General features: G+C 33.6%; 1 protein-coding gene across 2 annotated transcripts; it reads left to right on the top strand.

The window, feature by feature from the left end:
• Positions 1-5,460: 5,460 nt before the first annotated feature.
• HGF (hepatocyte growth factor) lies at positions 5,461-62,918 on the top strand (the record flags this gene model as incomplete). 2 transcript variants are annotated; one of them, XM_084230941.1, is made up of 18 exons in its annotated part: positions 5,461-5,548; positions 12,265-12,430; positions 15,504-15,616; positions 17,061-17,175; positions 21,544-21,686; positions 27,594-27,714; positions 29,156-29,274; positions 38,332-38,506; positions 41,280-41,407; positions 44,605-44,707; positions 48,022-48,155; positions 52,255-52,293; positions 53,449-53,545; positions 56,267-56,341; positions 57,590-57,736; positions 58,143-58,249; positions 58,358-58,503; positions 62,742-62,918. In XM_084230941.1, 18 exons carry the CDS (start codon positions 5,461-5,463, stop codon positions 62,916-62,918), a joined length of 2,193 nt encoding a protein of 730 aa, XP_084087067.1. The 2 variants fall into 2 exon arrangements, with proteins under 2 accessions (XP_084087067.1, XP_084087068.1); XM_084230942.1 differs by having other exon boundaries at positions 21,559-21,686.
• Between the last annotated feature and the right edge of the window lie 62,678 nt (positions 62,919-125,596).

Raw genomic sequence — 125,596 nt, forward strand, 5'->3', positions numbered from 1 at the left:
TTCTTTTATTATGCACCATGCTATTTATTGCTTTATATATATTAGTGAATTGCATGAAGAAAAATGTTTCCTACTTAAGTATATATGACATATTTCCAGAGAAAATCTGAACTTGCACCCTTGACAATTCTGACCCTATATGGTGGACTTTTAGCAGTTACTGTCATTTACCTGGATGTTGCCTTGTGGTCTCACCACAGATTCTGCAATAGACTTCCTGGGTGTATGACAAAAGCAATGGGTGAATGATGGAGGCTATGATTTGATTGAGAAACCATCAGATATTTTAGTGGTTAATCAGTGTTGAATAAATCATACAAAACTACTACATGTATATAACTCGTCCTAAAGTCCAGTCACTTGTTTTCAATTAGATCATTTTTTAACATGTAATAAACAAAGATTTGCCACAATCCTAGAGACTCTATATTTGAAAGTATGGGTTATATACCACATTCCTCAGTAGACAGGTGTTTTGTTAAAAATTGCTATTTGGAAACCTTTTCTCAAGACTAATTTTTCTGGGCTTGTATCTATAGTGGTGCCTGATATGTGCTCCAAGCAATAAACTGCTTTCTGTCAGTTACTTATGTTCAAATGACAAAGTAACTGAAGTTCTGTATCCTTGATCAAATTATGAAAAATACTAACAGAATGGGGGATTTCAAACTAAGTGTTACCAACATACACATTTTTTGGTTTCTTCTTTTTATTGCATCTTTCACAATAATTGTCTTGCTCTACCCCTTGTGTTGAACCCATAATCACATTTAGATAACATATATACCAATCATCTTAGACTAGATCTAGATCAATATTATCTAATAGAACTTTCAGTGATGATTATTCTACAGCTGCATTGTCCATCATAGAAGGCACCAGACACACATATTTGGCTATTGAGTACTTGAAACATGGCTAGCACAACTTTAAACATGTAGTTTTAATTTTATTTAATTTTAATTTTAATTAATTTTGATTTACATAGCCATGCGTGGCTTGTGGTTATCATACTGGACAGCATAGGTCTAGGTTTCCGTGTGGTCATTGCCTCACAAAAAATTAAACAAATTTTCAAATAAATATGCATCTTGCCTGTTTGTATCATATTATTTTCTCATTCTGCTTCATACATTTAAAAATGTTATCTATTTGATCCAAAGTTTTATCAGTGGTTCAGATTTTTTTCTGAAAAGCAGTTCAGTTATTTTCTGAAAAGCAATTACCCAATAGCTCTATCCCATCCCTAGAATATATGTTCCTTCAATATTACAAGTTTCTGTTAAAGACACATATGCCTTAGCTCATTTAAATGGCTGTAACAACAAAATACTACAGACTGAGCCCAGGGTGCCAGCTGGTCAAGTGTTTAGTCAGGGCCCGTTTTCTGCTTCAGAGACAGCTTCTTGCCATGTCTTTGCATGCTGTAAAGGGCATGGAACCTTCCAGAGGCTCTTTTATAATAGCACTAATCCCACAACTCTGCTCCCAGGACGAAGCACTAACCCCTATTTAAACTCCTTGCCTTCCTATCTTATCATCTTTTGGCATTAGATTTCTAACACTGGAATTTGGGGGAAAACAGACATTCAGACAATAGCATCTTGGATACTAGGGATACTAGTTAAGGCAGACCAGTTTGTTTACTGATATTTTGTTCATATGACCAGAAATGAGCTGTATTATCTGAGGAAATTAATATAAATTGCAATTAATTTTGTAATATTTTCTACATTCATAACAGCACAAATTACTTAGTGATGAGGCCTATAGATAAAAAATTACCCTTTATAAAGTATAACCAACAAAGAGAAAAGGAATGAGTACTGGTTGCATGAAAAATATAAGCTATATCAAAGATTATACGGAGTACAAAGATTTCTTAGAAGTGCAAAGTAAGAATTGTATAAAACTATAGTGACTACTGCAAAATTCATAAAGTAGAATAATCAAATTTCACAGCTGAATGAATATTGGAAATCTTTCAATCTGGATCTCTGTCAATGTATAGTAGTATTTGATGGTAGTGACTTGAAACATGGACAGTTGTGTTTTAGAATCAAACTTTATTGACAAATTAATCAAAAGGGAGTTATTTATCTCTAAATCTCTATTTTTTTAATCTATGAATCAGCAGCAGTAATTATACATACCTACCTCTATTTTTTTTTTTTTTTGTGGGGGGTACTGAGATAATACTTTTGAAATGTTTAGCACAGTACCTGGTAAATAGTGTCTCATTTTTGTGGTAGGGAAACCGAGGCACAGAGAATTAGTTAAATTTCTCAATTAGTAACACATTTAGTACATGTCACAGCTGGGATCCAGGTGTATGACTAAACCGCGAGTTTGCAGAAGTAGCAAGAGATAGAATGGCATCACTGTATGTCTGGCACTCAATGAATGACATTATTAGTCCAAGAACACAGAACTTGTTAGTGACCTGTAGACCACTAAGTCACATTAGTTTCTTCCCAGTATATGAATATGCAAACATCACTTGTTTTTGAGAAATATGGAACTTTTGAAGACAAAAAAATTTCTTTGAGAGCAAGTGCAGTGTCTTCAAAAGTACAATAATATACATTTTTCTATTTAATCCATCTACTTTACATGGGATACTAGAGACATCAATTTTAAAATAGATTTAAAATGATATTATATAGGCAATGAGCATCACCCCATATTGAAGTATGTACACAAACTGTAGTATTAAACATATTCTATTTACAAGATTTTGTTGGTTTAATAAAAAAATAGGCCCATTTTTTTTAGTAGGGGGGAAGTCTATACAGTTTAACAAACACCGAAGTTATATGTAGATATTTAGCAGAGGCTGGAGAAAACATCTTTACCATGACTGAGAAAGAACAGTGATACTATGAGAAAACATGTTATCAAGATAATTTCAAATAATAGCACATTTAATAATTTATTTCATCTATGCCTTTCATTATAGTTTAGGGAGACTTTGTGACATCTTGGTTTATTTTGTAAATTATCATTGAGCATATCCTATGTTTAATCTTAGGCAAATTTTGGTGTTTATAATCTTGGATAAATGACAGATGGTCTTCTCATGGGGCTGATAGCAATTTACTACATGCTGGGGGTGTGACCAACTATGCTGGAATCTCACACCTGGGCCTTTATTCCTTTGAGATGTTACTTAAGAATAGAAATAATTTACTTGCTTCCTCAATTACTAAATGGGAATTATAATAAGTATTCTCAATACATTTATCTTTAGGATTAAATAAGACTATTTTTGAAGAGTGGCATGATTTTTATTGTACACTGAAAACAGTGCATATTAGCTATCATTTTAATGCAAACCAAATAACTTGTCACAAGAGAAATATAAATATATAATCCTAAATGTTCATTTATTGTATTTAATGTCAGAGCAAAAATGTGCGACCTATTCAGTTTATTCATTTTCCTTATGGTGTCCTAATACCTTATCCAGGATAGATTTTTTACCCTAAATCCTTAATAATAATAATAATTGTGATTGCGTTTACAACCCTATTCTACATTGAGAGAGAACAAAGAGAAGACTGATAGCTGTTATTGTTTACCTACAATAATTTACTTAAAGAGAATCTAGCTTCTTTAGATGGAATCTGAATCCCTAATAAAGCACAAAAGATGCTGGAGAGCAAGTCAGGATCATAGTCAGGAATAGGCTGAAATTGAGATTTTTCAAAAAGTAGCATGGGAAGTAAAACAGGCACTTGGGACGCTAGGGAGATGCTGATTATAAGCAATGTTGGCTTTGTTTTTAAAAGGAGGAAATGATCAAAAAAAAAAAAGGATTAACAATAGTAACGATAATATAGATTCCTGCAAAGTAGCTACTCCCTTATTTCTCTAGCTATCCCATAATCTTAAGGACCTATCAGAATTGTTTTTATTTTTCTGGAATTTGGGTGGGTGGAGCAGGAGGAAGAGGAGGAATGAGAACCTTACTTGGAGGGTGGGCTGTTGTGGGAAGGCTTGAATTTTGCACACACCACTTCTGTGCAGGTGGTCATGCTCCATGGCATTCCCACAGTCTGCCCACTCTCTTTTCCTCTGTGGGCTAAGATGCTGATTCCTACTTGTCTCCATTTCGAAAACATGCAGGGCAACTGTCTTCCAAAGTTCATTATAAATATAGCAAGCTCTTGCCTAAAGAAATCAGAGTATCACTTAGAGGAGCAAAGACAAATTATCTGAATTAAATGAGAGGTCTGGGCTATGATCTCATAAAGATTTAATAGACATGAATCTCCCCAGTCCTCAAGCAAGCTTTTCATCTCTCCATTTAGATTTGGGAGGCTGGTGAATGAGGGATTGAAGTTGGAGAAGAGAGACACGTTCATTATTCATAAATTAAAGCAGTTTGAGAGAGATTTCCAGTGACGGTTAGTCTTAGAAAGTACACACATTATACAAGGGGGGAGAGGGGATGAGAATCTATTTCATGTTACATTTGTTTCCAGAGAGAGAGTCAGTGGATAATCTCAATCTCCTAGACATTTTAAGAAAGATCAAGACCATTTTTTATCAAAGGATCCAAATCAGACAGCTTCTTTTATGCAAGGATCCAAACCAGACAGTTTATTTTATGCATTTGGGTTACATTTGTGATGGCCGGGGAGTTTAGCACAGCTTCTGAAAAGAGCTGCCTGTTCTGAGCCCTCGGCGCAGGGGCACTTTTCCCACCTGACATGTGGGTACTTTTGTTTTGCAGGATCATTTATTTTTACCCCACAACACTTCACACTTTTCTTACCTAACCTGAGCCAGACCTGCCCACGCCCCACCCCCTCACCTGCCTCCCTCCTCTGGGTCCTGTAACAGCTTAGGGAACCTGTGACTGAGTTTGTAATCCCAGGTTGCTCTAGCAGTGACATTCTGCAGATTAGTTGCTAAGGCACATTTGACTGAAAGACAGCTCTTGGCTTTCTCTTATGCTGCTTCCCCTTCCTCTTTTCCTAAATAGATATGTAAACACATGTATTTTCTTGTTTGAATTTAGCGAATTGGTCCTCTGCCTGTGCCTTGATTTAGCTATTGGACTAAGCCTTGCTCCTCCCTTCCCTACTCAGATAGGAGCCACAGGGATCTGGAGCTCCAGCTTCCAAATTGACGCTGGCCTCAGGCCAGGTGACCTTTTTCTTTGTAAGTTTCTTTCCTAAAGGGGGGGGAGGGGAGCTGGGATCTGTTTGGTGTTGTGGGGAGGGTGGATAGTGAGGAAAGGAGGGGGTGGATGAGAGAGTGGAGGGCTGTTAAACAGTTTCTTACCGTAAGAGGGAGTTCAGACCTAGATCTTTCCAGTTAATCACACAACAAACTTAGCTCATTGCAATAAAAAGCAGCTCAGAGACGGCTGGCTCTTTAGGCTCTGAGTCGAAACAGGATTCTTTCACCCAGGCATCTGCAGTGGGATCCGCCAGCACATCCAGCAGCACCATGTGGGTGACCAAACTTCTGCCAGTCCTGCTGCTGCAGCATGTCCTCCTACATCTCCTCCTGCTCCCCATCGCCATTCCCTATGCAGGTTAGTTTTTTTCTTCATTATGATTGTTATTTTAACTTTTTCTTGCTAACCTCTCCCTTTTCTAATACTTTTCCTTTGCCCTATTCTCAGCATCCTTTCTTAAATCAGTGTATGGTATGGGTTGTTTAAATCTCTCAATGTGTTTTCTTTCGACATACTTTTCCTATTTGGAAAACATTTTAAAAGATAATAAACATCCTCTGAGTTTGTCTGTGCCGCCCTGCCTCACCCCCCCAGCCACAGTCTCCCTTAGCTTAATAGTTGTAGACTACGGGAGAGGATTGAAGTGTGAAACACTGCCTGGAACTTTGCTGGTTTGGACAAGTTTAGAGCTGAACAGAGGGGATGGTCTGAAGAGGGAAGAATGATGGTCAGTATTGCAGGGACTCATTTTTTTCTAGAGGACAATTTTCCATGACAATCTACTACCCCACATCAGTCAGTTAACATTCAGGGTCAAGTTATGATGTTATACAGGTTTTCATTTGGAGAAGGCAGATTAAACTGTGCATATGCATGTTATAAAAATGAAGGAGAAAGTCTTTCTTCAAAAGACTCATGCTGCCTGGGTATGCACGCCTGCCCTTGTGAAACTGCAGTGCTAGGGAGGCAAAAAGTGGGTGACTTTATTAAAGCTGCAGAACTGCTCTTCTCAGGCTCCAAATTTCCTCCCTGCATTTATGGATTAGGAAGGAGTTACTTGGGTATTCATATTGCTTGGAAGTTTAGAGATTTTATTTGCTGCTTTGAGAAGTTTTCTATTATTATCAGGACAAGAGGAAACATCTGTATTTGGCTGTATTATCATTGTAGTGGCTGGGATGCCAATGGGAGAAGAGAGTGAGCATCATGTGCGGGCACAGGGGTTGAAAGAATGGAACAGATGCCCAGATGGTGGTCATGACCTTTTTGCAATATAAACTGAGAACTGGTTAGATATTTTGAGAGATGAAATTCATCAGCCCTCTGATCTAGTTTCTGATGGAATACAAGAGCTGAAAATCCTCAACATTTTACTAACTGACAAGAAAAATCATAGAATCTACCTTGCAGTCTTCTGTTTTGTAAACTTGCCCTTCTGGAAAACAACACTGTATGAGAAGAGTCAATTTGAAAATATTTAGTAAAGATATCTGAAGAGATAACAAAAGGAGTTAATTCAAATCAAGCAGGCTATTGTGCTTGAGAGGTACATGTTAAAATGGATTTTTAGAAGACATTGCTGGTACAGGGAATTTTCAGCATAAACTGAAATCATGGCTAGTATTTTGAGGACTTTCATTTTTAAATATTAAAATGTTGATAGTCTAAAGTAGAATATGGTTACCTGAAATCATCTGTGCTAATGCAAGGGGAACACAGTGTGGAAAACCCAAACAGTAGATCAACTATAGACAATGTCTATTTGTTTTTGGCATGCATTGCGAAGTTTTGGCAGGAGATATACATTTGTAATTATATTTCACTTTGGCTAATGTTGAAATGACTGCTTTTCCTGAGTATAGGGAGAATGCAGCCCAAGAGTGTGCTGGCAGGCAATGAGAGGTCAATTGGGAATTATGGATATGTTGTGGATAATTCCTGAAGTGGATAATGCTAAAATTATCATCAAAAAGGGGTCTGTCTTTTTTTGGGTGACAAGTTTATGTGGATAGTTTTTTTTTTTTAATAACATACTTCAAAATGGAAAACATGGATAGATAACTCTCTTAGGACATCCAAAGAAAGTTTGTTCTTTTTTTTTTATATTATGTAACATGAATATTTAGTTTTTTGCTGTTACTTGCTTTGATTATACTTTTTGATATGTATAGTGAGTCTATATTTGTATATGCTGTAAAATAACAAAATACTAGAAAAAAGGTAGATACTATAATAAGGTGATAACCAGTTATGAGTAGAATTTATTATGGAGATACTCTATGGAAAACTTTCTTAAAGAATAATCAATATAGAGAACCCAAGACATCCCTATAGGACTTGGTCTACATGAAATTATCCTGTATCCATTCCCACCTACACTGAAAACAAACATCGAAATACCTCTGAGCAATGAACAATTAAATGAACAACTAACATCCTGAAGCCTGTGGGAGATGTAAACATAAATGAATGAGAAAGAAATCTATTTATTGAGCAACTATTATAGATCTAATTCTAAAAATAAAGCCTCTTTCATTCTAATAAAATTGGCATTATTGGATTTACCTTGCATGAGAACACTGGTGTTAAAGACCTTAATTATCTTACTATTTTATTTAAGAAATAGAGCTTAGATTCCCACTGAAAGCTATGTGAATTAAATATGCAGTGATTTTTTTTTCCTTTTAGTTAAACTGAAGCAGCAGTTGTGAAATAAACTGAAACTTTCCTTAAAAAATCCATTGCCAAGTAACATAAAACAACAACAACAACACAACACCTGAATTAAAAATACTCTTACACTATGGTTGAGAGTTCATTTCTAGTTTAAAGAGCAAACCAGATTTAGGGAGTACCTGGTACTCAAGTTGAGGATGAAAAGATGGGTAGGAGAAAGGTGAGTACTAAGTCAGGGGAACACAAAGCCTCCAAAGGTATAGAGGTGAGAAAGTATCAGAAAGGTCAGGTTACCTGTGGGGCTGGGGTACTGAGTTTTTGTAGGCCAGGAGTTTGGTCTGTGCTACAAAAAGTAAGATAAGGTAACACACATGAGCTTGAATGTCATGCTAAACCCTGTGCTCTCTCTTTGAATGTTATGGGCAGCTGCTGAAAACTTTTGAGCTGACAAAATACATGAATGATTTTGGACTGTAGTGTGGCTGTGTTGATTGCTGTGTGGAGGGAGAGTTCTAGGCAGAAACAGGCAGTGAAGAATCATACCAGGTGGAGCCTTCTATAGCAATGAAATTTTGACAAGGAAGTGGGAAGCAGAGGAGGGCGATATCTGGGGAGGCCCCTTATCTCACACTGAATATCACTTCATTTTGTAAATCTCTTTGGATATTTGAGATGCTACTTCTTAAATACCAACGTTTGATTTAAATCTGACTGGTTCCCTTTCTTCTTGACATCTTTATTTGTGGTATTGCTGCCTTCTTTAAAGAAGAGGAGAGGATTGTCCATTTGTAGAATTCAAGTCCCAGATAATAGCAATAAAGATCTGGGGCTGTATTTATAATTCTTGTCGTTGGGAGGTTTAAAAATCTCCAGTCACAACCATCCCTTTCCATTAATTATTTGTATACTTTCATCTTAACATCTTGTCACTTCAAGCTGTTAATCACTAATCATGTGGGTAGGTTTCTCAGAGTATGTGGAGCCAGATTCCTGCTTCTTTCCACACCCTGCAAATCCTTCCCTTGCATGATTTTTTTCCTTTGAAGTCAATGGTTAGTCCATACAGAGAAGAAAATATATGAGGTACTGAGAGAAATGAGTGTGAGGCCAGGAGACTAGAGGGAGAAATGTGTCTTTCTTCAAGCACCTTGATACATTTGACCCTACTTTCTGTTGGTAGGTTTTCACTAAAATCCAAATGATTTTCTTTCTCAAATAGGGACTTAAGATTCTTCAGGAATTATACAGCATATATAGCTTCCAGAATGTTTTCCCAAACTGGAAGAAGGGGAAAAAGAGTTTTAATTTAAAGTACAGGAAAGCATGACAAAGTTGCAGTGATCTCTCACCCTTTGACTTCATTTCAATATTGTGTTTATAAACTTCAACTAACAGTCACGCACAAAAAATAGTAGACAAAAATCTGATCCAAAGATATTTTTGAGTTTTTTCCCAAATTAAGCTTCTCTTTTTACTGTTTTCAGTAAAACAAACATCAGTTGTTAATACATATGGAAGAGAAAGTTGTAGCTATTTTCAGCAAAAGAATTTTATTTTCAGATGCTGTTTTGAATGACTTCTGTTTTGAATTTTTCTTCTACTGAAGATGGAAGTAATTTGCAATTAATTTGATAAATGTGTGGATTATATTATATACAACTAGCTTGAACATTTTGAGTAGTTATTGAGCTAGTAGAAATGACTGAATATAAGGCAAAGCTTCCAAGTCATGAGAAATAGTGAAAAGGGAATCCTATCTCTGGTTCCCTTTGCTTATGATTATCTTTGTAGCCCCAGACAAGCTTTTTACTCCTATTTATTATCTAGTAAGAAATCATACATTTATTTGCTTTCCAGTATGCTTTTTGCTTTTTATATGAAATATAACGATGGAAAAATTTAACAGCAAAGAGTGCACTGTTTTTATGAGGTACAATAACACATTAACACATCTCAATAGAACAACCGAAGATCTGTAGAACTATACAAGAACAACAATCCCATAAAGACCTCTTTCCTCTACAATATTCTCCAATGCTTGTGTTTAGATCATAGCAGTTTGAGAAAAGAAACCAGAGCATTGTCCAGGGGTTTTACTTTATCTGATAATTAGTAAAACGCATATTGGAATTTAATGCTTGTGATTTATCATTAAAATTTGGTTTGATGATCTTCTCTCACACTTAGTCATTTATAATACATATCAGGTCATTTTTAATTCTATATTTTTAATTAATAAAATTTATTTGAGAAATACACCCACCTGCATGCACACACAATCACACACACATAATTCTACTTTGGCAGGTAGTTGTTTTGTAATAGATTTTCTGCATCAATGAACTCCTATTTGTTCCTAAGAAATATTCCAACCTATAATGCTGGATAATTATAGCATCTTACATTCCCTTAGAAAGAGTGCACTAAAGTCAGAAGAAGGATAAACTTTTAATGGAGAATCTCATCTTCATTAACATGGGTCTATGGCAGAAATCAAAGCTTGAAAAGAATTATACCTCTTCTTTGATTGGGAGAGTGATAGCTTCTTCTCTTAAGCTAGAAATTAAATGATAAAATCTCAGAAACAAAATTTTGCATATTCATAACATTTTTATCCAAATTGATCTACAAATATTTGTGATTTTAGTTTTAAAAACTTTTTAGTTCACATATAAGGTAACTTTCATTCTGTAAATTGAGTAATTGGAATACTATCATTTCAGGTAAACAAAGTCATTTGGCAAGTCAGTAAGAATGCCAGAATTACCATCTGTTTGCCAATATTATGTAAGGCATTTGGTTCACACTCAATAAATAACATGCTGATAAATTATTTGGTTGATTTAATAACTATAATAAAGTGTCATTTAAAGTATATCTGTTGTACTGCATCCATTCCATCTTCTGGGACAAAATAAGTAAATAAAAAATGAAAGCATTACTATATGAATTAGTACCAGGGTTTTTTTTTTTTTTTTTTTTTTTTTTTTTGAGATTGTGTTCTGGAGTTGTACAGAGGACCAGAAATTTAGAGGACTTTATATTTTCTCTTATTTATTGTGGAGTGCAAGCTAAGGTCAACATTAATGAGTAGCATCTGCATGTTTAATAAACCAACTGGAGCCAGTTTGTTGCTAGTAGCTTAGTGTATGATGCCATTCTTGGTAATTGGTCTTGGTAGACAAACTCTGGTGGTCACATTTCTAAATGTTTTGCACAAAAATTTCACCATCTTTTCTGACAATCTCACCAGGAATTCATTTCCTATTCTACCATCAGTTATTACTGATAACTTTAAAACAATTTTGGGGAAAATATTTATAAACTATATATCCACATCCTTTCTTGGGAATTCTTAGAAAAAGATGGCACCACAAGTATTTAAGCATAGGAATTCTGAAGCTGTCTTGGTTTCTTAATCTTAAAAATGAATATGTTATTACTGCTTTTGTTATAAGGATGTTCAAAAGAATTGCCAGGCACAGTGAGGGTACAATTTTGGCCATCCTTATTATACAATAGCTGAAATCTCTTAGACATTTTGATCCTCATTGTTAAGCTGGTGATCATCTTTATAAACTGGGTAACTTTTGGAAAGATTGAGAATAAAATAGGAAATTCTTGATACTTTAAAGTTATCCAGATCAAACCTTTGAATGTTTTAGTTCAGCTTTTCAATTTTTGAATAAGACACTTCATGCTATCTAGGAGCTTTGTAGAATACTTTCCTGAAGAAAAATGATATTGTTACATTAAAGGAAGATGCTTTACATACATTTGATTTACAGCATTTGGCTTGGCTTCAAGACAAATAGTTCACGATATTAAGAAATAGTGCCCCAAAGCACAGAAAACATTTATATAGGAAATGAGAAAGGCTAAAATATGAATAGTTTGAAATACTTTAAAGAGTAAATCAGAATTTATCCATTGCTTAATTTTTAGTGAAAAGTTTCTTACCTGTCATTGACTTGGCTTATCTAATTAATTTAATAAATTACAGGAAGACCAATTTTAGAAAGAAACGAACAATTTAATTATAAATGATGATATGATATGCTCTGATACTTGCTTCCTCACTGTTTGGAGGATTATCATGTTATTTATTGCTTTAGTGTGAACTTTCTCCTATTTTTTAAAAGCATCCTTCATTTGAAATAATGTACATGAGTGATTATGCTCACTTACTGAGAAGTTATTTATTCTTACCTGATTTCCTCTCTTGTTCTTAACTGTTTAAGAGTATCATTCCCTACTTCACTGTGTCCTCAACTCCTAGAGGTCTAGTGTCTTTTCAGATACTGAATCTTTTGTAGATGATCCTTAAGGACATTGTATATTAGCCTCAAAAGTGTTCTGCCATGTTTTAGTATCATGAATATTATTATTATTATTAGAAGGACAAAAGAAAAGAAGAAACACACTTCATGAATTCAAAAAGTCAGCAAAGACTACTCTAATTAAAGAAGATCCATCACTGAAGATAAAAACAAAAAAAATGAATACTGCAGACCTGTGTGCCAATAGATGTATTAGGAATAAAGGACTTCCATTTACCTGCAAGTAAGTTGCTTCATTTTGTTCTTAGAAACATTTTCCTATACAGCATGTGTACTTATTATCATCATTTTTTTATTTTTTATTCAATGTAACTTTCTCTTAAAATAATAAGCTTGATTTTAGTTAATTACAACAAAGGAATTAGATCTCAGCTGATGGAAATATGAGTAAGAGAAAATTCAAAAACTGACTTTTTTTAGAATTAACAGTGACTTTGGTCATAGAATTTATGTTTTCTCATCTTCTGAAAAATTGAACTTCAGGAACTAAAGTTCCATTAGGTTGGCTTTTATCTCTAATATTTAAAAATATTCCATTCAAACATTTTCCTTTTTTGCAAGAGGAGTAGAGGGATTTTCAGAATATAAGTTGGGCAACAGTCAAAGTTCACTGCAAAACTTACATCTTTGTCTTCAGGGATTGAAATAATAAGGTGTTGAGAGAATTAGATAAAAAACTAGAGGGATTTGTGTCAGCAGCAGAAACTATTTAAAAGAAGTTAGGAGTTAGTGATGATGAAGTTTTAGGTGAAAAACTATGGAGTTATTCAAGATGCATGGAGGGAATCAAATAGAGAGTTTTCTTTTCTTTGAAATTACCTATACCCTCACAGAGAAAAATCCCTTGCTACTTTGTCAATGATCCTAGAGGTTAAAACTTGGAGTTTTGGGCCATGAAGGTGACAATTTTCTAAGCTGTCAGGAGAATGTGCTTTTTCTCTTTCATAAACATGTTTATATACTTTTTCCTCCCTCACTTTCTACTGTTATGTTCCCATTTCATCACATTTTGTATAGGATTGTATATGACATTCTATAAATTTTGAATTCTACCCTATTACATATGAGTAGTGACATATGATGTGAACACAGATTTTATTAATACAGTAACAAGAGATCCCAATTTCACCCTGCCTTCTCAGAGAAATTAATGCTATGGGCCTGAAGAGAAAGAACATGTCAGAGACCTTCAACAGATTTAAAGGGAGGAGGGACCATCTCCTTTCTATTAAGTTACAGCTCTTTTGGAAGTATTTTTATAGCCAAACTGCAACTTTCAGAGGGATGTTTCCTGGCAAAGGAGATGGGGAATTGACTTTGCATGTACAGTCCTATGATAACTCTGTTTCATTCCCTAACTTTCCTATAAACGTCTTGAGATTGTTAAAAATAAATTAGAGAAAACTATTCTCAATCCACATTTCAACTATGTAGAATTTTGGAGATGTTCTTTGGCAACTGAAGACTTGGATTTGCTGAATTTTCCCCTGAGGGTTGAAAGAACAGGGCAAAGGGACTGGGAGAACCATGTCTCATTCTTGATTTCTGAACATTGAATCTGAAAATATAACCCTCCAGGATACATTAATGAGGAAAATATTGCTAACTCTCAATTTTGACATTCATTAGCTTATAATTGGTGTGGGGAAGGAGAACTCTCTTTTTTTTTTTCTTTTGGAGACACTAGAATGACTTGCTGTGTCAGAGAATAGATTTGATTAATAAATCTTCACATACACTATATGAATGAGGTTTCTTACTTTTCTACATATTCTGATTGTTAATTTTGATCTCCAAATATATGAAAACATATGCAGAAAAGCATATGTGATAATACTCTGTATACAGCCAACCTTCTTCTGCCCAGAAATGGTATCACCATCTTTATTCATCTTCCACATATATAAATACACAAACATGTTTGGAATCACTGAATACATTAGTTATTCATAATTGAATGGACATACTATTATACTCTGAAATGAAATAAAGGATCTTTTTAGAAACTTATATGATTTTTGGAACCATTGGGAAAAAAATGCAAATATGTGAAAGCTCTTGGAAAACACGAACAAAACTTTAGGAAAGCATCTGTGATTCAGTGAGCATGGGGAGAAATGTTTCTTTCTCAGAAGATATACTGTTGGCATTTGGTAAAACATAGAACTATATAGGATTATGCTCACTGAAATAAGTCAGAAGGAGAAAGAAAAATATCAAATGATTTCATTCATGTGGAATACAGAGAAACAAAACAAAGGAACTGACAAAAGGAAACCAAAACAAACCCAAGAAATATGATTACAGAATTGAGGCTTCTAGAAGAGAGGAAGGAAAGGGGTGTGAAAAAGGGATCAGGGGATCCATATGGTAAAGGACTAAGGGTGCCCTAATGGTGGGCATGATGTATGAATCTAAATTCCAAATCATATAACTATTTATGTATGTAATTTTACATGTTACCTCATTAAAAAAATTAACTAAAAAACATTTAATGTTGAGAATTTCGCCAAGTATTTTACTATTCCCAGTTAATGGATTTTTATATTTATCATTCTGTTTTAGAAAGATTTTTTGAGTAAACAACGAAAGTCAATATAATACTTAACTATAGGAATGGTAATTGTAGAAGTAACCCATTTTAGTACTTTTCTTCAGGATGACATACCAAAAGCATATTTCTATGATATTGGTAGTCTTTTTAATTTTAAAATGCTTATGAAAACAAACTATTTTGAAAACATTGGCTTAAGTAAACAGTTACCTTATAGCAGATTTTTGTAGCTTTCGATAAACTTCAAAGTTTTACAAGTCACCAAGAAAGGCTATTATGTACAAAATTTTCCAAGCATTTGCTTTTAGATTCCTATTTCTTAGGTGATCTCCTGGGCTGATGATTTGTCTTTGTGATTATCATTCTAGAATGTACTTTGGAAATTAACCGTGATATTTCAAATATATTGAGTTCTATATAGTTATCTTTCTGTGTGATTACAAAAAAAGGTTGTGTTACATACTGATTTTCTTTTTGAAGTCCTCAATTTTCTAGAAGTCATTGAGCATAACATGTAAACATTTCAAGTATTTGATCTGACGTTTAAATTTATAGCTATAATACCTTAATTTTATTCTTTCTCATTTGGACATCAAAATGATAGGTGCAAATATCACTCATGTTATATATATGCAATAATGTACTGTTTTTATATCATCCTCCTTGGTTAAACCATGTGCCCATTTTTTAAGAACTGTATAAATAGTAGTATTCCTTCTTTTCATTCAGACATTTTTTTCAGGGCCTTTGTTTTTGATAAAACAAGAAAACGATGCCTCTGGTTCCCTTTCAATAGCATGTCAAGTGGAGTAAAAAAAGAGTTTGGCCATGAATTTGACCTATATGAAAATAAAGGTAACTGATTTCTTCCTCAGTATTTCATAATTTGTAAAGTATAGAATATATGTAATTTGCTGCTAAAGTGCTCATGATTTTTCTATTTTATACTGGCTCTATTTTGCAGGCAATCCATCCATTATAATAGATGACACTAGTACACTTGGCTATTTTTACTATTATAATTTAGAATAAAGATAGCATTTCCCAAATATACCATAATTAGATGACTTTCTCCCTTTTAGTTTTTTTTCTAAGACTGTCTCCTACAACTGGTATTCTCCATGTTACTTTTAGAAAGCGCCACCTTACATTATTAGTTTAAGACATCTTACATTACAGCATATTTGGAACCTACTATAGGATTTTAAATTTTAACAACTTTGAGAACTAGTTATAGTGGTGTCTGTTGATGAAAACAAAATGTGGAGATTTTGAAAAATTAGTTGATTAGTTTAATGCATTTCTAATCATATACTTTCAGAAAATCTTTAAAAATAAAATTGATTTGTTTGATTTAGAAGTCTGACATTGTATTTACTTTGTCCATGGAAAAGTTATATCAATGAAATAATTTAAGAATAAATATGAATTTTACATATTAAATCTTTCGCACAAAATAATAATTATGTATTATACTTACAATAATAATGTTTCGGTTGTAATATTTTCTTGAATGTATCTGACTGGATTTGGTATTGGGTAATGTACACAGAGGTTTCCTTGTTAAGAGAGTAGGTATTTAATTAAAATTAATTAATGGTAGAAAATAAGATAATCTCTATACATTCTAATAATTCCACATGTTCTAAAACACAATTCACAATCTATGATAAGATCATTTTTATTATCATTGATAACAGCTGCATGTACTATTATTTATAGGAATGCACAATGTTTTGCAATTTGGTTGCCCTATAATTTAGCTGATGGAATATTAGTAAGAATATTGGAATCATTAATTACCTTAATGTGATTATCACATATATATATACACACACAAAATCCACACAATTTTCTTGAGATAAGGACAAATTAGTTAACCTTATCATCTCAATAAACTCTCTGAAATCATTATAGGTTTTACAAATCACTTTTCAATATTTTCTTAAAATGGTCTGTATAATGGAGTTAATCATTTCCGCCAAATTAAATTTGCTTGACTAGCTGACTATACAGACTAATCTATGTTAAGAACATAGACTAATCTCTGCATTTATGTAGTTATTTGCTCACAAAATTAAAGTCTTTCAATAGTTTTTTTCTGATTACTCTGAAATGTATTGTATTGAAAATATCAGCAAAAGCTTTAGGCTTCTACTAGGCAAGGAAAGAAATTTGAAATTATTAGTTGAGAGAGTTTACAAGTATCAACTACATAAAGATTTGAGTGTAACTTTATTTTAATTTTCCCTTTATTTAGTACACAGTTAAAAATCTTTTCTCTGTTTTCTTCCAATAGACTACATTAGAAACTGCATCATTGGTAAAGGAGGCAGCTACAAGGGAACAGTATCTATCACTAAGAGTGGCATCAAATGCCAACCTTGGAGTTCCATGATACCACATGAACACAGGTAAGGACAGCATGAAAAAAAGAGGATAGTGCATCTCTTTTTGTATACATGTTAGCCATTTCGCTTTAGTCCTTCAGGCTAATCCTACAGTTCTATGACCCAGTTAACTTTGATGAATTCATATGAATTCACAATTGATGTAGCCAAAGATTAATAAATTTATCATTCACATGTAGTCTACTAACATTGTTTTACTTCAAATCCTCAATGTATAGATATTGATGTTTGTGAACAATAATGGAAATGTAATTAAAAAAAAAAAACAAACAATTTTCCCCTCTCTGCATTCGAGAAGGTATAGCACTACACAGTCAGAATGGAGAGGTTGACTAAGTCAGAAATGTTCTTTAACTGTGGTGGTTTTCAACCTTGGCTGCACAATAAAATCAGCCCCTATGAGTTTTTAACACATTCCAAAAATCAGGTATCATTACAGGTCAATTAAATTTCTTGACTGGGAAACCCAGGCATTGGTATTTTTTAAGCTCCCCAAAGTACAGCAAAAACTTAGAACCATTGCTAAAAATTCATCCCTCAGATTGACCATCTTTCCCATTTCACCTATTGCCTAATGACTGAAGAAAACTTCTTACTTCTTGGAAATTAAATATCTACCCTTAAGAGAAGATGCATGCTCATTATAACAGATGAATTCTATTTAAAGACAAGTAAACATAATATCCATCAGCTCATTAGTCTGAGTTTTAATCATTGTGGAGGACAAACATAGATATCTAATACCCACTAAAGAGCTAAATATAGCCATAGTTTTTCAAGACTTATTTCACAAATAAGTGTAAAGAGGAGCTAAAATAGTTTTGAAAACCTCCCTGAGGTTATTAAATGAATTAGAAGATTTAGTTTACCATATACCAAGTGCCTTTTTGAGTAGTTTACCAGTACCACACATTTAATCCTCCCAAGAATCACATAGTGGGTAGATTTTTAGTTCAATTTTATATGTGGTAAAACTGGGGCACAATGAGCCTTAGTAACTTTCCAAGGTCATGCACAACTCTAAACTGGAAAATGTTACGGCCAAAATCCAAGTCTAGCTAGAGGCACTCTATAACCATGCTTTTAAAAACCCAAGGGCATGAAACACTTGGCCAATCAGTAGAGCACATGCTGTGACTTGTTTTTGCAATAGTGGTGATTACTTTGCCTTGTTGAATCCACTTTTTTTCCCCACATTTAATTAATTTTGTAAAGCAAAATTGCACAAGGTGATTTTACTTCAGTAAACAGAAGCTAGTTAATTGGACAACATATACAGAAAAATAATTAGTCGCTCCACATTGGGATCAAACCTGTTATTTAGTCGCTCTAGTCCTAACTAATTCCAGCTAGGTAGTATTCAGGCTGATGATCAGCTTTACAGTATTTCCAAAAGAGAAAACTACTGCTTTTTTCAAAAGCAGATATTTACAGTTATACATGAATACTTCTGAAACATAGTATTATCCTTATGATACAACAACCAAACAATATGTGTTTTTTTTTCCTCTCAAAGATTTGTATGGGGTCATTCCTTGCATAGTGAAGAAAACACTTTATTTAAATAGGCCTAAGTTTTTCATGAACAAAGGAATAGCTTTTGAATTCAATTCTACCCTAGTTAAAGAGAGTGCACTATATTCACCCAGTAGAGGTTTTATTTCAGCCCAAATTCTTTATGATTGTGATTCTCTGCTAGAGGAGTAATATGAAACAGATCTCCCTGGGAACTGGCTTCTTGGTCCAATCAGCTATTTTACAAAAAAACATTTTCATGTGACATAGAGGTTAAGGGCTGAAAGGATTTTGTATATTAATCGAATCATTTTTTTTTGTTTTCTTTTATATTCAAGGGGAACAAAACTTAATTTCTATCAAATACCATCTCATTGGAATATCTGCATGATATTTTCACACTTTTAAATTGTTGACTAAAGATTAACTTTATGGAAGATGGAAAAAGAAATATGTTTTTGTCTAGAGGAGTGGTTTATTGTTGACTCCCTAAATTGAAATATTTTACAAGTGACTTAATGGGAAGATGATGATAGATGATGAAATTAGTATAGAGGCTTAACCAGAAAATCAGGTGACCTGATATCTACATCTATATCCTTCACTGGCCACCCAGCATTCATTAATGAAGCAGATGATGGAACAGATCAAGTTTCCTATGAACACAGTTTATATTAAAAGAAAAGAAAAGGAGACTAGAAGCAAGAAAATCAAATTTATATTTTGAAGTATATTTGGGTATTACTCAATTGTAACTATTATTTCATTTATCTCTCTTAAAGCTTTGCTAACAACAAAGAACTAAACCTAGCATGAATGTGAATAAAATTTATTACAGAGCCTATTGACAACATAGGGTTTACATATAATAGGTTTTAATAAACATTTATTAAATGAAATGTAAGTGAAAAGAGTAAGGTTAAGCTTCATCTTTTGGTCAAGAATGAGAAAATAAAGAATAGCAGGCAGAACACCTCAGAACCCAGAAGAAAACTAGTTAGTTTGGTTAAAAAGTTGTATGTACCAAGGAATAAGGAAAAGATATTATGAGGACTGCTCTTTATGCTGCATGACCTAAAGAGGAAGTTCATGTAAATTGACACAAAATTGTGGAAAGCAGTACATCCTTTCTCTTCATTTTTCATTTTATTAATTCCAGTGGGAAAAACTTTATTCATCTTTTAGCCATATCTAGTTTTGATTTATATTTTTTTCCATTCCTTTCGAATTGCATTTTCCCTACTAAATTATTGACTGATTCAGTCACTGCTTCCTCACACTTCTTTCTGGCCTTACACATCTTCTGGAAAAGGGCGTGTGTGTGTGAGTGTGTGTGTGTGTGTGTGCGCGCACACACAGAGCTGAAAGCTTTTCTACAACTAGATATACTTAATGTATGTGTGTTTAAGATGTATATTTATTTTGTGTTACAACATGAAGAGAAAAATACAATTTTTTAAAATATAAGTTTCAGTGGGTAAGGTAAACATTTGAATGAGAATATATACTGAGACTAAAATCCCTGGACTTTAAGTTACTATTTAGAACTCAGAGAACAGTAAAATTAGAAATAAAACTTTATAAAAATTATTGAACTGAATATTGAGAAACACAACTGGATTTTCCAAAAAGCATTTGCTAGTAATACCTAAAAGTATATATTTCTTACTTATTATGATTTTTTGTGATAAATATAGCTGTATCAGTGTATTATCATTAAGGCCAATGCCACAAGCAGTACAAAAGAGTAAAAAGGTTTTGGACTTTTCTGAAATTGTTTTGAAATACTTTATGCTACAAACAAAACTATAAGTAGAGCATTAGAAATTTGACGTGTTCTTTGAGCAGCTATATAGGAGTGGAATTACTGGCTTTGGTGGTGGGAAATTGATGGTGCCCATATCTGTGGGGGGAAATCCTATATTGTGAAAAAACAAACAAGATTGTAAAATAATAATATAATATGTCATTAATAAAAAAGCAAATAAGTAAAAAATTAAAAAAATGAAATTTAATGTGAACGTACTATATTGCTGTCTCTGCAACCAGTGGCCTACTATTATTAACTAAACCTGGAGTACCACGTCATGGGCATAGTAAAAATCATTTGAATTTTTGAAAAAAACAAGCAATTCTGTTTTATGACAAAATTAAGACTACCAAGTGGAGTGTGTCTGATGATAGATCACATTAACTTAGTGTCAATTATTCTGTCATCTCTGAAATCAAAACAACCATAGAAGGTTTAAGTTGCCATAAATTATGGTTATATTCAATAAACAGGTAAGCTAACAGGCTTAGAAAGATGAAATGTCCTGCTACAGTCTCTAGTGAGTAAGAGAAAGTTGAAATTTGAGTCCATGCTTAATTAAATTTTAGATTCTTTGTTCTTGTTACTTCAGTCTGTTTCTCAATTGTGCAGAAAAAATGGGGACTATTCTTCATAAGAAAAGCAATAAACAAGTAATTATCTTGGATAAGCAGTGTAATAGTGAGATTTCAAGGTTGACTGCATATTTCTTCAGTTCTCTTACAAGGGGCATTGCTCAATCACTTGCTAGAATTGGAGCTTTGAAATTGTGATTCAAACAATGTCATTTAAGTTAGGGAAAATTGATTCTTAGCAAACCCAGAGACAGAGCACTCTTAATGATGCTGAATATTACCATATTCAATTAGGTGAAAGTTAATAAAATTAAAGTATTTTAAGAATGAATGGAAATGAGGGAATTCAAGCTAAAAATATTTGGATGTCTGAGATAGAATATTTTGGAAAAACATAACTAATTAGAAAATTAATTGGTCAAAAATAAGTTGCATGCTCTTATACTGTAATGATTATCATTTTAAAACTAGCTTTTTGCCTTCGAGCTATCGGGGTAAAGACCTACAGGAAAACTACTGTCGCAATCCTCGAGGGGAAGAAGGGGGACCCTGGTGTTTCACAAGCAATCCAGAGGTACGCTACGAAGTCTGTGACATTCCTCAGTGTTCAGAAGGTAAATGAACCTGAATGCCGTGTGGGGGTACTCTGATCCCCCTTTTGTCTAGAACTGCAACTCACATTAAAGGTTAACAGAAACTAATCAAGTCCCAATAAATATATTGTTCATTCAAATGCAACCATAGACTTATTTTGAACACTTTACAGGATGTTTTAAAAACTGATTATTCTCAGATTAATGCACAATAATGGAGCCAGTTGTCAGTTTGAATTTCAACAGAGCCTGAGGCATCCCTCAGAGGAAGTGAAAGTTTAGACTTCCTCATATTGTCTTGAGCTCATATACCTCAAACTCTACTCTCACATGTCATCTGCAAGTGACTGAAAAAAAGTTAGCCCTTTATGAGTAATGCTAATTGTATTAATTCAGCACCTATTTCAGCAGAAATGTTGTCAAAGCTACTCTGAAGTGGTGTGGCAAGGGTATATTGACTGAGAAGAAAATACAGGAGGGCATCACTGGAAGCTCCCCCAGTGTGTGTTTTGGTGAAAATGTGACTAGAACGAAACTTGATACCTAGACTGGAACTGAATACCATTCAGATTAGTATCTGAAGAGATTTAAGTGGTTCCCAAGCTGCCTTGAAGGCAGGCATCCTAAATCCATGTCTATGTTCTACCTCCTCTCAGTCTTTACTCATGCAGTGGAAAACTAAATGACTGGCAAGAAGGAAGAGTAACCATTTCAGCACTGTATGCGGTTTCATTTTTCTTAGTTATCTGGCTGTTAAACTAGTTCTGTCTGAAACTAAAATTCTAAACAGCCAATGCAAACACGGATAAAATTCTGATAGAAATTTATTAGGATTTTGAAGTACTTGGGGTGGGACGGGCTGCTGGAATGCTGTCCAATTTTTATAGTAAGATATCTTACCTGTTTGTTACTCATGAAATTTCTTTTGGAAATATTTCTTCTATAAATATTCATTTACTAGTAGGTTGATATTTATCACATAAAAAGGCCATTGTTAGCTAATTGTCACAGAGAAGGTGAATTTGTTTTCTGTTGTTAGTTAATTTAAAATTCATGACTTCATGTGCTAGAGCCAGTTCCATCTCTGTTTGTAAATTCTTACTTTCCATTCTATATCATATCCTGTTTACTATAAATTCTTCATTGTTTTCTTTTCTTTTAAAAATAATAAACGGATCTGTGATAACGTTATGAACAAGTCTGTTTTGTATGAATAAGTCTGTAATTAATATTTGTCTTAAATTCACACATGGAAGAAAAAACCCTATTTTAAAGGAACTCTCCATTCTCACAGTTTCTGAGGTTGAAAGTCATTGGCAAAAAGTTTTGTTTATTGGTTTTATTTGACCTGGGAAAGTGTTTTCAAGGGGAGGTGACCTGAAACAGCTTAGCATTTATGTTATCTCCTAGTCCATATGGGAATTTTATTTTCAATTGCTGGTTTATAAAAACTTTCATCAAAAAAAAAAAGAAAGAAAAAAACAACACTGGCACAGATCTGAACTGATAGCCAATGTTGAAAAAACATGCTGGAAAAGAAGTAATGAGAAAAATACAATTTCCAGTTATCCATATCTCATTAGAATGCACATCTTTAATATCCTTTAATAATTTGAGGTCACTGTGCCTCCCTTAGAAAAGGGCATTGCTCATTAATGATGCAATTGGTCACCATGGCATTAGAGGTTGCAGATGTGCTCTTTCTGGAAACAATTAGAGGTCTGACAATAGTAGAATAACCCTCCTGAGAGAGAAATGAACCAACACCTGCCCTCTAGGGTAAACATATTGCAGGAAGTGTGAATTGAGCTGTGATATTTAAATTCACACTAACATGAACTATGCTTTTGCAGGATTTTAATGAAGAGGATTTTAAAAAAAGTATTGTCAATACATTAACACAGAAAAGGAGTTATTTATAAAATGGACAATACAAGATATACAAAGTAGTGTAGATATGATATAAATTTCTATTCAGATGCATATATGAGGGAAACCCTCTAAATTGAGAATACTTAAGTAATATGATGGGTGAGCCATTTTTATATGTGAATATTAATTTGTTAAATGGCCAAGTCTAAAGATTATAATGTTATGAATAAAGTAGTATGGATAAAATAATCAAATCATCTTACGTATTTAAAATTATACAGGAACAGTACCTATGATTAAACTTTGGACTATTCTTTTGAAAAAACAAGACGTGTAAATCAATTCATGCTTTTTGAAATTTTTGTAACTGTAATGAACTACTGGTTAAATAATCACATATAATTTTGGTTCTTCAAAGAAATAAATCTGGTATTCAATGATTATTTTAATAATTTAAACCTTCAAAATGTATTAAGCATTCCAAAAGAAAATGAAAAACCTTTTATAAAATTTAGAACCTGACATAATTCTGTAAAGAAAACATTACCATTAATGTAAGATTAATCATTATGGAAAATTGAGATATGTAAAATTCAATTTCTTGCTCTAACTTTTGCTTGGGATTTAAAATAAAGCAAGCATTGGCATTTTTTTAAATGATTATCAAATATTCAAGCAAATGGATATTATTCAGTCATAATCCTTATTTTTTTTTTGGTACTTAAAATACCTAATAATACTGCCATAACTTTGTGTTTAATGCCATGCTCTTATGGAGAAATACTTTTTTAAAAAAGGTTTAATAAAACCACATAAATGTGGATTTGTGAGACTGTTCAAGATTTAGTTTTGCTGAAGTGATGATTAGCATGGATATGTCTACAAGATACTTTAAAAACAGTTCGTTTAGTCTGTAAACACAGATCACTTGTGGTTTTAGGATGGAGATAATTGAAACACAGTGATTTTTTCAGTTTAGTTTGTATGACAAGAAAGATGCTAAATTAATCCTACTTATATATACAAATCATGTGCAGTTTTTGTTGTTTTTTACTATCATTTAGAATAGAACCATATTTAAAAGAACTCTTCTACTTATGAGTAGAAACATTTATTTTGTTTGCATTTATGTAATCTGGGATAGCATTTTCCTTTTTTTTTTCTTTTTAAAGGGAAAAAACTTGCTGACATGTTTAAATAATACATTGGCCACAGTAGAGAGACCCCAAAGAAGAAGGGACAGGAGGGACATGCCCACTCTCTTGCACTGTCATATAGATCGTGCTTTCACTGATTCCTTGAGCAGGTGGACTTGGTTTCCACCCTTACTGTTTGAACTTGAGCTGGGAAAACTCGGAACATTCTTCGAATTATGAAAATTTGAAAACTAACTCTAAGTTTAAATTTGTTTTTTTTTTTTTTGAGATGTTGTATATGACGAACATGATGGTTTGATGTAGTGATAAAACAAACTTTTCAGCCTTGGGTAAGTGACCATCTAGTTGCTTCCCCTTGGCCTCCTTCTCCTCATGCTCCAGTGAGGGAGAATCTGACAGGAGGACAACCTACTGTTGTAAACAAGAGGACAGAGGATTGTTGGAACAATGTTGAAGAAGGAGGGAGGGTTGACTTCCTAAGATTGTTCTGTGAGTCTGTCTTAAAGTATGACCAGTTAGAATGGATAGGAAACAGATTAAAAGTATGTAGGACAAAAAGACAATTAGGAAGAATGGAAAGAACACTGGACTGTGGGTCAGAAAACTTGTGTTCCAGGCACAGGTTTGATATTTTCTGTTTTAGGTAAGTTCCTTAAAATTTTTGTGAGCCTTATTTTCTTTACTGCAAGGATCAAATGATATCTTATATGTTAAAGGTACTGAATACTCAAAGAATATATAACTCTACTTATCATTTCGGTCCTATCACAGGGTATGTTTAATATCTACCTCAACAACTTTCATTGCCTTCCAAAATATAGCCTCATTCGTGATATCTTTTTTATTTAAAAATTTCATTAGTTTTTCAACTGCACCCTTAACTTTCTTTTCATATAAACATAACATTAATTCATGTGTCTTATATGTCATCTTACGTATTTTGCCATTTTATCGCTGTTCAACACATCCATCCTTCCAGGTCCAAATAAAATCCATTCTCTCCTATAAAAGCTATTATTGTTCAACACTTGGAAGTTTTAGAATAAAACAAACAAAATAAAATAAAACCTCCTACTCAAGTAGGTCCAGGAGCCAGTAGAATCAGCATCCTCTAAAAGCTTGGTATTAATGTTCTAGCCCTAATCCGCTAACTCAGAACTTCCTTTAATCATGTTTTAAAGTAACTTTTATGTACATTAAAGTTTGGATAAGCTTTTGATTCTACCACACTCATTCTGGAAAGTAGTCATCTTACATAATTAGCTGTTTCATTTATATAACTATTTTTTCCTAATAAAATTAAAAATCCTAAAGTCAAGAGAAGCTTTTCTATAACAATCCCTATAGTACAGCTTCCCAGAAAAAATAATTATTCATGCTCATTAAAAAGGGTTATAGTCTTATAAACTGCATTTTCTAAAGGATACATAGGAAGTATATTCTGATTGCTGGGTATTATACAAATTTACAAGTTGTACATGCAGATGCTTAACTCTTAAGTTATGGGCATATGAAGGAGCAAACTACAATTAGAAATACTACATCATTTTCTGTGACTATATCAAAGCTTGCATTTTATTAACAAAAGGGAACTCTATAGACCTGAACCCCTTTCAAATGGAAAGCTGAAATATAATATATAAACTATATTAACATTTCAACATGGAAATGACCTTGGCCAAACAGTGCACCTTTATCTATGTGCTCTTAGATCCCTTTCATTTATAGTTAGGTCTCTACTGACTGTAGACTGGGGAATCTCAATATCAAATGAATAGAAACTGAACTGGCCCTTTGTCTTAGTTCACAGATTAACCTATATGAAAGAAGTAGATGGATCAAGCCATATAGTTTCATGTATCAGAAAGTTAATAGTTAATGTCCTATTAGATGATAAAAATCAACATTTCAAAAGAGATATTTCTTATATCCCAAATTATTACAAATATTCATTAAACTAGACCCTGGTAGACAAAACTAAACATTGATATCTTTCCTTCCCTTCAGATGAAGTTATATGATCAGTAATCACAATACAAATGATGTGTTTGGGGAAGTTTGCCGGATTCTTAGCAAAGCCAAGCAATGATTTATTCTACAGGATGCCTGCTGTGCTACAAATCAACCTGTCCATTTGAGAAGTCTCATTTTCAGCAAGTTGATATGATTCAGAGTTTTCAGTGTGACATAAAAGGCCAGTTAGAACTATTAATTAACCTCACAGAATCATCAGTAAGATCCTGCATAATTAGATCAGCTTATACATTTTCAAAACAGTGAGTACAAGGAGTTCAATAGCAGGTCACCTATGCTAACTTAGGGAAGAATGTAAACTTGCCCATTCAATATGGGTATTCACTGAGAGATAAGAGTCATGATTTCTTCTTTTAAAATATTGGTGTGCTTTTCATAGTACCAGATTTCTGACCAAAGCTAGTTTCTCCAATCTGTCTGGTCTTGATATTTGCATTAACCGTAGGAATATGACATGTACTCATGTTAAATTGCGTATTTTCTGTGTATATATTTAGATGTGTAAGCTGAGACAGAAGCACTATTTTGCTAACAGTATAGATCCTGAGATTCTATTTATTTTAGACTAATAAAGGCAGAGTCTCCAAGGGCATATCTTATATTTCCAGATTTTAGTATCTTTGGGACACTGTTGATAAATTTGCAAGGCAACATTCTGGCCCTACACTAAATCTGTATGACGCTAATTTCAAAAATCCCATTTAAACTATATGTAGAGTTCTGTAGGGAGCATTTTATGCCACTATTTAAGTTTCTCTAAAAATCTCTTTACTAAACAGATGATTTACTGTTCTTTAAATGGAATAGCAGTACTCTCGGTTTTGCTGTCAGAAGCAATTAACATGCCATACTTTAATTTTATTAGTTGAATGCATGACCTGCAATGGAGAAAGTTATCGAGGTCCTATGGATCATACAGAATCGGGCAAGATTTGTCAGCGCTGGGATCATCAGACACCACACCGACACAAATTCTTGCCAGAAAGGTAAAAGATCACCATGTCATGTTTCCAATGATTCTTTACTATACAGTCTGGTTTGGCTCCATGATAAGCTGCTATGAAAATTCTCCTTATTTAGTATAATGTTTTCTGGAAAATGGATGAACATAAAATTTAGAATTTCTCTGAATATTCAGGATCCTTCTGACAGAGTTACTGGAACCATTATATTTGAAAGAGGTAGTCTTGGGCAAAGGCATTTATGGTGATATAGATGAGGACAGTGGCTATGCATTCTACTCAATGGCTGACTAGATAGAGTCCAGGAAATCGGGATGGTCCTAAACCAAGGGAAGAACTAACAAAAGTTCTTACAGAACTAACAACATACACACCTCTTTCATTTCCATAGTAGAAAGAAGTCCATTCACTCATGACCACTTTGACAGACCCAAGGTTGGGGGTGGGTGGACATGATCATTAAATGCAAACCCAAGTGCTTTTAGAGCCACATAATCAGTGAATTAGGTAAAATGGAGCACTTTGTGTGACACCATGACACATGTCATAGCCATAGAAAAGGAATGGAAGGTGGAGTAGTTCTTTGGCTGCTTATCTGCATATAGTTTGAAAATGCAAATTTAGAGAAATCAGGAAACCAAATCCATTTTTCTCACCAGAAGTGGGTTTTGAGTCTAAATGGTTAAATTATACATCTGCTCTGACCCATTCATTTGATTTAATTGATGAAAGAAAAGAAACTCCCTTAGTTTATTCTATAAAGAATACAAACACAAATAATTATAGAGGAAATGCCACCCCTACTTTTCTTTGGAAATTGCTGAGAGGTGTCTTTTCTTTCTTCTTCTTTCTTTGTTGTTTTTATAAATGAAATTAAAACTCTGCTTTATTTTTAAGTGAATATCTTATCTTTTAAGTAGGAACAGAAAGGATATGTTAGCAATTAAAATCAGGTCACTGATTCAAGACTCTGTTCATTTAAAGGGAGGAGGATATAGAGAAAGTGGTGTGTTGGAGTTTGTCTCTTTCTCTGGTAGGTGTAGGGCATGACCTAGAAAAGCTCTGTTTCCAAAATTGAGCTATCATTAGTAACAGAGCTACTGAAACCTGACTTTCAGTTTGAACTTTAAGCCTGCCCTTGAAGAGGGCCTGCTTTTTTAATGAACATTCTACATGAGGTCATATATATGTAATCTGTCCTTAATTGTTCCCAATGAGAAGGGGAATCTATTGGGGAAATCAGTTGGTGGATAGGTACTGACTGGATCTAACTTACTAGTAAAGGGACTTAGTAGGATATGTAAGCTAATAGTCAATGATTAGCTGTCTATTCAAGGCAAAACATGGAAAACCTCTTTCCTTCCAGCTTGTAGCTTCCAGTAAAGTTGAAAGTTATTTTGAAGTCTAGGGCTGGGTGGCGTTTCAAGGCAGATTTACGTGACACTTTTCTTGGTGTGGTTTGCAGATATCCCGACAAAGGCTTTGATGATAATTATTGCCGCAATCCTGATGGCAAGCCGAGGCCATGGTGCTATACTCTTGACCCTGACACCCCCTGGGAGTACTGTGCAATTAAAATGTGCGGTAAGTTGGTCAAATTTATTGCTTCCTTTTCCTCTTGCAGACTGGATCTAAGCAGACAATTATTAGTAAGACAGATTAACAACTATTTTACTAGATGCTTACTAGATGTCTTAATGTGTGTAGGTTTTAATATTTTAAGAATGTGATATGTAATCCTACCTGATCTTTGGAATTTTCAGTGAGTCACTATTATGAAAGAAATAAATAAGTGGGCACATACACACAAAATATCCATACTATGGTATAGGCCAAACATGTTATGGAGAAAAAGAGAAAAATCCACAGAGGGAGAAAAGATCAGGGAACATGCACAGTATCATAACATCATCAAGGAGGCACCAGTTAGGACCTTACATTCTTACCTATCGAACAGGTATCCTTTCTCTACCTGTTGTCCTCAGACATAAAAGAGCTGTCAACTGACTGAATCTTTTCTGGTTAATGACAGAGGCTACAGGGAAGAATAGTAAGTCTGATAGAAGTTTCTCACAGACGTCTTTATTTTCTAGTAGCTGATGCCCACTTCTCAGGCTGCCCTTGTAGCAGCCTGTGTTCTTTGCCAACCTTTTAGCAGAACTACCCTCCTTTCTATGGACTCACTTTAACCCTTCCCTCTTGGATGGAGGATAAAAAGCTTCTTTTTTCACTTGCTTGTTGTATCCATTTAAATCTGTATACTTGGTTCTCTCCTCATAGTTAACTCACACATTTTTTATTCTTTGAATAATGCTGGATAGTTTAAATTAACTCTAGACTTTTTTATTGCTATGAGTAGGAGTTTTATTTTTTCAACTAGGTTTTGAAATGCTTTAAGACCAGAAGAATTGGGCCTCCCCTGGTGGCGCAGCGGTTGAGCGCTGGGTTGCGAGGCTGCCCGCAGCCATTTGATCCCCAGCCACAGGCGAGGGTCCCACAAAAAAAAAAAAACTCAATGATAAGACCAGAAGAATTGCATAAATTTGGTAAGGTAATAATATTATTAATTGGATTTATAATATAAAGATATATATTTATAATATATAAATATATATAAGATATATAGTTATAATATAAAGATATATATACACAAATATATATATTTGTATGCATGTGTGTATATGTATATATAAAACATATATAATATATAATATATAATACTTTGTGGGTATATGTATATATCTCTTTATATTATAAATATTTATATATATTTTATATATTATATATAGTGCCACTATACATATATATACATAGTGACAATGAATCTAAACTGGATTGTGTACCAGCACCCAGAATGATAAATATACAATTATGAGGCTATGGATATGTATTGTTCATTTTCCTAGAACATCATCTTGGGGATATTCCTCTGAAAAGACCTAATTTAGTCCCCCTACACACATTACATTACCTCTACATTCACCTTTCAAATGCAGCCACTGAAAAATTCAAATGTCACATTCCTTTACTGTTTCCAACCAATATTTGGCTATTTTAAAAGGATACTGGAAGGGAAAGAAATTGAGTGACTATGATACTTCCTAACTTTCAGATAATTTTTATTTTCAGATAAATAGGGAGACCATTAGCATTGCTTAGATTTTTCACAAATTTGGGCTTTTTAGCAAATCTCTTTGATGTCACATTAATTAGAGGAATATATCTAAATATCTTGTATTTCCTTCTGCATTCATTCTTTTGAATACATGAAATAGTGTCTAGAAATCTCATTACATAAAGGACAGAGGGCATCTCAGCATTGTTATAAAAATAGTTTTGATCTTCTGGACTCCCTAAAAATCTCAGGAACCCCAGGTGTTCCTAAGCCCTTTAAAAACAGCACTTTTCCTATATGTTAAAATGTGCAAGGCTGACATGTTTTTAGTAGAGTACACAGACCACCGGATACCTGAGGGCTTCTCACCCTTGTTCCTCACTTCTCACCACCAGCAACTCACCTGATTGGAGCTTTCTCACACTTAATTAGATCTAATAGTCATCTAATATCTTTTTCTTTTTTTTAATATAAAGATGTATTTCATAAAGTCATTTAACAGTCAAAGAAAAGCACCACATTTCCTAAACCACAAACATTCTCCACCCTCTACTGTATAGAGAAAATTGTGGCAATAAAAATGTAATAATGGGCCTCCCTGGTGGCGCAGGGGGTTGAGACACAACCTATGAAGCTGTTCGCAGCCACTACGGCACGAGTTCGATCCCCAGCCGGGGAGATACCCACATGGCACAGAAGACCTCTCCTGACTTGCCCACTGTTCCCCTCAGCAGTGTATTTCAGTCAATCTGCCTGTTCTGTTCCCCATTCTGTCTCTGGTGAATCCTCTCAACTCCCACACCTCTGGCCTGTATCCCAGTTCTTGTATGCATAAATAAATAAATCTTTAAAAAAATGTAATAACATCATGAACAAACACCTACCAGTGTACACCACACCAGAAGGTATACTTTGGCAACTAAGCAAAGATAACATTCAATTCTTGAACAAAAACAATAGATAAACTGGATCAGAGAAAGTTTGAAAGTAGCTCAGCCAAAGATGGAAATCCCTTGCCCCCCAGAGGTTTATTTTTCAGTACGTAAGACACAGATTTCATTTCTAAAAGAAAAACCCAGTAGAGTCCTACAGAAAGGTGGACACAGTGGCCACCAATATACTATTTGGGGTTGGGGGGATTGGGCGGGGGAAGGAGACAGTATGGACTCACCATGAAATTTAACAAGATATCCTGAGCCTTTATACAATTGCAGCATTGAGTCTGCAGTAAGCCCCAAGGATCTGGCTGCAGAACTTCTCTCGCCAGGACAGGCAAATGCCAGCCCAGTCATTGACCCTTGCAAGTGACTTGTGAGGAGACCTGGCCAAAGGCTTCATGCTGGCCTTCTCTGGTTCCTTGCCCTTGTGGTGTGTGTGCAGGTGGGAGGGCTCAGGACTTAAGCTCTTGGAAACAGTTTCCATAGTACCAAGACCAGAAGACAGTGAGTTCCAGCTGGGGAGAGGAGTGGGAAAATGTGCATTACATGTGCACAGACCAATTGGGCAGTATGTGTGTGCCTGGGAGAGGGATGTGAAGGAGAAACTAATGGGACTGGTTCTTAAGACACTCTGTTTATACTTATCTAATCAGCTTTTGAGGTTCTCTTTTGCATGTTTGGTACCAATAATTACACACCTTAAAATTAAAACAGTTAGAAAAATCCTAGACATGACGGTTCCTTTTTTCAAGATGGAATCATCAAGACCTGTCAATTTATCTCCTGTGTACCTCTTAAAATGAGTCATTTTTATCCCATAACTATCTCTTTTATCCAAGAGGCTATTTTTTTTTAATCTTGAACACTTTTTTTTAATGTAGTTGTACCTAAATTCAATAGTTTTCCCCTTCAATTCCTTGTCCATACCACAAAGAGAATGATATTTTAAAAGTCTGAGTATATCCTTCCCCTTTCCTACTACATATACCACATACATAAACATCAGATAAAGACACATGATTTCCTTTGACCATAAGACAAAGAGAAAAAAAATATTTTTCTTCCCCCTTCATATGTCTCTAACATCATATATTACCACATTTTCCTCCCTGCTCTCTGATCCAGCCCAAAATGGTTCCACGCTTCTTGATGTTCATATGAAAACCTGGCTTTTATGTCAGAAACTGCCAACTAGGAAGATTTGCTTCATACTCATCACCTCAACTCACCCCCAGAATTCATATTCCTGTACATTAGGTTTGTTCATTTATTGCTAGTTGTCTTAACGTCTGCACCTTTAAAAAAAAGAATAGATGTCTTATCATGGTTTACCTAATTTTAATCCACATCTTTCTTCCCCCTTGTTATTGTTTAAACTTCTAGATATATATATGTGTCCAGAGAGACATTTTATTTATTTTTAACAGCTTTATTGAGGTATAGTTGATGTGCAAAACCCCTAAAGATATCTAATGTATATAATTTGATAGTTTGCACAAAATCATACACTGTGAAAGCATCTACTCCATGTCTATCACCTCAAAAATTGTGCTCCTGCCCACACCTTTGTGAGGGTGGAGGTGGGGTGGTGGAAGAACTCTCAACTTGATATCTAAACTCCTAACAATTTCTTAGTAAACAATATTTTATTGTTAGCTATAGGCTTTAATTGTACAAAAAAGCTCTAGTACTTATTCACCCAACATAACTGAGGCTTTCTAACTGTTGAATAATAGCTCACCATTTTAGAAGTGATAGCTAAAACCTCTGTCTACTTAAATTCAGACAATGATGCCTTAACTCCAAATGTGACTGTGTTTGGAGATAGGGCCTTTGGAGTTCAAATGAGATTGTAAAGGTAGGGCTCTAATGCAATCAGATTAGTGATCTTGTAAGTAAAGGGTGAGATTTTCTCTCTCTCCCTCTCCCCCCCCCTTCCTCTTTCTTCTCCTACATCTGCCTCTTCCCTCCTCCATGTGAGGACATGGAAAGAAAATGGTCGACTGTATTTCAGAGAGCTCTCAGCAAGAACCAAACTGGCCAGCATCTTGATCTTGACCTTCCCAGCCTATAGAATTGTGAGAAAATAAATTTCTGTTGGTTAAGCCACTAAGTCTGTTGTATTTTTTTTTTATGGCATTCCAAGCAGACTAACCCATGTTGCCATGGGTTGTAAATAAAAAGAACCCTTCCTACTAGTAGCCAATTATACATTGGCATCATTTTAAGAGACTATCTAAACTTTTAATATTCAGTGTGTTTGCATGTAAGAAAGGTAATTTTATCTGCATCTCCTTAATTCATCCAAGGCTAAAATAGAGATTCATAGAAATAAAATCTTATTTTCTGATTGTGGAAAAATCAAAGCTATCCACACCCTTTCTCAAGGGAAAGGTCTTGTATTTACAGGTTTTTTCCAACGTTATCTTCTAAGGAATAAGGGTATAGAATTAAAAATCTTTCAAAAAATCTTCTCTCCTGAGCATTTAATACTACAAAGGGCTTGGATAAAATCCAGGGAAAAGTTTCAGATAGGAATACTAGGTTCACATGGAAAGCAAACGTGCAAGCAATTTGAGGTTTGTGCTTTGGAGGTCTTTGTGTTACTTTCCCATGTCAATTTTAAGACAGGCAACACTTTAAATCTACATTGAGACAGATGCTGCCCTTTGTGGTCCAAAGAGAATAAGTCTGGTGATGAGAGAATAGCTTTACATACTGTTCTCAATCTCTTTTCACTATAATAAAGCAGATCCTAGGTTTCATTGCTCATCAGTAGCTAGAAATAAGAAGTGGGTTGGAATAATCAGGTATTTGTCAATGGCCTATGATACAATGTATTCTTAGCTGTAGGAAACACAGCACTAATAGTTTATCACCACTAAGAAATATAGATTATTTTTTCAGAGAGAGGACTGAAAATGGTAGCATTTATATATCATTCATAGAGAGCTTACAGAGCCCTGACTAGGGCTCTGTATTATGCCTGTGGACTCATGTTCTCCAATTGCCATTCACAGATCTCCATCAAACGTTGGGGTCACTGTAAGGATTTGACTAGTGTTTCACAGAGAAAATTGTTCAAATGTGTTAATTGTGACCTTGTTACACTGACCCCAATTCGGGGCATGATGCCTTCCCAAGAATACACAGCAGCTGATACTCTTTTTCTCAAAAAAAAATCTGTTCAAACCTTAAAATTCCTTACCAAATACTATAGCAATCAGATCACAGCACATGTACACCAGCCAAGTGAGATTAATGTTCCAAGTGGCACCCATTGTATTTGATCATATTCTGAGGACAGTGAAAAATTTTAATAGCAACTGTGATTTTCCTTAAAACATATCCAAACAGAAAACTCTGTCAATCATCAAAGAAAAACATTCCTTCCCTCATAGGGCACTGAGTGTCATATAAATATCTTTGCATCAGCTTCCAAAGGGTAGCCACTACTGACACCTCCGGCAAAATGTTTTATTTGTAAGGAACTCTCAGAAGAGTTCCTGGTATTTTTAGTGTGATTTGGTAAACACACTTGCAAAAATATTTGTATATGTGGGGGTGATGTATTTTAAAAACATGTTGATCAGCTTCAGCTGATATTTAGGGATGTTTCTAAGCTTCTTTAACACTTTGCTTGGTTACTGAAACTTCAAGAAAACTCTACCTTATTCAATTTCCATGTTAAAGAGTTACGTCAAAAGGAGTAGCTTTCCCAACATTTACTAGTCCTTTCCTAATCAACTGGTATGAAATTTTTGTTTTTTTTTGTGTCATTTTGATGTGTATACATTATTGCAACAGAAGGAATCTATTTTATTACAGTTCAAAAATAACTAATTTTGTTTGAATACTAAGTAAACGTGGGCAGCAAAGAGCAAACATTTATAACCCAGTTAAATGTTCTATGGGCAAATCATTCATCATTCATGGTCTTATCAGATAATATTTATTAAACAGCCACATGATGTCTCATAATAACCCTTATTTTTTATGAAAACTAACATATCTTTATTTGATATTACTATTTATTCTATAAAGTCACATTAGGATTATGTTGTTTTTGTTTATGGGACCTAGCAACTCCATGTAAATTGGATAAATAGATGCACTAACTTCTGAGGTCCCCTTTTGGTTAAAGAAAATTACTAACTGAACACTATAACAATATTATCTGTAAGTTTGTAGTTGAAGTAATAAGGCATATTTTCACTGAATTAAAATGGAAGAATAAATAAAATGGTCAAGTTGTTATAGTTTATATATTCTAATGTTGTAGGTGCTTATTAAAACAAAGGATAGAAAGTTTTATTATTATTCATATTCTTTGCATTTTGTGTGGCCTGTCTTAGCCTGTTTAGGTTGCTATAATACAGATTAGATGACATATAAACAAGGCATTTGTTTCTCACAGTTATGGAGATTGGAAGTCCATTGTCAATGCTCTGACAGTTTTGGTGTGTTCAGAGGATCTGATCCCTGGTTCATAGATGACTGTTTCTGGCAGTTCTTATGTGGCAGTGGTTGAATGGACCAGGGAGCTTGCAGGTGTCTCTCTTACAAAAACACTAATCCTATTGATGAGGGCGTGGCCCTTCTAACCTAACCATTTAGGTTTTCAGTATATGAATTTGGGGCAGACAAAAACCTTCAGCCTACACCTATGTCTAAGATGTTATATTTATACAATATTTTTGTTAATGAGCAGTAAGAGTTTATATTTTATAATTTGGTAAATTTCATAAAGTTTGCATTTTACCTGCAGATTAGAATCTGTTAAATAGTACATATTTAATTCAAATCCATTTTTTAAAATTTAATCATTATAACTGAAATTTTCTTTTAATGACTATTTAGGAATGCTTGAAGATGTTTTATAAAATTTTTATGTACCAATGAAAATTTAGAAAACATTATTTAATATAATGGTTCAAATGATAAGGATTTTAGGGTTGTTACTTTTAAAAATGGTGGGGGAGGTGATGCGGTAACAACACCTGAAGGGGGAGATCCTATACCTTTAAATCAAAAACAACATTGTAAACCATTGTTACCTCAAAAAAAAAAAAGATATCAAAACATTTTTAAATGAGCTGAAGAAATATTATTAAAAGGAAAGTTGTGGTAATCTGTATTTACAACACATTCCAGTGGTAGTGGTTAGGATAGTCAGTTATTAATCCTCCTCCTTTTAAAGCAAAGCTTGACAGAACTCCAAACTTAAGGTCTGCTTAAACCATTCAGTCTCATAAGATAGTAATTATTTGTAAGAAAGAAAGAAATGTAAATTAAGTTGAAGAACCATCTGAAAAGAACTTATACTATTAGAAATGGAACATGTTTAAGACATAGAAATATGTTTAACCCTGACTTCTCCCTTAAAGAAATAATGCATCTAATTGCAGAATAATTGAATCAGAGATATTTATTCTAATCTTAGAATTGTTCTAGATGATGTCAATTTCTATAGGTAACTGGGGATTTAATACTGACTTCCTTCTCCTAAACTATAAACATTTATTTTTATGTATGTTTTGAAAAGGTATATGAATTTTAGTTACTCTGGAAGGTTTTGAGTTATATTTTACTACAGTAAACAGCAAAGACATAAAGAAAGAATACAATTGTGATAAAAATTTAATTTTGTATTTTTACTTTGTTACTGCATTTTCATGATCTTCATGAAGTGTGATAAGTATTGCATTCAGACTAGGAAAAACACAAGAAATAAATTTTCCTAAGAACAACTAATATACTTTTTAATGCCAGTAAGTTGATTTAAAAATGAACATATCAACTTAGAATATATATCATATTAAAAATATTAAAAGAAAAATTATGGTTAATACCATTATTAACTTTGTATTTATTGAAACAAATTACTTTTAGGAATAGTTATATAGTCATTTCAGAAATGTTGTATATTTAACATCTGTAAATGGTAGTAGAAGTAAAATGCCTTTATGGAATTTTTCAAGAATAAACTAATTTCATATTTGAATAAAAGGAAAGTTTGAATGGAAATAGCAATACTAATAAGTTGAACTTTTTTGATAACTGCCCTCTAGACCAACACTAATTTTTCTTTTCTTACCCTTTTTTTTTTTTTTACCCTTTTTAATAACCAAATTACAGGATAGTGCTTTTTATTGTCCTTCTTGGTCACTATATTACTCATCAATGTTTTTCAATTTCTAAAGTAATAAAAGTGATTTATAAAAACATATATGCAATACATAAACATTAAAATGCAGAGAGATTTTATATCTAATGGTAATTCAATCAATGAGTAGACAGTGCCAGGAACTACAAGTAGTATTTGATGATATCTTCAAACTGGCTTAGATTAAGCCCCAAGTTAGAATGTTCTGTTTTATAAGCAGAATAATTCCACAGTTGAGTCCACCATATCAATACCATTAGGTTGAGTGAGATATTAATAGTGATAAATTCAATATTATAAACTCAATTATTATAAAAATGTATGTGACAGAAAACGCTGGTAATACATGCACAAATTAACTCTAAGAGGGAGATGACAGGTTGAAAAAATTTACTTAAGGTTATATTTATTTTTGTCAATAGCTCACAGTAATATGAATGACACTGATGTCCCTATGGAAACAACCGAATGCATTCAAGGTCAAGGAGAAGGTTACAGGGGCACTATCAATACCATTTGGAATGGAATTCCATGTCAGCGTTGGGATTCACAATATCCTCACCAACATGACATAACTCCTGAAAATTTCAAGTGCAAGTGAGTAAAGTAGCAAATATTATAAATTTCAGTATGTACTTGAGAAAATGAGGCTTTTTTTTTTGTTGTTTGTTTGTTTCTTTTTGCCAATTCCTGTGTTAGTGTTCCTTATATTGTGCCTAGGGATAATCAGGAGTTAAGAGGCAGATCTATGCACGCAGAGACTCTGATTCCTTTGATCTGACACTTGAATCTCAAATACAGATTTAAGAAGTACTCTAGGTGATTCTGAATCCAATGGTTGATGTACGATCTTCAGTAATCACATTCCTAGGTCTTATCCAGGTTTGTTCTGGCAAATCAATTTAATAGCCAACTAATGGTAATGACAACCAGGCAAATTTCAAACTAGTGCTTTCTTAAATTTTCATGTTAACTTTAGGGTGCATTTTTTTTTCTCTTACAAGAAGTTAAGTGGTGTACTTTTATTTCAGCCAGCATGATAAACTGATAAGCGGAAAAGCCTTGAAACAAAATATTTAAAATTTTAAATTAATGCTTTATATTATTTCTAGATTTTCTTAAAAAGTGGGGAAGTAAAACAATTATTTAGATAAATCAAGCCAATGAAACCTCCCTGCATGGTAATTATGTAGTTGTTACGTGCCTTTTCTCTCACTGCCATTTCAGCACTTGACTTTTGTTGGACAGCCACAGCCACAATGCCATCTGTTTTTAAATTGTCCACCTTGTTATGAGAAACATAAAATGATTGCTTTTGAAATTTATAACACAGGTGTCATTCATAGTGGCTTTGCTGAAATAGCACCTATAAATAACATATATTGGCTTTATGTAATTGGCTTTTAATAAGAGAGCTTAACATTTCAAGATGGAAAACTGTGAGCACCGGTTGGTCTACATACTGGAGAGAGAAGATATTTTATGGTCTTTTTAAAAGCTATTTTAACATATTTGCTTAGATAGTAAATATTCATCTGCTATGGTTTTTTTTCATTATTTATAATAACAAATACATAGTTTGCATTCAAGGTTTAGTTACCTAATTTCCTCCCCAGCAATTCACCTTCTATGCTTGATCCATGTATTTCTCACCTCAGAAATAAGTATTAAAGAAAAGAAAAGAAAAGAAAAGAAAAGAAAAGAAAAGAAAAGAAAAGAAAAGAAAAGATTAGTTAAGATAAAAGTCTTTTACATACAGAGATATCAGTAAAGACTTTCAAGAGACTTATTGAGAACTTTAAATACCTTATTTAAATCACTGGCAAAATTAAGGATGTACATGTAATAAATTGGCAACATGAAAAGTTAGGTTTTCTTTTAAAAAAAAAATTTTTATTGGGCCTCCCCGGTGGCGCAGCGGTTGAGCGCTGGGTTGTGAAGCTGCCCGCAGCCTCTGCAGTGTTGGTTCGATCCCCGACTGCTCCCCGGCCACCGGAGGAGGGTCCCACAAGGTGCGCAGACTTCACCTGCCACCCGCTGCTCCCCTCAGCAATGTACTTTGGTCCTTCTGCCTGTTCTGCTCCCCCACTCTGGCTCTGGTGAATTCTCTCACCCTCCTGCGCTTCTGACTGTATCCAGTGCTTGTATAAATAAATAAATAAATAAATCTTTTAATTTTTTTTTTTTATTTATGCATTCAAGAGCTGGGATATAGGCCAGAGATGAGGAGTGGGGGGCATGAGGGAGATTCACCAGAGACAGAGTGGGGAGCAGAACAGGCACATCTACTGAAATACACTGCTGAGGGGCGCATCAGGCTAGACAGGAGTGGTCTGCTGCGCCATGTGGGTCACCTCCTTGGCCGGGGGCTGAACTCATGCTGCAGTGGCTGTGGTTAGCTTCATAGTACTGCGTCTTAATCCCTTGCGCCACCAGGGAGGCCCCAAAAGTTAGGTTTTCTATATTACAACTAAGCCTTAATTTTATATAAATATTTACAAAGCGGGCCTACCCAGTGGTGCAGTGGATTGAGCACAGCACTGTGAAGCTGTACGCAGCCTTTGCAGCACCGGTTTGATCCCTGGCCGGCCAGGGAGATACCCACATGGCGCAGCAGACTTCTCCTGTCTCGCCTCTCACCTGCTGCTCCCCTCAGCAGTGCTTTTGGTCCATCTGCCTGTTCTGCTCCCTGCTCTGTCTCTGGTGAATCCTCTTATCCTCCCGCACCTCTGGCCTGTACCCCAACTCTTGTATAAATAAATAAAATCTTTTAAAAAAAGAAATATTTACAAAGATTTTGAGTAGCTTCTTTCATTAAAAAAAAAAAAAAACTACTTTGCAATTGTAGAAAACCATGCAGTGAATTAAGTAAATCAAAGAATGTAGAATTCAAGGAAAAAATAGTTGTTTTGTGTATATGGTAAATGTGTGATTTTGAATAGTTGAACTTTTGTTGTAAATTAGAGTGGTTAGTGACTATAAATAAAAGCCTCTTCTGCAGAAAGAGAGGTTATATGTTTTTTCTTTATTACATATGGGCTATGAAAATATAATAAATAACAGGTCAGTTTATTAAAATTGAAACAGTTGAGAGACCAAGTCTTGAGAATGAGAAGAATGAAGTACCATTTCTCTTTCATGAAGCATTGAAAGGGAAAGAATACCGACATCTGACAGCATTTATTTTAGTAATATGGGCAGTCTTAGTTATGTATAATGAATTCTAAATTGTTATAACTATCCTAAGTTGAAAAACTTAGGACTCTATTTATAGACAGTGACACATTTTGAGATTTCAGAAATGTAATAGTGCTAACTTCTCCAATGTAAGAACTCATGCAATTTACATGACCGTGCTTATTCTCATCAGGGACCTACGAGAAAACTATTGCCGAAATCCAGATGGGGCTGAGTCACCCTGGTGTTTTACCACTGATCCAAACATTCGAGTTGGCTACTGTTCCCAAATTCCAAAATGTGACGTGTCAAGTGGACAAGGTAACAGCTGACATTTTGCAGTGTGGGCATGATTAAATCCAGGGGAAATGCCTCAATGGAGAGGACATTTTACAGCAGATCTGCTTCTTGTTGGATTTGTTTTGTTAGTTAAAAAACAAAATCATCAAATCTAAAGTTGAAATTCTTTGATATATTCATTTACTCAACATTTATTTATTTATTTGAGTATATGCTAGTGCCAGGCACAGTTCTAGCCACTGCTTTAGTAAACAGAATGCAATCCTCTGCCCCCTAATTTTCAACAACAGAACACAAACAAAATTAAGATGGTGATGAGGATACTAAGCTAGTTTGTGGTAAGTGCTATGGAGAAAAATGTCCCAGAGTTAGAGGAGGGAATTATTGCTATTTCATATTTGAATAGTCTGGGAAGAGCTTGCATTTTAAGATAACTTTTATGGGGGACTTGAAAGAAGTAAGGGAGCAGCTTGTGCCATATGCATATGTTTTTAAAGAAGACACACTAGGAAGAGGAAACTGACAGGAAATAGGAGAGTGCCTGATAAATTAAAAGAAAACAGCACATCGTTGTGGCTGATAGAAAATGAGTAAGGTAGACAGTAGTAAGAGATGAGATTAGAAGGCAGCTGGGCTAAAACTGCATAAGACTTGGAGGAATTAGAAGGATTTACATTTATTTTGAAAGAGAAAAGACCCTGATTAAAGTTGTAAAATATGAATTAAAGGATACATCTGACTTAAATTTTAATTGGACCACTTTAGCTATATTATAGCAAATAGGCAGAATTTCTGAAAAGGTTCAACATAGGGGGATCTATTGAATAATTGTTTCAATAATTCAAGCAAAAGATGAGAATGATGTGGACATGGGTGTTAGCAAAGGAGATGGTGTACAGTGGTGGAACAAAAAATCCACTAACTGGAATTGCAGATGGCAACTGGAGAGAACTGTTTCAGGGAACAGTAGTAAAGTCAGATTAAAGTAGATCTTAAAGAGAAATAATTTGTTAAATATTAATAGTAATTTGAAGCTCTAGACATTTATTGTAGTATAATGAATTAAAAATAATTTTTAAGTAACCTTATTATTGTACATGACTTTAATAGTGATGGTCATGGTCAGTCCCACATTATCCTAAAGAGTTCAAGCCAAATTTAAAGCTCCATTTCATGGATTTATTGGCATTACATACTTCTATCCTCTACTACAATTTTTCATGAACAAGTTTGAAGCAGTTTTGAAGGGAACAGGGGATGAGTCTCTTTTCAGTCAATTTCACCGCTCTTTGAAAGATTCGAAAGGTCAGCTGGAAATAATGTGGAAACCAATAATTAAAGAAAGTTTGAAACCAGCTGGATCTTCTAAGTCTCTGACTTAGAATTAGTTAAACTAATTGCTGATAATTTGATGGAAGCAAATGAGAACGATTTTTTTTTGTAAGCTTCTAGTGTGTGTTAAGATGCTTTATATACATATAAAATCAAAGGCACAGACAGTAGAATATGAAGAATTTGAAAGTTAGGCACATGTTATTGCAAATATACTAAATATGCACATTAATAGATAAGAAAACTAGTTTTATGGAATTTAAATAACTTGCCTAAATTTCCAAAGGACCACAGCTGGGGTTGGATCTAACTCTCCTTAAAAGGACCTTTCCATTACTTCATCCTTTCTTCATTTCATCCATAATTTAACAATATGGTGCATTATTTCACTACCAATATATTATTCTTGAATTAGAGTTTCATGGAACAATTTGAAAATGACAAAGTGTTTCCACTTAGGTAACACACTTAGTCAATTTAACATATAGGTGTGAAATTTTGATGGACATGTAGTTGTAGGATATTGCCAGGTTAATGGTATGCATTATTATATGTATGATATGTATGTACAAACACTTGAAAGAATGTCACTATTATCCTTCTCCATATAAAAGGAAATATAAATTCCACATTTAGATTGATGATTTAGAAGTATGTATCATAAAGTACATGAAAGATAACATATCCTAAGGGAATGCGAATAGGAACATTTAAAAGTCACTTTTATAGACTGAATGTTATTTCAAAATATGGAATAGTGTTTCTTTTTAAATGTAGGACTGGAACAAACATACTTGGAAGAACTTTACTCTTTTTATATTGTTTTCATTAAGAACATAGACACTTCTATCAATGTGTCATAGAACACAAATTTCTCAATTTTAAAAAGGTGAAAAATAAAACCACATGGGACATAAAATATATGGGAGCCAGTTAAAAGTGGCTTCAATTGGTTAAATTTGTAAAAATTTGGGCATCAAACAATAGAAATAGTTTGAATATCATGTTGAATAAGAAGATAATCCATGATTCCATCTTTATATTACAACTTCTACTGCTAGAACTACTATTATTGCTATTACTGTAGCTACGACTATGAAAAGAGTACGGGAGAAGGGAAAATCCTCATTTACAGAAGAATGTCAGAGAATAAAAGAAATATGGGAAATGGAAAAATAATTATTTAAAAACAACATAGCAATAACTTACTCACAAAAAATGAATCACAGTCATTTTGTAAAAATTTTTTTGGCAATAATATGTTTATACAATGTCAAAGATCCCAACATATTTGTTGTTGTTGTTACTATATTTGAAGAGAGGGTTTTTCTTTTACACACCTTAACCAAGTCATCAGACTTATCCCCAATAATGGAATAAACTATATCCATGTCCCACATGATCATATGATGTTATTATACTCTGAGAAGGACGGAATATCACCTATGTAATATCCCTGCCTTTAATTAGATTTTATTTCTGAGAAAACAAACAGATAAAATAACATTATAGATCATTTGTAAAACATCTGACTTACGTGACTCAGAATGACATCTCATAAAATAAAATCAATGTTTCAGAAGAAAATGTTGGGAAATATATGTGTCATTCTAAAAATTCTCATTTCTCTGGTATACCTAAGAAACCATTTGTTAAATTTTTCCTTTTTTGGTAAAAAAACCTTGAAATTTTAATTTGATTCATAGACTCATAAATTTGGCTGAAAATAAAGATACTTTAATATGAGATACTCAAATCTCTCATTTGGGAATGCTTTTTAATTTTATGTTGATTTTCATGAATTCATATGATTATAAATTTGGTTTTTTGGTGTATCCCCCCCCCCCTAATATGCATTGTCTTTCTTTCCATATAACTATGTTTAGATTGTTATCTTGGAAATGGCAAAAATTATATGGGCAATTTATCCAAAACACGATCTGGCCTAACGTGCTCAATGTGGGACAAGAACATGGAAGATTTGCACAGGTGCATAAATTTCTTTCTTTGAATACATAGCATGCAGTGACAACAGCTGATCATATATTCAGATATATACATTGTTACATCTTTTTATTCTTTAATATATCATAATGTACTAGTAAAAAACTCAATTTGATTATATGGTGAAATGTCTTTTCTATGTAGAAAACTTAAATAATTGGTTTATCCAGCATATATTTGTTGATCACTAGCTATTTGAGGAGAATATGGGTATATTGAGAAAATAATTATATGAATTTATATAATTGTAATTAAATAGTAAGTCTAGTGTTTCAAAGAGTGCATATTATATGACCTTTATGTACTCATAGTTACCTATTAATAATACTACTTCATGAAATATCAATATTACCATTTTTATGTACATACATACCTTAAATAGCTTGTTATTTACTAAGATGTATAGAGACATTTTCTGGTATAACTTTGATTTTGACACAGGAAATTTTCTTTAATTAAATGAATGTACTTATCAATGAAAAGACTACTTATTTCAGAAAATTAGAGATTTTGATATTAGATATATTCACAGATGAAGAAGGTAGCATCCTTTCAACTCTAGTCATAGTGCTGGTGTGTATGGAATTTAAAATGAAGTATGATTCACAGTTGTGAAATAAAATAGATTTTTTGTTAATATGACAGAACATCTGTACTAGGATATAAAAGAAAAGTTTAGTGTTGTTTGATAAATATCTACAATGTGGTTGATTTATATGAGGTGTCACCTCATTTGGCCATCACAATCCTATGTGGAAGATATTTTTATATGTGTGGATAAGAAATTAAGGATTCAGACAGTTTGAGTCACTTTGCTTGCAGTTCTACTTTAACTTTAAAGTATTTGTTCTCTCTTGAAATAACTGACTAGTGGATCATAGAATTTCAATTAATTTACTTCACAAATAGTGGTAGTTCTAAATCAGTGCTAACATAAATACAATGCCATTCACAAATGTGTCACTGAACGATTATGCTTTCTATTGATCATATTTAAAGAAACAAAATTAATTTTAATAGTATATTTTACTAATTCAATAGATCTAATACTTTCTCATTTTAATATGTATTCAATATAGAAATTATTGAGATCCTTTATAATCTTTTATCATATTGAAGTTTCAAAATCTATTTTATATCTGCAATGACAGTACATCTCAATTTGGACTAGCTATATACCGATTTCCCAGCAGTCACACATGGCTAATGGCTACAGTACTAGACACTATAGCTCTAGGACTTCAAAGACATCTAGATTTGTGCCCTTCTGGATCTTACAGCCTAATATGGGATGCTAGCAAACAGCAAATGCCAATACCACATTACAACACATCTGATTTTATTGGGATGCAAAGAGAAATGTAACCCAGCTATAGATGGTCAGGAAAGTTCCCTAGAGGAAGGCACATGAACTGGGACATAAAAGATAAGTAGGACCTGGGCGAAGGGTGTGTAGAAAGAAGAGTACATCAGGCAGAAGGATTAGCTTGTGCAAAAATCCAAATATTGAAGTGTTTGAAAATCATAAATAATTTTGATAAGGTTGAAACAGTATAATTTATTCAATGTCCAAAGAGAAAAAATTCTTGAGTGTTGAGACTGTAAGTTGTGTTAAGAAGTTTGGATTTTATCCTAAGTATTAAAGGAATTCATTAAAGAATTTTAAGTAAGACCAGGCATGATTAAAATTACATGCCAACTGTAACACTGCTGTTTTTGAAAGTATTTTTAGGTACATGGTGCAATGGATCCAGCCTTACAAATTTGTGAGACAGTTCTACCCATCTCCTCCAAATTCAAATACTTGCAGTAACTTTACATTTTGGTGGTGGAAGTATTTATATCACAGATATTAGCAAGGGAATCCTATAAAAAAAAAAGTCTCCTCTCACTGCTTCCATACTCCTCAGAGTACCAGTTGTTAAACATTTACTAGTTTACTATTGGAAATATGTGCATATTTATTCAGGAACCATAATAGTAATGACTCTTAATTCATTGAGGTTAGGTTTGAATTTTGGAAATATTTAAAAATCATTTGGAAATACTTTGTACCCTGAATGATTAGTTTTCAGGGTACCATTTTGACTTCAACTGAGTAAGGAAATGAGACAGCATGTGTGTTTTATATGTTAAATATATTCATTTTCTGACAGCTTTGTTAATTTTTGAATAGTATGTAATTTTTTTCCTTGGTTTTTGAACATAAACACAAGAAAGAGCCATGTATTTAACCCCTACTTTACCACTAACAAGCCATGTGACTTTGGGAAAATTAATTGTCCTTTTCAGATTTCAATTTCCTCAAATATAAAATGGCATAACCTTGAAAACTGTCTCATTAGGCTGTTCTAAGTTTCTATATTTACACCACATAAAATGGAATCTGACTCATAGTAAGTACTAAATGTGTTTGCTGTTATTGATCTAGAAAAAGAACCTGAGTTTGGAAAAATAGTGTGTGTTTCCATTTCTAAACTTTTCCTATTTTTTTTTAAATGACACCTTGATTACATCCAAACAGGTTAGTTAATAATTAATAATACAAAACAAATTCAGACAGATGTTTAGTTTTCATGACCATCAGTATAATTTGACTTCATTAATGCTACTGAGGTAAATACAAATATTGATAACATGTGAGTAAGGATTGCTTGTTTTCCTTTTGTAATAAACTTCCTAAAGATGTAAAGTGAGAAGTTCTTTAGTTAAGATATAAACCATTACTCATTTATTGATAAACATTTATTTTGTTTATAGATAAATATAAGCAAATGTATGACCCATGAAATTTCAGAATTTTATTTCAATAGCATATTATTATGAAATTACCAATGCATCTTTCTGTGCTTTGTCATACTAATGTTATTGTTGCTTCATATGTTTCTTAAATATAAAACTATACTTTACAATGGCTTGTGTTATCCATATATTTTATAACCTTGATCTTCTTTGCTATCTGCTCTCTTTTAGACAATGCTTCTCCAATTCTATGCAGATGGGTATTGTTACTTTGTCACTGTAATTATAAAATAGAAGTCACAAACCCTTTTATCACTTTATCTATGGTAATTATGCAGCCTTATTTCATATTTCTGGGTTAAAGAACATGTTTTCAAACTTTAGGAAAAAGAACAACAAAAAAATGTTAATCAAAATAACCAAACTTCACACCAAATAGAAACTTGCATTTTATCTTCAATCAAAGTTATGTGCTAAGAGTATATCTTCTCAATAGTGTTTTGTTTTCTTGGATGACATGAGTGTCTTGTCATGGTAACAGTTTGTTGTTTATGTAGGCATATCTTCTGGGAACCAGATGCTAGTAAGCTGAATAAGAATTACTGCCGAAATCCTGATGATGATGCCCATGGTCCCTGGTGTTACACAGGGAATCCACTCATTCCTTGGGATTATTGCCCTATTTCTCGTTGTAAGTACATCAGTATTCTTTTAAAGATGAAATATCTTAAATTACAGGATCTACTCTAAATTATTATCTTAATCAGAGGAGGAAATAATATATGAGGCTGGAATTGTTCTGAAAATGAGGATGCATTCAGACACATGCACACACACACACACACACACACAATCAATCTCTCTCCCTCTCCCGGCCCCCCCACCCCCCGCTTTCTCTCTCTTTCCTCTAAAAAAGGACAAATTATGCTGAAGGATTTCCTTCCTCAGAAGATTCCTATTTGGAAACCAGACACAGTCAATGGCCATTGCTCTAATATAACTGAGCTAGAAAGACCTCTCCCCTTGTCTTCAACAATACTACCTATTTAGCCTCTGAAAGTAGCAGAGCTCTTAGCAAAGTCCCCAGACTGCTAGCAGATCAATGAGCTGACTTGAAAAACGGTGAATCCATCTTCTTTTCAGTTTTTTAGACCAAGACTAAGAAGACTAGAGCATTCTATCCACTTCTCTGAGCTTATTGAAAGGATATTAGTGTATAAAAGACATATGCAAAGTATATATGTAGCTGGTATGTATGCTACATATGTTGCTCAGTCATATTAGAGCAATGGCCATTGGTTTCCAAATAGGAATCTTCTGAGGAAGGGAAATCCTTGAGCATAATTTGTCCTTCTTTAGAATTCTAAATTTGTAAATACCACGGTGACTTAATTTTAAGACATAAATATAGTTAAGTATAAAATGGTCCCATGGAATCTCAGGGAACTGTGATTTAGTTTATAAACCTGAGTGACACAGGAGTCTAATAATTTAAAAGTTTTCAAAATTATTTTCAACTAACATTTGTAAACTAAAAGTAATGTGCTACTGAAAGATTTCAAAGTGTTGTTAGTATTTGATTAAATACTATTGAAGATAACTCATTTTTATTTCAATGTATTCTGAACATTAATTTCAATAAATACTTTTACAGTGTCACTTTTCTAACTAGTATTTATTGCCAGGATTTATTTACATTTTCCTCTTGGTGAAAGGTTAATAAAATTTATAGCTAAAAAATTTGAGTTATTATTTGCTTAACTGCAGAGACTATAGATCATTTTCACACTGTACATTTGTATTACAAAACATGTAAAGATTTTTATTCCTTTTTAAAAAATTCCTACTAATATTTAATATATATTTTTAAGGTTATCAAATGTGCAAAAACAAAACTGCAGAAATGTTATTATGTTTGTCTATACACATACACACTTAGTCGTTCTTAGAAAAATCTTAAAACTACTGAAAATATAGTGTTTAAAAGCTTCAACTTCAACTCTGACTTACTTTTCTATAGGTAAAATTTTAATGTTTGATAGATTTTCCTTGTTCAAATTTAGGTTGAATAAATATATAGTTTGTGTATATATGTATGTGTGTGTATATACATATGTAAGACACATGTTACATATGTTTATACGTTCAGTTTTGAGTACTGTTGTAAAGAAAGTGGGGAGGAAGTCAAAGAAAACCAAGGGACTGTCCTGGTGGCTCAAGAGGTTAAAGTATCAGTATTATGAATCTATGGCAGCCACTGCAGCAAGAGTTCAATCCCCTGCCAGGGAGCGAATCCACATGGTGCAGCAGACCTCTCCTGGCTCACCCACTGCTCCCCTCAGAAGTGTGTTTCAGTCACTCCATCTGTTCTGCTCCCCACTTTGTCTCTGGTGAATCCTCTCAACCCCACCTCACCTCACACCCCAGCTCTTGTATGCATAAATAAATAAAATAAATATTTAAAAAAAACTGAGAAAAGTATTCAATAATAAAATGCAAAAGGCCTGGAAAGCCATTTCTCAAACTTTTGCTAAGTGTGTGACAAAAGAACTTGTAGTGACACTTAAAAATTCCTAATACATTTGTTTTTAATTGAGGTAATATTAGGATGTTCCCCTCAGGTACTGTCACTGTAGTACACCCACGACTAAAATCACCCATAGCCCACCACCATAGTCCATTGTGCCGGTTCGATTCCTGGCCTGCCAGAGAGATTCCCACATGGCGTGGCAGACCTCTCCTGTCTCACCTGCTGCTCCCCTCAGCAGTATATTTCGGTCCTTCTGCCTGTTCTGCTCCCTGATCTGTCTCTGGCGAATCCTCTCACCCTCCCATACCTCTGGGCTTGTACCCCAGTGCTTGTATAAATAAATCTTAAAAAAAGAAAAAAAAAACCCTTGGATTTTCTTGAGGGATGGATTGTAAAAAAAAAAAAAAAATTCCTAATATAGCCACTCATAATCTCCAGAAATCTAACCTTAAGTGGTAGTACAGCTTATTCTAAAGTATGAGAAACATTGCCTGAAAGTAAATTAAATATATATATATATAAGTATAAATTATTAAAACCCAAAATTTACAACATCTACACATTTTTGATTCACTTAAATATTTTAGTAAGGTATAACAATGAACTATGAACTTTATTGACCTTTTACCTTGATGCTTTGTAATAGGAGACTGGATGTGCAATGAAGGATAGAACATATAGCCTAGGGCCTTCCTGGTGGCACAAGGGGTTAAGATGAAAACTATGAAGCAATCTGCAGCCCTGCAGCACAAGTTCAATCCCCAGCCGGCCAGGGAGCTACTCACATGGTGCAGCAGACTCACCCAATGCTCCCCTCAGCAGTGTACTTCAGTTAATCTGCCTATTCTGTTCCCTACTCTGTCTCTGGTGAATCCTCTCACCCCCACACCTCTGGCTTGTACCCCAGTTCTTGTATGCATAAATAAATACATCTTTTAAAAAAGAAGAACATATAGCCTAGTCTTACTCATCACAACAACATAAGTGATAAATACTTAGTTTTTTTATTTTAGAATTTCCAAGTAATTAACTTGAGTGGAAAACCAATATCCTTGATGTTTTAATGACCATAATCACTCTCAATCCTAATTTGTACTATGAGTTTAAACACTGACCTCATTTGACTCAAAAACAAAACCTTCCCCTAGGATAAGCTAAAGGAAAAGGGAAATGATGAAATTTATATGGTCACCTTTACACTTATTCATTTAAAATCCCACATCTGAAAAAGGAACATAAATAAAAATCCTCTAGCGTGTATTAATTCTCTTGAGATTCCCCATAAATAACAATCAAATTTGCATCTATTGCAAAGGACTCCATATGCCATTACTGTGTTGTTGCCAGTTTAATTGAGCTCAGGGCATTTCCAGGGATTAACAACCAGCTGGATCTAAATAGTGTCTGACTAAACTCTATGTCATCAATTCTGAACAGTCAGACATTAAACTCCAGGAAATGTCTTGTGCCTCATTCATTATTGTGTATTTTCAAATCCTAGTTTCTCCTAAGCCTTTCTTTTTGTAGTAATTAGACCCCAGATGGGAAGTTTGGAAAAAAAGAAGAATTAAATTATGAGGTTTTAGTAAGATCTAATTTGTGTTTCCAGTGGTCTCTTTTTCCATACTTTTTTTTTTTTTACCACCATCTGGAAAGACTGATCTTTGAAATATTCTAAGAAAACATAATTATATTTTGTTATCCTTTTTTTCTATTATTGACATTGATTTCTATCTTCTAGAATTCTTGAAGAGTTTTCTGACATGTGACGTTTCAATTATCCTCAATCATATAAAGATAAAATTAAATTTTAGAAAAAAAGAAACAGTCCAAATTACAGTAAAAAAAAAAAAAAGAGTCTATCTATAGGAATGTTTCAAGCAAACAATAATAAGCATTTGGTGCTATTCAGTGGAATGTCCATTATGTACAATGCAATGAATCTTAGTATGAAACAGCTCTTCAATGTCAAATGCATAACTCAAGCTGCCAGTGCTCCCAAGCCACACACCAGAGAGCTTTCATAGTTATAAAAGGGGCCTTTCTCACATTATCTACTACCAGTAGATAGTTGCCTTCAATATTGTCCAGTAAGGATGATACATAATTAGTCAAAAGAGTACTATATTTTGTCCTTGAAAGTAAATAATTTTAGTAGATTATCCAATTCATAGATATTTGCATTTCAATATGCAGCTTTGCTTCTGTATAGCAGAAATTATATATATATGGATTATATATGTATATATTTATTTTACAGGTGAAGGTGATACCACACCTACAATAGTCAATCTAGACCGTAAGTAATATTCTAAAATATGTAACATATTTGAGTCTCTATGTCGGAAGTAATACCATCATTTACTTCATAGAAAAATATTTTATCATTATACTAACACCCATCATAAAAAAGTTTATTTAAAAAAATATATTTTTCTATGTGCACAAAGGCAACTTTATACTAGATATCAAAATTCAATGCTTTATCAGAAAATCTTTAAGATTTTATTTGACTTTGAAAAGAGCATTTGTATTTACTTTTGATTTGGGCACAACGTATGTAAAGAACTTCACTATCCTTGAAATTAGAATGTAATGTCATGAATAAACCCATAAGTTTGTAAAGTTATGCATACTCCTGTTGTAGCTGTAAAGCTATTTGCATGTGCTACAGTCTACGAGGCAAAAGATGACAGGATCTGAGAGGTTCAGTTAATCCTCAGTTTAAGAAAATCTGTTGGGAGCTGCTTATTTTTGATTTTCACATATTTCTTGGGCTGAATGAAACTATTCAAGTGTTTTGATTTAAGAGACCACCTGCTGTGTCCCAAGCTGAGGAAGCAAATGGAAAACTGTTCTAGATCATGGACAGGAATATAAAGGATAAGGCAATGAATACAGAGGAGGGTCAGGAAAAAGTTTACTCCAAAGAATTATGTATTATGTCATTTGGACAGAGTGACTAGGACATAATAATTACATCACTTGGATAGAATTTCAATATATATAATGCTAGTATTGTTTCAAAATAGCTCTTCATCCTCACTGTACATACAAATTCAGAAGCAATAAACCAAATATAGTTTGTTTTTCACCCAGTCTTTTGATTTCCACTGAAATGTAAAAACAATCATTATATATAACATTGTTGCACTTTATGTTGAGGTTGGTGAGGAAATACAATTAATGTTAAACCTGAAGAACTAGTACTTAGTGCTCTGTGGGCAAAGCCACTGTCATTGTCATGGGAATGCCACCAACCTTAAGTTGACTTGTTTTTCTGTGTTACTTGTCCACTTAGATGGGACTGTAAACATTCTGGGTTTGACAGGGGACTGTAGTCATAGAATTTACCTTCTCCTCAAAAAAATGTTCTTTTGACACAATTAGAGTAGTTATATTTCTCTAGTTATCACTGATTATTTCAAAATGTTATGTTCGGTCCTCTTTTTAGATCCTGTAATATCGTGTGCCAAAACAAAACAATTGCGAGTTGTAAATGGGATTCCAACACGAACTAATGTAGGATGGATGGTTAGTTTGAAATACAGGTAAATATTAGTAGAAAGAAATTATACTATTAGGATTATTTGCAAAAGTCATATTCTCAGCGGTATGGCCATGCATGGTCATAAAAATTGTGCCCTCCACATGAGCAGCCATATGAGAGGGGACTGATCATAATTTGCTTGCTGAAATTTAAGTCTTGGTTTTTCTCATTTATGCCCCTTCCTAGTGCCTTCTTAAGAGTTCAAAAAGGAGCACATGTGTTGTCATTGTCCTTGATTGGAAGTGACAAATTCCAATCCTATTCAGTCCTATTTGAGCAAAAGACAACTACTTACACTTTGTTTCCACCATAGCAGTTTTAATACATATGTCATCACTTTCCCAATCTAGGATATCATGACTTTATTTTCTAACATGCCTGTGTATATAAATGTTGTATTTGTTTTTAATTTCTGCTTTTTTTCACTGTAATTCTAATGAAAATGGCAATAACTTTAAATTCAAGAATATTTCATCATAAAACAGATGAACAAACTTGATAATTGAATAGTCTTGCTTTTGTAATATCAGCATGGATAAAAAATTCTTGACATATCTATTTCTTACTGCTCTGAAGAATTAATGACATATCCTATGTAACCCACTTAAAATACAGTAAAAAATTAAGCTAGTCAATATGTGTAATAGTTAAATATTGAAAATAAAAGTTAACATTTGAGCTTACTCTCTACTACATATATTATTCTAGATGGCAATCAGAGTCTTAAAATTTGTCATTTATCCATCACTATTGGAACCTCATCATGCAACAGACCCCAAACTGCACCTAAGGGAAAACTTTGCTTTACCTTGTTTTCTAGAAGCTATGTTTCTTCCTCCAAATTTTATGCTGCTGTTCCCACTACAAGTTTTCACTTTCTTCCTCCATAATTTATACAGGGAAAATCTTTCTTAGTCTTCAAATACGAAGTTGGATACTTTCTTTTTGGAAAACTACTTGTTCCTTTACCTCTAGCATCTTAGAGTAGTGGAAGAAAGTATATATATATATATATTTTTTTTTAAAGATTTATTTATTTATTTATACAAGCACTGGGTACAGTCAGAAGCGCGGGAGGGTGAGAGAATTCACCAGAGCCAGAGCGGGGAGCAGAGCAGACAGAAGGACCGAAGTACACTGCTGAGGGGAGCAGCGGGCGGCAGGAGAGGTCTGCGCGCCATGTGGGACCCTCCTCAGGTGGCCGGGGAGCAGCCGGGAATCGAACCGGCGCCGCGGAGGCTTCGGGCAGCTTCGCAACCCAGCGCTCAACCGCTGCGCCACTGGGGAGGCCCAGAAAGTATATATTTTTAATGCAATTAAATCACAGTGCCATTAGAATCAAATAGAAACAACTTAAAATTGAAAATCTCTTGAGTAAGTCAATTCTTTGCAAGCATAGAGTTCATTTTCTTTGACACCTATGACTTTAGATCACAATGTAGGTGATGACTACAGTTGTCTTTCAGTATGTCCTCTCAAGGAGCAACTTATCAAATTTTATAAATATTTATGTTGATGACTGTGGTATAACTGTTCTAGGTATATAGTATCAATATAGATTTGTGAGGCTAAGAAGACAAAGTTGATTGTGTATTATGAATCTTTAATGAAGACTATAAAAATGTGGGGAGGGGTTCACTTTATTATATGAACTACTCCAAGAATGCACATGTCTGAATTACTTGGTGATTCTTTGTAGTACTCTGGGCAGAAAGAGGCATGTGCTTGTGAATTTATTATTGCAAATAGGAGAATGTGTAAGTATATGCCTTTGGGAGTTTCCATCCTCCAAGAAGCAAGTGAAATTGTTTTTGATCAAATCAGAATAATATAAACTTTTAGAGAAAAAAAAATCCTTTTAAGTCTAAGTTTTTAGTAATAACAGCTGTTTAGTGATTCTTCCAGAGCACATACTAAAAGGAATAGGAATTAAAACTCAATATATACTCTTATCCTCCTGTGTGGTACAGGCCATAAATAGCTGTGGTCTCAGTCTGGGAATCTTCTTCTATTACTCTATGAAGCATTGAACATCTGTACTCTTTGGAAATGAAATTATGAAAGGTTGTACTTTTACCATTTCTCTGCCAGAAAAAAAAGGATTTACAGATTTTGGATATCATCAAATAAGTGTACTAGTATGTATTATTCTCTATAAGTATTCTATAATATACTATAATAATTTTTTGGAAAATCATTTTAATTATATAAATGGAATATTGTTATATAAAGGTAATGAAACAAGGGTAGCAATATAATATATAATATTGCTACCACTAGATGGTTTTCAGTGTTTGAATAAAAACTCAAATCTGTCCTTTTCATGATTCATACTGAATTTTAATTAGGAGTACATTGCTTTTGTTGTTTTGTGTTTACTTATCCTATATTTGTAGCATAAACCTTTTATCACAAGGATAGACACCCACATGTGTGAACATGTGTATTGGGAGTGTATCTTGATGTGAATGAATGGGTTCCTTACACAAAAGTAAAGTTTGTTTCACAAAATTCTAATCACATTATTAAAAAAAAGTACTAATGTTACAATCAGCAAATGCCATCAGATAAAAGAATTACTTCTTTTATTTGAGTTGGGTTAATTTCTACATTTTCCTCTCAAATGCTTTTATTTTTAACAAATGCAGCCATAGATTTTCATTAATTGGCAGGCACCCTTTGTGCACAGATGTTACTTGTTTCTCTTTCCTCTTTCTCATAGAAATAAACATATCTGTGGAGGATCGTTGATAAAGGAAAGTTGGATTCTTACTGCAAGACAATGTTTCCCTTCTCGGTAAAGTGTTTCTGAAACCAATATTTGTTTTGATCATTAAAAAATATATATGGCTTCCACTAAGCTTTAGGCTTAGAATGTGTATCCATTTAATAGAGGTACACCAGCATGGGATGAAAAATTACTATTATTCTTAGATTTGGTTTATGACTTACATTATTTTAGTTGATATTCACTTACTGGGTTCTGTATGCTCTTTTCACAACTAGCATTATTCTCATTTGGGGAGAAATTTTTGTTAGAATTATGTAAATAATTTTTACCTCAACATCCAACTATATGTTCTATTTTTAGATAAAAATTACTTTCTTAAGTTATCAACAAACTTTTCTCAATCTTCGTTTCTCCTTTCTTATGTGAAGTCAGATTCAAATTCATCCTAGGAATAATTTTCAATGACAATTAACCTAAGAAAAATATTAAGAGGCAGTGTTTGTAAGCATACTTCCTGATTCTCACCAAGGTACTTTTGATTTTATTAGGATAAATTTTCAACCCCATTAATAAACCAAAAATGCACAGATGAAATAGAAAGAAAAATTTGCCATAAAAATCATAATTCATGTCATGTGCTTTACCTGAGAATTTTTCACAAATGACTTACTCTTTAAGGAGCATAATCAATTTTTTAAAAATAGCCATTTAGAATTTCAGCAGTTGAAGGGCTCTTCCTACTTATATATTCTTGTAATATCGAGAATATCTCATAACAAATGTATTACTCTTTTTTTAAGATTTATTTATTTATGGATACAAGAACTGGGGTACAAGCAAGAGGTGTGGGGGGGTGAGAGATTCGCCAGACAGAGTGGGGAAAAGAATAGGCAGATCGGCTGAAATACAGTGCTGAGGGTAGCAGCAGGTGAGTCAGGAGAGGTCTCCTGCGCCATGTAGGTAGCTCCCTGGCCAGGGATCGAACTCATGCTGCAGTGGTGGTGGATAGCTTCATAGGTTGCATCCACCAGGGAGGCCCCAAATGTATTACTCTTTATTATACATTTGTAATTGACATAACACTGGTTTACAACATCTCTCATATATATGAGAATATATATATATTATATATATAATATATATATATATATATATATATATAAGGCACCCACAGTTTTCCACTAAAGTCTTTGTAATACTTTAAACTAAAATTTAAATTTAGGTTACATATCCACGCTTATAAGCTAAAATAACATGTATAATAATAATATTACACAATCTAAAATTATATTTTGCATTTAAATTTTTACCTAGAAACAAAGATTTAAAAGATTATGAAGCTTGGCTTGGAATTCATGATGTCCATGGAAGAGGAGATGAGAAACGCAAACAAGTTCTAAATATTTCCCAGCTGGTATATGGACCCGAAGGATCAGATCTGGTTTTACTGAAGCTTGCTAAGTTAGTTCCTTAAGAAAGTTTTGAATTTTTAACCTAGACTAGAACTGTTGAAGAATTACCTTCTTTCTCATACACATTTATTAAAATACATGTCACATGTCATGTATGTATGTATACATTTTCAAAAATGAAGCTGTATCATCAGTATTTTAAAACCAAAGCTTAGTGAGCATTATTTGATAAATTTAACAGATACAATAATGTTATAAAAATCAATGGTCCTTTATTCATAAATGTTAGCAAATAATCATATTTTGACTACTCAAAATTTCTTCAGTATATATTAGACATTTCATCTTTTTCTTTAAGATACAAGACTAGAACTATAATAATTAAACATTAACTTTCAATTAATGAGTTAATTTTGTGTTGAATCTATCAATAAAATTATATTTTCTCTTTTCAGGCCTGCTGTCCTTGATGATTTTGTTAATACAATTGATTTACCAAATTATGGATGCACAATTCCTGAAAAAACCACTTGCAGTGTTTATGGCTGGGGCTACACTGGATGTAAGCTATTTTTAAATAACATATTTTATAAAAACAATTCTGTATTTGTGACTTATTTTCTCACCTCGCCCTGTGCTCATTAACTGTAACTATTTTGCACCATTTTAGTGATCAACTTTGATGGTCTATTACGAGTAGCACATCTCTATATAATGGGGAATGAAAAATGCAGCCAGTATCATCAAGGGAAAGTGACTCTGACTGAATCTGAAATATGTGCTGGGGCTGAAAATATTGTATCAGGACCATGTGAGGTAAAAAGGGAGTCTTAAAATAATGAATATGTGTTGGACATCATAGTTTCTCTTGTTTGTTTTTATTCTATTTCTCACAAACCAAAAACCATGTATACCAACCTATTCTAAGAAAATGGAATTAGGAAAGATAACCATATATTATTAGCCTTATATATTTTTTCTACTAAACAGTAGGACAACCCTATCTTTCATTAGCAGCAAATTATGATGACACTTGTTTCTGCCCCCAAAATAAATTCATTAATTAACAAATACAACCAGAATGCTAATGGAAAGCTATTCAAAGTAGCAATTTATAATATGCAGTTTGATATATTATCTTGCATTTTTGTAATGTTTTCTTAACTTATCTTCCCAAATGGACTCTATTAGTAATATTATTAAAACATACATGCCTGGGTTTAAACATTCAAATGTGTTTTTGGTTAAGCCTGTGTGTGCATGTGTGTGTGTGTGTATGTGTATGTGTCTTTAAACAAATTCTGGTTTAAAAAATCAAAAGGTTAAAGTTTGTGGCTTCAATAGTTTGGATATTTTCATTTGTTAGTCAACTGTTCTTTCAACTTGGCAGTGTTCCTATCCCTATTTTACATAGACAAGCTGTTAAACTGTTATTTTAGATGTACTTTGAATGTAAGATACATGCTTTGCAAGAATGAAAGCTGTGTATACTGTGTATTATATTATGTATAGCACAGCATAGAATGATTTCAATAATACTGAAATATCCTTTGACATGTAGGAAACTGCCCTAAGTAGGGAGCATAAATATGTTTTGAAGTGCATGTGTTATATATATATAATTATATTTAATATATATATAATGTTATATTTTATATATATATAATGTTTCTTTGAGTTTTTTTTAATGAGGTAACATTGGTTTACATTAAAGAAAATGTTTATTAAGTTAGAGTTTTAGAACTACATTATGTGTTTGTAACTATTTTCAAATTTGGTGTTTATCCAGTAAATCAGTGTGCTGTGTTTATTTAACAAGTTAAAATGTACTAGGGGAAAAGTTTATTTATTTATTTATTTCAGTAAAAGTCCTGTAAGGACAAGGTTTTTTTTTTAATGCTTTTAAAGCAAGAAGACTAACAAATTATAAGCATGTATGCACATAATCAGCACATGCATGACGCAAAAATTGACAGGCTTGAGAAGATAGATAGCTTTACACTAATAGAGATTCTAATACCCTATTTTCAATAATGGATAGACTAAAAGAACAGAGATCTTAAGTAACACACTAAAACACCTCACCATACAAGACATTCAGAAAATTCACCACAGAAAATTTACTCAAGTGTGTATGGGACATTTTTGAGGATAGGTCATATATTAGAAAACAATTTAACTGTCAATATATAAAATATAGTAACTTTTATAGTAACTTTTCTTACCACAATGGAAGTTAGAAGTCAATTACAGAAATACAACTATTTACAATTTAATTGAAATTAAACAACATTTTCTTAGCCAATGGATCAATGAGGACATTACAAATGAAATTAGAAAATACTGACAGATGAATTAAAATGAAAACACAACTTACCAAAACTTATGGGAAGCCTGCAAAAAATTGTGCTATGTGGTAAATTTATAGCTATAAAAGCTTAAATTAACAAAGAAGAAAGATCTCAGAGATCTCAAAAGAAAAAAGGACCAAATCTACAACCTAATCTACAACTTAAGGAAATAGAAAAGCAATTACTAAGTAAAATCAAGTAAGGAAGAAGATAATAAAGGTTAGAAAATAATAGGTGATAAAGACTAGAAAAAACAATAAAGAAAATTAATGAAATCAAAAGTTGGTTCATTGAAACCAACAGTGATCCTGACAAACATTTAATCAGACAGACTAAGAAGACAAAAAAAAAGAGTAGACTACATACTAAAGTTAGAAATGAAAATGGGGACATTTCATATCATTCTACAGAAGAAAAGTGGATTATAAAAGATTTCTTTGAAAATTATACAAAAATTGCTTAACTGTTAAAATTTAACCAATTAACACTTGGTCGGTGTTCCTTATACCTTATATTTACCAGAAGATCTAAATTGTACTGTGCAATCTAGGACAACTGGGAGTCACATAAATATCTAAGTCGCTCCAAAATGGTTGAAACAAAACTCAAGATGGAATAGGTAGAAGTAGCTGGCATTACATTGGATGTGCATATCAGATTAACTCCCTTATCCTGAAGATGTTTTCTCTGAGAAAAAAAGAGTGAATGAAAGAATAAAGGAAGACAAGGAAGAAACTAAGAAGCAAAGATGAATAAATGAGAGAGATAATGAAAAACAGCAGAAAGAAGATCTAAGGAGATGAAGAAAAGCAAGAAAAAGTCATGGCAACTTGTAATCAAGTGGTAAGAAGCCTCTACATTGGTTTCCTCCTTACGACTGTAAGACAGACTCTGGACCAGCTGTCATGTTAGTTTCCCGACACCACTGCAAGGGATACTGCAGGCCAGTGTGTTCATCTCAGAACCTCTTCAGAAAACTCTGGAATTATCAATAGACTCACCACGAAAAGGAAAGGAGGGCAAAACCAATGGGTCATTATCACTAACCCTGAGAAGAAAAGGTCATCAAAAAAAGCTTTCTGTGATTAAGTTTACCCAGGATCACTGAAGAGTCAAGACTTTGAGCTACATTCAGTCTTAGAGACTATTTAGGAAACTACACACTTATCCCATTGCTACTGTCATTACTAAAAATGCTTTGACAACTGCTCTACTGGAATAGCCTGAAGAACTAGAGTTCTTCATGTATATGTCTTTAGTTTCTTAACTTTAACAATGAAGTATATTACATTATCACATGCTTATTATTTTTAATACTTATTGACAGGACTTCTAAAGAATTCATTCATCCTCCAAAATGATTTTTTATATTACTGATATTTAAAATGCAACAATTTAACCACTTAAATATTACCTCTTGCAAAACAAATCTCCCAGATGTTTGTATAATATCAGTTGTACCATATTTAGGGAGAGTTTCCCAAAGTAAATTACTATGAAGAGTTCATATCAGTAATCACTGGTTCATTAATTTAATAGTAAGATTAATTCATATAGTACAGTTAATATGAGGTCTCTTAGAATAAACTATTTTTTCCTTACTGTTTGACATTTTACTTCATCTGCCTTTGCCCCAGCACAGAATTTGATAAGTCTCTTTTTTTCTACCTGCATGACAGAACCAAATTTTGCAATAATTTAATTTTCTCTCATTATATCACTGTTAGTGGAAAATTAAGATAGTCCTAAGCACCCTTCTTTACGAGGATGCCAAAATCAATCATCTCAATCTTAGGAGGCTACATGGTACATGAAATTGATATAGCACAGTTGTAATGATTATATATGACCGTATTTGTAAATATATATACACATATATGTACATGTGTATATCTGAAAATACACTCACAAGTCAACCTATTAATGCATTAATTTTTTACCTACATATCATCTGTCTATAGATGATGATTTAATAGTTATTCTATAAGAAATAATATGAAATTATAGGTTATCTTCCACTAACAAGTATAAAATATAAATAGGGTTATATTAACTACTTATGTTAGTCCAAATATAAATAGGGTTATGTTAACTTCTTTATGCCTGGGAAAGCAATTTTCAAATAGTAAATAGAAAAATTTTATCAACTTGCAAGCTTTTGCCTAACTTGTTAAGATCATTCTGGGGGACAGGGGTGGGAGAATGAAACAAAAATCTTTAGAAATAAGAGAAAATTAGTGTAGTTTAATAATTAAAATTGTATAATTACAAGTGGGTTTCTTTTGTATTTACATTATTCTACACTTTCCAAATTTCCCATATTGGACATATTTTGGAAGAAGACAAAAGTAAATATAAAATCAACCTTATTAAATCGCTACCTGTGGTTATATGTTAATTAGTCTTCATTCAATATAAATGCTTTCAGTGTGTGTTTTGGAAAAAGTTATTTTTAATAATTACTATGCATGATAGAACATTTTGTTTGAACTTTTGTATTTATCTCAGTTGAATATTCAATAGAAGTCTACCCAGTGTTATAGTACATCTTTAAATCTTCATATTTCTATTGTAGTAATTCTCATTTTTTAAATGTAGTTACTTTTGAGATACAAATATATTTAGGAAGTGTTGCTAAATTATTTTTTTATTATTTCTAAAATAATATTGTGCTGTTTCTATTGTTGCATGTCTTCTTTTTAGGGGGATTATGGTGGCCCACTTATTTGTGAACAACATAAAATGAGAATGGTTCTTGGTGTCATTGTTCCTGGTCGTGGATGTGCCATTCCAAATCGTCCTGGTATTTTTGTCCGAGTAGCTTATTATGCAAAATGGATACACAAAATTATATTAACATATAAGGTACAACAGTCATAATTGATGATATGTGCCTGAAGCTTTCATCAGTACAACTCTCTTTTACAAGAAGATTTCAGAGAACATGGAATTAAAATGTCACTTAAAATATCCTAAGACAACTACTTCAGTGTCATGTTTGTTAAAGATGCTCATTAATATTTATGAGTGTTTTCTGTTGTTTTGTTTGTCAGTGTTATTTTATAAATGTTGAAGTGAATTAAGGTACATGCAAGTGTAGTAACATATCTCCTGAAGATACTTGAATGGATTAAAAAAATGCAAAGGTATAATTGCTGGATGATAAAAGAATTAATGGAACACATCAATTAATCTCTCTATGCTGCTTTCCAAGGTTAATTTCTTAATAATGAATAAATCATAAGTTAAACATTATTTTAACCTCACAAAACAATTTATACCTTTGTTCTTAAATTGTTACTCTATATTAAATTATATTAACTTTCATGCATCATGTTATATTTAATTCATTTCTCCTAACCATGTATCTTATAATAATGGTACACATACTTTTTACAAAAGCATGTACCCATATATTCATGCCTGGGTACACATGTCCATGCACTAGTATTCAAATTGTGTAGTATCTAATGTAACCCCTAATATTTTGAATGTTGTGTACCTATAGCTTTTCCTAAAGAAAAGATATAAATTTCTGAAAACCAGGAGTAATATTAAGGAAAGGTGCAAGATACAAGTGACTGGCTTATTTTTGTACATAATCTGCAGATAACCTACACTGGTTGGCATTTAAGGCATGTATGGACATAACCCACAAGTTAGATAACCCCTGGTCTAGGTGTGTACATAGACTTATCATCCTAATTTTTTGTGCAGAATCTAATTCTTAAAGTGAAAAGGATAATGTGTGTGTTAGTATTATTCCTTTTCTACAAATTTAGGGCCACTTATTTATGCAAGATTCTTTATATCTATTTTTAAAAATACTGTTTAAACTCTTAGTTCACTGTTTAACTGAAGGAGTTAAATGTATCTTTTCTTGAAAATGTATTTTAGTAGGTTATTTCTAAGACTTGCTGCTGTGATTGGCTTCTAGCTCATCCTCTTCAAATTTAAAAATTTGTTGAATAGGAACATTTCCATGTCTCCAAAGATTTGTAAATAGCCCTTCACCAAATTATGCATTAAAGTATATAGTGAAGAAAAAAATCAAAATACTTTTCTCAATTCTGAAGTCTTTTAACATAATAAAACTACTAAAGTAGAGGGAAAAAAGTTAAAGGAAAGGAACTAGCTTGTCTGAACTGTTTCCAGTTTTTCTTTAAAAGGAAATTAAATCTGGTGAATAAGATCTCAAGATGTCTTCATTTCATTTACTTCATTTTACATGCATCTTCCCTAATGTCATGGTATATATTAATTCAAATTTTGTATTCTGTGTAATAGCCAAATCACCATATTTATTATTGTATTTGTTGTTACTGAGTATCATGTGTTTGTCAAGAAGTGGAATAACAGAGTAAAAAGTTAGCATCTGAATTTTCATAGAAATTTCCCATACAAATGATTTTTAAAATTAATTATTTGAAGACATGAATCTAGTATCCACTTCATTAAATGACTCTCTCAAATGATTTCTCTTAAGGCTAAAGATCCAAACAATGCTCTAAAAACCCAACAGGACATTGCACATGTTGAGTAAAATGGTTTTAAAATTTACTTGAGAATTTAGTCCAAAGAGCATAGGGAAGCAAATCCAAAAATGCTGGTATCAAGAAAGAGTGAGAAAAAGATTCAACAATTGACCAGTCTATATCATCTTATCAGATTGCATTTCCCTTTTCTTTGTACAATATAGCACTTAAATAAAAACAGAAATTTCAAAGACATATTGCTCAAAAATTATAAAGTAATTTTCAGTTTCTTCTTGCCAAGCTGGCAAACTTTTAAAAAGTTACCTATTAATGATATTTGTAAAACAGTTATAAAATTGTTATAGTTTTAAATAGTTTACATTTTAAAATATTTCATTCATGTCTTTTCCTCTAAGTGTTCATGGAATGAGAGAGAGAGATTACCAAGATACTACTGCAGCTAACTTTTTAGACATTTTGAACTCAGTGTTTTCCAGTTTATTAAAGGGTAAAAACAAGACTACCAGTAGGTCATCAAGCATGGTGAACAAAGCATCTCTCTCTTTGGGAGGTTTCTTTTGTGCTAGAAGATCAGTAAAATAAACAACAAAAGCAAAATGAACAAGATTCATGTTATATTAGGTGGTAGGGCAGGGTATAATCATGTCAGCCATTTTTCTCTGTTGCAAGACACTATTTTTCTGGGCATTCTTTTCTTAATAAACTACAAAATCTCACAAATCCAATGTATCCAAAAATCCATTTTATTTTGAGTTCTGGGTAAAAGGATCTTTTAAATTAGAAGTTTCAGTACTATTTTTTGTTTTGGCTGTTCTAACAATGGTTGTATGTTGCTATAATTATGGACATTTCTTATGTCTACAATGAATAGAAATGTAAAATTAAAATATTTGTCTAAATGCCTCTGCTGTGCAGAAGGGATGATAACTCTTTTGTATACTTCTTTAATTTTATTGTAAAATATGTAATAACTTTTACCAACTTGCTGTGGGCAGGTCCTCAGTAAAATGGATTATATTGAGTCAATTTCTAGTATTAACAGGCTCCTGCTTGCTAACTAAGTGTTTCAAACTATGGGAAGTGTGAGACACTGGAAGGCAAGAAAAATAACAATAATGGCATGTGATAGCAAAATTGTATTTCACTTATTCCTGTGAATATTTCTTGTTGGTACCAATGGTACTGTACAAAGTGAATGTTATAGCCACAACATTCTTTTGAAAAGAACACTGTCAAGAAGTGAGAAACTGCTGTAAGGCATTTTCTAGTTGTTTCTAAACATTTTTTTATAAAATAATATTTTTGCAATACAGAGATCATGTGAATAATTTTAATAAATTCGGATACTAAAATTTTTAAATTGATTTATTTAATTCAAGAAATAATGATTCCAACCAATCATATCTCATACTTATAAAGTCATTTGAAAATGAAATTAATTTGAATAAAGGGACAAAGTGTCTGTGTGAATAAATTACTTTTCACTATAATGTCCCAGAAAAGGTTTATTTTTCAATAGTCAATGGAATTTTGATCTTACAATTTATCAAAACAAAGTTAAAATTCCCTGGACTGTATAAATCTTGACAGTGTAATTTTAAGTAGGTTCATTTCCATTTGCACAGAAAGTTTCTGTCTTTAGGAAACTGAAAATGGAATACTGTGGATATTATGACTATTTGTCTTGTGTGTAAATAGGAAATTAAAAAGCTGCCTATTGAGTGTTGTAGCTGGATGCTTACCCAAAGAGGGAACACTGTGGTTATGACTTGTATATAAAGTTTCTGTAGTTAATAAAATTGCTATTTTTATAGCCTGATTATATTATTATTAATAATAATAATAAAATATTTTATCAAAATGCTCCCCTTCTCTTATTTTAATTATGTACATGGGCATATTTCAAAGTGCTCTACAGCTTAAAGCAGGAAACAAGAATGATTTTATTGACAGAAAATGCACATACTTTGTTGCAAGAAATGTTATACAAACTGTTTATAGGAAGAGAAAAAAAATCATTCCTATTCTGTCCATGGCAACGTCAGTGGTCTTCAGTAAATCATTAGTCTCTATTCACCTCTATTTCTTCTACTGTGTTAGCTAATTTTTTAGTCTTTGTTCATATTTTGCTAGAATAGTGCTATAATGTAATTTGCTAACATATGCAAAGTACTATCACTATAGATAACCTAAATTCTTTCACCATATCACTCTCTAGTATAGAGGTAATTTTAAATGGTTCAACTTATCAATTTGCAATTTATCTTCAAAATGTGTTAAATTCAGAATATGAATCAAATTGATTTATTTAATTCAAATTGAAAGGGACTGGAAGAACTAATCAACTGACCTAATAAAAAGAGCCTGGTAAAATCAATTATGATTTCAAGTTATATTTTACTGTCTCTTACCCAAAAAGTTTGCTTCTATAATTTTTCTGGCATTTATACTTATTTCAATGATGACTAATATATCTTATCCTGTAGCCCATGGTAAAAATATATGAATTTTTTATGATTATTATCAAGTAGAATATATGCAATTACCACCTCTGGTGTCAAAAAGAATATTTCAAATATCTAAGCTGTTGATCTTTTCCTAAACTTTGAATTTTTCCTCCCTTTTCTAGAACTCCCATATTTTTTGATGATTTCTTAAAATAGTTTATTTTTTCTTATATTCTTTAATGACTTAATTAGTCACCATTTGTCAATGTCTTGAATGGAATCATCTTGGTCTGCATTTTGTCTGTTTAAAGTCAGGGATTTTTATCACCATTCTTTCTCATTATTTTCCCTACATAGGCAACATCTTTAATCTATACCATCCTAAAAGTATTCTATAGCACTTTCACAAAGTTATAACCATTTTGTATAAAATTCAGATAAAAGTCTTCTTCTAGCAGCCTATATATTTTCATCCTTTACATTTACAAATACCTCAATTCCCTGTGTTATTTAGGAAAGCTGAAACTTAAATGTAATTTCAGTATAACAATATTTGAAATTTGGACAAAGTTTACAATGTTATAAAGAACTTGCTATTCATATCTACATAAAACAGAAAATACTAGTACTTTCATAGTTACTTTATAAAATGCAAAAGAAGTATGACATCATAGATGACTTATGTATATGCTTATACTTTAAAAAGTAAACAACCAAACAAAATAAAACCTATTAATCTGACTAACTCCAAACTGTTTAGACCCTCATCTCTTCTCAAAGATTTGGAATTTTTATAGAAATTAAGCAACTGAAAGTTAAGAATCTTAGGGTTTCATATTTAATTGCATTATTTAAATTTGAATGGGTAAGTTGGTCTATTTTATTTTTTTAATTTTTTTCAAGATTTATTTATTTATTTATACAAGCATTGGGTACAGTCAGAAACACGGGAGGGTGAGAGAATTCACCAGAGCCAGAGGGGAGAGCAAAGCAGGCAAACTGATGAAGTACACTGCTGAGAGGAGCAGTGGGTGGCAGGAGAGGTCTGCACGCCCTGTGGGACCCTCTCTGGCCGCCAGGGATCGAACTGGCGCTGCAGAGGCTGCGGGCAGCTTCGCAACCCAGAGCTCAACTGCTGTGCCACCGGAGAGAATGGTCTATTTTAAATTGGTATAACATATTTCTTGCACTAGACCATGCAGCTAGGAAAAGATTTTTGTTTGTAAATGTGATTACTAAAATTAAATAGACAATTACATTTTAGCTGGCTAATGGATACAGGTATTTATTTTATAAAACCTTATAGAATTTAGATTATATTGGTGAACATTTTCCACCTGAGTTTCTTTCCACGAAGGGTTGATGGCATAACTTTGAGGGGAAAGGGTTATATCAATTATTGCAAAAATAAATCTGACTCAATAATTGTCTACTCATTACTAATATGCAAAGATGCCATCTGCTGTGCATTGTGAAGTTTTACATTATCATTACTCAATTAACAAAAGGTTTTCATTGGATGAGTTTTCTTAACTCAGAGAAATCAACATGGATAATAGACTGCAATGAAATAAGGTAGAGAAAAGTCAAATGGAATTCTACATTAATGTTTTCATGTATTTTTTAATTTGTACAAAATCATGTTTTTACATTGGTTCAGTTTTCAGTTCTCTGATTTTTGGAGGCTAAAATCTGAATGTAGTGATAGTTTAGAATACATGACTTGTCCTAAATTGAAAACTCTATATCCTATAAAATATATAGGATATAAAATTATGACTAATTTACTAAGCAGAAATTTGACAGGTTGAAAAGATAAAAGTGATTACGGATATTTAGAGCAGAGAAGAATATCTTTCTTTGGTTGTTCAAAGAGTAATTCTGAGAGGAAATGTTTAGGTCCTTCTGGATACTAGAGAAAAATTTGGGAAAAATAAGATTGATATTTCAGTCAGATAGTTTAGATATAAGGAAGAACTTAATTATGAAGTTTACAGAGTATATGAATGAATAGAAACCTCCTAGAATCTGTAGCTGTGGACGGTTTTTACCCAAACCAGTTTCTGGTAGAAAACATTTTACAGGACACTGCTGAGAAGAACAAAACAGTCAAGGCTCAGTAAGTTTTAAAGATGCCAGGATACATTACACAGATCACTTTGCTGTAGAATTATCAAGGGTCTTTATGTGTCCATGTATTCATGCATATTTTTAAGCTCTATAAGAGAACATGTTATGGCATTTATACCAATTTAACATAGCACAGAACCCCTGTAAAATTATGGAGATAATATTTACATATTTAGTACTAGTGTACTGCTAAATGCTAGAATGCTAAAATGCTATTTAGTACTAGTGTACTGTTAGTGTACTGCTAAATGCAGTACCGAAAACTTGATTTACATATTTATTTTCTGAGTGACAGTGACAACTACATACCTTGAGATTTCTAGTCTATTGAAATCTATAAAAATTTTTTCTCTATAAAAGCATCTCTCATTAGTTTTTCCATTTGACAAATTTTCCAACTCAGTCTTCCTTTTATATGATTTGCTTATTTATATTAAATTTGAGCAAAATTCAGACACATAGGAGGCATTAAGGTATATTATTCTTTACATGTGTACCATCTACTTGGCCTCTCATCATATGTTATCAAAATAAAGATAAAATTGATAGCACAAATATATGCAAGTGATATTATTTTAATAGCCAAAGTTAGTAAGATCAAAATAGCCTATTTAAAAAAAATCTTACTAGCCCTTATAAAATCCTCACTTCTACTGAAATCTTCAGTTTTTTCGAAGCAGGGGATGTAAGGAAATAATGACAAATAAGGGTTATGAAAGAAAAGAAAAGGGAGAGAGAAAAATGTAAAAAAAAAAACAACACTATTTAAAAAATGGAGGGGAGTTAGGAGATGTTTTCTGGAGTTTACATATCCCCATAACTAAAGTCAACAAAAAGGTCTAGTGCGTTATTTTTTTAGTAGTATCTTTCCTTATTAGTCACAATCACTTATATTTTACAAATCCACTTGTAAACACTAAATGAGTCATCCTAAAATTACAAACAGAGTATGACTAGAGATAATCCACATTCTCATTCAGTGTTCCATTTTTTATTCTTTCTTCCTCTCCATTTTGCTTTCAATTATATGCTAACGACCCAAGGTAACTGAAAAACAAAGCCTTCTCTCTACATCTTAGTGCTGCTCTTTAATATATTACAACACTTTTCTCACCTTCAGTGACTTCAGCATCTTTCTACCATAAGTTAGAAGTGACTTTGGCTGGAACTTCACTAAGGCAGTTTAGTGGGGCAGCATGGAAGCACGAGGTGGAGACAGAGACAGAAGTTCAACTTAGCACTTGACATCAATGCTTGGATGTATTCTCAGCATCTAAACTGAATATATCCAAAACAGAACCCCTTTCCCTTAAATATTCTTGATAAAAACAATCTTTTTATGTACAAACCAAAAGCTAGAAAGTCACTATTTGGTGTGTCCATTTCTGCATCTCCAACAAACAGCAAGACATCAATTTAAACTCCTGAATATATCTTGAATACTTCATGTTTTCATCTCCAGTGGTTATATCATATTCCAAGTCACAATTTTCTCTCACTGTCATTACTACAATGATATTAAAACTTGCTTCTCCACTTATACTCCAAAGTATTTTCTATTCAGCTTCTAGAACATATGTATAAACAAAACTCTGAGGAGTTACGTTTTAAAGCCCTCTAATGGTTTCCCACAGGTCTACCAATGCCTATGTGAATTATCTCTGACAGTTCAAGTCTCCCATCAGTTCCTTTCTTTTTCCCACAATATTCCAGTGATATCAGACTCTCTAATCTAAGAAAAGGTTAAGCTCTTTCTTTTCTTAATGTCTTTTCATTTGCTGTTCTTCCTGCCTGGAATTATTCCCCCACCCACCAGTTCTTGCCTGACTAATGTCTACTTCATACTTCAGCATAAATGTCACCAATTGTCCCCACCCACTTTCCTGAGTGACATACCTCAAAATATGATGTACTTCTATTTCAGAAGACCAAACCTCAGTTAGATTGTTAACTTATCTCAGAAAAATAAATTACTACACTATAAATATATAAAATATATTAATATTTATCTTAATATAGCAGTATATTATGAATATAATATGTTACTAGATATTATAGGTAGTAGTCTCTCCTACTATATTGTAAACTCCATAAGTACACAATCTAGGTGTGCATTCTTCACACAATTATCTTCAGTATGGGCTCAATACTTGATAAATATTTGTTAAACAGATAGAATTAATTATCTGCAGCTTTTTTGTGTATAATTACAAAATATAATCATACTATAATCTCTAAATTTTATTTACTATTAAACAGCATTACCTCCAAAGTTTCTTTGGTGGTAGTGTTGGGGAAGTGATTTCTGCTGACTTCTGCTATATGCTTTTGTTTTAGGTCATATTTATTAATTATTTACTTAGTAATGGGTGCCTAGAGTAAATAAAACTTGGTCCCTAAACATCTTATATATACCGATAAGTCTGGAAGACAGGAATGAAATGAGACTCTGAAAGTGTTAACTGAGAAGTCCAAGTGTCTTCTGGAACAAAGAGCAAATTTTAAATGAGCTTTTGACTCATCTGTCCTTAATTTTTCAATACTGTTATAGGCTTAAATCCTATAAAGTTGCATATTATTTTTCCTATTTTATGAACATTTCCATCATTATATTATTAATTACTTCACAAAGTTTAAAGTTACTCTTCTTTTTCTTCCCCTTTCTTAAAGGGGAAGTTTCTCCAGATTCCTAATCTTTTAAATCCTACCCCTTCTTCCTTACGTTCTTAAGAATCTTAGGACACTTTTAGCATATATAGATGGAATTATGCATTCATTATCAAGGGAATAATGTAATTTCTCAAATGGTGAGAACACCAGTAATTTTTAGAGATCAAACTATGAAGCACTTTATTTTGCTAGCATAAGAATGACACATATTTTATCACCATAAGTTCTTAATTTTATTTGGAGATGACCTAATAACAATAGACCATGTTTGTTCATTGCTTTCTACTTGCCAAGTCTGTTTTTATCTTATTTAGCCATCATTACAATGTTAACTTAGGCAGGTTCTACGATTATATCCATTTTAAAGAAAAATATTCAAATAACTTACAATAAGAATACAGTCAAGCACAGGTTTTCAATAATTTGGCTAAACCTTTTTGTTCTATGCTGTCCAAAGAGCATTTAATTTAATTATTTTCCAAAACAATAGGAAAAGGGGGGGGAAACTCTTATTTAAATAAGAAAATGCTGCCATCATCTGGGCAGGATATGAGCAAGAAACTATTCAGAGGTCAAACTGCTTTTCAAGTAGGCCTTGCCCAAAGTACTGTGAGACATCAGCTAATGGATTGTGGCTCCCTTATCTTTTAATATATTGAATGCTGAAATTTGAATTGTTTGCAAAGCAAATTACTATGAAGTTTAAGGTTAGTGGAGTAAGAGATTCTTTAAGAATTTCGTTGCTGGGGAAGGAGGATATAGTTATTAAAAAAGAAAAGTAACAGATTTGTGAAATAGAAATAGTAAGAACTCTTGGGTGTCCCTGGTGGCACAGGCGGTTGGGTGCAGTGCTGTGAAGCTGTCTGCAGCCTCTGCAGTGCGGGTTTCCCAGCCGGCCAGGGAGCTAATCACATGGCACCACAGAACTCTCCTGTCCCCTCAGCAGTATATTTCAGTCAGTCTGCCTGTTCTGTTCGCCACTCTGTCTCTGGTGCATCCTCTCACCCTCCTGCACATCTGGCCTGTACCCCGATTCTTGTATGCATGAATAAATAAATCTTTAAAAAAAAGAAATAGTAAGAACGGTAGAAAAACATGTAGTGGTAAGAATTCAAAGAAATTCCAGTGGGGGATAAAAGCTCAGACTTTATTCTGAAATAAAAAATCAGTAATTGTTCCTACCCTTTATTGTGATACTACAGGGTATTTTATGAAAGAGGGACTTGCTATCAAAGGAAATTATAATCTTTTACATGGGGCAGCTGCACTCCTGGAAAGAGCTGGATTGATTTATTGAATTATATTGTATGAAATCTCAGACTATGACTATGACAGCTGCAAAGAGTGCTAAAAATTACTTCTTTGATTTAAAGAGGAAACAAAGAAAAATAAATGAGTAATGACTCACCCAGGGTCACACAGCTAGAGGCAGAGATAGCCCTGGAAATAAAAGCTACTACTTTTTAAATTAAAAATCTTGGTTTTATTATTAATTTATTTTTAAACTGATCAATGAAGAAATCATATACTATTAAAATTTGGTCAAAACCTCAAAAGAACTGATGTAGTTAAAAGAGTTATATAAGTGATGGATAGTTAAGAAAAATTTGAAACATTGCCCAAGCATAAGAGAAGCTCAGCTTCCTTTATGGCCTAAAAGGTCTGAGACAAAGACCTGGCCAGGAAGGCCAGTCCCAGGTAGAGATTTTACAGGTTTCTCCATTGGAGTGAGCTAGGCTGTCAGCTGGCTTCTTTCTCTAGCTTGCCTTGGGTTCTTACCCCTACCCCTTCCCCTTAACTGCAATGAAGCCTTCTAAGGACAAACTGGGGGATTACTTTTTTGTTGTTGTTGTTGTTGTTGTTTTGGCAGATATGAAATTGAGATGCAGCACAAACAAGAAATAAAAGCACATGCTAATAAAGCTGTAGCACAAAACTGAATGAGGAGTGCATGACCATCCTTTCCACCCCCTGGTAAAATAAACCTGTCATGGCTAACCAATTCAGAAATCTGCAAGAGGCAATTTTTAAAAGCAGTTTTAGAAGACTGGTTTTATTTTTAGTTTCACATATAGGCCCAGGGACGTTTTTGTGGTTGTACAAACTATGAGAAGATTAATATCAAATTCTAGCTCTAAATTTTCCAAATACAAGTTTGCGTATAAAGGTTAATGACTTATTAAACAGTACTTAGAGTACCCAATGTCATTCACATGATTTATATATTCCTCAGTTACTTTCATCCCTAACTTTGAATCTTCAGTGTCTGCCTTTATGTACCTAGAATATCATGCTCATTCTCAGGACATTCACATCTCTAAAAATATTTTGAAACCCAGCCTTGTACCAAAGGTACCCAGTGACCCCTACATTTTCATGCTCTAAAGGGGTGTAACCATTCATGTGCACAAAGGCAAAGCAGATTCTTAGTGTGAAGGAACTTTAATAGTATTAATGTATATATATAGAGAGAAGAAAGTTCTTAATAATAGTTTCCCCAACTTAAAAATAAACAAACAAAACTTACCTATCCCTTGTAGGCAAATATCCAGCCAAACAGAGTTGGTTTGATGCAGGGCTAAGGAGGCCCAAAAGCTTGCCACAAGTCCAAGCCACCTTCTGGTAGAGAACCAGAGAAAGGGATTCTAAAGCAGTTCCCAGAAAGTTGGGACAAAAGGAGCTACCATATCAAGATAATGGCTGCCATTCTCTTCCTCACCATGTATCTCTTTCAAGTCTTTCTATATGTCTCTCCTCCACATGTCTTCCTCCTGTATCCTTCCCAGCAATGCCAGGGTGCAAGCTGGGTGGCAGGAGCAAGAGTTCTTTCCTATTTTCCCAAAGCCCATCCACCTTTCATGTTATACAGCTTCACCTGGCACTCAGTGTCAAACCTTGTTAATCGGGGTCAGAGACCATGGTAACTCCGCCCCCCCCCTTTTTTGTTGTTTTGTTTTTTGTTTTGTTTTTTTAATTTCAAGGTTTAAATTTTATTTGGATTCTGATTTATAGACTGTCATGTTTTCTCTTGTTTTTAATCCTTATTCCAGTATTGTAAGAATTATATAAAATAAATTAAAAAAAAAGAAAAAGAAAAAGTAACTTTGGTACCTTCCTTTTTAATGTAGATGTCTCTGTACCAAACTTAGTCAAAGCAGGGGGTGCATTTGACCAGAAGAATCAGATAATTTTATTTATTTTTTATTTTTAAAAAAGATTTTATTTTATTTATACAAGAGCTGGGGTACAGGCCAGGGGTGCAGGTGGGTGAGAGAATTCACCAGAGAGAGTGGGGAGCAGAACAGGCAGATGGACGGGCGGGACAGGAGAGGTCTGCCGCGCCATGTGGATCTCTCTCTGGCTGCCTGAGAATTGAACCTGCGCTGCAGAGGCTGCAGACAGCTTCACAGTGCTGTGCTCAACCTGCTGCACCACTGGGGAGGCCTGAGGATTTGATAATTTTAAAGAAGACCTTTCCGGGCATCCCCTGGTGGCACAGGCAGTTGAGCGCTGCACTGTGAAGCTGTCTGCAGCCTCTGCAGCACCGGTTTGATCCTGGCCTGCTAGCAAGGGTACCACATGGCGCCCTCTCCTGTCGCGCCTACTGGCTGTTCCCCTCAGCAGTGTATTTCGTCAGTCTGCCTGTTCTGTTCCCCGCTCTGTCTTTGGTGAATCCTCTCACCCACCTGTGCATCTGGCCTGTACCCTGGTTCTTGTGTGAATAAATAAATAAATTTAAAAAAAAAATAAAGAAGACATTTCCTCACATGGACTGATATGCAACTATCCAATAGATTTTGAACGCGTCTACATTCCTTTGCCCTCCTCAGTCCACCCCTTAACCAATAACATTCAAATCTTTTGTTCTTGATTCTATACATCAAAAATCAATATAAATCTCTTAATTTCCTGGGAAAGGAGGCAGATTTGAGCTTTGACTCCCTGTCTCCTTGCCAGTCTACTTTGCAAATCAATCTCTTCTTCCTCCAGGTTTCAGAATATTTGTTTCTATTCACAGTGGGCAGGGAGTCCCTTGCCTGGGTATCAATAATACCCTCTTATTTAAATGATAGCCTTCATCTACATAATGGACAGTTAAGTATTGTTAAGGAGTTCATATACGTATTCCTAGTGATACAGAATAAGAATGGAAATATTTGCTAAAGAAAGTTCACATTCTGGGCCTCCCTGGTGGCGCAAGGGGTTAAACACTGCACTATTAAGCAATCTGCAGCCTCTGCATCACGAGTTCAAACCCCGGCCAGCCAGGGAGAAACCCACACGGCACAGCAGACCTCTCCTGTCTCGCCAGCTGCTCCCCTCAGCAGTGTGCTTCGGTTAATCTGCCTGCTCTGTTCCCCACTCTGTCTCTGGTGAATCTTCTCACCCCCTGCATCGCTGGTCTATACCCCAGCTCTTGTATGCAAAAATAAATAAATCTTTAAAAAAAAAGGAAAGTTCACATTCTCCAAATTACCTTCTTAAGTTCATTTTCTACTGCTTTCATCTAAACATAGCAATGAAGTTTCATTTTTAATATGTTTTATCTTTTACTGTGCATATTTTTATTATAACCAAATTTGTATACTTTGTGGCAAGAAAAATAATTATACAATTGTTAGTTTTTTAAAAGTCTAAACAATATCTCATTAAAATTAGGAAGACAAAATTGTTCTTAACATCTGATCATGAGTACTTCAGATAAAATTCATGTGATTGGATGATATACTAGATAGTTATGAAAGAGATGGATTTTATACAGGAAAGAATGTATCATGCCATTAATGCATATTCTTATAACTATTTCAAGTTAAATACTTTTGTTCCTAGGATAAAAATAGAGCACATACAAGAAATATTACCTGATATTCCAGTGGAATTTCACAATGGAGTCTATGTACTATGAGGAAAAGAGTGTTATTTTACAATGGTCAAATTTTTAGGTTAAAGTGCATATGTAATACAATATTTATATTTTCATTTTTATTTTTTATTTTTAGATTTATTTTTATTTATTTATACAAGCCCTGGGTACAGTCAGAAGCACGGGAGGGTGAGAGAATTCACCAGAGCCAGAGCGGGGAGCAGAGCAGGCAGAAGGACCGAAGTACACTGCTGAGGGGAGCAGCGGGCGGCAGGAGAGGTCTGCGCACCATGTGGGACCCTCTTCTGGTGGCCGGGGAGCAGCCGGGGATCGAACCGGCGCTGCAGAGGCTGCGGGCAGCTTGGCAACCCAGCGCTCAAACGCTGCGCCACGGGGAGGCCCTATATTTTCATTTTTAAATAGACATTTTATTTGGAAAATATTTATTGATAATCTTTCAAATAACAATGTTTAAAATTTAAACATATTAATTAAGATATATAAAACAGCTGGTATTTATGAGTGCTTCCTATATGACAGATATTATACTAAGAAATTAATATAGATTTATAATTTAATCTTTACAGTAAGCAGTATATCTTCATTATACCATTCCAGGTATGGAATAGTAATAGCTATTTGCTGATATGCTTCCAATTTATGCTCTTTGCCATGGATTTTTCATCTTGTTCTACCATGACATGCACTTTACTTTCATTCTTTTATCATATAAGGATAAAATAGCTAAAAAAAAAACTATTTTGACAGATATGTTTGTGTTGTTGCCATAAATGTATGGCCTAACTTTGTAGCTTTTAAGTACATACTTCAAGAAGGTAATTCATTTTTTGTTAGTTGATATTCATGAAAATTTCTTGTAGCAAGCCAACAAACTAATCAAGAATGTGAAACTCAGCACTGTTCTAAGTTATATGTATTCATTTTACTTGTACATATATATATATATTTAAGATTTATTTATTTTTACACAAGAGCTGGCGTACAGGCCAGAGGCATGGGAGGGTGAGAGGATTCACCAGAGGCAGAGTGGGGAGCAGAACAGGCAAATGACTGAAATACACTATTGAGGGAAGCAGTGGGTGAGATAGGAGAGGTTTGCTGCGCTATGTGGGAATCTCCCTGGCCGGCCAGGAATAGAACACGCGCTGCAGAGGTTGCCGACAGCTTCACAGTGCTGCACTCAACCTGCTGCACCACCAGGGAGGCCCATATATATTTATTGCACAGATATTACAGACTATGCACTGAGAAAACAACAGTGAATAATCAGGCAGTAAACACACTCTCAAAAATATGAAAACTATAGTTTTAGAAGTGACAAGGCAAAAAAAAGAATAAGGAAATAAATCACAAGAACTAAAGTATTAAACCTACACGAGAAAATATCTCTTTCTCCATGAAGCTTGTATTTGAGTACAGATAAAACATGAAGAGAGAAAAACCATGCTCTATTGGAAGGAAAGGGAGATAAAGGGCATGATATGGCATATGATTGGAGAGCAATGCAATGAGGAAAACTACATATCTAAAGGAGATTTTGAAGAATAATGGAAGATGAGGATTGGAGGTAGACAGAAGTAAGATCATATGCAGAGAACTTTGTAAGTAATTGTTAGAAATTTGAAATTATTCTTAATCTACTAGAAAGCTCTGCTTATTCAGCTTGATGGAAAAACTTCAGGCTGTGGGTCACAGCCAGTCATTATTCCAGAAGAGACTTAAAACTACTGCCAGAGGCAACACGTATCACTTCTGCATTCAGTTTTTTGACCAGATCATGTCGCGTGGCGAAGCTTGCCTCTGTGAAACAGATAGTGTAATCTTCCCCAGGAAAGGACAAGGAACATTTGTGAATATTACCATAACTATCACAATAACTGTCTTTCATTTTGAGTCTTCTGGATCCCCAGATTAAATTTCATATACATTCTATGTAAGAAAATTTAAATCCTACCATTAAAATAAATATTTCCAATTTTGCAAAAAGAAAAAAAATGTTCTATTTCACTGAAACAAACTGAGCCACCAAACAGGTTGAAATCTATTTATTTAAAACCTCAGAAGAAGAATCACTAGGTTAGCATACTAATTATTTCTGAAAATTTTCACATATATAATCAAATTTTATTCAAGACAGGGTTGCATGAATTTAAGTTTCCATCAATAATGTATTAGAGCTTATTTGTTATTGGAGCATTATTTGCCATTTGGATTCATGTGTTTTGGTTCCTCATATGGTACAGAAGGGACATGTTGTCCTGCTTTGGCTTCCAAGAAGAGCTAGAATTTGAAAGCATGTCTGCCTGCTTCCTAAATGAATGTAATTATGCTTCAGAAGATGTCAGCTTAGTTACATTAAGACACCCAAATGAAGGTCAATCAGTAATAACTCACAGAAGCATTTGCATTGTAAGACTTTTTTTCAATTATACCTTCATAAAGCTAAAAAAATTCTATAGAAAATTCTATAGAAAAAACATGTAAGAAAACAAATGACTGCTTCATGTACGAGGCGAAAATTAAAATTCAGACAAACAGATAGTCCAGATGAAAAGGTGTTAATTGAGAATTGACTTGCCACTCACAGGCAACTCTGATTTTGGCCAGGATCAGTGGTATTATGAACTTAAATATTGTAAGTATTATAACTGATTCTTTAGAGCAAGACTGCTAATGTTAACTCATCTATCCTAAGTAAACAATTATATACACAGAAAAAGCAGCTGTGTGTCATAGCATTTTTATGATATTTAAACACTGAAATAACCTAAGTATCCAACTTTAAAGTGATATACTTAGTATAAACTCATAGATAGACTTTACTGCTATTAAAATGTTACATTGCTGAGGTTACATGTAAATTTTTTAGAGATTTATTTTTATTTATGCATATAAGAACTGTGGTGTATGCTATACATCTGTACATTTCTTCTATGTATAGAGATATGAAGATATCACAGTGAAAATAAAAGTGAAACCTAGTGAATGTAAGAAATAAAAACAGCAAGATGTGATAAGATAGTGAAAAAGAAGAGCTTTTAAATTATTCTCACTACTTTTCACTAAATTTTATTATTCTATAGTGTGTACAAACATTTAATACAATGGAAAAAGGTTATAGAATTTGGCAGGTAATTTGGCATGGCTGATCTTAGAAATATAAGACTCAATTGAATGAGAAAAGAAATTAAACATGATGTATTGGATTAGCAGGTAATTTTAGTTTGCATTTGTCCAAATGTTCTCTCTAAGCCTTGGGTTTATCTAAGCAGAAAATATAATATATACAAATACAAAATGTTCATAAAATGTTTAAAAGAGAAAAATCTGAGTTCTCATCTATATGAAAAATAGCATTTTTCCTCATAACATTGCCAACATTTCTTTGTGCAACTCAGAATGAGATTCTGATTCCATATTAATCCACTTCATAATCTTATAACTTCGATTTATCATTTACAGATGATACAAACTTTCTTAATTCTAGGTGGGTTTCTGAAAACATACCCTATGTGGCTATAGTTTTTATACGCCGACATTTAATTTTATGCTATTTATCATCTCGTTCTCTGACCCCTTTTGCTTCTAATTCTATGTGGAATATAGGGTGAGATTTATCTTTATTTACTTAAATCTAAGCCTCACAGATTGTCTCTGTTATTCATGCACAGCAGCAATGTTGGTAGTCATCACCATTCAGAGTAGAGACCTATCTCTGCATGTCTCTTCAATCACCCTCCTCTGCACATTCTCAATGTCAGCTTTATCTTCATTAAGGTAAAGTCACAACTTCTCCTTTGTGTTTTTGGGACCTGGGTCCCTGTGTGAAGAAAACTGGTGTTTTGTTCTTTAATATTTTGTTGTATTATCATAATGTAAAATAAATAAATAGCTGATTGAGGGAAGGGTGTGTGCATGCCAATGTGTGAGCATGACTGTGTATTATCAAGTTTTGTATTTATAATAACATTTTAATATGTTAATGATTTTAAAAATGCAAGGAATATATTAAAGTGTAACAATATAAGGTAAAATTAAAAGTGGCTATCATCACAGAATTGACATTAATGGTTTGGCATATATCTTTCAAATAGAATCTATTTTTATAATAATATATACTTTGCTTTAAAAAATGGCCAGTCTACCAAAATTGTTGTGTAATTTGTTTTAATGCTTGATACTACCTTTTATGCACCATTCCACATTTATGGACCATATCCTTCCCCTGTATCTGAAACTGTTAAGAATTTTGTTCATATATAGGTCAGCATATAATTTGAAAACTATTATTTTGTGCGTGAAGGAATATCATCTAACTTCATTATTGTGGGTTTTTGTTTTTTTTTCCTGCAAACACACTGTTTAATCCCCTAGATTTCCTTCTGGCACTTTCAAAATGAGTTATTTTTTACCTTTTCTAATGAAAATATCTATCAAACCACTGCTTATTTACATTAAAAGTAAAGAGAAAGGGAAATGAAATATTGTGCTTCTTATGTGTCAGGACTTATACTAAGAACTTTAAATGTATAAATTATTTTTTATCTTCTTAACAACCCTGTGAATAAAAGCCATTGGTGGTAAAATATTTTTCAAACATCCACAGCATGCCTGATGCAGTGTGAATTTTAAACAGCTGTAAGTGCAAGTTAGCTATGTTATTACTAATACACAAAAAGGAGGAAAAACTGCTTCTAAGAGGTTAAAAAGAGAAGGTGATAAATGGTTCTGACAGTATTTTAACATATCTGTATAAATGCATATAGCCTTTATTCTTTCCACTAAACCACCTAACATTGCTTATTTGTTTTCAATGAGAAATATTTGTTTTACATTGTGTCACATTCTATCTTTCTAAAAATAAATTTTCATAATCCTATTTAAAAATCTCCACTGATTTCAAACTTTCTACAAATCTAATCTTAAATCACAACTATGCTTAAAAAATCATTCTATGGGGGCCTCCCCAGTGGTGCAGCGGTTGAGTGCTGGGTTGAGAAGATGCCCGCAGCCTCTGCAGCGCCAATTCGATCCCTGGCTGCTCCCCGGCCGCCCGCTGCTCCCCTCAGCAGTGTACTTCGGTCCTTCTGCCTGCTCTGCTCCCCGCTCTGGCTCTGGTGAATTCTCTTACCCTCCCGCGCTTCTGACTGTACCCAGTGCTAAATAAATAAATAAATAAATAAATCTTAAAAAAAAAATCATTCTATGGGGACTACACCTGAGAAAATAAATCAAACATTGTAAAAAAAATAAATTAAAAAAAAAAACATTCAGACTCTTTTGTTCTCATGCCCCCTTACCATCTCATGCAGAACTAATTTTCACTCATCAACATGACTTTTTTTTAACAACTCCACATATTTTCTCAGATGTTACCCCATCTCTCCTCTACAAATGATGAATTTATATTCATATTTTATATACACAATTAAATGTATCACCACCTCCAGGAAGCCCTCCTAGACTTCCTAAGAGAGAATAATCATGTCCGGCTATGAGTCACCAAAGCAATTTGGAATTTCATTACCATAGTGTAGCTCTTAATATTATGTTACAATTATGTTTCTGTTTCCACTTGAAATGCATAAATTTCTGAAAGGTAAGATTTGTGTTTGAGGCTTCTATTTCTTTCTCATAATCCAGTCCATCGGCAGGCAAATTGTTTAAAATGAGAGTTGAATAAAAAGATGAAATACTTCGAGGATATATATTAACTTTGACCACAGAATAAGAAATTACTAAATCTAGACAAGATCATCAATTAGCTTTAATATAAATATGCATCTTTGAAAAGAGAGCATTTTTGTATCTTAAGGATGATATTAATTGATACTAACTATGTTCTAAAACTTCTCACTTCTGTGGCCTACCCCACAGATGCTATCAAAAATGTTAGACTGCAATACAGGTGCCTTTTTACATTATAAGAAAAATTTAAAGACACCAACAGATATTGCCAGCGTTTACTATGATGTAAGGTTTAAGTTATACATATTGTTTATTTGGGCACAAAAAGAAGAGCTTTTTTTTAGAGGCACCATGTAGTTTTTTTAGAGGCACCATGTAGTTTCATGACAGGTATGCCTTCTCCATTTATAATTTTCTAGTTCTGATAAAGCCAATTTTGGAAAGTCATGTCTGTGTCTCTTATTGGATTTTGCTGACATTCATACAACTTTTGATTCATTTTATATAAGCACCCTTTTCTTGTGTTTATAGAAATAATCTTTCTGGTGGGAGATATAAGAAATTCCCTTCCAGAATATCCTATATTTGGCATTGTTTTCTTCTTATGAGAAAATTTAATGGTTGGATACATACTTATTATCACAAAATACTTTTCCAATGAGGTATTTATTTTCATAAAATGAAACTCAAAACTTTATTCAACAAATAAGATTGCATTTAAGTGAGAGAACTCTAGCAAAATAGTGAATAATTGCATTGCTATGGTGTTTAAACTTACTATCTTCAATTATTTCACTATATACTAGAAAATGGCTATAAAGCCCATCATTGGCTTTATTTCATCTATGAATTAAATGACGTAGATGCTGAACACATGATGATAACACAGGAAAGTCTGTTTGCAAAAGCAATCCTTTGAACACAACGTGGCATGGACTGCAATCATTTGTTCAATGATCCTCTATTTGGCTGTGAGTACTCTAAGAATTGTACTGAGAAAAATACATTTGCCCTTTTCTATTACTACGCTTGCCTTTATTATATCCATTCCTAGCTTTCCTCAAGTAAGAGACAGTTGCAAATTTGCCTGCTCTAGTGCCTGGTTATATTATAAAACACAATAATCAAGAAAAGGAGTCATAACTTGAAAGGTGGATTTTGCCATTGTTTGGGTCTTTCTTGTCCACTTTATCTTTGTAGGTAGCTGAGTGGATAATCCTAGTCAGTCTTTGAGCTCTCATTGTCTACCTATACATGGAATACTTTTACTTCAGTTATTTTATGACTTATTGCCTTTAGATCTTTGTCAAAGAGCAAAGCTCTCAATGAGTTCTCTTGTCAACCCTATTACAAACTTCATTCTTATCCATCTGACTCTCCTTGCTGATTTTCCATGCTTTATTTAGTTCCCCATGCCACTCCAATGAACTAAAAATAAAATACAAACTCTATGACGGTAGAGAGGTATAAATTTAATCCTGCAATCCTAGTACTTGCACAGAATAGGTACTCAGCATTTACCAAATAAATGGGGAGTAAAAGATAAATTGGCAGAAGTGAAAATGATGTAATCATACATTTCAACTTAATTTCACCAGTTTTCTGTTGGGATTATGGAATACTTTCTCAATGGGTATTTAATTCCCAATTTGCTGCCCTTTTAAAGAGTAATTCTACAGGGAAACTCCCATGCTGGTAGAAGATAAGGACAGTCTTTATAATAGCAGGGGAGAAATAGTTACCTCTTTGGCCCTGGATTTAATATTACCAAATACCATCAGATCCCACTATGATATCAAAGAATTATATATGGGTGCCCAATAAAAGTTAGCTTATTTATAATAACATTGACATTTCCTTTATTTTATATACCTAAATCTTTAGAGAAAATCAATGGAATGATCCTAATTCACATCCTATTTGAATCATCTACGCCTCACTTTCCATCCATAATACTGACAATTCCATAAAATGAACACAATAATATTCTCAGCAGGTGAGGTACTTATAACAGTGTTCAGCATATATTAAGTGTATAATATGGAGTGAGCTAGTGTTACCACCATTGCCTAATCGCTCACCACACGGTGGAGGGACTTAGTGTCTTTCAACTCCATCCTCTTTTATTTGATGAATAGGGCATCATTTTTCAAGTTGTTCATTTGCAACTAGTAGTACAGAAGATTATTATAAATAGCACATAAGAGTAAGTCATGAACGGGCATTTTATTTAAAGATTTTTTATCTGAATGTATAAGGTTTAAAGCAAGATGATTACAGCAAAGGATTAAGTAAAGATATATATAGGCGATAAATTGATAAGCAAAAAATGATGGCTTTTTATAAGAATGATTGATGTTTGAAAAATATGTTACTTGGATTGGCTTTCTGGACCATTCTTATTTTCTAATCTTTCTATTTGCAAATTGTCCTCTGAATTATATTTCTAAATAAAAATATGATCATATAACTTCTCACCTTAAGTGTTTTCTATTCTTTTTTTTTTTTAAGATTTATTTATTTATAATACAAGAACTGGGGCACGGGCCAGAGGTGGTGTGGGGGTGGGGGAGTGAGGGGATTCACCAGAGACAGAGCAGAGAACAGAACAGGCAGACTGACTGAAATACACTGCTGAGGGGAACAGCTGGCGAGACAGGAGGAGAGGTCTGTTTCCCCATGTGGGGTAGCTCCCTGGCCGGCTGGGGATTGAACTTGTTCTGCAGAGGCCGCAGATAACTTCACAGTGCTGTGCTTAACCCCTTGTATCACCAGGGAGGCCCTGCTTTTTGCTCTTAAGTTTCTCCATAAAACAAATCCCAATCTTAGGAATGCACAAAGTCCTCAGGATCTGGCTCCTGCTTTTGTCTCTGACTTCACTGATTACAACTTCCATAACATAATTTCTGTTCCAGATAAGTCAGGATGATAAAATTCTTTGATAATAATTCCATAAAACTTTAAAAATTCTGTGCATTCAGGAAAATATTTTCTTTTTGCCTGGATGACCATTTATTTGCTTTGCACTTATATTTACATTTTAAGCTCCAATTTATATATTATTTTTAAGCAGTCTTATGAAAGGCAGAGTTGAATTCTCCTTTCTGCATTGTCACCTGACATTTTATATTATTTAATGTTTTCCTCCCTCATCTTATTTTTGATGTTTTCCATGTACATGTGTACATGTTATTTCTTCCTCAACAATGATAAGAGTCTGTCTCAATGACTTGTAATAAACATGACAAAGCAGGAAATAAATAAATGTTGAAAGCGTTAATGGGTAAATGTACATGTACCTTTCAATAATATATGTTAGTGTTGAGATATATGGAATAGAATAATAACTATTAATGACTTAAGCAGATTGTATTTTCTTTCATATTTTCACTTTTATTTTATTTTTCCACTGAAATTGCTCTTGGAAAAATCACCTATACCTTGCTATTTATCAAACCCAATGCCTTCATTTCAGATGCCATTGCATTAGATCTTCCACAGTCACATGAGATATTAAACATTTACTCTTCCCCTCCCTTCTGTCCTATGTCTTAGATACAATATACTTAAATTATTCTTAACTCTTTTCCCAGTACCTCTTAAATGTTCTGTTTCTTTTTTTACCATTTCTAATTACTAATAATTCAATTTTAAAGATTAAATTATAAGTAATCATTAAAAATAATTATATACAATTATTATTATAATCATTGCAAATAATTATATATAACTATTACAAATAATTCAAATTTCAAGATTAAAATCTTAGCTTTGTATTTAATAATGCCTCCCTTTTCCCCAAAACAGATTAATTTATATAATAAGTTTTGTACATTACCCATCAGGTTGGTTTTTAATGTTAATTCTTGGGCATCCATACTATTTCAGATTTGAACTCTTATCTATTATTGAAATGTCTTCTTAACTGGTTATATTGGGATTCATTTAATTGCATCAGAATCTTAACTACAACTAAATTACTTGAAAATGGGAAGTTTACTGGCTTATTTTATCAAATGTGTACTGCTACAATAATGTTGTATCAGAAATAACCGAAAATTCTCGGCAGAACATAATACTAAAATTTATTTTGTTCTATAAGTCTGTGAGTTAGGTGAGTAGTTCTGTTGATACAGGCTGGATTTGGATAATCTTGGTTGGGTTCACTTATATGTCTGAGCTAAGCTGGCAGGATGGCTGTTAGCTGGCTGTACTTATTCAGCTCTTCTCCATACAGGTTTCCCTGGATTTGACTTTCTTTAGGTATCTTATGGACCAGGTTCAGAACTGGTCCAGTTTCTTTGGCCTCATTCTATTGGTCAAAGCAATTGACAAGAGTATCCCAGAGTCAAGGTGTAGGGAACAGACTCCACTTTTTTTTTTCTATTTTAAATTTGATATTCAATTTATTTGAATTAAAGTCAAATGTGTATTAATATTTTATTTTTTTCACATTTTATTTAAATTTTATTTTTTATATTCCCCATACAATTACAACCCCCTTATTTTGACCCCAAGCCCTCTTTCCCGGCCCCCACCCCCCAGACTCCACTTTTTGATGGAAGGAGCTGAAAATTCACAATGCAGATGACATAGAGATGGGAAAAGGAAGGACTGGTGCCATTTCACACTCAACTTGTTATACTCAAGTAAACAAAATTTAGGAATGTGATGGTGCTCCTCTCAGAGAAGACTGGGTATGGGGATAGAATTTTATCAGGATTCAGTCTTCCTCTTCCTCTCTTCAGTTCTAACCTGTAATTCTCAAGGCAGCTATTCCCACAGGTTGCTTTTAAGGTTACTTATAACAAAAGTAAATACTTCCCCAGCAGTAACAGTTGAAAAAAAATATAGTACCAAGGGAAATCATAATTTCCTCTGCCAGGCATACATGCTCACCTCTGGCCCTCTTATTGTAGGGATCAAGGATACTATAATTAACTCAACCAAGATAGAATACTATGCCCCTTGGTCCCAGAATCAAAAAAAGAAAAAAAAAAAAAAGGTGCTTTCACTGGAAAAAGGAAGAAGGGAAATAGAAAGATAAAATTAGCATGACCTTGGACTTGGGCAATTAAGTTCACATTCTCAGACTATGCACCATCACTGTAGTTTTCCCAAAAGACAGATATCATGTTATTTCCCTGCTTAAATTTACATTCCTTCATCGACAACAATTAAAATACAAAGATTTTTAACACAGCGTGATGTACAAAACCCTTCTCAAATTTTTATATACATGACTCTTCAGTCTTAATATCGTTCCTTTTTTTTCTGGGTTACCGAAAGATATTTTAACCATAGTGATGTGTTTGCCATGACAGAATCATACCATGCAATTTTGCCAAAGCTTCAATTAAATTTTCTTTATTACCTGACCCAAATCTATGTTTCCTATATTGTTTCCCACCAGACCATTTCATCACCTGGTAATAAATTCCCAAGGCATAATATATATCTATTCTAAATAATACTAATATTCTTTTCATGGTTCAGTGCCTTTTTGCAAGCTCCTTGACAGGAATTCCTTTCCCTTTCTTAATTTGGCATAATTCTGATTATTCTTCAACTCCAATGTCCAATATTTTCATTTGTATATAAATCACTCACTCATTCTTCTCCCATAATCTCTATCACACAATATTCTGATTATTTTTTTAATTTCCCCTCCACCCCCAGTATGCTTTACTTTTTTATTTTTCAATTCACTGTGCTTGTAGTATAGTGTCATGCCTAAACTATACTACCTGCACACATTTCCTGAAAATTATTTTGTTCAATAAAGTGTACATAAATGCTAACAGCCAAATAGAAAAGGATTCTACGTAAGTATCAAAAATATCTGCAAATCTTCTTGGATGGTAAAACCATTATTACAATCCTAAGCATTAGAAAAATGATGCATGACTATTTTAAAACATTAAGTCTTTTCCAAAAACTCTTAAAACACCTGAGTCTAGTGAAGTTCAAAACTAATTCATCAACTTTATTTTTTTAATTTCATTATTGTATTAGTTATGCATTATCTTCTTTTCTCATATAAAAAACTTTGCCACTATCTTTTGAAATTAAATATCTGATGTTTCCTCCTTGGTCTAATTCAAATGTATCCTCTTTTTAAGCAGAGATAGATGCATTTTTACTTTGTTCTGTAAAACCATACATGTTAGTGATAAATGAGCAGTGTCTGTGGTTACATTTGTTCTTATCTCTTTTGAAGCAGAAAATCTGGCAGTCTCTTATCTGAACTTTAACAAGTGGAGATAAACCTTGATAGAAAAATGTTCTGGACTGTCATTGCTTTTAGCAAGAGTAAACTATTTAAACTAAAAGCAGCTGTTTGATTTTTTCCAAAAAGCAAATCTAAAAGTAAAATTCTCTCCAAAGAATGGCATATAATTCAATGTAGCTTTCAATCAAGTTCAAATACAACTGCACTGCACATTTATCTGTTATAAATATAAGGCTATTTTATAAATTCAATTCTTTTGGCTGAGGCACTGAGGTGGTTATTGAAATAATGTCTAGTCTATGCCATTAATATGATCATGGAAGACACGCTAATGTGCAGTGCAGGCTATTAAGCTCATAAACATCTATATTTTATTTTTCTAACAATTGATAAAACCATTTGCTACATTTTAACTTAGCAACTGGGGGTTTTGTAGAAAGTTTTTAGAGTTGATTTTTAACTCCAAATGTAGGAAAGCAATTCAAGAGTGGATTTCCCTTTCAGAAAGGACAGTAGGAAGAAAAAATTCCATGGAAGAAGAGAAAAAGATAATTCCTAATATTGAAGAGGCAGCAATTATGCAAATACTTCTACATTATTCCAATTAGTTCACTGTTCTGATTCCACTGATGAATTGCAGACAGAAACTGGTTTTCTTTAATATTTTTGCTTGGGGATATTTTAGTAACTTTACTTGCACAAATACAGGCTGATATATAATATATAATAGTGTTTTCAAGTATTTTCATTAACAGAGTGTCTTTCCTTCTACCTGCTCTCTCTCTTCCTCCTTTTTCCTCCTCCCTGCTCTCTTTCTTCCTCCTTTTTCCTCCTCCCTCTCTTCTTTCCAACTCCCTCCCTCTTTTCCTTTTTTTTTCCATTTGTCAGAGCAAAAGAGACCATTACTACAGTTGAACAAAAATTATGTATGTGCACATATACTTTTAGCTAAATCATATAATATCAAGTGGCATACTATTCTCATTTGCCCAAAATGATAATATACAATTGTGCATGTGAAAAACTAACGTCTTCCTTAAGGGTTTTCTTGGGCAATTCAGTTGTTTACCAGCCCATCTCCTTGAAGGTTGATGTTGCAAGTTTCTCAATTTGCCATATCTTTGTCCTCTGGGATACTACATCTCCGAATAAATGTGTTTGTTACTGTATTTTATCTGTTGTCCCAGTTTTCATAGAAATACACAATAGTTGAATTTAAGTTATACTACTATTTAAAAATTATAAAATGTTTTCTTGACACAACCATGAATTTCATAGAAATGATTTTTTTCATCAAAAATTATTAAAGAAAGCAGATAGCAGAAAAGGGGTAGGGCACTTCAGAATGGGTAGGAATGGTAGAGGTTATTAAAAGTTGAGTTCAAGGGAATTAAATTTATGTGATAAAAGAAAAGCCAGAATCATTCCTTCAAGAGAAGTCTTTAAGATTTACTGTCACCAAGACTGAAGTTGTTACAGTAACTTTCCACTCTAAATTGTGTCATCAAAAAATGAACCTTGTTTTTCATAATATTCTTCTGCCACTGGTCGAATAATTTCATTATCAGTAGGCACTAAGCATACACAATGACTTTCTCATAAACTAGAAATTACAAAAGAAGAAAATTACAAATGAATTACAAGTAAATTATAAGTAAGTATTACTTTAGGAGTTTTACCCACCTAATGTATTTGCCTACGTTTTCTTTGCCCTTTAAATCAGTTAGAAGTTAGAGCTTCTAACAAGTATATTTTGGCAATTAACAAGATAATTTTAGCAGTTAATATACAAAGTCTTTGTTTTAAACCCAAATTATTCTTGAACACACACAAGCTAGTGGTTATCATTTGTTAAGCTACAATATCCAGAAATCCCTTCAACTAGTCCCTGAAGTAGCCAACAGAGGAAAATATATCAAGATAACTATTTTAACATTGCTTCTAATGTTCTCATTTTTCCCCTCACTTTCTACATAAATTTTTATTTGTTCTCTTAATATTTGCTAGTTATCTTTTATGCTGTATATTACCATATCATTTATACCCAGATATAATCCCAACTTGAAATGGTGAAATTGTTATTTCCTGATTATCTTTTTACTATTTAATTTACATGATATCTTTTTTACTATTCAACTTATAATCATGGAGTATATCCTTTAATGAATTGATTAAATTGAATAAATTGTCTTTATAAAAAGACATAACCGAAACATCAGTCTTCACACTTACCATATTTTAGTAATAGATTTACTTGAGATTGGGATTGATGCCTGGAAAGTCATCACAATACCAATTTTACATAATTAAATAGGGCTGCATTTTATATGTACTCTCCCATTTTTTAAGTCTATAGGCTTAAATGACAGCATCAAAACTTTCAGCTCTATATTTTAATTCATCATGGATTTTTATAATTCTTTACTCAATATAGATATAGTATGAATTACATGCTATAGGTCACATATGAGTTAGCAAACTTGTAGCTAACTGCTAATGCCTATGGCTGCATCAATTCTGAATTGTTTTGGTGTGTAATATCCAATTAAAAGCTTTTTTAGGTATAATGATGACTTTCGCTATATAAGGCTATATATAGCTTTTGCTATATAAGGCTATGAATTTCACTTTAGAAGCATATCTGGATGAAATATGTTTATCAGAGGATTCAATTATGGCTTCATTGTCATCTGACATCTTCCAGTGTTTCTTTCAGACACTGACATTTGAAGACACTCTAATGGGATCTTTACTATCTATTGGAATACATTTTCCAAGTTCTATCCCAGCAAAAATATTATGTAAATAATTGAATTAATTAATTAATTTTTAAAAAGAAAAATTCACAACATGTAGTTGCTAAAGTTTACTGGAAATGAATAATAATAGTAATCATCAATTTGTGAAACTTTAGCCCTCTGTTTTTAAGGGAGTATATCTCAAAAATTAAAAAGTATAATTAGTAATAATTGATTATTTTTATGTTGATCATATTTGATAAAATTAAGTGTCGCTGTCTTTGTTGATTTATTTATTATGTAAGATTTGTGTGTAGACAAAAAAATCACTGCTGCCTATTGAGATTTTAATTTGTGGTGTGAATGTCACATAAATGTTTAACATAAGAAAACCTGAGGTTTTCCATGAACACACATCTGCTACTGAAGAGCTACAACTACACGTCATGTGTCTCTTTTCTTGACATATGGCATGTCAGAAAGGAATGCTTAACAAAATGAGAAATAAAAAATATATAAACTCCTAACAAACACATTAAAATCGTATGTACATAACAATACAAGTATGTCTCATTAAAAGATTCTGGAAAAAAATCTCTGGAGCACATATGGAATACGACAGCTGTTAGGTTGCTATAAGTTTAAACAGATTTATAATATCTCCATTTTACTCCCCACATGTGAATATCAAGGACTTCTAGGAGTGATTAATATTAATGACATTAAAAAGAAAACAAGTATGTCTTTCTTTGAAAAATTCAGATTTTGCACATTATTTTTGAATTGACTCAAGTGTAAGAGTATGTAAGTAAGAAATGTTATTTTAGGCAAGACTGAAGAATGCTTTAAATAAATCCAAATGAGAAATGGAAAATACTAAAAAAAAAAGTCACTGCTACTTTGAGAGTCATGCGAAAAACAGCTAATTGTTTCTTTTCATAAGTTAGAGTCCCCAACATTCTTTTACAATGACATTACAAAAATTATGAAGAAAGCAAAAATGGATTAAAAAATCTGAATGAATTGCAAAGAAGCTGACAAATGCAATTTTGAAAGGAATTATACCTTAGAAATTCATTTATAAACATTGTAAACTTACAATATTTACATAGTCTGTCTCTATTTTTGGTTCTATTTTCTTGTTTCTGTCCTCTTTTCCCCTTTCTTCCTATCTTTATAGACTTTGTTGTGTTCCAAAAGGATTTATGATACTTTATATGGAAATACACACAATTCAGCAAGATAACTGTCAGGGTCTAATGAAGAAAAGAGAAACTGTGCTAATCATGCTTAAAAAATAAATGTAATAGAAGACATTGTTTACACAATTAAAATTCTTATAGTGGTAAATTTTATTCCCACAATATCTTAAAATCTAAACAAACACCATTGAATATGAGCCACTTCAAGGAATGCCTTTCCAACTAGAAAAGTACCTAATAGGATTAAGGTAGGGTGTTCTCTGATCATCCAGATTCTCTAATCCATGGGCAGATTGAGAATAAGGAAAAAGGTCACAATCATTAGCTGCTATTCAATAATGAGCTTTTGGTAGATATTACATAGAAAGAACTCAAGATTAACGTCCTAGAACCCTTGTAGGAACTATTCAGTTCTGTCTGTCAAGTTTGGAGAATTTGACCTTGATTAACGATCAAGTGATTAACGATTAATCACTTATGTAATTATAAGACAGCAGAGCATTAATTGAATGAATATATCAGTTTTGAATAATTGGTGTATTACCATACTATTAGTGAAATGACATTTACTTAACAGCTGTTTATTACAATGTGAATCTCTCAGAGAATATTATTTCCCAACTCTTCAAAAAATGCATTTCGTATTTATTATTACATGCATCCTGTTTTTCACCAAGGATGGAAAAAGTTCTGATAAAATTTTTAGAAAAAATTCTGAAAATTCCGATTAGCATGTCTATATATTTTGCACCAATCCTTATTTTACACCATGCCACGTTCAAATACCTATTTAAATCAAATGATAATCATTGAGGAATATAAAAATTACCTTATAATACTATTACTATTAGAAATCATGTTGTTAAAAAGGGATAGAAAAGATTCAGGGAGATATAATACTAAATAAGACCAACTTTGACTTTCATTTTACTATTCATAAGTGTACTCTTCTAAATGCTCTGCAAGTCAGAGGCCGCTGAGGGCTATGCTTAAGGACCTTGACTCAGAAATCCAGCTGCTATCCAGGAATCTGGTTTGGCCACTTACCTGCTTTGCAAGCCTTGGGAATATTTTTTCTCATCTCAGTAATATAGGGGCTATATTCCTTTTTACATTCTTATGATGGTTTAATCAATATTTGTAAATGTTTAAAACATTGTTTGGCACACTCTAAGTGCCATAAAACAGCTGTTAAGTTAAAGTCTTCATTACATATGGTGAATGTGGTGTGATGACATACATCTGAATAAATGTAAACTTACCTTTCTCTAATTACATACAGTGTGTTATACCAATGTGACCTCAATAAAATAAAAGTTACAGAAAAATAAATCAACAAAAATGAACACTAAATTATCTACTTATTTTATATGTGTAAACTTACAGCATTTATATACTTTTGATGAGGATAAAATAGGAATATCTTGAACACACTTTTTATATTCACAGATAATCACTGACCTATAGACTTTAGTGAACATGGCCATTTTTTAGATTAAAAAAAAGTTTATTAAGTTTTCTTGATCATATTAAAACTACATGCACTTTTACTACAGAAATGTGTGAATCTGTTGGGGGGGAGGGAGAGAGGAGGGGGGAAGGAAGGAGGGAGGGAGGGAGGGAGAGACAGAGAGAGAGAGAGAGAGAGAGAGAGAGAGAGAGAGAGAGAGAGAGAGAGAAGGTGTGTATCCATGAAGTTGAGAAGAAATATGTGTCTTCAGATGAAAACACAGCTGATGTATGGTTATGGATAAATGCTTCAAATATAAACTCTTTGTTTAGTACTTAAATAAGTTCTACATCTGGCTGGCCATTTATTATTCATTCTACATCCTAGGGGGAATATGGCAAATGACAAAGCATATGCTGATTTGGGATCATTTCAATAAAAATTCTTTCTTATGAAAATATTTATCTTAAATTCCTTAAAGCTACTAATGAATGCAAAGATTTTGAAGAGTAAATAGAATATTGCTAACCCTGGGGACACAAATGGCTTAGACTTCAAAGATAAAGTAAGTATCCTATTGTTTAAATCTTGTTAAAGCATGGATGTGTTACTTTATAAGCATAACAAACTTTATACAGAGATTCAAACATTAAATATTTCCATGGTAGCTGTAGCAGACCTACAATTTTTACCCTGCTAAATATTTTTCTGATATTATTTCATTTAATCTCAGCAGTCACCATGAAGTACGTAGCACTTTTATTAATTCAGAAGAAAGAAAAATAAGGCTAGGAAGTGTTAACTATCTGAAGTTATCTTATTATTGTTTGCATGATTACTATATATTATCCTCATTAGAACAATCCCGCAAGAGAGCACTGATTTTGTTCTATTTTCATGACCATATCCTCTATGCTTAGCATAACTTCTTAATATAAACTTTGAAGAAAGAAATAATATCAAATACACTAGCTTGCTATGATTACACAATTAGTAATATGTTGGATTAAGTGCAAGTTCAAATCATTCTAGAGGATTTTTTAATTGCAACAATTTTTTTAAACATAGAATGATATTGCCAGAAATGTCTAGTCATTCTCTGAAAATTTGAATGTATTTTTATAAATTTCTGCACAAAGCAAGAATGAATTCCCAATCTAATAAACATTTTCTCAGGAAAAACTGTGTGACTTTAGATAAAGTGCTTAAAAATTTAAGTTCTCTGAATAACAATAGGACAGAGTTTGGGGTGAAGATGATTTAATACCTTAGTATTGCAAATGTTTTGTAATAGCATCTGGCATGTAATAAGTACTTTAATAAATGTTAGCTATTATTGTCATTGCCATTGCATTAAATTAATTTTCAGCTAGTTATCCTACCTTTTTGAAGTCTATGCTAGGGAAATGTTGGAAAAACAGGGACGTCCAGTTGGTCGTCTTTAAAAAAGAAAAAAATTGCTTCATCCTATTCATACAAATTGAAAAAAAAAAAAGGCAGGTAAGAAAATCAGGAATGAAAGAATTTATTTTAAAATATTTTTTGAGCAGAAAAAATTCCAGTTCTCTCAAAATAGTGAAATAGTGTGTCTGCCTGAACTCTTGAATTATCAGGAAGAGAAATAAAGGAAAGGAACCATATCTATCATTTTTATAAAAACATACACACAGTTATATAAACCTACATATATGAAAACATATATACTTTGCAATTATTAGATATTATTCTCCTAATGAATATCCTACTGTTGGTTATTTATCAAACTTTCCTTATCACAATAATGCAAGAGGACAAAATTATTTTTGGCCATTTTTTCAGAGCCCTAGATAGCTCTTTGGCGGAGTTTACAATCACCAGTTCAAAGACTAGAAATGGCTAAAGGACAAACCAAAAAGGTCAAAGAAATTAAAGTTACAAAACTATTCTCCTTGATTATTTTTCTGCTCAGTTTCAGCAAATGATGTTTTTGCTGTTTGGATAGATAATCTCTACCACTAAGAATCTGTAGCCTGGATTTTATTCCATGAAATTTCTGTGCCTCCTACAGTACCTCAGAGTGCTAATAAGCCTCTCAAGTGCCTCACTTTGAAAGAGGGTTCCAGAATTTGTACAATAAACAAGATGATCACAGCATGACCTCTCACCTACCAAATTTAAAGCAAAACAAATCAATAAAAATGTCAAACCCTAGCCCCAAAGGCAATTATTCCTGAGAAACACAGGGCTCCAGAGTGATTCCAAAATGCAAAGTTGGAGGTGCTGTAGTATTTCATGTAAGGAAAATAAATGGAGAAAATATGTTTTTGCCTCAACTGAGGCCATTTTTTTTCTTGTGCTAGTGTCCAGATAGCTTGAGATCTTAGAGTTAATTGAGAGACTCTTTTCAAGTGGTCAATTTGGCACTGTATATTTTCCTGTTGGGGGAGAGGAAAAGCCATTGTTCTTACTCTCCTCCTTTTCAGAGAAGGATCTTGTGTCCTTCCAGCCCATTCAAATTCTCCTACTTAGCATCACCCTCCTATGTTGAGGTGGGTGTATGGTCTCTAGAGAGATAGCAATAGAGATAGAGATAGAGATAGAAATAGAGATGTCTTCCACAGGATCTCCCATCTCCACCTTTTGTTTCAGTTGTGTATTTGTTCAAATTTTTTTTTTATTGTATAATTTTTTGTTGTGCTAACATTGATTTACAACACCATATATGGTTTAGGGGTATAGGTTCAGACTTCTTCAGATGGATTTTTACCATACAACACCCATCACCGAGGCAATCATAATGCTCCACCACAGTCCACAAGGCACCTGCACACTTTGTTTCACACTCTCACCCTTCTCTTCTGGATCCTCAATTATGCAGTTAGATCTCTAGGGTTTGATTTGGTTTAGCATTGGCTGTCCCTTTCTTTCTTTTGTTTCTTTACATTCCAAATATGAGTAAAATCATATGGTATTTGTCTTTCTCCTTCTGACTTTTTTTTTTTTTTTTTTTTAGAAATCAGATTTCTGAACTGAGACTACAGTTAATGCCTCTGAAATAGGGTCCCCTGATCAAGTCAGAAGTAGCAGTACTGGGCCTCCCCGGGGGAACAGGGGTTGAGCGCTGGGTTGCAAAGCTGCCCACAGCCTCTGCAGTGCTGGTTTGATCCCCGGCTGCTCCCCGGCCACTGGAGGAGGATCCCACATGGCACACAGACCTCTCCTGCCGCCCGCTGCTCCCCTCAGCAGTGTACTTCGGTCCTTCTGCCTGCTCTGCTCCCCGCTCTGGCTCTGGTGAATTTTTTCACCCTCCCGCGCTTCTGACTGTACCCAGTGCTTGTATAAATAAATAAATAAATAAATCTAAAAAAAAAAAAAGAAGAAGCAGTACATTCGTGAACATCCCAAAGCACAACAATTCTTTAACTTTTAAAAGACTTTATGTATCTTTAGGACCTGGAACAGCATTTTATCTGCTACATCACTCTTTAGCAAGTGTGTTATTACTTCAGTATTCATTTTCTCTATACTCTTTAACTTATTTTAGAAATGTTTAACTGAGTGGGTATTAGTTTGATTTCCAGTTGTTTCCTGCCATCTTTAGTGTGCTTGAACCAAACTGTATCAGAATGCTTTCTTTCCTTTTCCTTTATTTTTTTCCTTGCCCAATATTTGCCTGCACTCCACATTTATAATCTTCTATTTGTGTCCTGGTGTGGTCTTCCGTAGAATAAATAGTGAAAATTTGTTCAGGGAATCCCCAAACCACCAGTGTACCAATAAATCTAATACACCTTGAAGTCTTTGGCAGAATCACACCCAGGAGATGTCCTCCCATCAGAGCATCACTTAGACCTGGAGTCAATCTGTTCTTATCTTTCTGTCTTTATCCTCTGTGATTCATGTGTCTTTTACCTTCCTGGACCTTCTTTTAGAGGCTGTATTTCACACATCTCTTAATTATAGGCAGTATCTGAAGTTGTGCCTATAATGTCTTTTTAAAAATCACTCACTAAACCTTTGAGTATTTTTTCCCTATATTCCTGGTCCTCCTCTCTCAAGTCTAAACATCCTGTGACTCAATCTTTAAGGAGACAGTTTTCTACTACCCTTTCTTTGGAGATACTTCTCAATTATTTTCTGTATCTTATCTTGTTTGCAAAGAATGATCCAATCTGTTCTTTCAGACTTTGCTGAAAGAACATTGGGAACTCAATATGATCTAGTAACAGCCAACACATTTTCCTCATTTCCTCATCTCTATAAGAATAATTGGATCTGGGCCTCCCTGGTGGCACAAGGGGTTAAGACGTAAACTATGAAGCTGTCCACAGCCTCTGCAGTGTGGGTTCGATCCTGGCCAGCCGGCGAGAATCCCACATGGCGCAGCAGACCTCTCCTGCCTCGCCCGCTACTCCCCTTAGCAGTGTATTTCCTTCTATCTGACTGTTCTGTTCCCCACCCTGCCTCTGGTGAATCCTCTCACCCCCCACACCTCTGGCCTGTACCCCACTTTTTGTATGCATAAATAAAATATTAAAAAAACCTATAATGTATTTCTTTTTTTTTTTTGAGTTCTGGCTTCAACCTTTATTTATTTAATTTTATTTTTATATTCCCCATACAATAGCAACCCCCTTATTTTGACCCCAATCCTTCCCCTCCCCATACCCCACCCCTCATAGAGTGTCTCTGGTTCATAGTTTTTGTTGATTTTGATTTTCACTTTCTTATAGTTATTCATTTTCCTGGTCCCTTATTTAAGTTTTCTAGATTCCTGCTATGAGTGAGACCATCTGGTATTTTTCTTTTTCTTTCTGGCTTATTTCGCTGAGCATGATCCCTTCCAGCACCACCCATATTGCTGCAAATTGCATGTGTTTATCTTTTTTGAATGCTGAGTAATATTCCACCAACTCAAAATGGATTAAAGAACTAGACATAAGACCTGAAACCATAAAATACATAGAAGGAAATATAGGCGAAACACTACATGATATGCACATCAAAGACATCTATACAGACACATCACCCAAAGCAGTTATAGTGAAGGCAAAGATCAACAGTTGGGACTACATCAAATTAAAGAGCTTCTGCACAGCAAAAGAGACAATAACAAAAACACAGAGAAACCCCACCAACTGGGAGAACATTTTTACCTACATTATATTTCTTTAGGTAAAGTTGAGAACTAATAGCCTCTAATTTTCAGAATGTTATTAGAATTTATATAATCAACAAATCCAGCAAAAAGTCGAGATCATAAGGTGGATGGTAAACCACAAAATCCTGTGGACATGTCACATAAATTTAGGGTATATCTTCTGTCCTTACCTTCAGATTAAAAAGCAGAATGGAATTCAGAGCAGTTAATTTAGCATTCTTTGCCAAATCTGACAGTAACAATTGGAACTAGAATTTCACCCACAGTGCCTGATAGGTCACATTGATTAGGCATAATCTAATATCCTGTTTGTATAACCCACATATAGCCTTTGTGCTTGGGTGGGAGTGGTTCCAGGGAATACCACTTTTTGTTTGTTTGTTTGTTTCCTCTCATACTAACCCTACTCCATGGATCAGTAAAACAATGTGGACCTTAAGTACAGGGCTTCCCTCGTGGCACAGGGGTTAAAGTATCAGTGCTATCAAGCTATCGCCGGCCACTGAAGCATGATTTCAATCCCTGGCCAAGGATCTACCGCACATGGGGCAGCAGACCTCTCCTATCTCGCCTGCTGCTCCCCTCAGCAGTGCATTTCAGTAGATCCGCCTGTTCTGCTCCCCACTCTGCCTCTGCTGAATCCTCTCATTCCCTGCCCCTCTGACCTACACCCCAGTTCTTATATGCATAAATAAATAAAAATAAATCTTTAAGTTTTAAGCACATCTACCACTATACAATCTGGGGAATTAATTTTTATCAGTAATGTTGAGGGATTATAAATATATAAATTATATATGTGACTTTTATACTAACCATTTTTGATCAACCTTCTTAACTTGGTAATTTTAATAGTAAAATTGCAACCATCGAAAATAATTATAATAGTACTCTGTATATTCTTTTACATTTTTATCATATATCATGCCAATTGTAAATAACAACAGTTTTACTACTCTCCTTTATTTTAGCAAGCTATTCAGAATAATGAACACTATAAATGGTGATAAAGTGCATCCTTGTCTCATTTCTAAATTTGGAAATGGGGCATACTTCCAATATTTGAAAAATATATGTTTGTTTTGAAAATGAATTAATATGTATGCATGTTTTTGTACATGGCTCATTTCAGATCAAGAAGATACTATTTAGTCACTTGTTTCTGAATATTCTGAAATCCTCATATAGGTATCTGGATCAAATTAGTTGATATTTGTTTTGAATTTTTATGATGAATTTTGTGAGAAACATTGACTCATAATTTCCCTTTCTTGTGATATTCTTGTGAGGTTTTGATATTATGCTTATGTTCTTCTTATAAAGTGTGTAGGGGGGTTTTACCACTTTTTTCACATCCTTTGAAAAAGTTCCTGTAAGATTTTTGTTATCATCTTCTTCCCATTGTTTTCTTGTTTAACAACTGGTTTACAGACAAGAAGGGGGTGACCTCATCTCTATTCTGACAGTAAAGACAAGATTCTTAGAGAAGGCAGTTCACTCATAAACACAAAACTGGATGAGACCCCCCCAAATATATACTTTTCTAGGTCATAAAGATGGGAGCAGGTATTGCTTCTCCACTAGGAAAAGGGCAGGAGCTTACAGAGAGATGATGTCTCTCTGTCTTCTCTTGCAAAAAATTTATGCAAGGAGAAAAGGCCCTCACTCTCCTCAAATCAAATCATTACTTCATTCCTGAAGTAATGTTAATAGACTACCAGATTCACAAGGCCTTCACAAGGTTGCTTCCCAAACCAACATGACTGGAGCCCAACTGTGGGCATGCTGATAAAGTACTTAAGTTTTTAGTAATTATTGCAAGTGTTTGTGGGAAAATTTTAAAATATTTTTTTCTGGAATTTAAATATGTATCTCTTATTAGCAGCATGGTAGCTGCTGTAGAATTCTTAGCTTTTGGACAATCTTGCCTTTTCCTTGGACATTTTGATCTATTTATTTGAAATGTTGTTAATGATATATCTAACAGCTACCACTTTACAATTTTTATCTTCTTAGACCACTTTTTTTCTTTGCTTGTTTTTCCTTCTTTTCGCCATCATCTTGTAACGGTTTCTTCTAACTACCTTGTTTCTCTCCCATCTGTTAGCTGTTCTTTGTATATTCTCTCAGTGATTATTTTGAGTTACCTGGTGGTTATGAACAATAAATCCTTGACTTGCTGCTGTATATTGGTATTTTCATCATTTCCAAGACAGTACGGGGATCTTAGATCTATTAATTATTTTTTTATTTCCCTTTGACTTTTATGGTTTTTTTTTTTGGGGGGGGTGAGATGTATGGTTTCTTCTATTAATATTGTCTTAAGCAGTCAATACTAATTCAGATACTAATTCAGTCAATACTAATTCTCCATTTCTGATAATTCTATTGCCTCCTAATTTTTTTTTCTTCCTTCTCTGGAGATTTTCCTTTTACCAAAAGAGTTCCTTTAGAAAAGGCTGTTTCACTGAATTTTCTCAGGTTTTTATTTTCTGAAAACATCTTTATTTTGCCTTCAATTTTTATCATAATGGCTATTTTTTATTTTATTTATTTTTTAACACTATCTTGCTGCCTTTTATTCATTTATTTATTTTTAAAGATTTATTTATTTATTTATACAAGAACTGGGTACAGTCAGAAGCGCAGGAGGGTGAGAGAATTCACCAGAGCCAGAGTGGATAGCAGAACAGGCAGAGTGATGAAGTACACTGCTGAGGGGAGCAGCGGGCGGCAGGAGAGGTCTGCGCGCCATGTGGGACCCTCGCCCTATGGCTGGGGATTGAACCAGCGCTGCAGAGGCTGCGGGCAGCTTTGCAACCCAATGCTCAACTGCTGCGCCACTGGGGAGGCCCCATAATGGCTATTTATTAATAACACAAGGTTTGAAACATAACTGCTTTTAAATGTATAAAAGCATTTGCAATAATTTTTTTACATGCAATTTTTTAGAAAATTACAAATAGATCTTACCCACTTTGCAAGCCACTAGCTTTCCTGGAGCAATGGCCCATAAACCTGAAAGCGTAGTTTCTAAAAAGCAAAGATAAATTCAATTGTCAAAAATATCCACTAATTTGGAATAAAACACTATCATTCCATTCTTCTGAAACCAAGAGAACATTTATATTCAGGAATGAATAACAAAACGGTTCTTTATATTATATATGGATATTTCATCATATTCCTTAGAAAAAGCATAATATTATTGTCAACAGAATCATATTCTGAAAAAAAAAATAGTTTTTATGTACTGCTATGATACTTGCTCAAAATGGCTCAAGTGAAAACTGATTTTCTTTATGCATGACACACTAAACATAAATTATGCTTAGAATTTATTTATGATACAAAGGATACATAAGATGGAATTTCTTAATCTGAGATTCATGAATCCTTGCCTGTTCTTTTGTTTCAAAGTACTGCACTTTTTTTTGGTAACGTTATATTTATTGAGATAATGTTGATTTGCATCACAATGTATGTGTTAGGGGTATAGGTTTACACCTCTACAAATGCATGTTATTTCACCACACCTGACACCACAGCTTCAGTAATCTGCCTATGGGAATTCAGTAATCCGCCTTTGCCCTTTGCTCCCACCCACCACATCCCCCTTATTGTAGCTTCAGTGGTAGTTCAATGTGCTCTGACCCCTCCTTTTCATCCCCCTTCCTTCTTCCTTATCTCCCCTTCTGGATGCTTCAGATCTTTTGTGTACTTTGAAGATTTGTCAGGTTCCTCTATATTCCACATTTGATATTTGTCTTTCTCCTCCTGACTGATTTTGCTTAGTATAATCTATTCCAGCTACATTGATGTTGCTGCAAATGGTGTAAGTTTATATTTTTTGACTGCTGAGTAGTTTTCCATTCTGTGTATATAACATAGCTTCTTAATCCATGCATTGTTTTAGAGAATTTAGATTGTTTATCTTATCTATTATAAACCGCCTACAATAAAGATAGGAGTGGAGCATTTTTGTGTCCTTTGGGTAGATAACTAGCAGTGGAATTGTTGTGACTGTTCTTTTACTTTTTGTTTTTTAGACTCATGAAATACAAAAACAATATACATGTTTATATGTATATGTTAGTATATTTAGTTTTTTAGGTAAAAGGCCTGTACTTTTGATACTCAAGTAATCAAAAATTTTACATTCTAAATCTTGAGTAGTTCTCTGTTCTATCCACTTTCAGTATCCCTATTATCATCATCGAAGTCTATGCCACCATTATTGCATGCACAGGAAATTGTAATAGACACAATGAGTTTTTTTTTTTTACTGCATTTACCAAAGAATTATCAGAGTATTTTTAATATAAAATAATCATGCCACTCCTTTACCCCCTTAAAAGCTTTTATTAGTTTCTCATGTCATTTCAAAAAAATGATTTAGAATAATATAAATATAAAATAATGTAAAGTTCTTAGTATCACCCAGCAGTCCATCTAGAGAGATCACAGAGCTCTTTGGCTAAGCAAACAATTTCTGTAGTTATTTGAAATAATAGTGCTCCTATTTAATAACTATGTAGTTGTGGGAAAGCTATTTAATTCTCTGTGCCAACTTTATTCCTCTATACAATGGGGATAAAAATGAACCTCCACTATGTAGTTAGTGTGAAAATTAAATTATTTTAAATAATTCTAGCTTTATTAATGTACCTTTATTAGGGCACTTAATAAATATTTTCATAGCTATTAAATTTTTCATGCTATAATACCTGCCTTCATCTCCATATTTATTGCACATACATTTCTAACCCCATGCCTACCAATGAAGCCTTTAGTTAAGTCTTGATGGCCTTTTCATAGTTCCGTGAATACCATGAAGGTTGTCATATCCACTGCTTCTTTGACTTCCAGAATTTATACTAGTCTAGGTCTCTTTATGAATAGTTTTCATTATACCTCGTTAGCAAGATGTGATTATAATGATTTAAAATGATTACTATTGATTTTACTACTTTCTAAATTAAGTATCTTAATATTGGGATTTTTGCTCAGAGTTTCTTCATCTCTCTGTCACCAGCACTTCTATATAATGTATTTTTACTTCCTGATATATTTTGTTGAACTGCTATTCTGAAAGAATGAAAGGAAACCTGAATCCTCAAAATGATAAAATGAACTTTCTGTTATAGGAGTAAGTGGAAGAATTAGAGATAGAATTGAAACATAGTACTTCGGTAAAGTGATCTTAAGGATTTGGTGGGACAACTGTGTATTGCTCAGGACATTGAGAAATTATGTATGTATGTATGTATGCATGTATGTATGTAATTTAAAGATTTATTTATTTATGCATATAAGAACTGGAGTACAGGCCAGAGGTGCAGGGGTGGGGGAAAGTTGTGAGGATTCACCAGAGACAGAGTGGGGAGCAGAACAAGCAGATCAACCGAAATACACTGCTGGGGGAGCAGCGGGTAAGACAGGAAAGGGCTGTTGCACCATGTGGGTCAGCTCCCTGGCGAGGGATTAAACTCATGCTGCAGTCTCAGGCAATGGCTTGATAGCACTGAGACTTTAACCCCTGCACCACCAGGGGGGCCCAGAAAAATTTTTTAATATAAAGACGATTCTAGCAATAAGTTCCAGAAATTATAAAAACAAAACAAAACAAAAAAAAAAAACAAAAAAAAACCTGAATTGTTGGAATTAATACCAAGGAAAATCTAGCTAACATAAATATCAAGCACAATTTTGTCAAGTATGAACTGTACCTAATAAGGATATTTTGTTTAAGATGGTTAACAGAATGATTTTTTTTTTCCCTCCTCTTGGGACAGTCTTTGAAAATCTTTCATGGAGTCAGTCATTTCTTGTCAGTTTATGCTACTACCTGCCAGCACCCCACAGAGATATTTTTAACCGTATTAGCTAACCTCTTTTCCCACACAGAGGTTCAAAACCGTAAGAAAACTCAAATAGGCATGTATGTCTTTGAAGTTGAAGGTTTGCCAAAGAAAAGTATTCATGCCAAATCAAACTTGAAGCTCTAGTGCTTTCACACTTAAAACATTGCAGTTTCATGGTAATGCAATGTCCAAGAAAACCACAACATTAAAAAAATTTTCAACACTTCGTGATGTTAAAGGATAAAGAAATGAAACATAACATTTTGATTAAACTGGAAATCAAATCAAATAAAGGTACAATTTATCATCTAATATATTTTTTAATTTAGAAATTTTAAAATGTGTTAAGCCTAAGTAAATCTAAGATGTGAAACATAGTAATGTATAACACAGAATAGATTTTAAAATGATACATGCTATCCTTAAGTATGTATAAAATATTATTAAATTTTCTTTGAAGGACTCAAGGTTTTAGTCTATCTAGAGAGATCATAAAGCTCTTTGGCTAAGCAAATAATTTCTGTAGTTATTTGAAATAATAGTGCTCCTATTTAATAGCTATGTTGTTGTGGGAAAGCTATTTAATTCTCTGTGCCTAGAAAACCAGTGTTTATTTTTAAACACTGGTTTTGTAAAACTGAAGTATATAACATAATTAAATTTTCTACAGTCTGTTTTTGCTTAATGGTAAACAAAGGCTCCCCTAATTTTTAAAGATTAAGAGTTTACATGTCTGGGCCTCCCCTGGTGGCGCAGCGGTTGAGTGCTGGGTTGGGAGGCTGCCCGCAGCCTCTGCAGTGCCAGTTCGATCCCCGGCCACCGGCGAGGGACCCACAAAAAAAAAAAAAAAAAGAGTTTACATGTCTAACAAACAGATTTAAAATTATACAGATGCTCTATTTGATTGTTGTGTTTCTTTTAACAGGAAGCTCATTTTAAAAATATGTTAACAGAGTGTAACTTTTAGCTTAGTAATTGCTTACTCTGCTAGGTAATGTTCCAATGCATTTACTTGCATTCATTTCTTCTACAGAATAGCACTCTTATATTCAATGCTATTATAAAAAAAATACTATATAGATAAGTACAAAGTACAAAGTACAAAGACACTGAATGAATTTCCAAAGTTTACACAATCTCCACATGACAGAATTGAGATTTGAACCCTTGATAACCTTGAATTCATGTATTTGATCATAAATAGATCCTCTAGACTTACTATTTCTGTATATTTCTCAACCTAAATTAATTTGACATTCAATACAGTGAAACTGTCTGTGTGAGGATTACCAAATCCTTCCAATTGCCATATTTCTTGGGAGTCTATCTGAGTTTAACTTGTTTCACTTTGCCATAATTAACACTATCATCCACTTCATTGTGGAAACTCTTTTATTTAGCATTCATTAAAACATTTTCCACTTCCTTCTTACCGTTCTGGACACATTTTTATTTATTTATTGTTCCTTTCATATATTCTTTTAACTTATTTAATCTTTTAGCTGTTTTCCTTTGTTTTTAAATTTAGCCCTCTGCCCCCTCATCATTACTTAAATTTAATCTAAAAGCTGGTTCACATGCCTGAGTGGTTTCTTGAAACCTAACCTGGATATGGGATTGACACCTAAAATTCAACCTGATTGAAGAAATTCAGTACATACCACATCCAAATATGCTACTCTGGCATACTATTTTGATTTAAAGATAATGGAAAACACTGGTGTAAGGACACTCTGACCTTTTTCTCAAAAGCAAATGAAATTTTCATGTGGGAGAAGTTTTTCCAATTTCAGAAGGAAAGAAATATTATCATCAAAAGTAGGAAAGAGAGGTCAAAAGAAATCTGTACAAACAACAACCTTGATCTCCCAGTTACTTCACCCAATTAACTACTCTAGCCAATGTCGCTTTTCCTTGTCATGTTTTCAAAACTGACTACTTTTGTCCGACTCAGTCTAAGTCTTCAACTCTAATTGCTTCTTTGGCTCTTGATTTTTGTGTGAAGACTTATGTTAAAAACAAAGTTAATACTTTTGTGTTTTCTTCCATTAATCTGTTTTGACACAAAGGGACAAAGAGGGTAGAGAAAAATGTTCTCCCCCCTTACAGTGGCTTGATTTAATTCTCCAATTTCTCCCTCAAAACTGGCTCCCCCCTCCCCTTTTAATCCTTGTCTCAGTACACAGCACCTTCAACTGCAAGGAAGATAACTTTCATTCCTCCTTTTCATTGATTCTTCAAACTGAAACAATTATAATGTCAGCCCCTTCACATCATGACCACTGCCCCTTTGCTGCTATAAGTGTTGTAATGGCTTCCCAGGATTATTTATATGCCTCTGATCAGTCTCCACCTTCCCCTTTACCACTTCTCTCCCCACCCCACATATGTAGTCAAAGTGATTGATTACAAAACCAAAATACAGTCTTATCATCCTCAGCTTAAAATCTTTAATGTTCCTATCACTCACCCAAATTCCTTTAGGTTAAAGCTCCTAAACTGAGAAGTAAATCTGATATCACCTTTCTCCACACATCCAACTTCATATATCTTCTTTTTCTGTATGTTATCTACATATCTTTTGCAGAGTAAATTGTTATTAGTCAGATTCCATATTTGAGAATCTACCTACATGCTAAAATCTATTTTTAATCTTACAAATCAATACTAACAGAATACTAACATAGTCAATACTAACATAGTCATTTATGGATATGCAAAGAGTAGCAAAAAAATTTCAGGGATCCAGTGTACAAGTTTCCAGTGAAGGTTGAAGAAGGGGATGGTGAACATGCCTTGTTTCAACTCTCTTTGGATAAACTAGTGTCCTTTTTGCAGTCACATTAATGTTATATTTTCTCTTTTTTTGGTGCTTTTCATTGTTTATTTCACTGTTTAAAATGGAGCCTAAACAGTGATAAAAATGCTGTCTAGTGTTCCAAAGTGCAAGCGGGCTATCATGTATCTTATAGAGAAAATGTGCTTGTTAGTCATATAAACCTCATTCAGACCTGAATGACAGTGTTGTTGGTTGAGTTCTATGTTAATGAATTAACAACACATATTAAATGGGGTGTTTTTCAACAGAAAAACACAGGAAAAAAGTCACATAATTTTAAATTGTATTAAGAATATTGGTTATTTAATAATATAGGGGGAAAATGTACAGCTACATATGTATCAGATAAATATGTCACATATAAATGTATGACGTAATATTTATTTGCTTATGAGACATACAAAAAAAGGACTTGGATCATAGAAGACCTATGGGCTGACACCACTTTTAAAATAAAATCAGTCAAGGTAAGTATGACAAATTTATTGTGAATTTCTTGTAAAAATCATATTTTCAGGTAACAAAATACTTGTGAAGAAATTTTTATTATGTAAGTCCAGTTAATCATTCATGTAATGATGGAATTTTCAAGTCATCATTTATATACACCCTTACCAAAACAGGAAGAGATTTGCACTTGGCATTTGAGTGTTTCGCTCACAGGTAAACCTATTTTTGCTTGTAAACAGCTGTATGTGTGGTAGTCCAGACTCTAGAGTCACTTCAAGGTCTGCTTTGCTGATTCCTTAGTCCTACAATACCCATATTTGGATAGGTGTCTTTATAGGTGGCTTAATTTGCTTCAAGAGCAAATATTGGTTTGTAGGCTAAGAGCAAAACCCACTTGTCTATCTAGCTAAGTTGTTCAGAATGAAGTCCCCTATAATTGCTCTGACAATTACTCTGAGTTATACTCAAGAATTCTGAGTTTATTAATTCCCATTTTGAAGCTTCTTACAGGTCCTGTTACCCTTAGGTATTGCATTGCTGCGCATCTTCTTCAATTTATCCCATAATTCAAATTCTATTTGTTTATAGCTTCCAGAATTTTCTTATGATTTTCAAATTCCTTAACATTTCCTCTTTTCCAACACCATGACAGTCATATAAAATTATCTTTTGGAGAATGGAGTAGGATGACTTTGATTATGGAACCAAAAGTTCTAACTAAAAATGTATAATAGAAAAATACCAACCACAGTGTTCTCTGTGTTTCTTTACTTATTTTTTTTGTTCCCTTGCCCTACTTTTCTAGTCTTCTTTAATTACTCAAATCAATTCTCTTCAACCTCTATAATCTACCATTGTGTTTTTAAGAAAATGAGGCACGTAGTCAACTTCACTCACATCCCACAGGTCAATTGGTGGACGTTTACTGGATTCTTTTCTCATTTCTTATTTCAGAACTTCAGACACCTTCCCTGTAGAAACCAGTTCCTGCTTCAAAGCCCCTGTGGCGATCTCCTTTCTTTCCAGGGAAAAAGAAGAAATCGTTACTGATTTCTCTTCTCTATGCTCTCTCAGATCCACTATTCAAGTTTGTCTACATATTTAAATATGCCACTGTTCAAAGTTAAGATTAATAAATATTTTCACATGTACAGATTTGAAATAGAGAAAAATTTAATATAAAATAAAGTATTATTAGCCATTTTGGTAGAAATTGATTTGCTTTAAGTTTTAATTTTCTCACAGATGAGCTAGTAAAATTTCCTTATTTAAGCTCTGTGGAGTGGAGTACAATCTCTGGATTTTTCTTTCTTTTATTCTTTTGTTTCTATGTTTTTAAATCAAGGAATATCTCAAAGGTGGTTGCTTCAAATAAGGTATTTTTAAAATTTGTACTTTGCAACAGTCCACAAGGCAACAATACAATTTTCTAATCGAAACATTATCTCTTGAAATCCATAAAGACAGAAATCCCTGTTTATGTGCAGTGTTCTATTTGTAGATCTCTATAAAATCTGCATTATATCTTCCCAAGAAGACTGCAAAGCCTCATAGACACCAGAGATCTTTAGACCATCTTCTTGCAAGATCGATGTGTATATTAGAAGAGACACTCTTTAATCTAAACTCTACAGCATATCACATTTCCATTTATCTTATGTGTCACTCTATTTTATTGATGCTTCCTGATGTGCTCAAATAAGTTATGCTCTCATGCCAAAAATGATTGTACAGTCTCTGTTTTTATTGGTTTACCATTTTCTCTGGGGAACTGACTAAGAGGCATACTTAAGAGACTGTTGTTAAGTGAAAGTTAATACAGGATCCTAAGAAGAAATGTTGGATGTATAAGGAAAAAGAAAAAAAGAAAAGCTTCCCATTTTTATTTTCTACTTCTAGTTCTCTCCATTTAAGTTTCTGCAAATTAAAATTGAAATGCTTTATATGACTCTTTATAACTGTTCAAATCAGGGGACTCAAGTGTAAAGTCACTTATGTCCATAAAGAATTAGTTCATCCAAAGAGTAAATTTGCTGAAATGTTATTATATAGAAGTAGACAGGATTTTGGCTAAGAAAATAACTTTTAGAATACTAGTTGTCATATATTTTTGTATTTGGATAATTTTGGGGACACCAAAGATCCCCAATACTGGCTGACTTATTGAATATTTTTTCTTCAAGAAAAATCAACCTGGTTGCTAATTTTCTAACCCCATAAGTATAATAACTATAGATTAATAATTGTTTCACTAGTGATTTAATATCTTTATAATCACTTTTGGTGACTATGATGCATTGATTAGTTGGGAGGCCACCAACTTTGGCAGTGCACATTTGCATTTGCTCTAGAGTTAGATCTCTGATAGCTATACAAGAGCCTGACATTATAATGATACTGACATATTGGTGTTTTGATGATATGTTGATGTGTGATAAATAATATATTGATGTTAAATTCCAAAAATAATCACCTATTTCATAGTGCTATGGAAAGTATTATGTAAATATGTAAGTTACTATTCATTGAAGCACAACAAGTATTTGTCATTTATTCTAATGACAATTCATCTTTTTCTCCAAAACTTCAGTTCACTTTGCTTGACATCTTTGGAGTAGGCTCTGAAAAAATTGGAATATACTTTGTGAATTCTATTGATAGCCTTTGATTATATTGAAATAATGTTTACATTGCTGGTAATCATCTTGACTGAGATCATTCTGAAAATGAATTTGGAAAAAAACTTTGATTGCTTCATTTTATTAATTCAGATAACAGAATGGTTGAAGAACAGCCAAATTATTACCTCATGAAGAATCATGAGACTTTTAGTAATGCTTTTTTTTATCTCCATTCTGATTAAATATGGAAAAGAGTAATAATGAGGAAATGAAATTGATGTTTCTAATCTTAGAAGTAATGGCTCTATTCATCTCTTGAGAATGTAATCAAGAAATAAAAAGAATTATGATATAAACATAGGTGATATTTTATGGAAAAAGAGCTAGAAAATTCTCCCTTATAGCAAAATCACTACTTCCAATAAAATATTTTTTAACATTTAATACAATTTTAATTGAAATGCAATATACACACAAAAAATAAACCTATCACAAGTACACAGAATAGTAGACTATCATGGAATAAGCATATATCCACCAATGTGTTAATATTTTAAATCAGATATTTAAAATATTTAATAATTTAGTATAGCAATATCAAAACCATTATATGTCAATACAAGTAATTTTTTTAAAGATTTATTTTTATTTATACAAGAACTGGGGTACAGGCCAGAGGCACAGGCTCACCTGAGACAGAGAGGGGAGCAGAACAGGCAGATGACCCAAAATACTGCTGAGGCGAGTAGTGGATGAGACAGGAGAGGTGTGCCGCACCATGTGGGTATCACCCTGGCCGGCCAGGAATTGAACCTGCACTGCAGAGGCTGCAGACAGCTTCACAGCACTGTGCTCAACCTGCTGTGCCACCAGGGAGGCCCAATACAAGTAATATTTTTAATGAAAAAAAAAAACTATATTGTCTAAACAAACAGGTGAGAATAGCATTTTGTATTTTTTTCAAATCTATATCGCTATTACTAGCGTGGATTTTTATAACAGCTTCTGCATTCATTCAATCTGTTGCTCATGTCTTGTTGACCACTTAAGGATATGTAGTCTTATGCACATAGGTAGCTGGTAAAAAAAGTTTATTTTGATATCTTTTTTTCAGGTAATTGTGGATAGACTTTAATACCACAGGAAAGCTCTACAAGTGGTAATGTTTTAAGAAAAGTTAGAAAAATAATTGTACTTGAGAATGTTCATACTCTAAACATTTGTGAGAGAACAAGAGTTATGATAGCAGATAATGTCTCAGTATTATTAAGAAAATGTTTTTGGTTTTCAGACTAACTGCAAGAGCTCAGGGACCACCATGATTGCCCCAACCACCTTGAGAGGGTCACTGTGTTGTATAGTTTTTCATTATTTGAAAACAATCTAAATTTATTTATTTGTCATTACCAAGTATTGGGTTAATTATTTAAAAGATTATTCTTCCCCCCATTGTTCTTCAGTCTATTTTTGTTATGTGTATGTGAGTTTCTGAATTTTTTGTTTTCTCTGTAGACTAATAAGACATTGCACTTATTTATAAGTACTTTGTTTTTTGATGCAAAAATCTTTTGTTAATAAGACTTTTTAAAATTTTAAGTTTCTAATTGTGGTGGTTTAGGGGAATACAATTATTTTTTAATAGTTTGAACCACTAAATTTACTTATCTGAATATTTTAGTATTCTGTTTGATTTTCTCATGCAAATTCATGTTATATGGAATAATTGCAATTATATTTCTTCTCTCTCACTATTTCTTCTATTGCTTTATTGTACTGGATATGTAAAACCTCAAGTAAAATGTTAAACAGAAACAGTGATATCAAATAGCACTGTCTCATTTCCAAACTCAAAATCAAAGTTTTCATAATTTCACCACGTGTTTGCTATAGCTTTTTGCAGAAAATTCCTTTATATTCCTGATTCTCAGACTTTGATATCATTAATGTGAATGTTATCAAATTATTTTTCTTCACCTGAAATATATTTTCTCCATATACCTTTTAAATATAGTAAATTATGTTGAGGGAATTTTCAATTACAAAAGATTCTTACATTCTTAGAATAAATCCAACCCAGTTGTGATTTTACACACACACACACACACGGAGTCACACATACACACATGTAGAATTTGAATTGCCAGTGTTTCATTTGGAATTTTAAAATGTATATTCATGAGACGAATTGGCTTGTAAGTAGTTTCTCTTATATTACTTTATCATATCTTAGTATTAAAGCAGTGTTCTCTTAAACCAAGTAAGCAGTGGTCCTTTTATTTTGGTTTTGGTGTGTTTAAATTGTTTTCTTTATTGGTGGGAGGAGGGGTGGGTTAATTGTTCAATATCTTTAATGATTAAAGATAATTTTTAATATTTTTCTTTATTCATAAGGTATAATAACACATGTCTATATTTACAAATCAGCTACATCTCCATAAAATAAAATGTTACATCTGTAGTGCTGCGTTGAGTTTTAACATTATATAACCATGCTTATAACTCTCTGTGTGTGCTTTCCTAATCACCCTTCCTATTCCTCCAACTTCCACTCTTGGAGACAGCAAACTTCTCATTTCTACCAATGTAGATTAATTTCATCTGGTCTTGAATTTTATCTAAGTGGAATTCTACAACATGCATTCTTTTGTATTTGCTTTCTCTCAGTATAATACCTTTGAAATGTATCTACATGACTGCATATATGAATAGTTTATTCATTTTTACCATTAATTTATTCCACATAAGAATGTATTGCATTTTTTTTCATTTTCACTAATGGATGTTTGGGTTGCTTCCAGTTTATGGCTATTATGAATAAAACCACTCTGAACACTCTTTTACAGGACTTTGTACCTATACATCTGTAGCTATTTTTTCCCCAAATATCCAGGATTGAATTGTTGATCTTGGATAAATGTATGTTTAACATTACAGGGATTGTATGTCAGTTTTCCAATGGTATTGTATCATTGTTACTCCCACACAGTGTTTGCAAACTTTAGCTGCTCCACATCTTTCATCAATTGGTAATGTCAGGTCAGTCTTTTTAATTTTTTGCCTTCAATGTGTGAAAATGAAGTCTCATTTTGACTTTCATTTGCCTATTGTTGTAGCACATGTTCATCAACTTCTGGCATATATATTTCTTACAAAGTGATTCTTCAGCATCTAGATGTATTACTTTTCTGCTTTTGTGACCCTTAAAGAGTCCTAAGATAGAGTAAATTGATTATTAATGTTCTGCTCAATATCCTTTTAAATTTTTGTTTAGACCTCATATATTTTTTTTTTTTTTTATAAATTTTATTGTTATATTCCCCATACAATTGCAGCCCCCCATTCTGACCCCAATCCCTCCCCTCCCGCCCCCGCCCCCCTAAAAGTGTCTCTGGTTCATAGTTTTTTGTTGATTTTGATTTTCACTTTCTTATAGTTATTCATTTTCCTGGTCCCTTATTTAAGTTTTCTAGATTCCTGCTATGAGTGAGACCATCCGGTATTTTTCTTTTTCTTTTTGGCTTATTTTGCTGAGCATGATCCCTTCCAGCGCCATCCATGTTGCAGCAAATTGGATGTGTTTATCTTTTTTGAATGCTGAGTACTATTCCATGGTATATATGTACCACATCTTCTTGATCCAGTCATCTATTTTTGGGCATTTGGGTTGTTTCCAAAGCTTAGCTATTGTAAACAGTGCTGCTATAAACATAGGGGTGCAGGTGTTCTTTGGAATTGATGTTTCTGTGTCCTTTGGGTAAATACCTAGGAGTGGAATTGCTGGGTCATATGGAAGCTCTATGTTTAGTAGGTCCAGAAATCTCCACACAGCTTTCCACAGTGGTTGGACCAGTTTGCACTCCCACCAACAGTGCAGAAGAGTTCCTTTTTCTCCACACCCTCGCCAACATTTGTTGTTGCTAGTTTTTTTAATATGTGCCATTCTCACTGGTGTAAGATGGTATCTCATGGTAGTTTTGATTTGCATTTCCCTGATGACAAGTGATGTTGAACATTTTTTCATATGCCTGTTGGCCATTTGCATTTCCTCTTCAGAGAAGTTTCTTTTAAGCTCTTCTGCCCATTTTTTGACTGGATTATTTTCTTTGTTGTTGTTGAGACTCATCAGCTCTTTGCAGATTTTTGTGATCAGTCCTTTATCATTAGTGTTGGGTGCAAAAATGTTCTCCCAGTTGGTGGGGTTTCTCTTTGTTTTTGTTATTGTCTCTTTTGCTGTGCAAAAGCTCTTTAATTTGATATAGTCCCAGCTGTTTATCTTTGCCTTCACTATCACTGCTTTGGGTGATGTGTCTGTAAAGATGTCTTTGATGTGCAAATCACGTAGTGTTTCGCCTATGTTTCCTTCTATATATTTTATGGTTTCAGGTCTTATGTCTAGTTCTTTAATCCATTTTGAGTTGATTTTTGTGTATGGTGTGAGGTGGTGGTCAAGCTTCATTCTTTTGCATGTAGCGACCCAGTTTTCCCAGCACCATTTATTGAACAAACTTTCTTTGCTCCAATGCATAGTCTTTGCTCCTTTGTCAAAGATTAGTTGACCATAAACCTGTGGGTTTATTTCTGGATTTTCTATTCGATTCCATTGGTCTGTATGTCTGTTCTTGTTCCAATACCATGCGGTTTTGATGATTATGGCTTTGTAGTATAGTTTGAAGTCTGGGAGTCTGATGCCTCCATTCCCTTCTTTTTTTTTCAGGAGAGCTTTGGCTATTCTGGGTTTTTTGTGATTCCATATGAATTTCATCAATAATTGTTCTATTTCTTTGAAGAATGACATTGAAATTTTGATTGGAATAGCATTGAATCTGTATATTGCTTTTGGAAGGATGGCCATTTTAATAATGTTTATTCTTCCAATCCATGAGCAGGGGATGTCTCTCCATTTCTTTGTGTCTTCTTCTATTTCTTTTAACAGTGTTTTATAGTTTTCTTTGTATAGGTCCTTTACCTCTTTTGTTAGATTTATTCCCAAATATTTGATTTTTTTTGTTTCAATAACAAAAGGGATGGTCTTTTTGATTTCTTCTTCTTCAGATTTATTGTTTGTGTATAGGAAGGCTACTGACTTTTGCGTGTTGATTTTGTATCCTGCCACTTTACTGAACTGATTGATGAGTTGAATTAGCTTTTCTGTGGAGTTTTTGGGGTTCTCTATGTATAATATCATATCGTCTGCAAATAGTGATAGTTTGACTTCTTCTTTTCCTATTTGGATTCCTTGGATGTCTTTCTCTTGTCTTATTGCCCTGGCTAGGACTTCCAGTATTATATTGAAAAGCAATGGTGAGAGTGGACATCCTTGTCTTGTTCCAGATCTTAATGGAATTGCTTTCAGCTTTTCACCATTGAGAATGATACTGGCTGTTGGCTTGTCATAGATGGCCTTTATGATGTTGAGGTATGTTCCTTGTATCCCAAGAATTTCAAGGGCTTTTATCATGAATGGGTGTTGCACTTTGTCGAAAGCTTTCTCAGCATCTATTGATATTATCATATGGTTTTTATATTTCTTTTTGTTGATGTGTTGGATAACGTTGATTGATTTTCGGATGTTAAACCATCCTTGTGCCCCTGGAATGAATCCAACTTGGTCGTGGTGAATTATCTTATGGATACATTGTTGGATTCTGATAGCTAAAATTTTATTGAGGATTTTTGCATCAGTGTTCATTAGGGAGATTGGCCTGTAGTTTTCCTTTTTTGTGTTGTCCTTGTTCGGTTTTGGTATTAGTGTAATGTTGGCTTCATAGAACGTGTTTGGTATTGTCCCTTCCTTCTCAATTTTTTGGAAGAGTTTGTGAAGGATAGGCACTAATTCGTCTCTGAATGTTTGGTAGAATTCATTTGTAAATCCATCAGGTCCTGGGCTTTTGTTTTTGGGGAGGTTTTTGATTACCATTTCAATTTCGCTAATTGTAATTGGTCTGTTTAGGTGTTCTATTTCTTCTTTATCTAGCTTTGGGTGATTGCAGAGTTGTAGGAATTTGTCCATCTCCTCTAGATTGTTAAACTTGTTTCCATATAACTGTTCATAGTAGTTACTGATTATTCTTTTGATTTCTGCTGTGTCCGTTGTGATTTCTCCTCTTTCATTGATGATCCTGTTTATTTGTGCTTTCTCCCTTTTTTCCTTTGTGAGCCTGGCTAGGGGTTTGTCTATTTTATTGATTTTTTCAAAGAACCAGCTCTTGGTTTCATTGATCTTTTGGATTGTTTTTTTAGTTTCAATTTCATTTATTTCTGCTTTGGGTTTTATTATTTCTTTTCTTCTACTGGTTTTGGGGTTTTTTTGTTGTTCTTTTTCTAGATCTTTGAGCTTCGAGATTAGGTTGTTTCTTTGCGTTCTTTCTTGTTTCTTGATGTGAGCTTCTATTGCTATATATTTTCCTCTTATTACTGCTTTTGCTGCATCCCATACATTTAGGATATTGGTGTCCTCCTTGTCGTTCAATTCAAAAAATTTTTTAATTTCTTCTTTGATCTCCTCATTAGTCCAATGGTCTTCCAGTAGTGTGGTTTTTAATCTCCATGAGGTAGGAAAGTTCCTTGCCTTCTTTTTATGGTTTATTTCTAGTTTGATGCCTTCATGGTCAGAAAAGATGGTTGATATGATTTCAATCTTGGTGTATCTGTTGATGTTTGTCTTGTGCCCCAGTATGTGATCGATCCTGGAGAATGATCCGTGTGCGCTTGAGAAAAATGTGTACTCCATTTTTTTGGGGTTTAGTGTTCTATAGATGTCTGTTAAGCCCAATTGCTCTAGGTCTTTATTTAGAGCTTTGGTTTCTTTACTTATTTTTTGTCCTGTTGATCTATCCATTGTTGATAGTGGTGTGTTGAAGTCTCCCACTACGTATGTGTTTTCTCTGATGTCTGTTTTCAGAGAGGACAACAGTTGTCTGATATATTTTGGTGCTCCTTCGTTTGGTGAGTATATGTTAATGAGTGTTATTTCTTCTTGAAGTATTGTCCCCTTGATCATAATGTAGTGACCATTGGGGTCTCTTTTTATCTTTTTGAGTTTGAAATCTGTTTTATCTGATATAAGTATAGCTGTTCCTGCTTTCTTTTTTGGTCCATTTGCTTGTAGGATTGTTTTCCATCCTTTAACTTTGAGCCTATTTTTATCTTTTGTAGCTAAATGTGTTTCCTGGAGACAGCAAAAGGTTGGGTTTTGTTTCTTAATCCAGGCTGCAACTCTGTGTCTTTTTATTGAAGAGTTTAGTCCATTTACATTTAGAGTTAATATTGATATGTTAACATCTGTATTTGCCATTGTGTTTGTCTTTCCTTTGATTTTATTTATTTATTCTTTTAATAACTTTTTTTTTTTTTTTGGCCTTCTTTCATTGTTATTCGTCGCTCTGAGGTTCTGGCTTTAGGACTCCTTGTAGTATTTTTTGGAGTGGGGGTTTAGTTGCAATGAAATTCCGGAGTTTCTGTTTGTCTGGGAAGGTCCATATTCTTTCTTCAAAGAGGAAGGAGAGCTTTGCGGGATAGAGTATTCTTGGTTGGCATCTGTTTTCTTGGAGTCTGTTGACTATGTCCCTCCACTCTCTCCTTGCCCGTAGTGTTTCTTCGGAGAAGTCTGATGTCAGCCTGATTGGTTTTCCTTTGAATGTTATCTGTTTCTTCCCTCTTGCCAGCTTCATTATTTTTTCCTTGTCCTGGATTCTTGGGAGCTTTACTATTATGTGTCTTGCTGTATTTTTCCTTTCGTCGTGGAAGTTTGGTGTTCTTCTTGCTTCTTGTATATCAATTTTCATCTCCTTCTTCACATTTGGGAAGTTCTCTTCAATTATCTCTTTGAATATTTTCTCTGTTCCTACATCTCTCTCCTCTCCTTCTGGTATTCCTATAACTCTTATATTTCCTTTCCTCATGGAGTCAGATAGTTCCCGAAGTCTTTCTTCGTTCTTTTTCCTTCGTACTTCTCTTTCCTTTTCTGTTTTGGTTCTTTTTATTTCTGTGTCTTTAAGATTACTTATTCGTTCTTCCATTTCATCTATTCTGCTTTCATTGCTTTTCCCAGAATTCTTTAGTTCTTCCATTAATTCTTTGATCTCCTGCATTTCTTTTACTTCCCTCTTTAGGGACTCAATTTCTTTCTTCTGACCATTGTTTTCCCTCTCTAGGGACTCAATTGCATTCTTCTGATCGTTGATTATTTTTCCCTTATCATTGTTTTCCTTTATGACTTCTGTCAGTTTTTTAATCACGGCAATTTTAAATTCTCTTTCTGGAAGGCTCAGAAATTCTTCCAAGTTATTGTCGTTGCAATCTGGGGGCTGGCTTTCTTTTTGTGGTGTGCTTTTTCTCTGGAGAGTTGCTAGGTTGCGTGTGGTTCTTCTCCTCCCTACTGTCTGTTTTCTAATTTGCCGTATGCGTTGGGACACTGTGTTGTTGGGACTTGCCGGCATCTTGGGTGGGCTTCTCTGTTCCCCTCTGGTTCTTCCAGGAGTCATCTGTCAGTTTCAAGCAGCCTTTACTGGAGAAAGGTCCCTGTTCTAAAATGCCGATGTGGGGACACACTCCCCTGTGCGCCTGGTCTGCCCCGGCGGTGGGTTCCTGCTCCCCTCTGGGCTTGGACTGCAGGCCAGAGGGGGTCTGGCGTGGGCGAACTTCCCCCGCTCACCTCTGGCTCCTGAGGAAGCCTTCTGCAGGTAGTCTTTACTGAAGAAATGTCCCTGTTCTAAAATGGTGATGTGGGACACACTCCCTGCGCTTCTGGTCTCAGGCACACTCTTCTGCGCGCCTGGTCTGCCCCGGCTGTGGGTGCTCGCTCTCCCTGTGGGCTCAGACTACTTGTTCAGAAGGGGCCCGGTGTGGGCTAACTCCCCAGCTGGCCACTAGCTCCTTCAGTAGCCTGTGCTGGGGTCAAGTCGCTAGGTGGCACCAGAGATCTCTCCTAGAGCCCTTGGGGAGCTGATTTTCCACCCCGTGGGACAGGGAGCAGAGCGTAGACCTCATATATTTTAAGGACTATTTTGTATTTTTAGTTTATTGTTTGTACATTGACTTTTAAGTAATTACTTGAAGTTAATAGGTACTTTAATTTTCTTCATATTTCAATTAATTTTTTTATTTGTAAAATTAAGTTTATTACATAAATTTCAAAGATACTTGATTTTACAGGACCCCTTCTCATGGGTGAATTTTGAGTTGTATATGAAGTTTTAGATTTATTATGGTTTCTCCATTTTACTGAGTTATTATCATCTTTGGTCACTCAGTATTAGTCACCATGTATTACATATAGAGCTTAGCAATTTCCTATAGGTCCAGAGTGTCATTTATGAAAGAAAATTGTTTATAAATTCATAACAATCTTTTCTGCACCCTATATTTCAACAAGAGCTATCTATATTTAATATAAAGGCAAATGATGGCACAAATTTAATCTTATTTGAAATTCATATAGCTATTTTCATTTTCCTAGAGCATAGGATATTGATTTTCAACACTTGTGTTCTTTGTACATTATTCAGAAAAATCACTGAAATACCATTTGCCTGTCTACATTTGTGACTATAAAATATGATTTGAATCCCTTTGAATTCATGTTTTTAAAAAGGGTACATTTATAAGAATAAACAGAAGTTTGTAACATTAAATTAAACATTCTGTGAAAGATTTAATTCAAAGGACAGTAAGTTTATATTTACAAGTCTGAAGGGTATTACATATATTTGCAGCTAAAATAATTCAATACAAAAGAGGTAAATTGCGACATCAAAAACATAAAAACGGAATAAAAGGTTAGACTTCTGTAATCAGTTTTGTATGTGAGAAGTTTTATCAGCATAAAATAGATTGCTGTATTTTATATAGGCATAAATTTTCTAGAAAAATATATAGATATTGGATTCCTTAATTAAATGTAGCATAAAATTACTGATTTACCCTGAGTGAAATAAAAAAGAATATTCATTATTATTCCATCCAAAACCCCCATCACATATAGTTATTTATGTTGAAGTAAATAACAAAGTGATCACATTTCATATTTTCCCCATAATTTACAAATAAAACAGAACAGTGCTATTAAAGAAAACATAAATGGACGACTGTTTCTTCTCCTTTTCCAGATAATTTCTGAATATTTCTTTCACGCTGCTGCTAAAAATTGACTTTTTTTTTTAAAGATTTATTTATTTATTTATACAAGCACTGGGTACAATCAGAAGAGCGGGAGGGTGAGAGAATTCACCAGAGTCAGAGTGGGGAACAGAGCAGGCAGACTGACGAAATACACTGTTGAGGGGAGCAGTGGGTGCAGCAGAAGAGGTCTGTAGCACCATGTGGGACCCTCGCCGGCTGCTAGGGATTGAACCCGCGCTGCAGAGGCTATGGGCAGCTTCGCAGCCCAGCATTCAACTGCTGCGCCACCAGGGAGGCCCTAAAAATTTACTTTTAATCTGTAATTTTCCCAGCCAACAGCCAGTTCCAGTGGGCCATTCAAACAATCTATGATCAGTTTTCAGGGCACTGTCTAACTCTGTGATCTAGCAATACATTTGTTTTCCCCCAATGAACCCAAATTGGGAGAACCACTCGAGAGATTTGGAAACATGGCCAAGATCTCAGTATTTTTTTTCCTTAACTGTAATCTAGGAGAAACACAAATTATCCCTAACAGGAATCCATTCACAAGATCAATATCCTGTAAATGAAGACAAAGTGATCAGATATTGGGTGTCAAAAACTGAAGTAGTTAACACAGTATGAAGAGTGTTTTTAGGAACATGTCCTCTGTTTGACTTTGCTGAAATTTCGTTGGAAAATCAATGGCAGAAGGTATCTAACAAGTAAAGATTAATACAATTTGAAAGATAAATATGAATAAAATGTATATGAATACTTGCCATAAAGAATGACACCTTAAATGAAAACATTTAAAAGAGTAAGTCTCGGATGAAAAACCAATGATTTTTGTATCAATATAGTGACTAACATAAAAATTAACATTTTAGCATTTTTTATCTCCTCTAGAAGAGGAAGAATTTATATATTTTTAAATATGTGTATACCACAGTTCTTGGTCTATGGAAATATAGTGTTCTGCAAGATAGATATTGTACTTTCAGGAGAAAGTGCAATTTTAATTTCACTGCTGAACCAGTGTTTGGATTTTTTAAACTCATTTTATAGCTACAATAGTGAATATAATTTTAAAATATCTTCTAGTATTTCAAGAAACTGCTTATAATCATAAACTACAACAACAAAATGTTAAGAAAATTTTAGTTAAAGAAGATATTATATTTTCAGTTAAATATAATTCCAAGCTTTTAAAAACAAAAATCTATATTCTAGCCAAGGTAATTTTATACTATGTCATGTACAAGACATTTTTTTCATGTCTTGACTATATAAGAAAACCTGTTCTGTTATTTTTACATGATATTTAAAGTTCCTGTTATTTTTAACTTCCTAATTGCAAATAAATTTGTTAAATAGCTTCTAATATTACACACCCTGGTAAATTCTTAAATATCTATGCACAGTAGCTATTGATGGCATACCAGAAGTGATGCTGTCATCCTGGATAGATCCTTCTGACTTATCATTTAAATGTAAGGTAGTCAAACACATACAGATGTTTAAGACTTATGGTACAAATTAGAGGCAGGGAAATGGCCTTAAATAAGCCCACTTGTTTAAAATGCAAAATTGTCTTTTAAAAATTCTCCTTACAGAAATACAGCTTTCACTGAAGTTTTGTCTACACTGGTAATCATTCTCTATGAGATTTGCCAACTTTCACTGTCTATCCCCATTGGAAAGAAAGAAAATGGATGTTTTCCATCTGCAGCAAAATAGAGTCAAAACAAATGTATTTAAATTGGAAACATTTGTGGCTAAAAGAGCTGTTCTCCATGAAAACATCTGGTTGCACTTTCAAGTCACTGCCAAATAAACGCATGCTGGAAAATCTATTTTATGCCACACATGGTCACCCATGTAGATGTAGCCTAAAACTGTTTTTGTTTGAGGTCAACACCCTATTTTAGAAAGGAAAGTACAGATTTGTGAGTGTGTAGTGCTTATTTTTTTTCTTTTCACTACTTACAGGATGGCCACAAAAGTTTGAACATGTTTACTTTCTTTTACACAAGGAACAATATGACAGTCAGTGCTTCTTATAGTTCTCAGGTAGACAATGCAAAGTTTGGCTGTGGCTAGATCAAAGAGCTACTAACTTGTGACTAATTGTGGTTTCTGATTTCAGCTAGTTTTGGTTATATTTTTCATTTTATAGAGACTCAGAGATAATCAAATGGAAGATGTGAAGAGAGAATTTCAAGTTGTTTAGCTGAAGTTAGATGAAGTACCCCCAAATACCAGTTATTCAACTAATGCAGATGTTTTTGGCTTGTGAACAGTTTTCTACATGGTCATTCACTGATTCAGGTTTCTTTCAATCATGTAGCTCTCCCAGTCAATAGGACCCAAAGACCACAAATAGTTGTACTGAACCAGATCATCTGAGAGTTTGTAGGATCATGGTGGAGAGTTTATGTGTCAGGCCTGGGATTGTACATTGTACTTCTACATATCATGGGCAACACCTAATAAAAGGAAGACTCAAACATGTCCTCTAGTTGTGTACCAGGAAAAATAGGATACAAGTTTTGATGAATGCAGTTATCTCTGCTCTACGCAGGAGCAGAGTTAAATATAAAGTGCTTCAAATATTGAAAACAAAATATTTTATATTTCATTATATATCTAAATATATAGACAATGCAGATATAAGAATAGGGTCATAATTAACTTTTACAATAAATGTCAAGGTTGTTCAAGTACTTTGCCTGTCCTTTTCAAAAAGTATGTCAGCTACTTATAAATCTGAATTATGCTTCTTTGTTTTTTTTTTTTTTTTTTTGTGGGACCCTCGCCAGTGGCCGGGGATCAAACTGGTGCTGCGCAGGATGCGGGCAGCCTCGCAACCCAGTGCTCAACCGCTGCGCCATCAGGGGAGGCCCTGAATTATGCTTCTAAAAATGTCTCATTGGCACTCAAGAAGACATCAACTCCTGCCATACCACCTTTTCTGTTAGGCAGCTGCTGAATATCACTCTCTCCATTCATTATGTATCAATTTCTACTGTTTCTACCACCTTCTCCAGATGGATCATTTGTTGTATTCTGCTGCGCCTAAATATACTAAGCACATGTGAAGACAGTACCATCATAGACCATCAGGACATCAAATTTACACAATCTTACATTGCAAAATGGGGAAAAGTATTCAAGGTATATTAGGTATAAAGAAGGCAAAATTTACCCCTGCCTTCTTATGGTCACTGCTTGGGCCTAAGAATTAAATCGATGTTACACAGAGTAACAGTAAAAAAGCATACATATTTTTACATGCACATGGGAAAGCCCATAAGAAAATAAAGACCCAAAATGTGGATAAACTCAAGTGTTTATATGTTATATGGTATGATGAAAAAAAAAAAAGAGTAACAATTGTGGAAACACAGCTAAATTATATGAGAAGACTAAAGAAAGATAACTATTTAACAAAGTCTGCTTGTATAGCTTTTTCTCAGCCTTAGCTTACCATCTCTGAGGATGAATGTTTTTTTTTCCTTCTGGTGGAGGGAGGGAATCTTTCACATGAGAGTTTTATTACTGCTTTCAGAAACAAAAGGGAGGCCAGAGTGTCCTTTTTGCATCTGCAGTTTTTTTAAGTGTTTTAGTTCCAATTAAACCTCATGCTGAAGTGGTATATTTTGGGGTGTTATATACTAACAAGCTTCACAGGCATGTCTGTTTATATTCTCATCTCATACACTCTCAGTAGACATTTCCTTCACTTTCTGCTTGCAGCTCCTCACTCTTTGAGCTCAGATATTTGTTTCAGTCACTTATCAATGTCTTGGCATGATTAAATCCTTTATGCTCAACCAAGAAAGTACATCAATAATTATATTTAGTCTCTACAACACAACTAGGAGGTAGAAATAGTATAATTACTATTTCTCCTACCTCTCAGATGAGGAAACTTGACCTTTGAGAAGTTAAGCAGTTTGTCCAAACAAGTGAGAATTCAGGTCAGATCTCCTATTCCAAGGTTCAGGTTCTTAAGCACTTTACTAAACTGCTTCCTTTAAGATAAAGATGAGGTCATCTATATACTTTTCATTTTACCATCTTCCCACATTTCTTGATTTCTTTTATCCGACTTAAAATGTCAATCACTCCCTTTTAAGTGAGAATAGAAGTGTTAAATTTTTAAAAAATCCCAGGTTAGTGCTCTAATAAAACTCACTATATCTCACGGTCAAATCAATCCATTAATTGATTAATAATGCATGAGACATGAATAATGCATGAGACATTCTTTATATAATAATATAGGAATGGCAACTGTTTGTGCCAGACTAAAGGGGGCAACTACTATCTCATTTGAGCCAACAATTATGTAGTAATGCATACTATGTGTTGGCAAGTCTTATGATTTTTCCAAGGGATTTGGAATTTCATATGCAATCGCCAGGTTTTTAATTACTGACATTTTACTCACTTTAAATGTAAAACAAAATGGGTTTCTAAAGTGCAATGCACGAATGTGGTCCATTTGACCCCTCAGGTATTTTTATGTGCAGGAAATAAAATAATTGCATTTTGCATGGTGGTGTTCCAGATTTAATAACCCTGCATCATATTTAGTGA

The sequence above is a fragment of the Talpa europaea genome, assembly GCF_964194135.1.
Source record: "Talpa europaea genome assembly, chromosome: 3".
Taxonomy (NCBI): Eukaryota; Metazoa; Chordata; class Mammalia; order Eulipotyphla; family Talpidae; genus Talpa; species Talpa europaea.